Genomic DNA, 135220 nt, shown 5'->3' on the forward strand with positions numbered 1-135220 from the left:
ACCACCGACAGGTGACAGTGATACGACGGTAAATTGTGCTGTTTGGCCAAAGTTAGCTTGCTTTTCACAGATGAGGTAACGTTCCCTACAAGCTAGCCTAGCTAACATCAACCTAGGTAGATAAATGTCCAAAATTGAGACCGTTATGATCTGGTAAAATAAGCAAGCTGGCGCGGTTGACATCATCGAGATGATCTATTTTAACATGTCAATCGTATTTACTTGCTTACAATCAAATTATCCATTGTGGTAGTTGTAAAGAGGGCAATCTTATCATTTCTAATAACTTATGTCAATTAACCAGCTAGCTTGTTATGCTAAAATCACCTTGTAACACACAACACTTACATTGTAAACAATGTTAATGTTGTCTAGATTGATGATCCTGCTGCTGGAAGCAGCCAGGGGCCCCAGCGCCAAGATAAGACCCAGGGTACAAGGTACACTGTAAGTTACACTTTAATATAAGTACAAAAATAGGGTATTTCAATTTAGCACATGTATTTAAAGTTTACGTATCAAATAAACTTTGAGTATAGGCTACTAACCAATAGTGGTAAGAACAAAAAGTATACTTAGTAGCCTACATGTAATATATTTAAGTTTACTTTTTTTCACATGGGGCATTAATACTAAATACTACCTTAGTTTGCTGATAGAGTTGTGTCAATGGTTTAACACACTAACATAATAATCCCTATTTACCACTCATGTAGGCTGAACATGACAGTGACAGAGATAGCAGCCAGATTGACAGAGAAAGTCAAGGCCAAGATGACAGGGATATAGTGAAGGCCAAGATTTTGATTATTTCACCAGGCAAAAGTCAGACACATTTGACCTCTTCTTCAGTTCTCATCCCCAGCAGAAGGCAGAAAAGGCTGTAATGCAGTGAGCTTTTTTTTAAATTACCTACACTGGAGTGTTGGCCGAATCCCAATACTCCCCCTTACCCCTTCCCCTTACCCCTTACCCTTAGTTTTGCGCGTTCCCGTGAGAGCTGGTGTCCAAAATACTCTTTTGAAGCTAGGGGAAGGGCTAAGACTAATTAGGGCTTAATTAATTGATTAAAAAATCATGACAGTCTTGTTTTGTGTTATATACAGAGAGTCAGAGAAAAGCGGCAAACTCATAACAACAAGGAAAGATCTTGAAGCTCATCTGAAAAGAATCCACACTGACAGCCACCGGTGCGAACAGATCACCCTTCCACCGGACATGCCACCAATACATCCTCCAGAGCACCAGCTAGACGTATGTCCTCCCAAGTGGAGTGAAGTGGAAAGAACTGTTCGTCGAGCAAGAGCTGCATCCTCTCCTGGGCCTAACGGAGTCCCTTACCGGTTTTATAAAAATGCACCAGATGTGTTGCGCTTTCTCTGGAGGCTAATGAAGGTGGTGTGGCAGAAACAAACAATACCAACAGCTTGGCGAAGGGCCGGAGGCGTCCTAATCCCTAAGGAGAAGGACGCTGCTGACATCAACCAGTTTCGACACATCAGCCTCCTAAACGTTGAAGGCAAGATCTTCTTCAGCATTGTAGCTCACAGGCTAGCTGCGTACCTAGACAGAAACAAATACATTGACACAACAGTGCAGAAAGCAGGGATACCAGGCTTTTCTGGTTGCTTGGAGCATACAAACATGATATGGCATCAAATCCAAGCTGCCAAAAAGGAGGGAAGAGATCTCCATGTCGTGTTCTTGGACCTCGCCAACGTCTTTGGTTCAGTTCCTCATAATCTCTTGTGGACTGCATTTGACCTGTTCAGCATCACACAGGCTATCACCACTCTTGTCAAATCCTATTTCCAGGACGTCCAGCTATGCCTCACAACTGAGGAGTACGCCACAGCATGGCAGCGTTTGGATATAGGGATCATGGCAGGATGCACCATCTCCCCTCTGGCCTTCACCATGGCAATGGAGGTCATCATCCGAGCCTCCCGATGGGTGGTAGGAGGTCAGCAGCTCAAAGCTGGTCTTCGTCTCCCTCCCATCAGAGCGTACATGGATGACATGACCACACTCACAACAACCATGCCATGCACTACTAGACGACTGCTGAAAAAGCTCCAGGAGAACATTGAGTGGGCCCGGATGAAGATAAAGCCAAGCAAATCCAGGAGCATATCAGTTGTCAAGGGTAAGCTGTCAGAGCAGCGCTTTTACATCGGCGAGGAACCCATACCAACAGTGTCAGAGAACCCAGTGAAGAGCTTAGGGCGCTGGTACGATGCCAACCTCAAGGACAAAGTTCAAGTGGACCAGCTTAGGCACGACACAATCTGCGGCCTTGAGAGAATCGACAAGTCCTTGCTTCCTGGCAGGTTAAAGCTCTGGTGCCTCCAATTCGGTCTTCTACCCCGGCTGATGTGGCCTCTTACCATCTATGAGGTCCCTATCTCAAAGGTTGAAAAACTGGAGAGGTTGATCAGCTCGTTTGCCAAAAAGTGGCTGGGTCTTCCCAGGTGCTTCAGCAACATAGGGTTGTATGGAAGAGGTATTCTGGAGCTGCCTGTGTCCAGTCTTACAGAGGAATTCAAGTGCTCCAAAGTAAGGCTGGAAATGACACTAACGGAATCCCGTGACCCATGTGTAGCCCAAACAGCTCCTACTCTGGCGACCGGAAGGAAATGGACTCCAAGCGCAGCTACACAGCAGGCAAAGGCAGACCTAAGGCACCGTGACATCATTGGCCTTGTACAACAGGGGAGAGGAGGCTTTGGCCTTGGAGAGAGCGGACCATCTTGGCACAAGGCAGCTCCATCTCAGTGCAGAGGTCTGGTCGTTGAGGAGGTGCGCCGGCTAGAGCAGGCAACAAGGTGCGCAAAGGCTGTCTCCCAATCGAAACAGGGACAGTGGATGAGGTGGGAGGGAGTTGAGAGAAGGAAGTTCTCTTGGAAGGAACTGTGGAGTATGGAAGCATTTCACACCAGCTTCATCTTACGAGCAACGTATGATGTCTTGCCATCTCCCAGTAACCTTCAACAATGGTACGGAGAAGATCCAACGTGCCCACTCTGCCCATCTTCAGCAAACCTTAAACACATCCTGGTTGGCTGCAAGACAGGCCTGACTCAAGGCCGTTACACCTGGCGGCACAACCAAGTGCTGAAGTGCCTTGCTGCTATGCTGGAGACCAGAAGAACGACCATCAATGCCCTACCCCCATCATCCCATCCTACATCTGCAAGAGGTTTCGTCTGTGAAGGTGCAAAGCCAACCAAGACCAAGGCCAGTACAACATCAGACCTCGGTCAGCTGGGAGGAGCGCGAGACTGGAGGCTCGTGGTGGATCTGAGTCAAAGGCTCTACTTTCCACCAGAGATCGCCACTACGAACCTCAGACCAGACCTCGTGCTCTGGTCCTCCTAAACTAAGAAGGTGTACATCATAGAGCTGACTGTGCCCTGGGAGGACGCTGTAGAGGAGGCCTATGAACGAAAGAGCCTTAAGTATGCTGAGCTGGCAGCTGATGCTGAGCAACGTGGCTGGAAAGCCAAAGTTTGCCCAGTGGAAGTCGGCTGCAGAGGCTTTGTGGGTAAGACAACTACCAGGCTGCTTAGGGATTTGGGAATTCGAGGCCAAGCCCAACGCCAAGCCATCAAAGCCCTCTCAAGCGCTGCTGAATTGGCAAGCCGGTGGCTGTAGGGGAAGAGGAAAGATGCCACCTGGACCCCAAAATAGCATCTGTGGAGCAGAAGGGTTAAAGCAGAGGGGGGCACATCTGGGACGCCAGGTGTTGCCGATGAGCCCTCTGGAGGTGTTGTGGGCCTATCATCGAAACACCGGGGAAGGAGGGTGCCCACCTGATGACTCCAATGAGGCTTTTCAACCCTTTTGTCCCACAGACAGCACCATGACTCTTAACCGGAAACACCTCGAATGTCTGCGTCAACCCACTTCACATCTCAGGAGTGCAAATCAACCAGGGATTGTAAGACCAAGTCCTAAAACAGAACAAAGTCATGAACATACATATTTGCAACCATTTTCCTAATTGAAACGTTTCAAAAAATCGCTAGTTTGGTACGCTAATGTTAGTTAGTTTTGAATTGCACAACAGTCCCACATTTCTTTGAATAGCATGTCTACAGTTCTAAGTAAACTCCATTAGCAGCGAATTTCGTTTAATATCAGTGCATAACACTACTTGCTTTGGAGATATCGATACGTGCTAGATGACGTACCTGTAACCAAGTGCCGTCCCATTTCCTAGGGCTATGTAGCCCTTACCCCTTACTTTCGAGGGCCAAGGGCTAGGGGTAAATTAAGGGGAAGGGGTAAGGGGGAAGGGGTAAGGGGGAGTATTGGGATTCGGCCTTACTATAGCTTGTGCCACTCGTTCCGTGTACTCTCGGGGCGGCAGGCGGGGTAAGGGGCGGCACAAGATGTATGGGGGGGGGGGGGGACGGACAACTTTTTTTTCCCCAGTCCGTCCCTGCTTTGGTCTACGTGTTTTTGGTCTATGTGGTTTTTTTGTTGCTAGACTATCAATTCTACGGCTGCAGCCTGGGAGGCCCGTTTGAGTTTAGGCGTCACAACAACGGTTGAGGTTAGGATTAGTTTAAGGCCAGGAGTCGTAGCAGAGGTCAAGGGTTAAGATAAGGCTAACCACGACGGTTGGGGGACAATGTTGGTCGGTACAGCACACAGTGGAATTTGTCACCTGCGGCGTGTTCTTTTTTTATAAAGACACTGATGTGTACCTTGAGGAAAATCACAAAAAGAAACCATCAAAGTCTGCAAACATAAATTGCTCTAGGTAACGTTATCTAATATTCGCTAACAAATGTCAACATAAAACGCTGATGCCGTTTTAAATGAAGGTCATCGCAGGTTTCATCAAATATAGCCTACGTTAACATCAGGGACAGAACAATAACATCCAGAAATCAGCAAACTATATTAAAAAAAATATATATTTCAAGTTTTTCAATTTATTGCAACAGACGTGCTCACAAACGTACCTTTATTTGCGATTTAGTATTTTTGACCCTCTGAATTTACCGTTGGACAGCTTGGGCATGAGACGGGAGGGCATGAGACGGGAGGCTGCAGGCTGCAGCCATACCCATCTCAGCTCAGAAGAGCACATGATGACATGGAATTCTGCAGGCATCGGTTTTTGTATTTGGTTAAACTGCTTTGATTTTACAAGCGTTGAGAAGTACTGCATACATTTTTTTCTGGGATTATCAATCTAAATGAACGCACTGACTAATAAAGTAAATTGTTAAAACTTTTGATTGTACTGGGGCACAGCAGATTTATACTGGGGCACGTGACCCAGCAAAAAGCTGCTGAGCCCTCTGACCTGGACCTCTTACCTTTCTTCTATTGCCTTCTTCACCTCTCCAGGTAACAAACCACCACACAAGGAACTTTACAGAAGGCCAATGTCCTGAATGATCTACAGAGAGTAGATTAGTTGGTCAGAGAGCATGTGTGTGGAACTGTCTTCCTGCTGTTAACCCTGCATCTTTGCCTGTAGTCAGTGTTGGGATCCAAGATACACCATGGCCATATGGGTTGGCAAACATTGCCCAGCTCTTTTTAGAGCAGAGGACGAAAGACCTCCTGTGATGTGTTGAACACAGGACCTGGTCAGAGGTCAGCGTGGCTCTAGCGAAGCAGAACAGCCATGATTGCCAGAGACACACAAACACAAGCTATTCTGTGCACACACATGCACGAACAATGGGCTTTCCACACACAGTGGACTTACATTTCAGTCCACTTTGTAAACTGTTTAAAATATTCAACAGAGCAAAACAAACTTTCAAATAGTTTATTCAATAGTTAGAAGTTTACAATCCTTTAATGCTGGACAGCCTAAACCCTTCCTCAGAATTACTTAGTCACATATGCAACAGATGCATACACATACACACACACCTAAGCATCCCTACATGTGATACTGATGAGAACTGCTTTAGTGAGGGATTTTCTTTACAACAATGTGGAGGCCAACTTGTAGAGCCACACTTTTGTCATGACTTGATTTAAGAGGTTATCAGCAGAGACATACGTCAGTCACACAACCAGACAGACTATTTCTATTATGAAGTCTTCCATAAAGTGGTGCAAACCAGAACTACAGGCTGGCGGAGCTGGTAAGTTGTCATTCTCAAGCAGCCTGCAGTAATGGGATTTGAAGCTACTTCATACTTAAAGTACTGTACTAAAATCAAAGTGGATTTAGCAATGGATTGCACAATGTTAACAAAAGTAAAGATACACATAACCTTGAGTGTTTTATTTTTAGCACTGACTATTGTTGCTTCTCTCATTTTGAAACTTTATTTTTCATAGTCAAAGTTCACCAACAGAGTTTCTTTACTGACAGCAAGCTAAGAATATCTTTAAATATTCAAGTTTGATAACCCGCAACACCAATTTGCTTCAAACAGCACGTGAATGGGAATTGTAGTTCTTAGGCTGCAGCAATAGAGGTGTTGTCTACCGGTCTGCCTTGAGGCTGAAACACAAAACCAACAACTGATCAACAAGTAGCTTTGACACACAACATCAGCAGTGCTACCTTATACTCTCTGCGGCAAATCCTAATCATGATGCCATGTTTTTGTGGGTTAAAAAACAAGCTTGCCCAAATTAAGGTTTCATAGATTTGTACAGTATAGTTTCAATGTAGTAGCTTCTGTGTGCCATAGGTGAAAAGGGTTAACTAGCATCTCCACAATCTGTTTCCAACAGGATTTTTCCAATGTGGAAATGTTCAGGTTCGGTAAGTAGAAGACACTTGTTTCCAATCACCTAGATCTCCAAACTTACTTCATTGTTCAGGAGACGTTCCCCCCCCCCCCCCCAAGAAGCTGTATTAGTTATTCAATCGTGTCACCTACCTTGACGAAGATGCGTGAGGGCAGGAAGCGTCGCAGCAGTTGATTGGCCGGACTGGGGAAGCGCAGCAGGCTGATGTTGAGCAGGGGGAGTGTCTGGTAGCCCGCCATCAGGGGGTAGAAGTTATACAGCATCTCCTGCCGTGCCCCTGGTAGGATACGCACACGGACCTGTCGGAGGAGACAAGATTACTCGGCACATTTGGGACATGGGGAATCAAACACAGAGACCTGGATGTGGTTCAAACGAGCTAGTGGGAGGTTAATGGGATGGTAGCTGAGAGGGGGGTCGTGCGCTGGTGGTGGTGGAACCTGTTGAACATTAGTTAGGAGCTGATTCCAGAGCACAGGCCTGGTTTATGATCAGTCACACTCTGGGGTCAGGGGGTTAGGGTTAGGGTCAACGCCTAGATACTGAGTGTCCAGAATCAGAGGAAATGTGTCTCCTTTCCTGTTACCCCTCCTTCCTCTTTTCACTCCTTTTCTTTACCTCACCCCCTTCTCCCTCTCTTCCCTGCTTTCCCTTCCTCTTGGTTGAGGGGCTGAGGAGAGAGTTTGGGTCACCTGCTTGAGTCCAGAGAACATGAAGGCGTCGCTGGGTTCCACGGTTATTTCCACGTCCTGCACCAGCCCCGTTCGGTTCTCAATGTGGTACTGCACTGGCAGGGACTCCCGCACGCGGCCAAACGATGGCAGGTCTGGAACCACACACACACACTCAATGAACACCGTACTCTACTGCATTAGCTAAATCTAGAACTATTAGGAAGTATTAAAGCTCTGCAGCGGGTGAGCTTCCGCCTGGTTTGAGACAGTCCAGAGGTCCAGAGCTGCTCAGCGGTCACCGTGCGGCCGCAGAGGGGGTGGACCCTAACCTGCATGGACGTAGAGAGGGATGGTCTCCACCAGCACGTGGGGCAGGGGGACGGAGGTCTGGACCACGGACGCCTCTGTAGATGAGCTCCTGGAACGCACAAACACACACACACACACAGAGGGCATGAGAGGGAGCCGGTGTGGGTTTCTCGGAGTGTGTTGAAAGCGCCCGCGTGCGTCGCAGGGTCAGAGTAGACACCTCTTCCAGGAGATGAGGTATTGTCCCGAGGCCACGCTGCTGGTGCCGTTGTCCACCGGGGGGCACTGCAGGCAGAAACACTCGCTGGCGCACTCCCCTGTCTGCAGCACCACTGGAGGGAGACAGGAGGGGGAGATGGGCAGACAGGCAAGTGGAGGATTAGAGTGGAGTAGAGTAGATCTCACCTCCAACAGAGCTAGGGTGGGGGTGAGTGCTGGAGTGAGATTGGGGGTGAGTTGGGATGAGGGGTGAGTGCTTGGGTGAGGTTGGGGGTGAGAGTGTGGGTGGTGTGTACATACCTTGTTCCACCTGGGACTGTGGCTGGTCCAGGGGGGTCAGGGTGGGGGCCAGCTGCAGCTGGCTGGTCTCCAGGAGGAGGGGCCAGGGGGAGGCTGACAGGATGTCAGTCATCAGCAGGAAGGGGACGTCCACATACACACGGTCCAGAGGCTCAAACTACACCCACACAAACACACAAGTCTGGATCAAACAGCAGACAAAAGTCTGGCTAGAACTACAGACATAAAGACACAACAACACAACAGTCAAATTAAGCCAACCTTGGTGGACACAAACTTCACTGCCACTTCAAAGGGAACGATGGTTTCTATGGTGACCGTTTCATCCTAGAGAGAAAACAAAGGATCAAGAAAGCGCTTACATGATTTCTCTCTGAGGTTGTGGTGTGTGACCTGACCTTGTGGAAGAGTGTGTGCGTGTGTCTGTGGGGGGACCGTGTGTGTGCTTCTACAGGTGTGTGTTGAGCGGTGCTTCCAGGTGAATGTGGACCCTGCGGAGGGCTGTGTGTGTGTGTGTGCGCGCGTGCATCGGGGTGTGTGTGCAGACCTTGTGGCAGCGGCAGGTGATGCTGTGTCCCTCCAGGCTGGTGCTGATGCAGTAGGCCACGTGGAACAGGAACACTCTGGGGCCCGTCGACACACAGCGCACAAACACTCTCTTCTCCACCTGCACAGCGCACACACACAGCAGCTCCAAGACACACTCGTAGTGGGGGGTGTATGTATGTGTGTGTGTGTGTGTGTGCTTGTGTGTACCGTCTGTCCCGGCTGCAGGTCTCCTATGTGGATGTCCGGAAGCAACGCAGGAAGGTCCTCGCACCCCTCAGAGCCAGTCAGGGTCACATGGGTGGACTGAGTCAGGTTAGCGTCTTGACCTGGACGACAAGGAGAGCGAGGAGAGACGGGGAAGAGAGGAGAAAAGAGGGTCTCATTCATATCCATATTCAGGTGTCGCAAAGGCCAATACTGCAAACCAGTTTCATCCAGTATGGCTGAAAGCTGCCTCACCTGGTTTGAGTCCGGCGGTTAGCTTGACGTCCCTCGCCACGGTGTCCTCGTGTGATTGGATGGAGACAGTGATGAGGTACATCTCGTTGTTGAGGGCGGGAGGCTGGTGGCTCAGCTGGATGGAGATCCTGGGAACCCTAGAGATGATCCTGGTGGACAAGACCCCCATGTTAAGTTGTGTGTTAAACACACACAAAACAAAAAATATATATATATATATACAGTGCCCTCCAAAAGTATTGGAACAGTGAGGCGAATTCCTTTATTTTTGCTGTAGACTGAAAACATTTGGGCTTGACATCAAATAATGAACGTGAGACCAGAGATCAACGTTTCAGCTTTTATTTCCAGGTATTTACATCAGGATCTGATGCACAACTAAGAAAATATCACATTTTGTTTGAATCCACCCATTTGTCATGTGAGCAAAAGTATTGGAACAGATATACTTAAAACATATTTAAGTGAATAAGACTTAATATTTAGTTGCAAATCCTTTGCTTTCAATAACTGCAGCAAGTCTGTGACCCATTGACGTCACCAAACTTTTGCATTCTTCCTTTTTGATGCTTTCCCAGGCTTTCACTGCAGCCTCTTTCAGTTGTTGTTGTTTTTGTGGGGTTCCTCCCTTCAGTCTCCTCTTAAGCAGGTAAAATGCATGCTCTATAGGGTTTAAGTCTGGAGATTGACTTGGCCAGTCTAATACCTTCCATTTCTTGCCCCTGATGAACTCCTTTGTTGTTTTGGCAGTGTGTTTTGGGTCGTTATCTTGCTGTATGATGAAGGCTCTGCCAATCAGTTTGGTTGCATCTTTCCTTAAATTGGCAGACAAAATGTTTCTGTAGACTTCCGAGTTCATTTTGCTGCTGCCATCATGTGTTACATCCTCAATGAAGATTAATGAGCCCGTCCTAGAAGAAGCCATGCAAGCCCAAGCCATGACATTACCTCCACCGTGTTTCACAGAGGAGCTTGTGTGTTTGGGATCATGAGCAGTTCCTTTCTTTCTCCAAACTTTAGCCTTTCCATCACTTTGGTAAAAGTTAATCTTTGTCTCATCAGTCCATAAAACTTTGTCCCAGAATTTTTGAGGTTCATCTCTGTACTTTTTGGCAAATTCCAGCCTGGCCTTCCTATTCTTCTTGCTAATGAGTGGTTTGCATCTTCTGGTGTAGCCCTTGTACTTTTGTTCATGAAGTCTTCTGCGAACAGTAGATAGTGATACCTTCACTCCTGCCATCTGGAGGTTGTTGCTGATCTCACTAACAGTTGTTTTAGGGTCTTTCTTTACAGCTCTCACAATGTTTCTGTCATCAACTGCTGATGTTTTCCTTGATCTACCTGTTCGACGTCTGTTACTTAGTACACCAGTAGTTTTCTTCTTCTTCAGGACATTCCAAATGGTTGTACTGGCTATGGCCAATGTTTCTGCAATGGCTCTGATTGATTTTCCATCTTCTCTAAGACTCACAATTGCTTGTTTTTCACCCAAAGACAGCGCTCCGGTTTTCATGTTGTTTTCACCTCTGAATACAGTCTGCATAGACAAAACCTATCTTACCCAATCTGAACCTGAGTGTAGACATTCAGTGGTATTTATTGATTGAATAATGTATGTAATAGGACACACCTGGGCAACAAAACACACCTGTCAGTCATATGTTCCAATACTTTTGCTCACGTGACAAATGGGTGAGTTCGAACAAAAAGGTGATATTTTCTAATTTGTGCATCAGATCCTGATGTAAATACCTGGAAATAAAAGCTGAAACGTTGATCTCTGGTTTCACATTCATCGTTTGATGTCAAGCCCAAATGTTTTCAGTCTACAGCAAAAATAAAGGAATTGGCCTCACTGTTCCAATACTTTTGGAGGGCACTGTATATATGCTGGTTACACTATTCTGAACTAACAGTCCCAGTTCCCTGGTTCTCACATGGTGCTGGCCTGGATGGTGACAGAGTCCCAGTCTGTCTGCTGGTCAGGGACACGCGCCCTTCTTTTGAAGGATCGCGACGCCTGCAAAGCCTCCTGGGTAGAGGCGGCGTCCCCTCCCCCGCCTCGCCAGTTCAGGAACACACAGCGGCCGCTCTCGCTGCCCAGCATCAGGTCCACCGCTGTGATCTGGGACACACACATACATGCTCACATGCTAGCTCAAATCAGGTAAAAATCCGATATTCCGATATATCGGCCGATATGTATATATATATATAAATGAATGTAAAAAAATCCAGAAATATGTAAAAAAAACTTAAACAGATTTCCCATAACACTCTGCCAAATCTGGCTGGATCAGCTGGTTGTATGGTTTGTGGCGTTCTAAACACGAGTGTTGCCAACAGGGATGTTATAGAGTGCCCTCTGGTGGACAAACTATGCAACGCCAACACTCAACATGGTTGAAGGGTGTTTAATTCGTAAAGACTATTATAACTAACAAAAACTATTAAATAGTTTTTGTAGTTGTAGTTTTTATACCATTATATTAATTCATCAGTCATTATAAATGTCAATACCGATTTGGAAAATGCCTAATATCGGCCAATAATATCGGCCTGCCAATAAATCGGTCGGACTCTAGTGTGTATATACATGTACTGTGTGCGTGTTGTTGCTCACCTCGACCTTTTTGCCCACGTCCTCAGTGTTGGCTCCGAAGCTGAAGCAGTAGCTGCGAATCTTCCCCGGCAGCAGACACAGGTTCTCCTGACTGGAGGGCTCGCTGCTCTCCTGCACCACACAGAACTGGCTGTACTCCTGAACACACACACACACACGCGTGCACATACACACACACACAATGAGGGGCTGGGTGTCAGGGTGAGGAGGAGGGGGGGGGTGATATGAAGGGGGTGGAGGGTGGCTGGCGTACCTGGTTGCTGAGGCTGACGCAGAGCTTGGCGAAGCGAACGGGGTGAGGGCAGTCGGTGCGGAGAAACACCTGCACCTGGACCGGGTCGTCCAGGTGGAAACTGGGGGACAGGAACCTGGCCTTGCACTGGACTGAGGGGTGGGGTGAGGGTGGGGAATAGTGGCCAGGCATTAGAACAGACTGTAACAGATGTTACAGGTTTATACTAACGTAGCTAGCCAGCCTGGTTAATTAGACTGTGATGTCAGTTACGTAGGAAGCTATCCTGCACGAGCTGTGCGAGTGTGAGACGGTGTTAGCTGTCATACCGAAGGGCACGTAGTCCTGGACCTCGATGGTGTAGTGGTTGCTGCCTGCCAGAGCCACACGGTCACTCCACAGAGCCTGGGCAGCCTTAGTCCCCGCCTCCTCGCAGTCCGGCTCCGCCTCCGGAACCTCGTTCTGCCAACAGACAGCCTCGAACTTCACGTCTGGCCACTAGGGACAGGGATGGGCCCTGTTGCTGGCAGGATGTTCTGTTATGTCTAGGTGGGGCTACTTACCATGAGCACACGGATGAGGTTTTTCTCAATCCTGGACTTCTGTTCTTCCTTAAGAGTTGAAGCTAGTGGGGAAAGACACAGGAGGTTACTGATCTGGCCTCTGGGCCCACAGTGGGTGGGTGTGTGTGTTTGGGGGGGGGGGAATTGCGTTTATGTCTTATGCGATGTGAGTGTGAGATGGATGTGTGAGATCTAATATGTATGTGTGTGAGTGTGTGTGTGTGTGTGTGTGTGTGTGTGTGTGTGAGAGTGTGTGTGTGAGAGAGTGTGTGTGAGAGTGTGTGAGTGAGAGTGTGTGTTTGAGAGTGTGTGTGTGAGAGTGTGTGTGTGTCTGAGAGTATGTGTGTGTGAGAGTGTGTGTGTCTGAGAGTGTGTACCTCTGCCCAGCAGCTCCATGCTGTAGGTGATGTAGTCCTTGACATGAGCCATCAGGTAGGAGCAGCACAGCGCCGTGCTCAGGATGGAGGTGAGCAGAGCCCACCAGCGCTCTGTACGGTAGTCACACATCACGTAGTCCAGCAGCCTACACACACACACACCCACACACACACACATACATGTATTTATGCGCTGGGTCCTATGGTCTAGTGTGTGTATGCTAGGTTGGATGGTGTAGTGTGTGTGTGTTTCTGCTGACTGTGACCTACTTTAAGGCTTTGGTGTAGTCCTTGGCATTGTAGTATTCCTCTCCCATCTGGACCACTAGGGGGCAGAGACAGTGTTGAGACAACAAGCAGGAATATGGTCCCACTACACACACAACCCCCCCCCCCCCCCCCCCCCCACACGCACACCCCCCCCCCCCCCCCCACACACACACACGCACCCACCACACAGCCCCCCCCCCCCCACACACACACACTCACTGAGGTGGCTCTTCATGCGAGGACACTTATACTTCTTAAACTGGGCCACGGCGTTGCTGAGCAAGGCAATGATCAGCTCCTGGAGAGGAGACAGGATGAGTTCTCAGAAAGACCTCCTGACCTTCTCAAGACGCCGACGAGCCATTATTGTGACAGACGTAGGAAACAGTAACGGCTAAGACAGGGACCCAGTTAACCTTCTCTGACAATCTTTACACAGGATGAACCCATGCAAAAACACTCAGTATCCATGGGAATGTATCCATTTACATTTATGCATTTAGGAGACGCTTTTGTCCAAAGCGACTTCCAAGAGAGAGCTTTACAAAAGAGCATAGGTCACTGATCATAACAACGAGGTAGTCCCAAGTATCCAACATCAACACATAGGTTGAGAGTGTGTGTATCTGAGTGTGTGTGTAGATGTGTGTTTGTGTCGGCGTGTAGGTGAGCGTGTGTGTGTGTGTGTGTACTTACAGAGTGGAGAACCTCCCTCTCTTTGAGCTGTAGAGCCAGGATACCTCCCTTCTCTTTCTCCCCGTCGGGAGGGTCAATGCCTGAGACAGACCAACCACTATCAACATCACACACACGTGGACTTGCATGGAGAGTGTGTGTGCGTGTGTGTGCGTGTGTGCAATGCGTCCTGTGCCATCAGTGTCAGGTTTCAAGTGGAGTGCATGTGGCGTCTGTAGTGTGTCGGTGTGGCGTGTCTGTAGTGTGTCGGTGTGGCGTGTCTGTAGTGTGTCGGTGTGGCGTGTCTGTAGTGTGTCGGTGTGGCGTGTCTGTAGTGTGTTTATGTGGTGTGTCTGTAGTGTGGCGTGTCTGTAGTGTGTTTATGTGGTGTGTCTGTAGTGTGGCGTGTCTGTAGTGTGTTTATGTGGTGTGTCTAGTGTGTCGGTGTGGCGTGTCTGTAGTGTGTCAGTGTGGCGTGTCTGTGGTGTGTCAGTGTGGCGTGTCTGTAGTGTGTTTATGTGGCGTGTCTGTAGTGTGTTTATGTGGCGTGTCTGTAGTGTGTCGGTGTGGCGTGTCTGTAGTGTGTCGGTGTGGCGTGTTGGGACTCACTCTGGTGCCCCTGTCTCCAGGCTCGCTGGCCGTAGAAGTCCAGAGCTCCAGAGGGGGTGTCCTGGGGGTCAGAGGTCGGGAAGCTCACGCCGGCCTGGGATGGAGAGAGGAGGGGGAGAGCACACAGCTGTCATATGGAACATGCCCTGCCACCCAGCCCCTCTATACGTGTGTGTGTGTGTGTGTACCGGGTGGGAGCAGAGCTGGCCAGCCTGGCTCTTCCTCTCCTGGGCGTAGCAGGCAGCCTGCTGGTAGTAGAAGCCGGGGTTCTGGGTCTGGATGGCTGTCAGGCCCAGCTTGATGGCCTCATCAAACAGGTCCCCGAACGACTGGAACCTGGAGGGGAAGGAGAGGACTGGTTCACTGCCTGTTTGTACTCCACTAAAAGACTGACTGACTGTCTGTTTGGACTGACTGGACTGACTGTCTGGTCGGACTATGTGCATCTAGTGTCCCTTTATTCTTGTCGGTATCTATTCTCCGGCCATGTCTTTACTGTTTGGACATCCAGGCGGTGTGTTCGAAGGCCAGCTCAGCGCTCCCGATCTTCTTCTTGCTCAGGTCGATGTGCTTCCTGAACTGAGCGATGGCGTCCAGCGGGGTGTTGTGTTGGAAACACAGACGGCAGATCTAGGGGTAGACATGGAGGCTGTGAGACGCACGCACGCAGATGCACCCCCACACACACCCCCACACACACACACAACCTTGTAGTTGATGAATCCAGCCATGGTCTTAATCTCCAGCATGTTGGTTTCGTGAGCTCTGAGTTCATGGACCAGGCTGTAGGCTGTCCTGTAATACCTGCACCACACACAGACAGGTGGCAGTCAGTGGGACGACCCGCCATCGCTGGGCAGAGGAGAGCAGCGCCAACAGGCGGGACTTACTTGAGAGCGTTCTGAGTGTCCTGTTTGAGCTCACTGAAGAACGCTATCTTGAACTGATGCCTCACGAATAGCAGCTGCAACACAGACAGACAGACAGACAGACAGAGTGATGTAAGGACATGTTTGTGTGTGCTCGTCACCCAGGTATGGAACTGACCCAGCTCGAGCTAGAAGAGTAGATGGGAGGAAGAAGAAGAAGAGAGAGGTGAGGCGAAAGAGAGATAGGGAGAGATAGAGAGCGAGAGACAGAGAGCAGCCAGAGAGGAGAAAGAGGACCGAGGTGGAAAGAGGAGATGGAGGACGTGGAATGAGGAGAAAGAGGAAGGGTGAAACGCGGGGGGACGTTTTGCTAATCAGCAGAAAAAGTAGGTACAGGAGGAGGCGGCCTACCTGATGTGTGGTCTTGTTGAGGAACTCCTTGTGAGACTTGACCCTCCGGATCTCTGTATAGTAGTAGGTCTGGGCGTGCTCGTAGAAGGCATTCTCCAGTCTGCAGCAGGACACACACGTTATGCAACACACAAACACACACACACACACACACACACACAAACACACACACACACACACACACACACAAACACACAAACACACACACACACAGGTAGTGATGAAGAAAATTACGTCACCCTGCTGAAAATGATGGAGATGGGTTACATTTATGGAACTATCTAATTGAAAAGTGAATGTCTCAATTATTCCTTATATTATACTCTAAGTTGTATTATGGGAAATGTGATGCTAAGCTCTGACTGAGTAAAAACAATAGACGTGTGAAACGTTGGTTTTAGCAAAAGGAAGATAGGGAAGTACCACTCTAAGGAATGCAGAGGCCTAGCCGTAAATTAGAACGTACACATAGGGCCAAGCTGCAGGAAAACTCCTCCAAACCAAGTCTGAAACTGTCACCCAGGTCAGGCCTAGGTCTGTGTCTAGGGGTTTTCTATGTTTATAAAGCACAAGCATCCCATACCAACTAGAAGAAAGTCTAAGATGTGTGTGCACCCAACACGAGCCTGGACATGGTCAGATTTATGTAAGGACAGAGATGCCAACGTGACACAACTTCTGTAATCAGAAACCCTAGTATAGGGGCCAATTGGGTGACAAAGCGTAGAAATGGTCATCAACAGAAAGGTACCAATAATGTGAGGATGCATAATGTATCTGTGACCAACAGTGTTGTACCAATAGCAAAAAATGACACAAATAATAGGCAGAAAATACAGTATATAAGAGGACGTTTGGAGAGAACTTGCCAGTCTGCTCTTGGGAGCTTACTCACTTGGATACCTTTTTTTACCCTGTGTTGGAATAAACCTTTGCATCAATACTCTGAGTTTCAGTGCATCTGTTGGGACTTAGCCTGATTTTTGACTGGTTTGGACTTAGAATAATTTTCAACGTTGGGACTTAGCCTGATTTTTGACGGGTCAACACTTAGAATAATTTTCATCGTTTGGACTTAGTTTATTTTTGACTTGTACGGACTTAGGATTTTCCTCACTTCGACACTCTGATTTATTTTCACTATACACGGGAACTGGAATAATTATTTACGACAGTAGCGGGTGCTAGCCTGGCTGCCAGCCCAACTTAGCCCCGCCCACCCAAAAAATTGTTCGGGAAGTTGGGTCTGGAGTAGCTTGGTTGCGGAAAAACTATACCCGAACAGGAGCTGTTCGGACCAATGAAATCGTCAGGGCGGGCTTTATACGATGATGGACGGATGATCAACAGTAACGTAATCAACCACGTCACCAGCGCTTGGGTTGAATTTGTTTTCAACAAACAACATATTACGTTGCTCTGATTGTTGTAGGTCTATCCAATTGAGCAAAGAGGCATTTGTATTACGAGTTCGGTTGAAACACGCCCCGTAGTCACAGCCCAACGGAGAGTTCTCAGACTCATATTCTGAGTATAACAACGTCAGGCTAAGCGGGTGCGGCGACACTGACCTGATGATGTACCCCACCAGGTGGTCAGTGTGTGGCAGGACGAACAGAGACTTCCCAGACAGGTCGCAGGCGTTACACAGAGACGCAGCCCTCTCTGAGGCAACCAGGTCCTCTCCTGACACACACGCACACACACATGTATAAAAGCCAGAGTAACAGAATAGCCCTCCGGCCTATTCTACAGGTGTTTATCACCAACCTGGGGGGAGAGGAGTTTTCTTCTGGATCAGAACCACCGCTACCTTGGTGTTCCTGCCCTGTAGGCTGGTTCTACAAAGACATGAATAACACAGCAGGTCCAATAAACCATATCATTGTTACTGTTCTGGACATAATTACTATAGTACATTAACACCCCATCACCAAAGTCAGTAACTAGGAAATAATAATGTATATGCTAACTTACATCAAAATACCTTCCATATCGCTGTCATCTACATAGCTAGTTTACAGTATTCCCCGTCATCACCGTCATAGCATTTGAATAAAGGGATTCATCCTTTGGACTGTTCCGGAGCCTACCTGACGATCTCCACCCTGGTGGCACACTCCGACTGCCTCTCCTTCCACTGGGGTTCGTCCCAGTCCAGCTCGAAGAACAGCACCACCAGAGCTGGCACCAGGTTCAGGTGCTTGTTCATCCAGCCCGTCTTTAGGACGCCTTTGGGGATGTACCACTCATACGAAGTCCGCTGGACAACAACAAGAGAGCACGGCGTGGCCCGTCACTCTTGTGACGCAACACTCGCTCCATACCAGATTGATAACCCGCTCGGGTGATGTCTTTTTCCACACGGGAGAATATGTATCTCTCCGCAACACTTGTGTGGTCCAGATTTGACAGAGGTCTTCCGAGTCTAAAAACTTCTTTTTTTTTCTCGTGGACACACAGCATACCCACTTCTTAACCACCAATAATTCCTGCAATTGAGTATAACCAATACATCAATAAAGATTTACCATGACACTGCTGCCACTACCCACCTTGGTGCGACACTTGGGGTACTCGTGGTCGCCGGGCAGAACCTTGAAGGAGATGGGCACCCGGTCTGCGCGGCGGTTGGCACAGAAGGCGTCCCAGATGGCACGGTGCACGGCGTTGTACACCACGTCCAGCCCCGTCAACGCCACAAAGGCCATGGGCCGGCAGCACAGCTCTGGGGGCAGGTCCCATTGGGTCGGGCTAATCATGGCTGTGTCTCTCTGGGCCTACCTTCCCCCTCTCTCTCTCTTCTTCTTCTTCTTCTCTTGTTCCACACACCTGTGAAGTCTTGGTCTCCACACACCTGGAACCCACAAAGATAATAAGAAACCTCTAAGACACGCTAATGGAGCATTCAGAGCTAAATATTTAGACAAGCAGAAGTCACTAGACATAGGGAGCTATGTCTATGGGACATGTCTAACTTTTCTAGCAAAGTGTAATCCAAGCGAATCTAAAACAGACTACAAAGGTACATATCTTTTGATTCTATATCTGCAGAATTTTGCTAGCTATCTGGTTAGTCCCATCAGGTAAGCATCAGGACCGACATATCATCACTGACACGTCTGCTAGCATTCATAGTGAAACAGTGATCAACAACTTGAGACGTGTTTTAACGTTAGCTAGATAGCTACTTACCAAGCCAGTTGATGTTAGTTAGCTAGATAACAGTTTGGCAGTCTTTACTGGGGCGGGGTTTGCTGGTTAGCATAGACTGGTCTTGCAGTACAACACAGATAAAAACACAAATAATATCTTTGTCGCTGTTCGTTGCAACATGAATAGCGTCCATAAAAGAGTCACCTCGACTTACGAGTCAGCACTGCATGGGCGCTGGTAATGTTGTTGTCTTTTGGTAAGAGTCTTCTCGTTAGCTCCAGTAGCTAGTTAGTAAAGCTGGATGTTGACAACTGATCTGGTGATGAGGAAATAGTCAGGAAGTGACAATAACTTGCTACTGCCATCTTCCGGTGAATTAGGTTGCCTGCAACGGTTTTATAGCTTACATTTATCTTGACACCGTGTAATTTGGAATAAGAAAAAAGACTTTAATGATCATTGTACTTAATCATCAACGTTTAAAGGTGGAATAGCTGGCTTAACATTTTTTGGGCAGACAGTTTGTCATTGATTGAATAAGAAAGACATCTCTGCAAACCTGTAGAATCTTTGAAAGCAGACGTCACCTGACACCATAGAAGAACAAACACTTCCGTAGCACGTAACGCATTGAACTCTGGGATGTGAGGGACCCAGCGGGAGTGGAATTCGTCCTCTGTGTTATACCAGCAGCGAAGGTGCTGAACAATGCTAACGTTATTGGGAAGCCATCAATACGCCGTGACAGGTTGAGGTATATTTCGTTTACGCCTCTATGTTTATACTTTACAATGCATGATCTTGCAGTCGGCATTTGTAGACCAACATTCCAACATTCCAGCAGAGTTGACTAGCTAGCATTTGCTACCAAAAAGTGAAATAAAGTTTTTCCATATGGTTATTTATAGCCTGAATGAATGAAAATCTTGAACAGGCAGTACTTTGTACATTAATTTATTTCGGGTATTTATGCATTTCTGTTCGCCAACTTCACGCTCTCTTCAGATTTATATTCCTGTTAATTTGATTAAGATCACCGTCCGTAACTTAAGCAAATGTCCATACAACTTTTACAGTGTCAGGCTGGTGCTTTTGAGTGTGATGGTGATGGAGTACTGTAAGTGTATCTTTGATGGTTCCGTTATCGTTTGAGTTGTGAACGTGACAAGTCGAAAGTTAGGTAATCCTAACGCGACCACATTTCACGCCCGCGTGCACAGAACGGTGCTCTGTGGAATAAAGGTCACTGCGCTGTTATACCCCTTGCCTGACAGTGTGACCTAGTGTCCCTCTTGTTTACGACGGCCTTTCTGCTGGTGACAGTCACCTAATACACCTATTATCTTCATCCCGTGGTTGACACCTGTGGCTGAACTATCTATTGTGCCTCCAGATGAGAGAGCGTTGTCCATGGGTGTTAGCCGATTAGATGTCCTCTACAGAAGGCTCCTCCTCACCAAACTGTTCATCCAAGGATGGGGAAAGCCTGACGATCTCAAGAGGTAAAGAGAAAAATAGTTATTTAGAAAGATCTACATAGAGATGGAGAGAGGAAGGGAGATTTGGTCAGAGAGGGGCTGGCACTAAGTTCATGTGCTCGGTCTAATCAGACTACAAGCTTGATTCCTTATTCTTTCTCGATATTTCCACAGAATATTTGAGTTCCGTAGAATAATTGGCAACAGGGAGAAGTGTAAGGACCTGGTACCCAAGGATTACCCAGTGTTCATAGATAAGGTACACCCCCACTCTCCCTTCCTGTCATGCTGCTGGTGTTATGTAACCCCCCCTCCTTCATTTCATATTGTTCTGTTGTCATGGTAACCCCCCCTACCCTCCCATTTCTGTGTGAATCGTAGATAGATAAGGTGAACCTCAGACAGTGTGTTGTTAAAGTTTGTGTTATCATGTTATTCATGTCTGCAGGTGGAGGATCAGTCTGATTGTAAGATCCATAATGGCTACTTCATTTCTCCTCTGGAAGAAATTGTCCCCGGAATCCTGCCCCCTGAGTCTGTCAAAGCCCGGTGAGAACCCCCCCCCCACCACCACACCTCTGGTCCAGAACCAGGGACCCGTCACTACTGGACCTGGGAGTTCAGCTTCCAAAGCAATCCTCTACATCGATGCTACAGGTCCAGCTTCGTGTCTTGTTCCGTCACTGAGTCCTGCTCTGCTCTGCTCTTCCTCAGGTTCCAGTTTATAGTTCCTAAGAAGTGGAAGAGGCACAGCCCAGTATGCATCCACCTGGCCGGCACAGGAGACCATGTAAGTAGGCTAGGCAGGAAGTAGAAGGGCAGAGTCTAGCCATGTGACCAAAGTCTCAAGAAGTACAGGGATGTTGTTATAGGAACAACCTAAACCACAGTTGTGTACATGGTGACTCAAACATTTTTCTGAAGGCCTCTAATAGCCCTTTGGCCTTTATCAGTATCTTGATTGTTTTATGTGTACGCTGCTGCTGTAGTGAGGGAGTCAATAGAGTGCCCTGAATTCATGTGTCTCGTCTCTTTATTGGTCGTTAGTTCTTCTGGCGGCGACGCACCCTGATAGCCCGACCGATGATCAAGGAAGCTGGCATGGCCTCTCTACTGCTGGAGAACCCCTACTATATCCTCCAGATAACTGACCCTCACCCCATCTCTGACCTTCATTCTAGACCTGACCCCATTTGTATTTGTTCCCTTCGGTATGTAAATGAAAAGTCTGATTGCTCCATTTCCTTGACTGATGTTCACATGGATATCGGAAACCAAAAGACCAAATGTAAGTTCTATTAGAACAGCCATACAGTCAATTTCTTACACATTCTTGTTCTGCAATGTCCTAAGTGTTCATCTCTGTGGGTAATGTAGTCGATCCAGCTTGAGGAATGTGTCCGACCTGTTTGTAATGGGCGGGGCTCTGATCCTCGAGTCAGCTGTGCTTCTCCATTGGCTGGAGCGGGAAGGCTACTGGCCTCTAGGAATGACTGGAGTGTCCATGGGCGGGCACGTGAGTAAGCAGCACCACACATCACAGTCTGACACAGACTCGTAGAGCTTGTGTGTTCGAAAAGACAGTCAACAAAGCTGCTTCCCTCTGAGGTGTTCACTAAAGTGTGTGTGTGTGTGTGTGTGCGTTGGATCCCAGATGGCATCCCTGGCTGTGACCAACTGGCCCAAGCCCATCCCTCTGATCCCCTGTTTGTCTTGGACCACTGCCTCTAATGTCTTCACCACAGTAGGATGTTCATTTCAACCACTTACAAATAACAACCAATTCAAAAAAGGATCAGTAATCTGTCAATCTGTGTTGGAGTACAACCTGTGACTGTGTGTGTCTGTGTCTTTGTGTGTGTGTTGCAGGGTGTTTTGAGTAAAGCCGTGAACTGGAGGGAGCTGGAGAAGCAGTATGCCATGCACTCAGTTTATGAGCGTGAGATCATCAGAATGCTGGAGTACTGCGGGGTACGCTCTCATCTGTACTTATAGATGGTTATTATATAGGATGTTTCCTCGTTATATGACGCTACTATATTTCACCATAATATGAAACTACTTAATTTCACTATGATCTGAAACTCCTTATATTTCACCATTATATAAAGCTACTATACTGTATTTCACTATTATATAAAGCTACTATATTTCATGATATGAAACACTTTGTTTTGATGTAAGACTTACATACCCGTATATCAGTAATACCTGGAGTCGGGTATGTCAATGTCAACTGGCACTGTGGGATTTACAAACTCCTCGCCTCTCCACCCCGCAGACGGACTCATTCCAGATGGGCCAGGACTTGGTGAAGAACTCTCCCTGCAGTCTGGACACCCTGTCAGGCCTGGAGCTGCCAGGAAAGCTGCTGGGGCTGAGCCGGCCCCAGGAGGAGAGGCTGGGGCTGCGCTCCCAGGCGACCAGAGGGGGAGGGAGAGACAGCATCCTGCTCTCAGGAGAGAGGGGCCGGGACGGGCTGGACCAGATGCTGTCAGCAGTCAGCAGCAGTGGGCCACACATGAACATGCTACATGCCAAGAACATGGGAGCGGGCAGCGGGCAGCGCCAGTCCCTGCAGAGGATGTCTCTGTGCTTCATGAAGGGCGTGATGGACGAGTGCACCCACATCGCCAACTTCTCAGGTCAGAGAAATGCCTCATACATAAACTTACAATACAAATACGGCTCCAACAGTCGGTATAGATCTGGCTCTATGACATGGGTTCATTGACAAGTTGAAAGTACTTCAAAGTAGTGGAAGTGCATTGGATTTGACTCCAAATTGACATCACGGGGGGTCAATGGGCAAGATAAGTCTTGGGTCCTGAGTATTACACAGAATTAGCCAATCGTATTTGACCCAGGTCTGAGATGGAGACAAGCTAGCCTATCCCGTGCTCTGAGTTGTGTCTCGTCTCTCCCTCTCCTCCAGTCCCGGTGGACCCCAGCCTGATCATCGTGGTGCAGGCCAAGGAGGACGCCTATATCCCCCGTACGGGGGTCCGGAGCCTGCAGGAGATCTGGCCCGGCTGTGAGGTGCGCTACCTGAAAGGGGGCCACATCAGCGCATACCTCTTCAAGCAGGGCCTCTTTAGGTGAGACAAAACAAACACACACGAGGGTCGCTCTCTAGAATGTTCTGGTACTGACCAGTTGTGGTGTGTGTGTGTTCCAGGAAGGCCATCTACGATGCCTATGACAGGTTTCTTCTGAAGTATTCCAAGTGAAGTATTCCGACTACATCTAACCGCTGTTCACAACAGAAGACTGTGCCCAGTGTCTTAGAGGAGGAGGATAGGGTACAATTTTGTATTAGTACATTATTTGGACGTTTCTATGCAGTACAAGACCCTTCAGATTAGATTCTCCTTATTTTCTCTTAATGAGACCATTTGACCCAGACACCAACCAAAGGGTGCTTCTGAATTGATGGAAGGCTAGTGTAAAAAAGAAAATATATTGTTTATAAAAAAAAAAAGAACTCTCTTCTACTCCTCACAAACACCACCTCCGTTTTGCCATGTTGTATAGTCCTCCATGTTGCCTTCTGTTTTTCCATCAAGACTGTGCCTCACCTTGATCCGTCACACTCACCCATATCCTGCTTAGCACACTATCAACTTGCGTGTTAGACACCCTGGGGCTCTCAAACATGGCTGACCTACCCATTCACCTGGACCTCGATAACTCGACTGACCTTCGAAGACCAAGGCCCCTTTTTGCGACAGTCACAAACGTACAGGTGGCCCAAGACTCCTGGGTTGCATGAATGATCCGTCAATCACGTGTCATCTTGAATACTCAATTTCTGATGACTTGTAGATGAATCAGGAGACTGAGAGGCTTAAGCCACCTAAATGATTCTTTTCTTTTTTAAACCATGGAGAAACCTGACCTGACCTATCATGGTGCTAACTCCTGGATCTACTAAAAGAGGCCTGTCGAGGGAGGTGGTGTCTGCCACTTTCCTAGTTAGACCCAGGTTTAAAACACTGTGAATGCCCAGCAGAAGGACCTCATCATCCCCTAACTGCTCTAGACAAGAGCACCCATAGATATGTTTATATATATATATATCTATGAGAGCACCTGCCTGTTAAGCATTTCAACTTCCTGTTTTCAAGTCTGAAATAAAACAAGTGGATTGACAATGTGTTTATCTGTTTTTAGTGTTACTTGTTATGTCTGTCTTACTTAGCTGTGCGTAATAGTTTGTTCATCGGCAAGTAAAAAAAAAAAAAAAAAAATACCGCTACATTTGTAGTAGCTACTTTGTGCTGGGACGTTTTTACTGGCTTGTGGTTTTTACGTGTACAGTTACGTAAAACGCGTCACTTTGTTATGTACCCCAGCTGATCGGGCCATAAAGACGATGTACATCAGCCACTGCTGCATAGACTATAATTGCCTCATCATATTTTGCTTGCGCTGCGTATTCAGCTAACAATTGGAAAAACCGCATAACTTGTTTGAGGGGGAAACATTTTCTTCGTTGTCTTCGCTGGGGTTTTTCTCCTCGATGCAGACAGGGCCCTTGGTCGTACTTGCCATGCTAGGCTAATTCTCGCGTCTCGTTCACTCGCGTTAAGATGCATAGAGCGAGCTACCAAAACTATTTGTGAAAATGGTGGACACTTTGAAAAATTATAGTTGGACGTAGGACAGTCGCAATTATTCGTTGCCAGACAACCGGTCTGGCTGTCAGCGTTTGATCCTTCAAATATATTTTTCCAGTCCGTTTAGTTTGGAAGTTGCCACTGCCAACCAACGTTTGTCTAGTGAAGTGACAACTGTCTTGCCGACAGTCGACCAAAATCTGACCCTGAAACCTCAATGAGAAAGAAGAGGCTCTGATACTTCTCCAGACGCTGCAGGAAACATCTTCCAGAGTAAGATGTGGCTGAAACTCTTTTTTCTGCTGCTGTACTTCCTGGTACTTTTCGTCCTGGCCCGATTCTTTGAAGCAGTTGTCTGGTATGAGACGGGGATCTTCGCCACTCAGCTGGTAGATCCAGTGACACTGAGCTTTAAGAAGTTGAAGACCATCCTGGAATGTCGAGGCCTGGGATACTCCGGCCTTGCGGAGAAAAGGGATGTCAGAGAGCTGGTGGAGAAATCAGGTGACAAGATAACAGCCTATGTAAACACAATGTTACTGAACACGGGAAATATGTTGGGTAACTGTCAAAACTAGGAGATGCGGTACAGAAGTAGGCCTAGTATTGATCCACGAGATACAATTGCACTTACTGTCACGTTAACGGGCACGATAAAAAGTAACGGAAACCAAAACTCATAAACTACAATGCGCATTAGTCATCCTACGCACTCCAATTTAAGTCAAAATTTGCCGAAGGTGTACATCACAATGGTGTCTGTAAGGTGCGCTTAAATAGAGTCAATAACAACCGCAACTGCTGTGTCAATACACCAAACTGCGCCTCAAGTGTACCTCCTAATCTGATGTGTGTTTGCAGGGGACCTGATGCAGGGGGAGTTGTACTCAGCCATTAAAAACGAGGAGCAGCAGGTGCAGTCAGACTCCAGCACCTCCTTCAGTGGTGAGATGCATTTCTATGAGCTGGTGGAGGACACCAAGGATGGCATCTGGTTGGTCCAGGTTAGCACAGAACTTCTGCATGTTTATGGATGTTCTTGCATTCTTGCATTGTCCAACTGTTGACAAAGGCTTTACTGAGTCTGTGTGTGTGTGTACACGTGCAGGTGATAGCCCAGGATCGAGACGCCTTGCTAAGCAAAGCCAACTGGGGTAAGATGGTCCAGAAGGTCTCTCAGTTTGGCATTCGCACGGGCACCTTCAACTGCTCCAGTGACCCCAGGTGAGAGACGCACACCTCCCCGTACACCTCCTCCCAGAACAAGCTGTCGTAAACTACCTTCGAGGATCGAATTTACCGCCAAATCCCAACCGTTTCGCAGGTACTGTCGGAAGCGCGGCTGGATGAAGTCCACCTTGATCATGTCGGTGCCACAGACCTACTCCTCCAAGGGGAAGGTCATGCTGAAGGAGTACGCCGGGCGCCGCATCGAGGCGGAGCATATCTTCAAGTGGATGACGGCCCACGTGGCGTCTCGCATCAAGACCCTGCGGCAAACGGAGCAGCTTGCTGAGGAATGGCGTCCAAGCCAGTCCCACCCCATCAAGATGTTCCTGTTTGCCCGCCTGGCCACCCCCCCGGCCTTCTTCTCGGCGCTCAGCGTCAAATTCACCGGCCGGATCGAGTTCATCTTTGTGGACGTGCGCCACTGGGACAACGCCAGCAGCCTCCGGGAAGTCGGCGTGGATCAGATGCCTTCCTATATCCTGAAGATGCCGGAAGGGATCTATCGCTACGGCAACAGCACGGGGGAGTTTATCTCCCTGGCGGCCATGGATACGTTCCTGCGTTCCGTGCAGCCCGAGGTCAACGACCTGTTTGTGCTCAGCCTGGTTATGGTCAACCTCCTGGCCTGGATGGACCTGTTCATCACCCAGGGTGCCACCGTCAAGCGGTTCGTGGTGCTGATCAGCACTCTGGGGACGTACAACTCCCTCCTGCTGACGTCCTGGCTGCCCGTCCTGGCCCTGCTGCAGCTGCCCTACCTGGAGGCCTTCTACGCCTGCAGCCTGAAGCTGCTCCGCTACGCCGACACCACTTGCCTGGCTTCGTGGGTCCGCGCCGACTGGACCTTCTACTCCTCCCACCCGGCCCTGTTCCTCAGCACCTACCTGGCCCACGGCCTCCTCATCGACTACTTTGAGAGGAAGAGGAGGTGCAGCAACGAGGAGCAGAGCCCCAACAACCTGGAGTGGCTGTGCAGCCTCTGGGACTGGTACAGCAGCCTCCTGGTCCACCCGATGGCCTCGCTGCAGCCCCACCCTGACCAGTCCGACTGGGACGAAGACCCCCACTTCCTGCTGGAGAGGCTGGCGTTCCCTGACCTGTGGCTCCACCCCCTCGTGCCCATCGACTACATCAAGGCTCTGCCCACTTGGAGGTTCCGGACCAATCAGGTGTTTCAGACTGAAGTAGATGGAGCCAGGGGTGGGGACATGGATATGGACACTAGAACAATGGACATCACAGGGCTGGCCCAGGGTAGAACAGAACCAGCCCAGACCCCGGACAGTATAGAACATCAGCAGACCCGGCCTCTGACCCAAACCCAGACTTATCCCTCTGACAGTGAGCGTGAGGAGACATCTGTTTCTGAGTCATGTGATTCCTGCGGCAGTGCTGGGGAGGAGCCATGCCGGAGGAGGGAGGAGCTGCGTCCCGATTGGTCCCAGTGGCCGGCTGACATGCTACACTGCACGGAGTGCGTGGTGTGTCTGGAGACCTTCGAGGCGGACTTCCTGTTAATGGGGCTGCCGTGCGGTCACGCCTTCCACCAGCAGTGCATTGTGGTCTGGCTGGCGGAAGGACGCCACTGCTGCCCCGTGTGTCGCTGGCCTCCTTACAAGAAGAAACCAGTGGAGCAGGAAGAACAATAACAGACTTCCTGTTTGACTTCACACACCTGCCTCCTGCACTTAAATGTTACTGATAGAATCCCTGGCTGTGCCCTCTTGTTTGTCCCTGGTCATGGTCGGGTTGCCTCAACTGTTGGCTTGGTGAACCGTAGAGTTAAAACTGGAAATAGTACCTGTGTTTATCTCTATGGTGTTTGCAGTCACACTACAAGTAGGACCTGCTTATGTTAGTAATCCTCAACACTAGTCTCATAGGAAAGCATTGGGATTCATTATGCCCTTTGTTTAAATAGTAGATTATCAAAATGCTTAACAAAAATGTGGGTATGGGTAACTATTTTTGATGTTAAATTAAGATCCCACAGAAGTGGTGACAAATAACGCAGAGAATGTGTGAATTGAAATGATAGAGACCCAGTATAAATATGATACATTATAAACAGAAACAGAATAACGATCTGAAGAGGTGACCCTTGACCTCTCTACTGGCTCTCCCAGTCTATCAACAAGAACAGTCCCTTCTTAGAGATCCACACAGAACCAGTAGGACAGAACCAGTATGATCAGGCCCTGGATAAACATGATCCACCAACTACCAACCAGGCCTCTGTTCAGAGGCAAGTTTGAGGCATGTACATTTATATGTAATAATAAGAATTTAACAAGCGATCGTACAACTTAATAAACATGAGTGCATTCTTTCCCTGTAAAACCTGAAAAGAAGAAAAACAAAAAAACAAGTGGAATGTCCCTTTACATGGTGTCCTGCGCAGCTGGCCCCGGAGCATGCCCATCTGTGGTTGTTGTTAAACAGATTAATATTATTATTTATGAGGGATCATAACAATCCTAGTCACTCATCCTTGTACTCTGTGTAGTTGGACTTGGACCAGAGAAATGAGAGCTTGACTTGTAACATGTTGTCCTCAAATAAAGTTGAGTTTCATATGAAATGTGTGATGCAATTGTTGTTGTGACCAACACTCTGGATACTAGATCAAATGAGCCTCTGCACCTGTCAATGATCTCTAGCAGCTAATATGGGCCATGACCTCAATATAATTTGTAACATCTTACAACTTAAATGTAACTTTAATGGAATGAGTAGCCTCCGTGTATGAGGTATTAACCAAGATCGTAATACCGTAGAACTATATTTTACAGGTAATCAAGGTGGGATAGAATGTCCAATTTATTCAGTATTTCCGTCACGATTTCTTCGTTTTCTTTTACACGATATTACTGTAGGTACAGTAAATTCAACTATGAACCCATGACGACATTTTTCGCAGTTGGGCGTACCCGGCGCGCATGCGCTGCCTGTCTGTCACTTGGCGAAGAGCTGCCTGGAAATATCTCGTGTGTCGGGAGGTGGTTAACTAACTGCATCAGAAGGTTGACAGCTTTTAGGATGTTTTGCTGAGCTGAAAGAATATTTATCATAATTCAAGAAACAAGGGAGTACCGACCACAATGCTGCGAGTCTGCTTGAAAGGGGCAAATTCTGCAGCGCGGGTAAGGAACACAATGTTACTGTTTTAGCCTAGCTAACTTGTTAGCCGGAGACGAGCGGTCATTCAGTGACCCACACTGGGCCTGTACCGCCGCGTCTGTCTGCAGAATGGCACCCTTTGCGCCCTTAAAATGCTTTAGCTACCAACTTCGCATTCTTGCCGTGACCCGTATATATAGTCACAGTGAATGGACCTAGGGCCAAGGGAAACATTTAGCTAATAGCCTAGCTTTCATTGATAGCATTAGCAACTGACGAAACGATAAGCACGCAGTCTAGCTTTGTGGGAAGAGGCGGTGATTTTGTGACTGACTGGACTACCTTGCAAATGACAGGCGGAACCAGAGGGAGTGACAATAGTATCCACCAATATCTGCCGTTGTAGGATGGCCGGACCTGGTTGATCATTATGATTTCTGAAAGTATCCATGTGCAATGACAAGTTGAAATGGACTATTTGTGTTCAAGAGGTTGCGTGTTATCTTGTACATTCCTCATGGGTATTCCAATTCAGTGTGTAGTCACACGCTGCACAGCTATAACTCCATGTCAGACACGGAGAGAAAGGGCAAGGCGTCATATATTTTTACCAAGGGCACATGACCTTGCCAAGTAGTTTCCACTCCTAAATGTAAACAAAGTGATAGTTCTGTCAGTAATTGCAGTGGGGATATCTACCGAACATGAATGTATAGTACAGGTCTACTGCCGACCGTCTCTCCTCTCATAACTTAGAGCGGAAGAGAAGACATAGTTCTCTGTGATGTGTGCGTGGTGATGAATCACGTGTATGGGTGTAAGGCTGATTCAACCGATACATTTAGAGGTTTTCAATTGCTAATAAATTATTCTTCGAAACTATACAAGGCCCGGTATGTCACACTGACACTAGATTGGATGTGGACCTAGCAGCCATGTCTGTTGAAATGAGTTCGAATATGAGTTCTGTATTGAATGCTTGCCTTTCCTCTGCGCTCCAGAAGTGCCTGTGTGGAAATGCAGCCCTCCATCCCCTGCAGCCCTGTCGACGCTACACCTCTGGAGCATCAGGGTAGGTTGGAGCTACACACACAAACACACACACACACACACACACGCAGGGAATAGTCTAAAGCAGAGGTGTATAATCCTGGTCCTCAGCATCCACTGTCTTTCATGTTTTCGATGTTTCCCTGCTCCAGCGCACCTGATTCAAACGAATGGTCATCGTCAGGCTTCCACAGAGCTCGATGACCTTCCCATTCATTTGAATCGGGTGTGTTGGAGCAGGGAAACATCTCAAGCATACGGGACAGTGAGCCCTGAGGGACTAAACACCCCCGGTCTAAAGAAACAGACGCTGCACAGACCGACAAAGGAGCGACAAACACAACCGCTCCACGAGACCGATACGCGATGTCAACAGACCCACAGGAGGACAGACTCTTCTCCCTTTCGCGTCCTTCCCGAGCGGCGAGACGACGACTCATCCCTCCACCCTGTCTGCTCTCGCCGTCTCCCCAGGGGCTCCGCCGGGAAGGTCGTGGCTGGCGGTCTGCTGGCGGCGGCAGGGGGCCTGGGAGGCACAGTCGTCTATGCCGGCTGGGACCCCAAGTTCCGGACCAGCGTGGAAAAGAACGTCCCCTACTCCAACCAGCTGTTTGGCGTGGTGCTCGGACCCGTCCCTGCCCCAGTAGGGAAGAAACCAGTGAGTGAACCAACAGCTGGAGTGGGCCAAGACTTGGGGCCGTTCACTCTTTGTTCACCCGCCAGCTGTTCATCAGCTGTGTAGGTACTGTGCTAAGGTGGTGTGCGTCTTTGTGTGTGTGTGTGTGTGTGTGTGTGTGTGCACAAACTCTTGTTTTTAGGCCAAGGTGGAGCCCCTCCAGATATCCTCTATCTCTGAGGTTTCCAAGGACTCCAAGCTGCCCAAGACCAAGCAGCCGGACCCGGAGGCCCCGGTGGAGGCTCCCGCCGCAGCCCCAGAGCCCGCCCCTCCAGCCCCGCCCACCATAGAGGGTGAGGTGACTCTCAAGATGTTACCCTGGACCACAGTCCTGTGGTTGTTTGGCTCTTAAACGTTTGGGAGAAATCGGCTTTTTGATCCCATGTTCACACCACTGGTCAGGCTTATAGAAGATCATGGACTTAAGGCACTTAGCTCTGCACGACACACACACATGCATACACACATATACTGGGGATGCTGTAATCAGATGTTTTTCTTTCTGCCTTCTCTCTCTGGCTTTTTGTTCTGAGACGAGGAGTCAGACGCGCGTGTGTGTGTGTGTGTTTAGGGAAAGCCCTGGACAGAAGGCAGATAAAGGCTAGATGGCCGGTAATAGAACATAGGTACAGAGTTGTGTCTGCTGTTTTGAGCCTGTGAGTCACCACAGCTACTCTGGTCTGGCTGCTCTGCTGGGCATTTTATAGATGCCCAGTGTTGTACAACTGTAGCCCAAATGTACTATAGTTCACTAAAGGCAACCACAACATGACCACAGCCTACATGCCCTGACCACAACATGACCACAGCCTACATGCCCTGACCACAACATGACCACAGCCTACATGCCCTGACCACAACTTGACCACAGCCTACATACCTTGACCACAACTTGACCACAGCCTACATACCTTGACCACAACTTGACCACAGCCTACATACCTTGACCACAACTTGACCACAGCCTACATGCCCTGACCACAACTTGACCACAGCCTACATACCTTGACCACAACTTGACCACAGCCTACATACCTTGACCACAACATGACCACAGTCTACATACCCTGACCACAACATGACCACAGTCTACATACCCTGACCACAACATGACCACAGTCTACATACCCTGACCACAGCCAGTGGAGTCAGCCCAGTCCCAGTGTTGTGACGGTGCTCCTGTGTTGCAGAGGCCTCTGCTTCAGCGGCCCAGATCATATCAGCCATCAGCGATGTGCCCTCTGTGCCCGCTCCGGGCTGCAACGACACACAGGCCCCGCTCCCCCCCAGCCTCGTGGAGGAGGCTCCTGCAGGTCAGCCCCTTCCCCCCCCACCCCCCCACTCCCCCCAGCACGCCTGGCAGGACCAGGACCACCCCCCACCCCCCACCACCCTCCTCCTCCAGGCTGCATGCCTGTCTGTCTGCCCTAAGTGGGGAGGGGTCGAAGCCTGCACGCGTCACTAATACTCTTTGTCTCCATCTCCTGCTCCGTTTCATGACTGTGATTTCCGTCTCTTCTGGTGGTCTCGTGTCTGTAGAGATGTGGTCCTCTGGACCCGTCCTGCTCACATCAGCCCTACAGCCAGGCGTTCTCCTCACTTCCTGTTCGGCTGAAGCTAATCCTGATCTCACCACCCTGCCTGTCCCCCCGCATGACGTTCGTCTCGAGCGAGCGAGCGCGTGTGTGCATTGCGATCGGGGTCAGCTCCGAACCAGCTTTCAAAGACGAATGCAAGCCATAAGTAGGGGGGGGAGGGGGGCGGGGGGGGGGGTTAATGATAAGTTCCTGCAGTATAAATGGAGCCGACCCCATCCGTGTTGCGCATACCGCTGTGTGTGTTTGCTTCCATTCCATCCTATTCCTCACTGACAGATAACGCTATCTACGTCGGAGCGCCGGGCTTATCGCAGGGGGTGCATTGTGGGTACCTGTCGGCGGAGTCGAGCGGGACAATGCCAGGCTTCTGTATCGCGTGTCCCCGCCCTGCTGAAACGGGGCCTGTGTCTGTGTGTGTGTTCCGTAGCAGAAGAATGTACAGAGTGTGCTCATGAACATGCGCCCGCGCCCGCCATGGCAGAGCGCCCGGTGGAGGAGGTGGCTGCCAGGCTGGCACAGCAGGATAAGGCAGAGGAGGACCTGCTGGCCTGTACGTGGATGACGCACGCACACACATACCGCACGCGCGCACGCACCCACACGCAGCCCCTCTGCTCCATTTTTTCGTTGGACTGAACCCCCGGGTTCGCGAGCGACGCCAACCGATCCGGTGTCATGTGTGTCGTCCGCAGCCATGGCGTCCACTCTGGAGGAGTCCCTGGGGAACTCGGCCAAGGTGACCCTGCAGGCCATCGGGGCCCAGGAGGCCGCGCTGCTGGCCATCGCCCAGCACACGTACAAGCTGAAGGAGGCCATGGAGGCCGAGGTGAGACCCCCCACACAGACACACACGTACATGTGCACAAATGCACAGGGAGAACCTGGAAGCCTTGAGACCCCCCCCCCACACACACACACACACACAGAGACATATGCACAGGGAGAACCTGGAAGCCTTGAGACCCACACACACACTTACAAATGCCCTCCTAACATCAAGGTTTTTGTGTGCGTGTGTTTGTGTGTGTGCAGGCTCCTCCGGATAAGAAGTCAGCTCAGTGGAGGGCTCTGGAGGACGCGCTGAGTGACCGCAGCCGGCATGTGGACGAGGCTGGAGCGGCCCTGGTCAAGGCCAAGTAAGACCTCACACACACACACACACACACAAATGCTAACAGGACACACTCCCGTCATGGCTGCGTGCGTTGTGTCCAGGGAGGAGCTGGAGAAGCTGAGAGCGGTGATCGACGGAGCCAAGGATTCCAACATCGCGGCCGCCCGACCTCAGATCCTCGCGGCCGAGGAGAACCTGCACAGCATGGTGGTGGACCTGGACGGCGTGGTCACCAAGGTAACAGCCCGGACGCTCCCCCTCGCGGCAGCGACACCTTCCTCTCGCTGTCCCGCTCTCTGACCGCGTCGCGTGTCTGTGTGCAGGTCCAGACGGCCCAGACCGAGGCCAAGATCGTGTCTCAGTACAGCGACCTGGTGACGGAGGCCAAGGTCCAGTTCCAGAAGGAGCTCAACAGCATCACGCCGGAGATCCAGGCCAACTGGAAGGGCCTCAGTAAGTCCACGCTCACCTCTGCACGCGGCCCCTCAGGGACACGGACGCTGTGAGGATTTGGGGGAAACTGCGGTGAAAACCAACGAGTAGTTATTGGCCGGGTTTCCCAGATTCGTTGAGAAGCTCTTAACGCTAAGAGCTCCTTAGGAACGTTCTAAGAGCGTTCTAGAGCGCTGTGCACCCCCTGTGTTGTCATGGGTAAAGTCTAGAGTTTGACCTCTGGACATGGCCTGTAGTTGACTGTGGTAGTTGTAGTTTCACGGTCACGATGTGTGGGAGTTGTAGTTTGACGCTAGAGCGGGTGCGGCCGTCGTAGTGTTGACGCCATCACCCCCCGTCTCTCCAGCAGGGAAGCTGACCCAGGACGACTTGAACTCGCTGATCGCCCACGCCCACCGGCGCATCGACCAGTTGAACCGCGAGCTGGCGGAGCAGCGCGTGCGCGAGCAGATCCACCTGGAGGCGGCTCTGGAGCAGCTGAAGGCAGAGGACCTCAAGGCCCAAGAGGCCGCCATCGCCACCGCCCTGGAACACAACAGGGAGCAGCTGAGGCTGGAGCAGGAGAAGAAGGTGTGTGTGTGTGGGCCTCAGATCAGGCTCATGTTTGGGTGTAGCTCCTGTAGGGCTAGGATCAGGCTCATGTTTGGGTGTAGCTCCTGTAGGGCTAGGATCAGGCTCATGTTTGGGTGTAGCTCCTGTAGGGCTAGGATGAGGCTCATGTTTGGGTGTAGCTCCTGTAGGGCTAGGATGAGGCTCATGTTTGGGTGTAGCTCCTGTAGGGCTAGGATCAGGCTCATGTTTGGGTGTAGTTCCTGTAGGGCTAGGATCAGATTCATGTTTGGGTGTAGCTCCTGTAGGGGCTAGGATGAGGTTCATGTTTGGGTGTAGCTCCTATAGGGGCTAGGATCAGGTTCATGTTTGGGTGTAGCTCCTATAGGGGCTAGGATCAGGTTCATGGTTGGGTGTACTCCTGTAGGGGCTAGGATCAGGTTCATGTTTGGGTGTAGCTCCTGTAGGGCTAGGATCAGGCTCATGTTTGGGTGTAGCTCCTGTAGGGGCTAGGATCAGGCTCATGTTTGGGTGTAGCTCCTATAAGGGCTAGGATCAGGCTCATGTTTGGGTGTAGCTCCTGTAGGGCTAGGATCAGGCTCATGTTTGGGTGTAGCTCCTGTAGGGCTAGGATCAGGCTCATGTTTGGGTGTAGCTCCTATAGGGGCTAGGATCAGGCTCATGTTTGGGTGTAGCTCCTGTAGGGCTAGGATCAGGCTCATGTTTGGGTGTAGCTCCTATAGGGCTAGGATCAGGTTCATGTTTGGGTGTAGCTCCTGTAGGGCTAGGATCAGGTTCATGGTTGGGTGTAGCTCCTGTAGGGCTAGGATCAGGTTCATGTTTGGGTGTAGCTCCTATAGGGGCTAGGATCAGGTTCATGTTTGGGTGTAGCTCCTATAGGGGCTAGGATCAGGTTCATGGTTGGGTGTAGCTCCTATAGGGGCTAGGATCAGGTTCATGTTTGGGTGTAGCTCCTGTAGGGCTAGGATCAGGCTCATGTTTGGGTGTAGCTCCTGTAGGGCTAGGATGAGGTTCATGTTTGGGTGTAGCTCCTGTAGGGTTAGGATCAGGCTCATGTTTGGGTGTAGCTCCTGTAGGGCTAGGATCAGATTCATGTTTGGGTGTAGCTCTTGTAGGGGCTAGGATCAGGTTCATGTTTGGGTGTAGCTCCTATAGGGGCTAGGATCAGGTTCATGGTTGGGTGTAGCTCCTGTAGGGCTAGGATGAGGTTCATGTTTGGGTGTAGCTCCTATAGGGGCTAGGATCAGGTTCATGTTTGGGTGTTGCTCCTATAGGGGCTAGGATCAGGTTCATGGTTGGGTGTAGCTCCTGTAGGGGCTAGGATCAGGTTCATGTTTGGGTGTAGCTCCTGTAGGGCTAGGATCAGGCTCATGTTTGGGTGTAGCTCCTGTAGGGCTAGGATCAGGCTCATGTTTGGGTGTAGCTCCTGTAGGGGCTAGGATGAGGCTCATGTTTGGGTGTAGCTCCTGTTGGGCTAGGATGAGGTTCATGTTTGGGTGTAGCTCCTATAGGGGCTAGGATCAGGTTCATGTTTGGGTGTAGCTCCTATAGGGGCTAGGATCAGGTTCATGGTTGGGTGTAGCTCCTGTAGGGGCTAGGATCAGGTTCATGTTTGGGTGTAGCTCCTGTAGGGCTAGGATCAGGCTCATGTTTGGGTGTAGCTCCTGTAGGGCTAGGATCAGGCTCATGTTTGGGTGTAGCTCCTATAGGGGCTAGGATCAGGCTCATGTTTGGGTGTAGCTCCTGTAGGGCTAGGATCAGGCTCATGTTTGGGTGTAGCTCCTATAGGGCTAGGATCAGGTTCATGTTTGGGTGTAGCTCCTGTAGGGCTAGGATCAGGTTCATGTTTGGGTGTAGCTCCTATAGGGGCTAGGATCAGGTTCATGTTTGGGTGTAGCTCCTATAGGGGCTAGGATCAGGTTCATGGTTGGGTGTAGCTCCTGTAGGGCTAGGATCAGGCTCATGTTTGGGTGTAGCTCCTGTAGGGCTAGGATCAGGCTCATGTTTGGGTGTAGCTCCTGTAGGGGCTAGGATCAGGTTCATGTTTGGGTGTAGCTCCTGTAGGGCTAGGATCAGGCTCATGTTTGGGTGTAGCTCCTGTAGGGCTAGGATCAGGCTCATGTTTGGGTGTAGCTCCTGTAGGGCTAGGATCAGGCTCATGTTTGGGTGTAGCTCCTATAGGGGCTAGGATCAGGTTCATGTTTGGGTGTAGCTCCTATAGGGGCTAGGATTAGGTTCATGTTTGGGTGTAGCTCCTGCAGGGCTAGGATCAGGCTCACGTTTGCTGTGCGTGTGCAGGTGGAGGAGGTGCGTGATGTGATGGAGGCTGAGATGAGGACCCAGCTGCGCAGACAGGCCGCCGCCCACACGGACCATCTGAGGGACGTGCTGAAGGTGCAAGAGCAGGAGCTGCGGACCGAGGCAGAGGAGGTACGACACACACACAGACACACACAAACAGACACACACACAAACAGACACACACACAAACAGACACACACACAAACAGACATAAACACACAAACAGACATACACACACAAACAGACACACACACAAACAGACACACACACAAACAGACACAAACACAGGCTGACAGTTGCTCACACCCTAACACACATCTACACAGGAACTAACTGTCTCTCTCACACACACACACACACACACACTCACTCAGTCTGTCCCTCCCTTCCCCTCCCAGGTGCTCAGCAGTAAGATGCTGGAGCAGGAGACGGCCTACCGCAGACTGACTCAGGAGCAGCTGGACAGCTTCACCCTGGACATGAACGCTGCCTACGCCAGGCTGAAGGGCGTCGAGGAGGCCATCGACAGTAAGACACCCACACCGTCTCTCACACACACACACACACACACGCCACAGGCGTACAGGGGCTCGCGCACGCACACGGGATCGCCCGTCTAACCCGTCCGATCCCCCGTCCGACCAGGTCACGTGATCGCCGAGGAGGAAGCCCGCAAGGCCCACCAGCTGTGGCTGTCCGTGGAGGCCCTCAACTACACCCTGCGCACCGCCTCGGCCGAGACCCCCACCGAGCCGCTGGAGGGCGCCGTGGACGCCGTGCGCCAGAGCTGCGCCGGCAACGACTTCGCCCAGACGCTGGCCACGGCCCTGCCCGCCGAGTCGCTGAGCCGCGGCGTCTACAGCGAGGCGTCGCTGCGCGCCCGCTTCCACGCCATCCGCCGGCTGGTGCGCCGCGTGGCCCTCGTCGACGAGACGCGCAACAGCCTCTACCAGTACTTCCTGTCCTACCTGCAGGCGGCGCTGCTGTTCGAGGAGCCCCAGCAGGCGCCGCCGGCGGCGCTCGCCGACGACGACCTGGACCCCTTCCGCCTGCTGGCGTACGCCTCCTACAGCCTGGAGCACGGCGACCTGGAGCTGGCCGCCAAGCTGCTGAACCAGCTGCGGGGCGAGGCGCGCCGCGTGGCCCAGGACTGGCTGACGGAGGCGCGGCTCACCCTGGAGACCAGGCAGGTGGTCAGCCTGCTGTCGGCCTACGCCAACGCCGTGGGTCTGGGCACCACGCAGGCTCCCTAACCTGTGTCCCCGCCCTCTCTTCTGCTGGGGGCCCCCCTCCTGTCCTGTAGCCTTTGACCTAGACCGTGCCCTGGGCGCCACCACACACCCCTCTCCCCCTCCACCCCACCCTCGTACTAGACGTGCCCTGCCCTGCTCGAGCCCAGAGTCCCGGACCCTAACCCAGCCCCTCCTTCCCACCTGCCTTCTTGTCTCCACATATATTTCTTGTCTCCGCCTCCTTTTCCCCCAACGGCCTCTCCGAGAAGTGTAATTTATGAATGAGAATGAGAGGAATTCAGTTAGCAGCACTAAGCCACTGTGTGTTTGGGGTAGCTATCACAGAGCAGTTAAGTCACACATCTTTGCTCCCCCCCCCCCATCCATCCATCTTCTCCCATGCAGGAAGACAGTACTGCATCTGTCTTTGTCGATCTAGGTCGTTTTCCTTCCTATTCAGATGGTACTGACCATCAGATCCGTGCACCACAGTGTGTGAATGTACCTCATGTACATATTATTTGGAGCCCTGTGATTGGGTGCTTCGCAGCGCCCTCCAGTGGAAATAACTTGTCACTACAGGGCCCTGTCAGTACCAGGCGTTCTGCTAGCTCTTAGCAGTAAGCACGGCTCCTCCACTAACTGACCTGTATCTAGCAACGTTCACCCACCTGTAACTCCTGGTTCCGATCAATGTTAATTTTGTCTGGTGCATTATTATTGGCCAGAGGTTTTTGTGGAGATTAAAAATAAAGGATTCAAATAATGTGGTCATGCTGTTCTCCCTGTCAACATTGATATCAATAAATGATGAAGTTGGCAAGATTCGGGTTTCCTGTGTCATTATACCATCACTGCTGTGTGCATTCAGTAGATTTGACACGCTGGGACAACCCTTCACACATGATCTAATGCCACAGTTAAAGACTGGAAATCTACTTCTGTGTGTCCACAGTCAGTGAAATGTTGCTTTTGTCATTTGGATTTGATATAGACAGCACAGGTTATTTTATACTCTGCTGAAGGCAGAATTAATAATCAAATCTCTTTTCACCAAACTTGTATTGTAATTAATTTTAATGTATATTTAACACGTAACAAATAAGCCATAAGTCAATGAAGTGCCACCAGTAATACACTCATATAAATCAGCCATTAACACAGAATCAACATCACTTCCTGTAGTTTAGTTTGGTTTTAAACTGAATTGTGGTTTTATTGAACATGATTCAGCACATCTCCGTCCAGGTGTTCGCTCTACACAGACATCCCAGAATCCCTGGTTGCTCTCAGTTGCTGACCTCCGCAGCGAACTCAAACTCAGCCACAGCAGCCCTGCAAACAGGAGAGCGTAAAGGTGGGGGGTGAAGACAAAAGAGACAGAATGAAACATGAAACAGACATATCTGTAGCGCGTGGTTGAGTGTGAAGCTGGTACGAGTGTGCATGTTCCCGTACCTTTGCTCATCGGTGAGCTCAAACTCCTGCAGCAGCCTGGCAGCCAGGGCGGGGGTGGAGGGGTGGCAGAAGTTGGCAGACAGCTTCACCAGCTTCACGGCCTTCTCAGAGTCGCTTCTGCAGCTCGACAGGAAGTTGTCCAACAGCTCCTTCCTGTGGGAGAGAGACAGTCGGGGTCACAGCTGGGCCAATCGCACGGCCGGCAGTCCCAGACATGCGATGAGTCGGGCAGGCGGAACGAGGCGGAACAGTTTCAGGACAGGCGAACTTACGGTGGAACCCTGTTTTTGGCCTTGAACAGCGTCAGCATGTCCCTGGAAAGAGAAGGGAACATTCAGCCTCGAAATTCACAAAAGCACATGAACATTTGATACTATCGAACATCCAGGGACCTGCCCCCCCACACCCCCTTCCTACCTTCCCCACCCCAGCCAAGCTCCCCTCTCCCCCCTCCCCCCTCCCCCAGTCCTCACCAGGCCTGCTGGGTGTTGTGGGCAGCCAGCAGGAGGGAGGTGACGTCTGTGAGGGCAGACACCGACCAGGTCAGGACCTCCTGCCCCCGGCTCCCCTGCTGGTACACCGCCTTCACGTCCAGGGCACACGCGGCAAACGCCTCCTGGACCTGACACACACACACACACACAGGATGGAGGTTACAAGTGGTTTTATTGAATACTCAGTGCACCCACATCTTAATCACTTGTAATATACAGTGCCCTCCAAAAGTATTGGAACAGTGAGGCCAATTCCTTTATTTTTGCTGTAGACTGAAAACATTTGGGCTTGACATCAAACGATGAATGTGAAACCAGAGATCAACGTTTCAGCTTTTATTTCCAGGTATTTACATCAGGATCTGATGCACAAATTAGAAAATATCACCTTTTTGTTCGAACCCACCCATTTGTCACGTGAGCAAAAGTATTGGAACATGTGACTGACAGGTGTGTTTTGTTGCCCAGGTGTGTCCTATTACATACATTATTCAATCAATAAATACCACTGAATGTCTACACTCAGGCTCAGATTGGGTAAGATAGGTTTTGTCTATGCAGACTGTATTCAGAGGTGAAAACAACATGAAAACCAGAGCGCTGTCTTTGGGTGAAAAACAAGCAATTGTGAGTCTTAGAGAAGATGGAAAATCAATCAGAGCCATTGCAGAAACATTGGCCATAGCCAGTACAACCATTTGGAATGTCCTGAAGAAGAAGAAAACTACTGGTGTACTAAGTAACAGACATCGAACAGGTAGACCAAGGAAAACATCAGCAGTTGATGACAGAAACATTGTAAGAGCTGTAAAGAAAGACCCTAAAACAACTGTTAGTGAGATCAGCAACAACCTCCAGATGGCAGGAGTGAAGGTATCACTATCTACTGTTCGCAGAAGACTTCATGAACAAAAGTACAAGGGCTACACCAGAAGATGCAAACCACTCATTAGCAAGAAGAATAGGAAGGCCAGGCTGGAATTTGCCAAAAAGTACAGAGATGAACCTCAAAAATTCTGGGACAAAGTTTTATGGACTGATGAGACAAAGATTAACTTTTACCAAAGTGATAGAAAGGCTAAAGTTTGGAGAAAGAAAGGAACTGCTCATGATCCCAAACACACAAGCTCATCTGTGAAACACGGTGGAGGTAATGTCATGGCTTGGGCTTGCATGGCTTCTTCTGGGACGGGCTCATTAATCTTCATTGAGGATGTAACACATGATGGCAGCAGCAAAATGAACTCGGAAGTCTACAGAAACATTTTGTCTGCCAATTTAAGGAAAGATGCAACCAAACTGATTGGCAGAGCCTTCATCATGCAGCAAGATAACGACCCAAAACACACTGCCAAAACAACAAAGGAGTTCATCAGGGGCAAGAAATGGAAGGTATTAGACTGGCCAAGTCAATCTCCAGACTTAAACCCTATAGAGCATGCATTTTACCTGCTTAAGAGGAGACTGAAGGGAGGAACCCCACAAAACAAACAACAACTGAAAGAGGCTGCAGTGAAAGCCTGGGAAAGCATCAAAAAGGAAGAATGCAAAAGTTTGGTGACGTCAATGGGTCACAGACTTGCTGCAGTTATTGAAAGCAAAGGATTTGCAACTAAATATTAAGTCTTATTCACTTAAATATGTTTTAAGTATATCTGTTCCAATACTTTTGATCACATGACAAATGGGTGGATTCAAACAAAATGTGATATTTTCTTAGTTGTGCATCAGATCCTGATGTAAATACCTGGAAATAAAAGCTGAAACGTTGATCTCTGGTCTCACGTTCATTTTTTGATGTCAAGCCCAAATGTTTTCAGTCTACAGCAAAAATAAAGGAATTCGCCTCACTGTTCCAATACTTTTGGAGGGCACTGTATATATATATTTTTTTACATTTGCATACACAGTACAGTACACACAGTGGAGTACTCGGTGTGTGTGTGTCTCACCTCAGGGCTGTGTTTGTCTCTGGCCATGAGAGTCAGAACCTCCTCCACCACAGTGGACTTGTTGTCATGGCCCAGACGACGGATGTCTGGGAGAGAGGAGAGAGGGAGGGGGAAAGAGAGAAAGAGAGAGACACAGAGACAGAGAGAGAGAGAGACACAGAGACAGAGAGAGAATCAACACCTACATCAGCCACTTCACCAGCCCTCCAGTCTCAGTCCCCCTAGTTTGATGCGCTCCACGTTCAGCTTCACCTGAGAACGAGCTGAGAACCAGAGGAGCACGCAGAACTTCACTGGTGAGCCCCACTCACCTTTCCAGATCTGTGGGATCAGGTCTAGTCTGCCGTCAGTGTCCAGAGCCTGCAGAAGATCCATCATGCCCTGGGGGTTGGGGTAGTATAGCTACACACACACACACACACACACACACACACAGGATTAAAACTTCAGTTGTCACGGGCGTGTGTGTGTGTGTGTGAGGGAGGGAGCAGGTGTGTGTACACTCACAGAGGGGATTAGCTCCTTGTACCACTTCAGCACCACATCGATGTGTTCCATCAAACACAGCAGGCTGAAAAATCGTCCACTGGAGAGGAGACACACACACGCATGCGTCGGGTGAGCAGGACTAAACAGACAATGTGTGTACGTTTGTCAATATCCCAGTTGAGAGACACTCACTAGAAGATACTTTGATGGTAGGTGTCTCCTAACAGCCTCCAGTTCTCGCCTGTTTGTGAAAGGTTGTAAACCTGGTATCCCATCTCAATGTCCTTGGTGTCTAGACACTGAAGAGACACACACACACACACACACAGGTCAGACACACACACACACACACACAGGTCAGACACACACATACGCACCCTTACTTTAGGCTTCAACACGCGCTTCTCCAAATCCCAGGAAGATTGCACTTACCTTAAAGCCTAATTTATACTTATGTCGCCGACACTTGAAATGGTCGCCGACGGAAAAAAAAGGTGTCGCTCAGGCTGCTGCATTTATACTTCGGCAAACACATAGTTATGGTTACATTGTTTACGCTTTGTAGCCTAGGTGATCGATCGGAGAATATGGCTGTAGCTAATTTTGAGAGGCATCATAAAGGTGTGGATATGTTCTAACTTGCTCTGCCAATCTCTCCTTTATTCCTTCCATCTTAAACAGCTGTTGAGCGTTCACTGAATATTCAAAACAACGCAGTCAACGACGCGTGCCGTCTATCTAGCCAATCACACTTGCGCGACACTATGTGACGACATCAGCACCAGTAGAAATTTCTCCTGGTAGGCGACACTTTCAAGCAACGGTTATAAGTGTCGACCGTGACGCCATTTCTGTCGGCGACCATTTCAAAAGTGTCTGCGACCTAAGTATAAATTGGGCTTAAGTCCACACATACACACACACAGGTCACTTACTATTTTCATGGCTTGTGAGAAGAAATACACTGAAAAGACAAAAATAAAAAAATAAAAGAGGGTGAGTCTGAGGGGTGCAGCCAACAAACCAAAGAGGCAAAAGAACAATCCAGAATGCCCCTACCATCTTCAGGGTCCTGACACACAAAGCTCTTTCCCGACACCTCTGACATCACGTCGTGTAACATGTTGGACTTGGCTTGGCTGGTCAGGGCTGGAGGGAAGGAGAGGAGGGGGGAGAGAAAACAAGGCATGTGAGGTAAATCCATGGGTCCTGTATTACTACATTACATTACATTTAGTCATTTAGCAGACACTCTTATCCAGAGCGACTTACAGTCAGTACAGGGACATTCCCCCAGAGGCAAATAGGGTGAAGTGCCTTGCCCAAGGACACAACGTCATTTTGCACGGCCAGGGAATCAAACCGGCAAACTTCTGATTAATAGCCGATTCCCTAACTGCGCAGCCATCTGACCCCCCTACTAAAAGGTTGATAAAGTAACACTGCCCCTGCAGGACAGGAGGGGTACTGACCTGCTCTATGGAAGATGCGCAGGAGGTGCTTGAATGTTGCCAGACTGGGGGCTGGAGAGAGACAGACAGGTGGAGAGAGAGACAGACAGACAGACAATCAGAGAGAAAGACAGAAATGGAGGAGGAGGGGGTTGCAGTGAGTAAGACCCCAGAACTAGGGATAGCACAACACGTGTGTGTGTGTGTGTGTGTGTGTGTGAGCGTGGCCCCATACTGACCGATGCCCATAGCCTTCATCTCGCTGAGCAGAGGCATGGCCTGGGCGCGGCTCAGGGGACCACAGTAGGCCAAGGCCTTCAGCGTGGTGTTGAACACCAGCAGGTTGGGCTGGATCTTCTGGTAACTCATCTGCTTCAACAGCTCCTATAGGCGGGGAGGGAGGCAAGGACAGGGAGGGAGAGAGGGAGGGAGGCGAGAACAGGGAGGGAGGGAGGGAGGCGAGAACAGGGAGGGAGGGAGGGAGGGAGGCGAGAACAGGGAGGGAGGGAGGGAGGGAGGCGAGAACAGGGAGGGAGGGAGGGAGGCGAGAACAGGGAGGGAGGGAGGGAGGCGAGAACAGGGAGGGAGGGAGGGAGGGAGGCGAGAACAGGGAGGGAGGGAGGGAGGCGAGAACAGGGAGGGAGGGATGAAGGTGAGGCTGTTCCGAGAAAGGACGAGGAAGCGAGTCATCAAGACCGCAATGTAAAGTCTTCCACGACACACACACACACACACTCACCACAACCAGATCCCACTTGTCGTTGTACTTCTCTTTCACAAACGGAGCAGCGCTGATCAGACCGTTGAAGGTGTGGACGTCCGCTGGAGGAAGAGGATCCGACGTCAGTACCATGGCAACCCAACACGACCACGCTCCCTCTTGACATTCCTCACTCTCCCCTTTTCAGTCCCATTTGTTCTTCGGTATGTTGAACGTTCGTATTGACTCTCAACGCTATCCTTGGATCTACAGCATTTCTAGAATGTGCTAACCGCTGATACACGTTTGGATTATTCATTGATTCATTCATTTATTGATTTAGTCTCAAAGCTGTCCTGATGTGCTCATCACTGACACACTCTTGCGACGCTTGTAGACACACAACGGCAGGAGGAGACCCACCAGTCAGACGGTTGTTCAGCAGATCAGTGTACATGTTGAAGGCCTTGGAATGAGCGCCGTGCTGGAGACACACACACACACACTTCTGTCAGATTGGGTTGGCCAGACACACAGCTTGGTTCCAGAGCCCTCGGATGAGGAACTTTATGTAAGTCTAGTAAAGGTCAAATGTGACTGACCTTGACCATGCCTTTGATGAGGGCGCAATAGGAGCGACTGTCCTTTTCCGGAAGCAGGCTAAAGATCCGTTCTGCATTGTTGTTCTCCCTGGAACACACACGACAACATGAACATGACCTGCACACAGCCCGCTGGTTCTAGCAGTCCGGCCTTTTCTAGAACCCCTGTAGGACCTGTTCTTCGAGAACCTCGACATGTCCGTTTGTTCTAGCCAAGATAGGCATGGAGAAAAGCTCCATGGTCTCCCCTCCCTCCCCCACCTGACCACCCCCCACCCTTAAGCCCTCCTACCTCCAGACCAACTGGACTGGGTCTGACGGTTTCCTCATCTTCCCCCTCTTCTTCCAGCCCCCATCCGGAACTTCCTCCTGGGGAGAAGAGCACAATTAGAAACAGGGTTCCACTACAGTTGAGAAAGACTAAGATGTACATTTAGACCAGGGTTTGATGCAACCGACGCACTACCAAACTGTGTTGCTACGTGGCTCGATACGGTTTTCTGTGCATTCGTATCCAGAGTCATTCTCACCGTCTCCTCGGTATCTGGCTTGTCATCCTGTGCAGGGTTCCGGTCGCAATAGAAACTTATTAGGTCCAGCAGGTCATTGGTCACGCCCAAAGAGACCGCCGTTCCTGAGTGGACAGAGAGACACACACTGTTGTCACTACTTGTTTGTTTAGCTCTCCCAATGCTCTTCTAGTATGTGTGGTGTGTGTGTGTGTATGTGCAACCTACCAGCCTGTAGCAGTTGGTCGTACATGTCCACAGCAGCGCGAACCTTCCTCAGGGAGATCCTCTCTACCAGAGCAGCCTCGCTCACCTCCTCCAGAATGGGCTCCAACGACTCTGGCATCAGACACTACACACACACACACACATTGTAGTTCCCCCTCATCATGACTGGTTGTAGAAATAATTGTCGATAAATGTTTTGGCTTAGCCTCCTGCTCACTGGTATGTGTGGCTCAGCGAACTCCTTCTTGAAAAACTTTGGATGTGTGTTGACAAAGTACTTTGCTGCTGCTCGTCCTGCCTCCTGCGAGAGGGAGTACAGCCTCTGCACGGGGTCACAAGAGAGGGGGGGTGGGGGTTAGGACCATCACATCTCCCTAGCTACCTTCCATCGCTTGTCACATCTAACATGGCCGGCCAGGTCTGTGCTTGTCTGCACTACTCGTGTAAGACCAGCCTCATTCTTTGCTGAGAGAAGAGAGATGGTGGAGAATGTTGACGCGTCCCCGGACTTACAAACTCGCCGCTGTTTCGGGGGGTCAGGTAAGGGTCGTCCTGAAACATGAAGTGAGGAGCTGTGGGGTCCTGGAGAGGAATGAAGACACCGCCGGGTTATCATTTAAAACAATCTGCAGATTCTTTGTTTTACTGTTAGACTGATGAGGGCATAGATGAGACAATGAGAGGCGTCCTACCCTATTGACTGTAGATGCCAGGGCTTGTAGTACAGCTTCTTTCGCCCTGGAGATTAAAAAAAATGGTCACGTGTCACTGAAGTACCACTTCAAAATTGCCAAGTAAAAGAATGAATTAATGACACACATACCATGTTTTCTTTTTGGGGATGACTATATTCTCTGAAGACACTGTAATAATATTAATGTCGTTAGCAACGCTTGTCGTTAGCAACGCTTGTGAAACTGTGCCCGCTATCCAGCTGATACTTAAATGTAGATGACAACAATGACAGATCCTGTACCTGTTTGAGATGATGCGCTTTGCTGGCAAACTGCTGCACTCCAACTTAAGTTCCTAAAACAAACATTATGTGCATTACGCCTACACCTAACTCGTGCAATATGGTTAAATTCTCATCATAGCTAATTGACGATATGCCAATGTTGTCAAGGTGTGTGTGTGACCTGGCCTGTCAACAGCCTGTCACTGCAGTACTGAGGATGAAGTATTACTTCCAATCAGATAAATACGCATTTGAACGTACTTACATGCAAATGTATAATTGATGTTACCATACAAAACGTACCTGTTAATATATAATTGCTCCAAGTTCGTGAGAATAAAGCGACTATTTTTATGGATGTAATACCCTACAAGTTTACCGGGGGCCGCCATCTTGAACACACACTCGAGGCTTATGGGAGGAAGAAACCATCTAAGATTCAAAAGGGTACACAAATAACAAAATATTTTAACGGTGGAACTGATTTTACCTTTGCATTTTTAATGTACAATTAAATAATTGTTATATTTGAAAATTGATATATATGTGTACTTTGTAAAGGAACCAGACAGCAAAATTCATATTTTTCGCTGCTTTCGCAAGCTTTGTAATGGTACGTCCCGTCAGATGCCCCACGTGTGGTAAAACTTCCTAACGCATGTGGATTCTGCGTATGATGTTTTTACCGTATTAAACCGTTTACTTGGATATAATTCCAAAATGCTGTTCGGAAAAGACGTGCCATGGCGGCGACTGGAAGGCATGTCATTTGGCATGTATACTGCAGAAGAGCTCAGGTAAGGAAACTGTCCTGAATGCACCAATAACACGCCATTGACTGTCAATACTGGATAGTTGTAACAGTAGCATAGCCCACATATTATTATTTATTAGTCCAACTATAACATCAATTTGGTAGCAGATGATACCTATATGACTTGAAACGACTTAACCCATTATAAACAAGCAGTGTCCTATATCGTGTTTTTCAGAAAGCTTAGCGTCAAGACCATAACGAACCACCGGTTCCTGGATGGTGTCGGGAATGTGGCTCCCAACGGGCTATACGACCTGTCTTTGGGTCCACCAGACTCCAAGGAGGTGTGCTCCACCTGTATGCAGGACTTTAACAACTGCCCCGGCCACCTAGGGCACATCGAGCTACCCCTGCCTGTCTACAATCCATTCCTTTTCGATGTAAGCTAACGCTACAACCCCAATATCTCATTCACTGTAGTTGTGTTGTTAGCCCTGGTCAAGGATTCAACGCACCAAGTGCCTCCTAGCCGTCAGCGTCCTCATCCATTTCTCCTCCTGTCGTTGTTTTGTAGAAACTCTACTTCCTGGTGCGGGGCTCCTGTCTGAACTGCCACATGCTGTTGTGCCCTCGAGCTGCCATCCACCTACTGCTAAACCAGCTCAGGCTGCTGAATGCTGGAGCTCTGCTTGAGGTCTACAAGCTGGAGCCTGTCCTCAACCAGGTAAGCTAGCAGCACATTGTCGAGCAGGGACTGTACCATCAATGTGAGCCAGAATGTTGTACTAGGAATCCACGGTCATATGTGTTTTTGCCAAAACAGAAAAACGTTTTGGCCTGCTCTCTGACTGTCCTGTGTCTCTGCCTCCCTCCATAGTTGTCTGACTTCTCTCTGTCTGTTTGTGTGTGTGTGTCTAGTTTCTCGAGGAAAATGCTCAGGCCTCTGGTGCAGAGATCCAGGAAGCTCTGGAGAAATATTGTGATGGAGTCCTCGCCAAGAAGACTGGAGATAACCAGCAAAACTTACCTGTAAGGACGTGTGTGTGTGTAAGAAAGAGAGGATAGAGAGAAAGAGAAGTTGACGTGTGGATGATACGTGTGTCCCCTGAAATGGTTGTTGGTGTTCTAACTGTGCCCCCACCATCTATCTCTGTCTGCCTTCCTGCTTGATGCCCCGTCTCCCTGCCCCAGATCAAGCACCTGTGTGAGAAGAGGAGCCAGCTGATCACAGCCTTCTGGAGGGTCCACATGAACTCCAGGAAGTGTCCTTACTGCAGGTTAGTAGCGAGCCCCCTAGCAGAGGGGAGCAGACCCCCGCCAGCACGGTCAGTGGTATAGTCCTGCTGTGCAGCAACACTGCCAGACAGTTGCAGTCAGGGGTGGTGCTTTGGCAAGCCTACCGTTCAGCCTAACTGTGTGGGTGCCCCGTGCCAATCCTGCTGTGTTCCTGTGTCTGTTTCGACCAGGTGCGGACGGTCTCAGGTGCGTCGAGAGCACAACAGCAAGCTCATAATTACCCTGCCAGCTACCATTCAGAAAAATCTACCAGAAACGGTCATCGTTTCAGGTATCATTCCTCATTCTTGCTACCCGTCTGCTCAAGGACTCATTATACACTAGGCAACACAATGTTACCATTTTGTGTACTCGGCTATTTGGTACTGTTGTTGTAGTAAGTTCTCCTCCAACCTGTTGTCTTCTTCCCCAGCTCCGGAGGACTCGATGGCGGGCAAGCGAGGCTACCTAACCCCCAGCACCGCCAAGGACCACCTTGTCAAGGTGTGGGCGAAAGAAGGTAGGTGGACTGAGAGTTGATCATTACAGCTCACACCATGGGCACGCTAAGCACACACTGGTTTGCTTCGACATCGGTAGAATGATTAGAGGTAGGAGACTTTGTAAAGGAGGCCGAAGGGCCCCCCTGTCGTAAATAATTTTGCCAGTTCCCGTGTATAGTGAAAATAAATCAGAGTGTCGAAGTGAAGAAAATCCTAAGTCCGTACAAGTCAAAAATAAACTAAGTCCAAGGGTTGAAAATGATTCCAAGTGTAGACAAGTGAAAAATAAACTAAGTCCAAACGATGAAAATTATTCTAAGCGTTGACCCGTCAAAAATCAGGCTAAGTCCCAACGTTGAAAATTATTCAAAGTCCAAACCAGTCAAAAATCAGGCTAAGTCCCAACAGATGCACTGAAACTCAGAGTATTGATGCAAAGGTTTATTCCAACACAGGTTAAAAAAAGGTATCCAAGTGAGTAAGCTCCCAAGAGCAGACTGGCAAGTTCTCTCCAAACGTCCTCTTATATACTGTATTTTCTGCCTATTATTTGTGTCATTTTCTGCTATTGGTACAACACTGTTGGTCACAGATACATTATGCATCCTCACATTATTGGTACCTTTCTGTTGATGACCATTTCTACGCTTTGTCACCCAATTGGCCCCTATACTAGGGTTTCTGATTACAGAAGTTGTGTCACGTTGGCATCTCTGTCCTTACATAAATCTGACCATGTCCAGGCTCGTGTTGGGTGCACACACAACACACACACATTGTGCTTTATAAACATAGAAAACCCCTAGACACAGACCTAGGCCTGACCTGGGTGACAGTTTCAGACTTGGTTTGGAGGAGTTTTCCTGCAGCTTGGCCCTATGTGTACGTTCTAATTTACGGCTAGGCCTCTGCATTCCTTAGAGTGGTACTTCCCTATCATCCTTTGCTAAAACCAACGTTTCACACTTCTATTGTTTTTACTCGGTCAAAGCTTAGCATCACATTTCCCATAATACAACTTAGAGTATAATATAAGGAATAACTGAGACATTCACTTTTCAATTAGATAGTTCCATAAATGTAACCCATCTCCATCATTTTCAGCAGGGTGACGTAATTTTCTTCATCACCCCCTGTTTTTGAAGACGTCTGTTGAAGGGGTTTCCTGTTTCTGTCTCTCTGTCTCAGGGTTCTTCCTGAAGTGTCTTTTCCCTGGGCTGGAGGAGATCCAGGGCTCAAAGGAAGTTGTCTTCCCAGACCTTTTCTTCCTGGACATGTTAGTGGTTCCTCCCTGCAGGTCAGACACACACGCCCACTCCCTCCATTCATTCATTCATTGATTAATTCTAAGCATCCTATCTAACCCTGCCCCCCTTTCCTGCCTCCCCTCCAGATACCGGCCAGTCAACCGCATTGGAGACCAGCTGTTCACCAACGGCCAAACGGTCAACATGCAGGCTGTGATGAAGGACTGCGGGGTCATCCAAAAGCTGCTGGCCATGATCGCTGGAGAGAAACTGCAGGAAGGAAAGGAAGGAGAGACCGAGCTCCCCGCCCCCCCAGAGGTGGTAGCAGCAGACCCCTCCAAGATCGACCAGGCCTTCCTGACAGCCATCCATGGCGCCACCCTGACAGACAAGCTGTACAATGTGTGGATCAGGCTGCAGAGCCACGTCAACATCGTGTTCGACAGCGACATGGACAAGATCATTGCGGAGAAGTACCCCGGCATACGACAGGCGCGTAACCACGCGAGACTGTCCTTCTGTTCTCGTATTTTGCGCCGTTCTCTTATGCCTTTTGTGCCTTTTGTACCTAACCCCAGCTTACTCTGGTTATCCTCTGTATTTTCTTTTGCTCCTATCTGTTCCTGTCATGGAAACTTTTTTTAAAATGATTATTTGAGTTGAGCTTCTTTTGAAAAAGCGCTTGCAGCAACTGCACTTGCTAGGCTAATGGGTACACTGCCAAGAACGTATAGTTAACTTTAATCATGAACAGACAACAAGGTGTGTGTGTCCCCTTTCCCCCCATCATTCTCTTTTACTCATCTTTCCCTTCTTCAAGGACAAATAAAGTAATCCATCCTATTCACTCGCTCCTTTCAGATCCTTGAGAAGAAGGATGGATTGTTCCGGAAGCACATGATGGGTAAAAGAGTGGACTTCGCCGCTCGCTCTGTCATTTGCCCGGACATGTACATTGGAACAAACGAAATTGGCATCCCCATGGTAACTATTTCTTGAGATCACTCCTTATGGTAACACCAACTTTTCATTTGCATCTTGATATATATCTGACCAAAAGCACGCTTAACCACATCCCTAAATGCTTCATCACCATAACTCTCCAGTTCCTTCACAAGCCAAACAAACCCAGTTTTTCCCTTCATTCCTGATGTCCTCCATATAGCCAGGTAACCTAGCTAACATCCCTAGCTAACACCCCGGTTCTCAGCCAGCCTGTTCTTCGACTCGTGCTTCTGTTCGCCAGGTGTTTGCCACCAAGCTGACGTACCCGCAGCCGGTCACGCCGTGGAACGTGAAGGAGCTGCGTCAGGCGGTGCTGAACGGGCCCAACGTGCACCCCGGGGCCATCATGGTGATCAACGAGGACGGCAGCAAGACCATCCTGAGCAGCAGCAGCCTCACACAGAGGGAGGCCATCGCCAAGCAGCTGCTCACCCCCTGCCCCGGGAGACACAAGATGCCCATGAAGATAGTAAGACACACACATAACAACCCCCCCCCCCCACCCCCACCATACACACACACACACTCAGCCATTGAAGATAGTAAGACACACAGACATAACCCCCCCACACAGACACACACACAAAGACACACACACAAAGACACACACACAAAGACACACACACAAAGACACACACACCGTCCATGAAGATTGGAACACGGAGGCCGACCCAGAGCTCTGCTCCGTCCCCCAGGTGAACCGGCACATCAAGAACGGTGACGTGCTGCTGCTGAACCGCCAGCCCACCCTCCACCGGCCCTCCATCCAGGCCCACTCCGCCCGCATCCTGCCAGGGGAGAAGGTGCTGCGCCTCCACTATGCCAACTGCAAGGCCTACAACGCCGACTTCGACGGGGACGAGATGAACGCCCACTTCCCCCAGAGCGAGCTGGCCAGGGCCGAGGCCTACACCCTGGTCAGCACCGACGAGCAGTACCTGGTCCCCAAGGTAGGATTCACCCACAACCCTGACGCCCTCACCTACACCCTGGTCAGCAAGCAGGTTCAGGGAAGGTCACCTTTGAGGGTTATATCACGTTAACATCCTCTCTCACCCCCCCCCCCCCCCCTTTCTTGTGTCGCTGTATCTCTGTCCTGATAAGGACGGGAAGCCCTTGGCAGGGCTGATCCAGGACCACATGGTGTCAGGCACCAGGATGACCACCAGGGGGTGCTTCTTCTCCAGGGACCAGTACACTGAGCTGGTGTACAGGGGCCTGACCGACAAGGTTGGCAGGGTCAAGCTCCTCCCCCCCGCCATCATCAAGCCACACCCTCTCTGGACTGGTAAACAGGTACGGTACCAGCAGAGGGACACATTAAGTCAGGATCACTGGACTTACGTTCACATGTGTTCATTTAGCAGACGCTTTTATCCAAAGCGACTTTCAAGAGAGAGCTTAGCGAAAGTGCACAGGTCAATGATCATAAACAATGCCGGTAGCCAAAACATGAAGCATACATTGTGAAAAGCAAATAAGTGCCAATGGAAAGAAACATAACAGCAAGTAGTTAAACAAATGACAAATTAAACATGAACCTCAAAAGGGCAAGAGTGTACCTGTAGGAAAGCAAGCAACAGTAATATAATTTACTGCATGTTCAAGTAGTTAATCCGTTACAACTAACCAACATCGGATCCACCAAATCTTTCATAAGTACCGTTGTTCAACCGGAACAAGTACGTCTTTAGCCTTTTCTTGAAGGTGGGGAGACTGTCAGTGTCTCTGATGGAGGTGGGTAGGTGATTCCACCATTGGGCGGCCAGACAGGAGAAGAGCTTGTGTTGGGAGCGGGCGCTCTTGAGAGGTGGGACCACCAGACGGTTGTCAGAAGAAATTCGAAGGTGGCGGGTGGGGGTGTAAGGCTGGAGGAGAGACTGGATGTAGGCACGTGCAGTCCCGTTCACCCCTCGGAAGGTCAGTACCAGGGTCTTGAATCTGATATGGGCTGTGATGGTTAGCCAGTGAAGGGAGATGAGGAGCGGGGTAACATGGGAGCGTCTAGGTAGGTTGAAGACCAGGCGGGCTGCTGCGTTCTGAATCCTCTGGAGAGGGCGGGTTTCACATGCTGGGAGACCGGCGAGCAGCGAGTTATGTGGAGTGGTCTTGAAGCCTGAATGGTTAGGGTCGAGTAGGTTGTTCTGAGAGAGAAAGTTTGACCGTTGGTTTCAATTGTTTTTTAAAAGAAGGGTAGCAGTGATACTGGTCTGTAGTTCTGGAGGACGGCAGGGTTAAGGGAGGGTTTTTTGAGTAGAGGGGCAAACCAGGGCCTGAATGAAGGCAGAAGGGAAGGTGCCAGAAGTAAGAGAAGAGTTAAGGACATGGAGAAGAAAAGTTATGATAGAGGGAGAGATGGATTGGAAGAGAGGAGAGGGGACTGGATAAAGGGCACAGGAGGTTGGGAGATGAGAGAGAATGAGGTCAGAGATCTCTGACTCGGACAGAGGAGAGAAAGAGTTTAGACATTTAGTTGGATCAGTCATAGAGGGTGAGTGAGTAAGAAAGATATGTTCAGGGAACTGGCTGCTAATATCAACAACTTTTTTCTCAAAGAAGGAGAAGTCATTTGCTGACAGGGAGGCGGGGGAGGGGGGCGGGGGAGGGAGGTGGGTTAAGAAGGGTGGAGAAGGTAGAAAAAGGTTTGTGAGGGTTTGAGGCAGAGGTCATTTTGTTCAGGAAGTAGTGACCGTTGTGTGTGTGTGTGTGGAAAAGGATTTGAGGACGGAGTAATACTTATCGAGGTCCAGTCCGTCTTTGGACCTGCGCCATGTCCTCTCAGCTGCGCGAAGGGTGGATCGTTCTTCACAAAGAACATCCGTGAGCCACGGGCAGGATGGAGAAGATCGTGCAGGCCTGGTTGCCAGGGGACAGAGAGTGTCAAGTGATGCAGCTAGTGTGGATATCAGGGTGCTGGTGGCAGTGTCAGTGGGGAGAGACGTGAGATCGTCAATGGGAGGGAGGATGTTACAATGGAGGAGAAATAGGAGGGGGGGAGAGGGAGCGAAGGTTGCGGTGGAAAGTTCCGAAGGGGTGGCGAGGTAGGAGGAGTTGTAGGGAGAGAGACAGAGAATTGGATAAAGAAGTGATCAGAAATGTGTAGTGGGGTTACAGAGGTTACAGAGTCAGTGATGCAGTTGCGTGTCAAGATGAGGTCGAGCTGTTTTCCTGCCTTGTGGGTCGCCGGTGTGTTCAGCAGCGTCGACGGCCTGCGTTCCTTCGAGGTGGATGTTGAAGTTCCCAAGGATCATCAGCGGGGTTCTTGTGGTCGAAATAATTTAGTCAAAGTTCTTTACCAAATATCAAAGTAAAAAACGGCACGGAAAACGGCAACAGAGTATGATGCAAAGTGTTTATTCGAATCTAACACAGAGGATTGATTCCAACAAACATGAGAATGGTCTCGAGATCAGACTGGAATTTTTCTCCAGATATTTGCTTATGTATTTGTTCTCCATTATTTTTGATATTTTACCATTGGTACATTATATGTTGTCACAGATTCATATATGCATTTCACACTTGGTTGGTCCATTATCACAGAATTTAAATAGCCTGAATTTTCCCTAACTTTCTCCCATCCAGTGCCCACATGAGGCCTTGAGTTTAAGGACATCAATCTGTCCTCTGATATCTGGGCCTTGTAGTCCCTTGCCTGGGCAGTTGTAGTCTTTCCTGGGTGAATCCTTCACACACACTTCTCTCTCTGGCACTCAAACTGCTTATCTGGACTACCACATTTGGCTTTATTTCTTCTATGTTTTAAAGTCAATACCAATCAATCAACACCTTTTGTATCAGGTTTTCAATAATATAGCATATAAAAGTAAAAAGGTGATTTAGTGGTTCAATATCAATTATATAGTACCATGATCATTTCTCCATCTTCATGATTACAACAGTGTGCTGATAATTCATCATCGATCCCCCCTGTGTGACTTGTAAGTCTCACCACACCTCATAATGAAGTCATTGTTGTACTCATTCTGTACTCATTCTGTTTTGTTCATCTCGTAATAGTCGGGCAGCTGCTCATAGCGTTATTGTTGTTTGCGATTCTCTGCTGTACCAGTCTGTGAGATCGTCTGAGTCCCTGCGGGGAGGAGAGACCATCCCCATCTTGGAGTCCCTGGGGGGCGGTGTCACCCGCCCCCGACTTTACTTCTAAGCGTCTCGGTCTGTTCTGGATCTTCTGCTCTGCAGCAGTGATTGAGATGGTACCAAAACTTTTTACCGTCGACTTTTAGAGCGTGTGTGGGTCGTTAGACGGACTCTGAAGGGACCTTCCCGTCTGGGCTCGTTCCACTTTCTTTGAATAGCTTTACGTAGACCCAATCTCCAGGCACAAGCGTCTGCGGGTTCTCAGGAATCTCCGCTTCTCTCTGCTCTGTAGCACCTTTTACCTGTGAGAACACTTCCTTATGTATTTGGGTTAAGTGTCGTAGGTAGCTTTGCAGCTCCCTTTCCAGTTTTTCGAGGGGAGGGCCCTCAACGGGTCCTCGTAAGTATGGGACTGGAAGCGGCCTTCCAGTCGCCATCTCATGCGGCGTTAGAAATGTCATGTGGTTAGTACTCAAGCGCATTGCCATTAGTGCCAGCGGTAAAGCTTGTACCCAGTTTAATTTACCATCTGCCATGATTTTAGCTAGCTTGGTTTTCAAGATACCGTTGGCTCTCTCGACTGTTCCTCGTGATTGGGCATGATAAACACAGCCGTAACTTTGTTTGATTCCTAGCATTTTCATCGCCAATTTAAATGTTTCGGCCACCAAGTGCGGTCCGTTGTCTGAGCTCATGCTATCCGGGATGCCAAATCTTGGGAAGACCTCTCTACATAGACATTTCGCAACTGATGTAATGTGTGAGATGGGTGCGGTCAGGGCCGACGGACTAGGTAGACAAGTGCTACAGTTGTGGGGGGGCCCAAGGCAGAGAGGGGCCCATGGGAAGTTTAGATTTTGGTTTTAAGTAGCCTATTTTTTGGTTTTTGTTCAAATGGTTTAATTACATAACTACATGTCACGATGAATATCGATCTAAATGCAAGCTTTGCGTATTAATTTAGTACATTATTGTATTCCAAAATTCTAAAGACCCCTTGCAAAAATCGCATAATGGTTCAGTCCACACAACTGATTTCACAGCTCGATTGGGTATTCCGCCCCCAACGTAGCCTTCCCAACTGAATGCCTTACGGTAAGGCATTCAGTTGGGAAGGCTACGTGCGCCGCAAAAGACTTTTATCTGGATGGAGATGCGGCAACATGTCACAACTACAGAAGTTAAAGTCTGGCTCTCAGAAGCGAAAGGAAAAGAAAGAGAGGGAGAAAAAACAAAAAGAAGGAAGTCAGGTTCTGACTAACTTCTTTACAAAGAAAGGTGAGCACAAAACGTTTAACCACACAAGGTGAAACCCCATTCTTAAAGTATCGTTTTTAAAATGAACAGAGACAAGTTAGCAAGCAGACAATAGGCTACACTTTCAATTAAATGAGGCCTCCCTTGGTTAGTATGTTAATGGATAAATAAAGTGTACGGTAGGCTAATATTGCAATAGCAGGCTACTGATTTGAAGCAAGCTAATATCAAATTAATACTAAGCCGTTATTAGGCTACTACATGATAAATAATAACCTATGGCATATAGGCTATAGTTAGCCCCATAAGTCATGACATGACACAATGGCTATATCATCCTAGCTGCCTGCTAGTAAAACTTAATTTGTGAAACAAATTACAGAAACTGTCACAGAAAGTGGACCAGCAGCAACAACCCCCTCATCCTCCTCTGATGCAGACTTGAGACAAGGTGAGCTTAGTTCAACATGAAAGCAGAAATAAACTAGTTTGACTTGAATGACTGTAGCAACCTTGTAGCAACTTTTGGACCGATTCTGAAGTTTGCTGATATGTCAGAAGAACAAACAAAAGTGTCATGCCAGACTCTTACAAGAGCATATCCAAAGGATCTCACAGCTGGATTCGAGGAGGAAGTTTTGCACCTGAAAAAAATACATCAGGCAACATTTCCTCAAGACCTGTCACCTCTTCAGCTCCTTAATGCCATTTATAATCTCCAACTACAGAGCATTTTTGGAGAAATCTGTATAGCATTGAGGATTTTCTGCACCCTACCCGTAAGTGTTGCTGGCGGAGAACGGGCTTTCAGCAAAATGAAGCTAGTCAAAAACTACCTGAGGTCCACCATGTCCCAGGACAGACTGAACAGTCTTGCTCTTCTCTCGATTGAAAGCCAATTGGCAAGAGCATTGGACTTTAAGGACCTTATCAGGGATTTTGCCAACAAGAAGACCCGTCAGTGGGCATTTTCTGCGACTCAGTGATATGTTTGGGTATGGCCCTGGGGGGGGGGGCCCTTCCGGACTTCTTGTATAGGGGCCCAGAATTTGGTGCTACGGCCCTGGGTGCGGTAAACGTCTGACATTGTAGTGTGCACATACTTCGCATTTGTGTAACACTGTCAACTGTAGATGTTAGATATGGTGACCACCACACGGCTTGAAGACTACGTACAATCTCCCCCCTTGCGCAATGGTCGCTACCATGCGCATTCCTAATAGCATAGCGCGACAATGTACTTGGTAAAACAAATACTCCTCCATAGACCTTTGTTGAGTTCATCCTGGGTGTGTTGCATTGCTCCACGTTTCACCCACATATCTTTTTCTTGAGGACTAGCTCGGTCTTGTGCTAACACAAGAGAATATTAAGTGGTAAGTGGGGCTGGATCATCCGCTACCTGTATAGGTCGCATCACTGCCCCCGTTCCTGCTGCTGCTTGCCTGGCTACGTCATCTGCCAAGTTGTTACCTCTGGCGATGAGAGTGTCAGTCTTTTTGTGGGCCGGGCATTTAATAATGGCCAGGGCAGTTGGAACATGCATGCCATCCAACAGCTGTGAGATGGATTGTCCATGGCTAATTACAGTGCCATCGGCTCTGCGGAAGCCTCTCTGTTTCCATATGTTTCCATACACGTGACATACTCCGTATGCATATGCAGAGTCAGTGTAAACATTAAGACTCTTGCCCTTTGCCAACAGACATGCTGCTGTAAGAGCTTTGACTTCAGCCAATTGGGCAGAGCATGGTTGGTCAACCTTTACAGATTGGATGGTCTCAAAAGTGGTGTCATCTTTGAGTTGTACAACACCGTAGCCAGCATGGTTGCCCACGGCATCTCTATAGGAAGATCCATCCACGAACAGAGTGAGGTCTGCTGTGAAAGGCTCATTGTACAGGTCTTGGCGTGCACGCATAAAGATATTGGTGTCACGAACGCAGTCGTGTGGTGTCCTATCTACTGATAACACGATTTTAGTTGCTGGGTTTACTGTGTCGCACCTTTGTATGGTAAGTTCTGGGGCTGATAGTATTACCTCACAGCCCGTTCGTCTGGCCTGTGTCAAGACAAATCTTGTGCTTGTGAGTAAGGCACACAGTTGATGGGACGTGTACAGAGTTACTGGGTGTCCCATTGTTAGTGATGAAGCCTTCTTGAACGCAAAGACAGCGGCTGCTAATCCCTGGTAACAGGGTGGCAGTCCTGCCTCTAAATGATCAAGTTTTTTACTATAATAGGCCAATGGTTGTTTCCCTATGGGCGTGTCTTGCAACAACACAGCAGTAGCATATCCAGACCTTTCTGCAACGTATAGATGAAATGGTTTTGAGTAATCGGGATTGCCAAGGGCGGGGGTAGACTGCATGTCACTTTTAAGAGACAAACGGGCTCCCTCCGCTTCTTTGGTTCACTGCAATGTAGCAGCATTACTATTCTGCCCTGCAGCCCTGATAAGGGCACGCAATGGTGCTGTCTTGAGGGCGTGGTCACAAATCCATGGTCTACTGTATCCCGCCATTCCCAACAAGGTGAGCATCTGTCCCACTGTCTGAGGCTTTGGAGCGTTGACTATGGCTTCTATCTGTGACAAAGCTACCTGTCTCATATCTCTACTAAGCCGCCTCCCCAGATAATCTACTGTTGTCTGACAAAACTGTAACTTGTCTCTGCTGACCTTGTGACCTCCCTCCGCCAGCTGTTTCAACACTGTGACAGAGTCTCACACTGCTCCTTTGAACTACTACATACCAAAATATCGTCCATATATTGGACTACGGTACTGGCAACGTGCAGGTTTTGCAGATCTTGGGCCAACACCCAATTAAACACCGCAGGGCTGTCCAAGAATCCCTGAAATAGCCGAATGTAGGTCATTTGTTTGCCTTCAAACAGGTACTGAGAATCAGCGTCTAGGGGGACTGAGAAAAAGGCAGAGCACAGATCAATGACAGTGAACCATTTGGTACCTGGGGGAATATTAGAAAGTAATGTATGTGGATCGGGAACAACTGCCTTTGGAACGTTCACAATGGAGTTAATTGCTTGTAAATCATGCACTAATCGATAATCGTTTGAGTGTGGCTTTTTTATTGGAAAGATGGGTGTATTACAGGAGCTCTTAGTTTCTTTCAAAACTCCTGCCTTCACTAGGCCCGTAATGGTGGGTCTAATCCCGTCTATGGCGTGTTGACGGAGTGGATATTGTCTCTGATATGGTAATCTTGCTCCCTGCTTAACGTCTATGTGTATGGGCTCTGCGGACTTTATGTAACCTACGTCTGTCTTGTGTTTTGACCATAATGTTGGGGGCACCTGTCCTTACAAATTTTCATGCTCTAAAAGTAAGCATTGTTTGGTTGGTGTTTGCATGTTAATTATCCATCTTTTTGCTCTCCCTATGTTGTAATTCTTTGCTGAAATTCTATAAAAGCGTGTGTCAGGGGATATGTGTATGTTTTTATTATTTGTGGGCCTTCATTCTAATATTTGTAAAGCTGTCTTAACCATTGGGTCTAGCTCTCAGGTTCTATGTCCTTCTGTTGTCATCAGTTTTATGTGGGGGACAGAGCCTTGGACTTGATACCATTCAACCCCAGATAATGATTTGGGGTTGTGCCCATTTTTTTTCTTTTTTTCTTCAGTTGAGCGTTTTATCAGTCCTCAATTTATAATTATGTGTATGCGTTTTCACTATTTATAGGCTGTATTACAATGCAGTGAAAATAGAAAAAACACAGCGTGTTTCCGCATTGAGATCTGTAGCTATTACAAGAAAAACAAATATTTCTGTAACTCCTAGAAGCGGAGCCAACAGCTAGAAGCCTGTGCTCAAACACAACTGACCCTCGTTTTTTCCCTGGCTAATTAACAAAGCTTCATTAAAACCTTCGCCCTCAACAAGAGGGTAGCATATCCATCTCGATGGACTTGCAGATCCGTTGGGTTATTTTTTCTGCTCGTTGTGCATCGCAGCTCCTCCGTGCTAACACCGAGAGCAGGATACACCGCCACTAACCAGGGTCGGATGTACGTTCTTCAAGTGGTACATCATTTGAGTCATGGAGGAGTTGTATTTATACTCAGCTTTGCAGTGTTGGCAGTGAACAAAGTAAATTTTTAGTCAATATGGTCTCACGCTACACTTCGCCGTGACCTCTTCATGTTTACTTTTGAAATACATGGAAACTCGCCAGTAACTGAGTAGGCCTGTGGCGTTTTTTTCCAGACATTGGCTTAATTTGGTAAAAAAAAATATTGCTGCCACATAGCGAAATCCATTGCATTCCTTCAAGACTCACACTACGCAACAGAACACGCATTAGTTTTATCGATGAACAAATAATGTCATCGACTAAATTCTTAATGATCGATAATCGATCGTCGATAAATTATGCCCATCCCAAGCGGGAGGCGTGTGTTTGTGTATGGGAGGAGGAGGAAGTTGACAGTGATGTTGTTCTCCAAATGCCCCCACAGTTTCTTGTCTCTCCTATCAGTTATTTACAACTTGTTCTTGTTTTCTTATCTATTGGCAGCCCAATTAATCAGCCAACCTCCAGTGCAAACGAGATTATGAGAGTTAGAAACCCACAAAGTTTGAGTGTGCGTGTTTGTGTGTAATGTGTGTGCGTGTTTGTGTGTAGTGTGTATGTGTTGTGCGTGTGTGTGTGTGTGAGAAGAGCTATGTGGTGTGTGTGTGAAGGTATGGTGTAGTGTGTGTGTGGTGGGAACGGGGAAGACGTTGGGTGAGTGTGGGTGAGTGTGTGTGTGTTAGTGCGAGGGAGCGTTGTGTGTGTGTTGTACTTGTGGGGTTCAAGTGGGCAATGGTTTGCGAGGAACGTGTGTGTATGCGTGTGGTGTATGAACGTGTGTGGTGAGTGAGCGTGTGTGAGGTGTGGGTGAGAGAAAGAAACAGAGAGAGAGAGTGTGTGAAAGGGTGAGCGTCAAGCGGGTAGGGCCTAAATGAGAGTGTGACAACGCCAGTTTTGAGTCAGCTGCTGGGCGTAGCCCTGCGCTGGGCGCTGGCAATTTAGATGAGTCTATTCCTTTTAATTTTTAATCACTAAGAAAAACGGACAATGTCCGTCCAACACCGCTTCTAGTGAGAGTCCTAAACGGGACGCGCTGAGCTGTCTCGCCTGAACTTACTGCTGATGCGGCCGGTCCGGTTGTTTGCTCCTCTCTATTTACCATGATATACAGTCATATATATATATAATTTTATTAGTGCTGTCAGTTTAACGCGTTATTAACGGCGTCAATTTTTTTTTGCGCGATTAACGCTCTTTTTGACCTAGCAAACTTTGTAGTTTTTTTTCACATTCTGTTGCAACAACAACACTGACGTCAGAAAAACTACAATACCACACCGGATCTAGCTAGACCGGAAACAAAACAACAGGCACGCCACACCCACTTGTTTGGGTTTGCGAGCCGGCTAAACAGTCGTAGCAGAGCCCGTTTACGGATATTAGACATTCTCTGGTAGGAGGCTAACGTTATGTTTTGAGTTTATTGCCAGCGCCAGACGCCGAAAAGGATGCCAATAAGATTCTGAATGGAAAGTTTACTTTTAAAAGGTTGCCAAATGGTTCCATTGACAAGACCAAAGTGATCAGTGTGTTCTGTCGTTGTGAACTGAGCCGGAGGGAATGAGGTATCATCGCAACACGTCGTGGAGTCGAAAATAGAATTTTTATGGCACACAGCCAAGCACACAGCTGATGCGAATTCTCTGCCTGCTCGTCAAAGCCAGGCGATTGCAATGTTGTTTTCAATTTAAAAAAAAACTTTTGCACGAAGCAATCCGAACCACTTTTCCATGTCGATAAGAGCATTACAATTTGAAAAAAGAATGGATGAAAAAGAAATCAAGGGACATTTAAAATAGATACAAATGTGCGATTAATTGAGATTAATCGCGGGTTAACTATGACATTAATGCGATTAATCGCGATTAAATATTTTAATCGTTTGACAGCTCTAAATTTGATCTAATACCTACTTATTTGGTTATGTGAGCGTATTTACATGCAATAATTCTGACCACTGATGTTCTTTATTGTATTTTTCAGAGGTACGCGCAGTTTCTATTAAATCTAGTCTACTTAACTATGCCGGCTATTATCCGTATACTACTGCCGTATACGAATGACCTCATCCGCATATTACTGCCATACGCGAATGACCTTATCCGTATTATTACTGTCGTATATGAATCACCGCATCCGCATATTACTGCCATACGCAAATGACCCTATCTGTATTATTACTGTCGTATATGAATTAACTAAACTAATGATTGTGACTATGTACTAGTCTGTTCTAACTCTCTCTCTGGCACTCAAACTGCTTATCTGGGCTTCCACAATTGGCTTTATTTCTGTTGTTTTAAAGTCAATACCAATCAATCAACACCTTTGCATCAGGTTTTCAATAATATAGCATATAAAGGTAAAAAGGTGATTTAGTGGTTCAATATCAATTATATAGTACCATGATCAGGGTACTATATAATTGCGGTAAACGTCTGACATTGTAGTGTGCACATACTTCGCATTTGTGTAACACTGTCAACTGTAGATGTTAGATATGGTGACCACCACACGGCTTGAAGACTACGTACAATCTCCCCCCTTGCGCAATGGTCGCTACCATGCGCATTCCTAATAGCATAGCGCGACAATGTACTTGGTAAAACAAATACTCCTCCATAGACCTTTGTTGAGTTCATCCTGGGTGTGTTGCATTGCTCCACGTTTCACCCACATATCTTTTTCTTGAGGACTAGCTCGGTCTTGTGCTAACACAAGAGAATATTAAGTGGTAAGTGGGGCTGGATCATCCGCTACCTGTATAGGTCGCATCACTGCCCCCGTTCCTGCTGCTGCTTGCCTGGCTACGTCATCTGCCAAGTTGTTACCTCTGGCGATGAGAGTGTCAGTCTTTTTGTGGGCCGGGCATTTAATAATGGCCAGGGCAGTTGGAACATGCATGCCATCCAACAGCTGTGAGATGGATTGTCCATGGCTAATTACAGTGCCATCGGCTCTGCGGAAGCCTCTCTGTTTCCATATGTTTCCATACACGTGACATACTCCGTATGCATATGCAGAGTCAGTGTAAACATTAAGACTCTTGCCCTTTGCCAACAGACATGCTGCTGTAAGAGCTTTGACTTCAGCCAATTGGGCAGAGCATGGTTGGTCAACCTTTACAGATTGGATGGTCTCAAAAGTGGTGTCATCTTTGAGTTGTACAACACCGTAGCCAGCATGGTTGCCCACGGCATCTCTATAGGAAGATCCATCCACGAACAGAGTGAGGTCTGCTGTGAAAGGCTCATTGTACAGGTCTTGGCGTGCACGCATAAAGATATTGGTGTCACGAACGCAGTCGTGTGGTGTCCTATCTACTGATAACACGATTTTAGTTGCTGGGTTTACTGTGTCGCACCTTTGTATGGTAAGTTCTGGGGCTGATAGTATTACCTCACAGCCCGTTCGTCTGGCCTGTGTCAAGACAAATCTTGTGCTTGTGAGTAAGGCACACAGTTGATGGGACGTGTACAGAGTTACTGGGTGTCCCATTGTTAGTGATGAAGCCTTCTTGAACGCAAAGACAGCGGCTGCTAATCCCTGGTAACAGGGTGGCAGTCCTGCCTCTAAATGATCAAGTTTTTTACTATAATAGGCCAATGGTTGTTTCCCTATGGGCGTGTCTTGCAACAACACAGCAGTAGCATATCCAGACCTTTCTGCAACGTATAGATGAAATGGTTTTGAGTAATCGGGATTGCCAAGGGCGGGGGTAGACTGCATGTCACTTTTAAGAGACAAACGGGCTCCCTCCGCTTCTTTGGTTCACTGCAATGTAGCAGCATTACTATTCTGCCCTGCAGCCCTGATAAGGGCACGCAATGGTGCTGTCTTGAGGGCGTGGTCACAAATCCATGGTCTACTGTATCCCGCCATTCCCAACAAGGTGAGCATCTGTCCCACTGTCTGAGGCTTTGGAGCGTTGACTATGGCTTCTATCTGTGACAAAGCTACCTGTCTCATATCTCTACTAAGCCGCCTCCCCAGATAATCTACTGTTGTCTGACAAAACTGTAACTTGTCTCTGCTGACCTTGTGACCTCCCTCCGCCAGCTGTTTCAACACTGTGACAGAGTCTCACACTGCTCCTTTGAACTACTACATACCAAAATATCGTCCATATATTGGACTACGGTACTGGCAACGTGCAGGTTTTGCAGATCTTGGGCCAACACCCAATTAAACACCGCAGGGCTGTCCAAGAATCCCTGAAATAGCCGAATGTAGGTCATTTGTTTGCCTTCAAACAGGTACTGAGAATCAGCGTCTAGGGGGACTGAGAAAAAGGCAGAGCACAGATCAATGACAGTGAACCATTTGGTACCTGGGGGAATATTAGAAAGTAATGTATGTGGATCGGGAACAACTGCCTTTGGAACGTTCACAATGGAGTTAATTGCTTGTAAATCATGCACTAATCGATAATCGTTTGAGTGTGGCTTTTTTATTGGAAAGATGGGTGTATTACAGGAGCTCTTAGTTTCTTTCAAAACTCCTGCCTTCACTAGGCCCGTAATGGTGGGTCTAATCCCGTCTATGGCGTGTTGACGGAGTGGATATTGTCTCTGATATGGTAATCTTGCTCCCTGCTTAACGTCTATGTGTATGGGCTCTGCGGACTTTATGTAACCTACGTCTGTCTTGTGTTTTGACCATAATGTTGGGGGCACCTGTCCTTACAAATTTTCATGCTCTAAAAGTAAGCATTGTTTGGTTGGTGTTTGCATGTTAATTATCCATCTTTTTGCTCTCCCTATGTTGTAATTCTTTGCTGAAATTCTATAAAAGCGTGTGTCAGGGGATATGTGTATGTTTTTATTATTTGTGGGCCTTCATTCTAATATTTGTAAAGCTGTCTTAACCATTGGGTCTAGCTCTCAGGTTCTATGTCCTTCTGTTGTCATCAGTTTTATGTGGGGGACAGAGCCTTGGACTTGATACCATTCAACCCCAGATAATGATTTGGGGTTGTGCCCATTTTTTTTCTTTTTTTCTTCAGTTGAGCGTTTTATCAGTCCTCAATTTATAATTATGTGTATGCGTTTTCACTATTTATAGGCTGTATTACAATGCAGTGAAAATAGAAAAAACACAGCGTGTTTCCGCATTGAGATCTGTAGCTATTACAAGAAAAACAAATATTTCTGTAACTCCTAGAAGCGGAGCCAACAGCTAGAAGCCTGTGCTCAAACACAACTGACCCTCGTTTTTTCCCTGGCTAATTAACAAAGCTTCATTAAAACCTTCGCCCTCAACAAGAGGGTAGCATATCCATCTCGATGGACTTGCAGATCCGTTGGGTTATTTTTTCTGCTCGTTGTGCATCGCAGCTCCTCCGTGCTAACACCGAGAGCAGGATACACCGCCACTAACCAGGGTCGGATGTACGTTCTTCAAGTGGTACATCATTTGAGTCATGGAGGAGTTGTATTTATACTCAGCTTTGCAGTGTTGGCAGTGAACAAAGTAAATTTTTAGTCAATATGGTCTCACGCTACACTTCGCCGTGACCTCTTCATGTTTACTTTTGAAATACATGGAAACTCGCCAGTAACTGAGTAGGCCTGTGGCGTTTTTTTCCAGACATTGGCTTAATTTGGTAAAAAAAAATATTGCTGCCACATAGCGAAATCCATTGCATTCCTTCAAGACTCACACTACGCAACAGAACACGCATTAGTTTTATCGATGAACAAATAATGTCATCGACTAAATTCTTAATGATCGATAATCGATCGTCGATAAATTATGCCCATCCCAAGCGGGAGGCGTGTGTTTGTGTATGGGAGGAGGAGGAAGTTGACAGTGATGTTGTTCTCCAAATGCCCCCACAGTTTCTTGTCTCTCCTATCAGTTATTTACAACTTGTTCTTGTTTTCTTATCTATTGGCAGCCCAATTAATCAGCCAACCTCCAGTGCAAACGAGATTATGAGAGTTAGAAACCCACAAAGTTTGAGTGTGCGTGTTTGTGTGTAATGTGTGTGCGTGTTTGTGTGTAGTGTGTATGTGTTGTGCGTGTGTGTGTGTGTGAGAAGAGCTATGTGGTGTGTGTGTGAAGGTATGGTGTAGTGTGTGTGTGGTGGGAACGGGGAAGACGTTGGGTGAGTGTGGGTGAGTGTGTGTGTGTTAGTGCGAGGGAGCGTTGTGTGTGTGTTGTACTTGTGGGGTTCAAGTGGGCAATGGTTTGCGAGGAACGTGTGTGTATGCGTGTGGTGTATGAACGTGTGTGGTGAGTGAGCGTGTGTGAGGTGTGGGTGAGAGAAAGAAACAGAGAGAGAGAGTGTGTGAAAGGGTGAGCGTCAAGCGGGTAGGGCCTAAATGAGAGTGTGACAACGCCAGTTTTGAGTCAGCTGCTGGGCGTAGCCCTGCGCTGGGCGCTGGCAATTTAGATGAGTCTATTCCTTTTAATTTTTAATCACTAAGAAAAACGGACAATGTCCGTCCAACACCGCTTCTAGTGAGAGTCCTAAACGGGACGCGCTGAGCTGTCTCGCCTGAACTTACTGCTGATGCGGCCGGTCCGGTTGTTTGCTCCTCTCTATTTACCATGATATACAGTCATATATATATATAATTTTATTAGTGCTGTCAGTTTAACGCGTTATTAACGGCGTCAATTTTTTTTTGCGCGATTAACGCTCTTTTTGACCTAGCAAACTTTGTAGTTTTTTTTCACATTCTGTTGCAACAACAACACTGACGTCAGAAAAACTACAATACCACACCGGATCTAGCTAGACCGGAAACAAAACAACAGGCACGCCACACCCACTTGTTTGGGTTTGCGAGCCGGCTAAACAGTCGTAGCAGAGCCCGTTTACGGATATTAGACATTCTCTGGTAGGAGGCTAACGTTATGTTTTGAGTTTATTGCCAGCGCCAGACGCCGAAAAGGATGCCAATAAGATTCTGAATGGAAAGTTTACTTTTAAAAGGTTGCCAAATGGTTCCATTGACAAGACCAAAGTGATCAGTGTGTTCTGTCGTTGTGAACTGAGCCGGAGGGAATGAGGTATCATCGCAACACGTCGTGGAGTCGAAAATAGAATTTTTATGGCACACAGCCAAGCACACAGCTGATGCGAATTCTCTGCCTGCTCGTCAAAGCCAGGCGATTGCAATGTTGTTTTCAATTTAAAAAAAAACTTTTGCACGAAGCAATCCGAACCACTTTTCCATGTCGATAAGAGCATTACAATTTGAAAAAAGAATGGATGAAAAAGAAATCAAGGGACATTTAAAATAGATACAAATGTGCGATTAATTGAGATTAATCGCGGGTTAACTATGACATTAATGCGATTAATCGCGATTAAATATTTTAATCGTTTGACAGCTCTAAATTTGATCTAATACCTACTTATTTGGTTATGTGAGCGTATTTACATGCAATAATTCTGACCACTGATGTTCTTTATTGTATTTTTCAGAGGTACGCGCAGTTTCTATTAAATCTAGTCTACTTAACTATGCCGGCTATTATCCGTATACTACTGCCGTATACGAATGACCTCATCCGCATATTACTGCCATACGCGAATGACCTTATCCGTATTATTACTGTCGTATATGAATCACCGCATCCGCATATTACTGCCATACGCAAATGACCCTATCTGTATTATTACTGTCGTATATGAATTAACTAAACTAATGATTGTGACTATGTACTAGTCTGTTCTAACTCTCTCTCTGGCACTCAAACTGCTTATCTGGGCTTCCACAATTGGCTTTATTTCTGTTGTTTTAAAGTCAATACCAATCAATCAACACCTTTGCATCAGGTTTTCAATAATATAGCATATAAAGGTAAAAAGGTGATTTAGTGGTTCAATATCAATTATATAGTACCATGATCAGGGCCGTAGCACCAAATTCTGGGCCCCTATACAAGAAGTCCGGAAGGGCCCCCCCCCCCCAGGGCCATACCCAAACATATCACTGAGTCGCAGAAAATGCCCACTGACGGGTCTTCTTGTTGGCAAAATCCCTGATAAGGTCCTTAACAGTGTTTCCCACAGATTAGAAATCTAATTGTGGCGGGGGAGGGGGGGGGGGGGGGGTCGTAATAATTGCTTCGTTAATAATTCGTTACACAGTTAAGGTCCTAAGGACCTTATCAGGGATTTTGCCAACAAGAAGACCCGTCAGTGGGCATTTTCTGCGACTCAGTGATATGTTTGGGTATGGCCCTGGGGGGGGGGGCCCTTCCGGACTTCTTGTATAGGGGCCCAGAATTTGGTGCTACGGCCCTGGGTGCGGTAAACGTCTGACATTGTAGTGTGCACATACTTCGCATTTGTGTAACACTGTCAACTGTAGATGTTAGATATGGTGACCACCACACGGCTTGAAGACTACGTACAATCTCCCCCCTTGCGCAATGGTCGCTACCATGCGCATTCCTAATAGCATAGCGCGACAATGTACTTGGTAAAACAAATACTCCTCCATAGACCTTTGTTGAGTTCATCCTGGGTGTGTTGCATTGCTCCACGTTTCACCCACATATCTTTTTCTTGAGGACTAGCTCGGTCTTGTGCTAACACAAGAGAATATTAAGTGGTAAGTGGGGCTGGATCATCCGCTACCTGTATAGGTCGCATCACTGCCCCCGTTCCTGCTGCTGCTTGCCTGGCTACGTCATCTGCCAAGTTGTTACCTCTGGCGATGAGAGTGTCAGTCTTTTTGTGGGCCGGGCATTTAATAATGGCCAGGGCAGTTGGAACATGCATGCCATCCAACAGCTGTGAGATGGATTGTCCATGGCTAATTACAGTGCCATCGGCTCTGCGGAAGCCTCTCTGTTTCCATATGTTTCCATACACGTGACATACTCCGTATGCATATGCAGAGTCAGTGTAAACATTAAGACTCTTGCCCTTTGCCAACAGACATGCTGCTGTAAGAGCTTTGACTTCAGCCAATTGGGCAGAGCATGGTTGGTCAACCTTTACAGATTGGATGGTCTCAAAAGTGGTGTCATCTTTGAGTTGTACAACACCGTAGCCAGCATGGTTGCCCACGGCATCTCTATAGGAAGATCCATCCACGAACAGAGTGAGGTCTGCTGTGAAAGGCTCATTGTACAGGTCTTGGCGTGCACGCATAAAGATATTGGTGTCACGAACGCAGTCGTGTGGTGTCCTATCTACTGATAACACGATTTTAGTTGCTGGGTTTACTGTGTCGCACCTTTGTATGGTAAGTTCTGGGGCTGATAGTATTACCTCACAGCCCGTTCGTCTGGCCTGTGTCAAGACAAATCTTGTGCTTGTGAGTAAGGCACACAGTTGATGGGACGTGTACAGAGTTACTGGGTGTCCCATTGTTAGTGATGAAGCCTTCTTGAACGCAAAGACAGCGGCTGCTAATCCCTGGTAACAGGGTGGCAGTCCTGCCTCTAAATGATCAAGTTTTTTACTATAATAGGCCAATGGTTGTTTCCCTATGGGCGTGTCTTGCAACAACACAGCAGTAGCATATCCAGACCTTTCTGCAACGTATAGATGAAATGGTTTTGAGTAATCGGGATTGCCAAGGGCGGGGGTAGACTGCATGTCACTTTTAAGAGACAAACGGGCTCCCTCCGCTTCTTTGGTTCACTGCAATGTAGCAGCATTACTATTCTGCCCTGCAGCCCTGATAAGGGCACGCAATGGTGCTGTCTTGAGGGCGTGGTCACAAATCCATGGTCTACTGTATCCCGCCATTCCCAACAAGGTGAGCATCTGTCCCACTGTCTGAGGCTTTGGAGCGTTGACTATGGCTTCTATCTGTGACAAAGCTACCTGTCTCATATCTCTACTAAGCCGCCTCCCCAGATAATCTACTGTTGTCTGACAAAACTGTAACTTGTCTCTGCTGACCTTGTGACCTCCCTCCGCCAGCTGTTTCAACACTGTGACAGAGTCTCACACTGCTCCTTTGAACTACTACATACCAAAATATCGTCCATATATTGGACTACGGTACTGGCAACGTGCAGGTTTTGCAGATCTTGGGCCAACACCCAATTAAACACCGCAGGGCTGTCCAAGAATCCCTGAAATAGCCGAATGTAGGTCATTTGTTTGCCTTCAAACAGGTACTGAGAATCAGCGTCTAGGGGGACTGAGAAAAAGGCAGAGCACAGATCAATGACAGTGAACCATTTGGTACCTGGGGGAATATTAGAAAGTAATGTATGTGGATCGGGAACAACTGCCTTTGGAACGTTCACAATGGAGTTAATTGCTTGTAAATCATGCACTAATCGATAATCGTTTGAGTGTGGCTTTTTTATTGGAAAGATGGGTGTATTACAGGAGCTCTTAGTTTCTTTCAAAACTCCTGCCTTCACTAGGCCCGTAATGGTGGGTCTAATCCCGTCTATGGCGTGTTGACGGAGTGGATATTGTCTCTGATATGGTAATCTTGCTCCCTGCTTAACGTCTATGTGTATGGGCTCTGCGGACTTTATGTAACCTACGTCTGTCTTGTGTTTTGACCATAATGTTGGGGGCACCTGTCCTTACAAATTTTCATGCTCTAAAAGTAAGCATTGTTTGGTTGGTGTTTGCATGTTAATTATCCATCTTTTTGCTCTCCCTATGTTGTAATTCTTTGCTGAAATTCTATAAAAGCGTGTGTCAGGGGATATGTGTATGTTTTTATTATTTGTGGGCCTTCATTCTAATATTTGTAAAGCTGTCTTAACCATTGGGTCTAGCTCTCAGGTTCTATGTCCTTCTGTTGTCATCAGTTTTATGTGGGGGACAGAGCCTTGGACTTGATACCATTCAACCCCAGATAATGATTTGGGGTTGTGCCCATTTTTTTTCTTTTTTTCTTCAGTTGAGCGTTTTATCAGTCCTCAATTTATAATTATGTGTATGCGTTTTCACTATTTATAGGCTGTATTACAATGCAGTGAAAATAGAAAAAACACAGCGTGTTTCCGCATTGAGATCTGTAGCTATTACAAGAAAAACAAATATTTCTGTAACTCCTAGAAGCGGAGCCAACAGCTAGAAGCCTGTGCTCAAACACAACTGACCCTCGTTTTTTCCCTGGCTAATTAACAAAGCTTCATTAAAACCTTCGCCCTCAACAAGAGGGTAGCATATCCATCTCGATGGACTTGCAGATCCGTTGGGTTATTTTTTCTGCTCGTTGTGCATCGCAGCTCCTCCGTGCTAACACCGAGAGCAGGATACACCGCCACTAACCAGGGTCGGATGTACGTTCTTCAAGTGGTACATCATTTGAGTCATGGAGGAGTTGTATTTATACTCAGCTTTGCAGTGTTGGCAGTGAACAAAGTAAATTTTTAGTCAATATGGTCTCACGCTACACTTCGCCGTGACCTCTTCATGTTTACTTTTGAAATACATGGAAACTCGCCAGTAACTGAGTAGGCCTGTGGCGTTTTTTTCCAGACATTGGCTTAATTTGGTAAAAAAAAATATTGCTGCCACATAGCGAAATCCATTGCATTCCTTCAAGACTCACACTACGCAACAGAACACGCATTAGTTTTATCGATGAACAAATAATGTCATCGACTAAATTCTTAATGATCGATAATCGATCGTCGATAAATTATGCCCATCCCAAGCGGGAGGCGTGTGTTTGTGTATGGGAGGAGGAGGAAGTTGACAGTGATGTTGTTCTCCAAATGCCCCCACAGTTTCTTGTCTCTCCTATCAGTTATTTACAACTTGTTCTTGTTTTCTTATCTATTGGCAGCCCAATTAATCAGCCAACCTCCAGTGCAAACGAGATTATGAGAGTTAGAAACCCACAAAGTTTGAGTGTGCGTGTTTGTGTGTAATGTGTGTGCGTGTTTGTGTGTAGTGTGTATGTGTTGTGCGTGTGTGTGTGTGTGAGAAGAGCTATGTGGTGTGTGTGTGAAGGTATGGTGTAGTGTGTGTGTGGTGGGAACGGGGAAGACGTTGGGTGAGTGTGGGTGAGTGTGTGTGTGTTAGTGCGAGGGAGCGTTGTGTGTGTGTTGTACTTGTGGGGTTCAAGTGGGCAATGGTTTGCGAGGAACGTGTGTGTATGCGTGTGGTGTATGAACGTGTGTGGTGAGTGAGCGTGTGTGAGGTGTGGGTGAGAGAAAGAAACAGAGAGAGAGAGTGTGTGAAAGGGTGAGCGTCAAGCGGGTAGGGCCTAAATGAGAGTGTGACAACGCCAGTTTTGAGTCAGCTGCTGGGCGTAGCCCTGCGCTGGGCGCTGGCAATTTAGATGAGTCTATTCCTTTTAATTTTTAATCACTAAGAAAAACGGACAATGTCCGTCCAACACCGCTTCTAGTGAGAGTCCTAAACGGGACGCGCTGAGCTGTCTCGCCTGAACTTACTGCTGATGCGGCCGGTCCGGTTGTTTGCTCCTCTCTATTTACCATGATATACAGTCATATATATATATAATTTTATTAGTGCTGTCAGTTTAACGCGTTATTAACGGCGTCAATTTTTTTTTGCGCGATTAACGCTCTTTTTGACCTAGCAAACTTTGTAGTTTTTTTTCACATTCTGTTGCAACAACAACACTGACGTCAGAAAAACTACAATACCACACCGGATCTAGCTAGACCGGAAACAAAACAACAGGCACGCCACACCCACTTGTTTGGGTTTGCGAGCCGGCTAAACAGTCGTAGCAGAGCCCGTTTACGGATATTAGACATTCTCTGGTAGGAGGCTAACGTTATGTTTTGAGTTTATTGCCAGCGCCAGACGCCGAAAAGGATGCCAATAAGATTCTGAATGGAAAGTTTACTTTTAAAAGGTTGCCAAATGGTTCCATTGACAAGACCAAAGTGATCAGTGTGTTCTGTCGTTGTGAACTGAGCCGGAGGGAATGAGGTATCATCGCAACACGTCGTGGAGTCGAAAATAGAATTTTTATGGCACACAGCCAAGCACACAGCTGATGCGAATTCTCTGCCTGCTCGTCAAAGCCAGGCGATTGCAATGTTGTTTTCAATTTAAAAAAAAACTTTTGCACGAAGCAATCCGAACCACTTTTCCATGTCGATAAGAGCATTACAATTTGAAAAAAGAATGGATGAAAAAGAAATCAAGGGACATTTAAAATAGATACAAATGTGCGATTAATTGAGATTAATCGCGGGTTAACTATGACATTAATGCGATTAATCGCGATTAAATATTTTAATCGTTTGACAGCTCTAAATTTGATCTAATACCTACTTATTTGGTTATGTGAGCGTATTTACATGCAATAATTCTGACCACTGATGTTCTTTATTGTATTTTTCAGAGGTACGCGCAGTTTCTATTAAATCTAGTCTACTTAACTATGCCGGCTATTATCCGTATACTACTGCCGTATACGAATGACCTCATCCGCATATTACTGCCATACGCGAATGACCTTATCCGTATTATTACTGTCGTATATGAATCACCGCATCCGCATATTACTGCCATACGCAAATGACCCTATCTGTATTATTACTGTCGTATATGAATTAACTAAACTAATGATTGTGACTATGTACTAGTCTGTTCTAACTCTCTCTCTGGCACTCAAACTGCTTATCTGGGCTTCCACAATTGGCTTTATTTCTGTTGTTTTAAAGTCAATACCAATCAATCAACACCTTTGCATCAGGTTTTCAATAATATAGCATATAAAGGTAAAAAGGTGATTTAGTGGTTCAATATCAATTATATAGTACCATGATCAGGGCCGTAGCACCAAATTCTGGGCCCCTATACAAGAAGTCCGGAAGGGCCCCCCCCCCCAGGGCCATACCCAAACATATCACTGAGTCGCAGAAAATGCCCACTGACGGGTCTTCTTGTTGGCAAAATCCCTGATAAGGTCCTTAACAGTGTTTCCCACAGATTAGAAATCTAATTGTGGCGGGGGAGGGGGGGGGGGGGGGGGGGTCGTAATAATTGCTTCGTTAATAATTCGTTACACAGTTAATTTGTTAATAATTTGTTACATTAAATATTAATCCAAAATGATTCACACCTTCACAAATTAACAACAACTAACATATCATTTCTGCATTATGCATGTAGCAACGCTAGTGCTAAACAACTATTTAACTGGTCGGCTCCATGACGCCGAGTAAGTAGCTAGCTCCTGAGACTTCTCACCAAAAGAACGAAGGGGAAACTTCCGAGTACTGTAACTCGCTCTGGATAAGAGCGTCTGCTAAATGACTAAATGTAAATGTGAGTAAGGTACCTAGCGAAAAGTAGCCTCAACTTTCCTCGACTTTTAGCTACGGCACTAATGCTGAAGGCTCGCTGATATGGCTGTCGGTCTTACTAGAACGGCATATGTATGCATTGTTGCTAACGTGTGCTGACGTTGTGACTGTGTGCATATGTGGGAAAGATGCATGAGTGACAGAGAGACGGAGGGAGAGCAGGGGAAAGGAAATGCAGCTGAACGAATACGCTGCGTGTTTTAACCTAAATAGCGATAATAAAAAAATGTTTTACGAAACGCAATGTGTGGCGGCCGGTGTTGATTCTGTGGCGCACCGCCACAAATTAGTCTATGTGTGGGAAACACTGTCCTTAAAGTCCAATGCTCTTGCCAATTGGCTTTCAATCGAGAGAAGAGCAAGACTGTTCAGTCTGTCCTGGGACATGGTGGACCTCAGGTAGTTTTTGACTAGCTTCATTTTGCTGAAAGCCCGTTCTCCGCCAGCAACACTTACGGGTAGGGTGCAGAAAATCCTCAATGCTATACAGATTTCTCCAAAAATGCTCTGTAGTTCAAGTTCAAGTCTTTTATTTGTCAGGTGCACAGAGCAACACAAGGTTAGACTGGGCACTGAAATTCTTAAGACAAGACAACGCAAGCACTTGGCATAACATAACATATAAGTACACAGAACAAATTTACATCTATGCTGAGCTTAGATAAGTGAACTTCCTAAATATACAGATAGCAATAAATAAACGACTATACTAACCCTAACACTAAAACTTCCTAAATTACAGATAACAATAAATAGTACGCTATACTAACCCTAATACACAAAATTTGCAAATTTACAGATCAGTGACTTTGTCAATGACCAAACAGGAGCCTGGTGGCGAGGTACAGTAGTGCAATGTTACTGAAGAGCAACCAGTAGCTGGAGAATTTAGTCATTTAGCAGACGCTCTTATCCAGAGCGACTTACAGTAAGTACAGGGACATTCCCCCCGAGGCAAGTTGGGTGAAGTGCCTTGCCCAAGGACACAACGTCATTTGGCTCGGCGGAGAATCGATCCGGCAACCTTTGTATTACTAGCCCGACTCCCTCACCGCTCAGCCATCTGACTCTTAAGACTAGTATCTAACTGATGAAATGCTATCGAAGTTTTTATATATTAGCGTTGACGGACCAGAGGTTTCAGTTTCTGTCAGACAGAGTTGTGCAGAGATGGCTGTCAGCAGGGAAGAGAGCACGTCATGTTTGAGGTTAAAAGTCAATTGTTTTGCTGACTATTACCTTTTTATTTTTTATTACTAGAAATGTGATTTCATTGTTGTTATTTTTATAAAAATTATTTTATGTGTTTAACAAATGGTTAAACATATTAACAGAATAACATAACTTAGTCTTTGGTTTTGTAACAATGATAAATTACAACCTTTGGAGGGGGGGCCAGTAAAAATGGTCGTGGGGCCATTAAGACGCTCTGGATAAGAGCGTCTGCTAAATGTAAATTTATTAAGTTTCCAACCCACTGGCCCGGGCCAGTGCCATTTTTTTTTAATGTTGAGCCAACAATTAGTTTGTTTAACCTAATTTTGTGTGTATGTGTGTTCCAGGTGGTGTCAACATTACTGCTGAATGTTATACCAAATCAGGCCCTTCCTCTGAACCTGACGGGCAAGGCCAAGATCCCCTCCAAGGCCTGGATCAAGAACCCACCCAGGCCCGTTCCAGGCTACTCTCCTGACACAATGTGTGACTCACAGGTAACCCCCCCCCCCCCCCCCCCCTCACACACACACACACACCTGACTTGCAGGAACACACACAGTATGGCCATGATGGACGATTCCGGAGGGTGTTTGGGAGCTCTGTGTGACCAGAGAGTTGTTGCTGCAGGTGCTGTTCCGCCAGGGGGAGCTGCTGGTGGGGGTGCTGGACAAGGCCCACTACGGCAGCTCGGCCTACGGCCTGGTCCACTGCTGCTACGAGCTCTACGGAGGGCAGACCAGCGGGAAGCTGCTCAGCTGTCTGGCCCGCCTCTTCACCGCTTACCTGCAGCTCTACCGGGGATTTACTATGGGTACCACACACGCCCACACACGCTCACACTCTCTCATGCACATTCGCACACATGCACTCTCACTCTGACACGCGCTCACGCACTTAGTCTGACGCGCACTCCTACACACACCAGTGTTTCCTCTAGGATTTTTTTAGCAGTGGGGGCAGGTCTGTCCGACCCCCCCCCCCCCCCCCCCCCCCCCCCCCTTGTACAGCCTTATTTCTGATACCGTGGCGGCAGAAATTGAGCCGTGGCTGGCCACCACGGTAAAATTAACATAGCGGAAACACTGCACGCGCAGACAGTCTCACATACACACACACACATGCACTCTCACACACGCAACTACTCTTACACACACACTCTCTCACACAGCCAACACACACACACAATCATAGACTAACTGTCACTCGAGGGGTATTTGAATATATGCAGGTTTGCATTGCCTGTGTGAGATAAAGTGTTTGCATATTGGCTTTTTGCATTTACTTTTAATACCCAATTGCTGTGAAAGTCAATGAAGCGAATTGCCAAGCACAAGTTCAAGACAATATCAACCTATGTATTACAGATCTGTAAATTGCAACTGTCTGATACAGTCAAGTTGAGTATACAGTAATGAATGGCAGTTAAATGTTATCACAATATGGGAGGTTTTACTACCGTAAGCAATGTTGGGGGTGACATCAACACAGCTTTCGCAAGCACAGACAGAAGACGCTGCATTCATGGTGCTAGATAGCGTTTGTTTAGGCTTTATATAGGGCTCCTAGAAATGGCCCTGATGTTGCGTGTTCTCATGAGCTAATATAGAAGGGCATAGTTCAAACATTCTAGATTATTATCAGAGCATTTCAAGCAGTATTAAAGTAATCATGATCTTTCATTGTCTGTGGTTAAGGACAGACATCTTCGATACCGATGTGTTACACTGAATTTCAAAGGCACACCACAGAGCAACACCCACTTTCACACACACACACACAGAGACAAACTGTGTGACACACCCTTTGTGTGTGTTTCAGGGGTGGAAGACATCTTGGTGAAGGAAGGGGCTAACCGCCAGAGGAAGTGGATCATCCAGGAATCTTTGAAGTGTGGCACCAAGGTGACACCAGGGCGACAGGGCGAGGACCAACATTCAACTGCAAGGTTCACTGCCATGCCAGCGTCGTCGTTCATTGTCGTTGACGTGGTGGTGGTTGTTGTTGTTCCCAGGCCCTGCAGGCAACGTTCAGCCTGGCGGAGGGGGTGGGGGAAGAGGAGGCGCGGGGACGCTGGCAGGACGCCCACCTCAACCCCGACCAGAGAGACTTCAACATGGTCGACCTCAAGTTCAAGGAAGTGGCCAATCAGGTCAACAACGACATCAACAAGGTCGGTGGCAAAGTGGGAGGAAGTTAGCGTTCCTGGGTTACGCGTGTCTGTTTTCTCGATGGGGATGCCACCAGGTTGGTGGATGAGTCGTGTTCATGATTGAGGTAGCGAGTGAGGAAGTGAGTTGAGGTTGTGAGTGAAGTCGTGAGGGAGGGAGGTAGTGAGTGAGGTTGTGAGTGAAGTCGTGAGGGAGGGAGGTAGTGAGTGAGGTTGTGAGTGAAGTCGTGAGGGAGGGAGGTAGTGAGTTGAGGTTGTGAGTGAAGTCGTGAGGGAGGGAGGTAGTGAGTGAGGTTGTGAGTGAAGTCGTGAGGGAGGTATTCGTCCCGCGTTAACCATGTCTGTGTGCAGGTGGTGATGCCTCTGGGTCTGCACTGCTCCTTCCCAGACAACAACCTCCAGCTCATGGTACAGTCTGGAGCCAAGGGTTCTACTGTCAACACCATGCAGGTACACGCACGCACACAACTCCAATAGACACACAATCTCGCACACGCACGCAAACATTCAGTCTCACCCAGCCCCACCCATGTCGACCTCCACCACCCTGTGTTTTGGTTAGATCTCCTGCCTGCTGGGCCAGATCGAGCTGGAAGGCCGGCGGCCTCCCCTGATGCCCACGGGGAAGTCCCTGCCCTGCTTCCAGCCTTACGACAGCTCGCCGCGGTCTGGAGGCTTCGTGTCCGGGCGCTTCCTCACCGGCATCAAGCCCCCGGTAAACACCACACAGACGGAATAGCATGTCCCTCTGCTCCCCCTGGAGGTGTCCGGTTCTGGGGTTCTGATGCAGCCTGTCTGGGTCTCCGGTGGGGGGTGTCTGTGTGTGTTTGTTTCAGGAGTTCTTCTTCCATTGCATGGCGGGGCGCGAGGGGCTGGTGGACACGGCCGTCAAGACCAGCAGGTCTGGGTACCTGCAGAGGTGAGGCTCACCATGTCCTCCTCCTCTCAAGCTTCTTTCCCCTCTCCTCCTCTCCTCCTCAACCTCTGGTAACCAGCCTCCTCTCCTCTTTACTCCTCTTCCTCTCAAGCTTCTTTCCCCTCTCCTCCTCAGCCTCTGGTAACCAGCCTCCTCTCCTCTTTACTCCTCTTCCTCTCAAGCCTCTTTCCCCTCTCCTCCTCTCCTCCTCAGCCTCTGGTAACCAGCCTCCTCTCCTCTTTACTCCTCTTCCTCTCAAGCCTCTTTCCCCTCTCCTCCTCTCCTCCTCAACCTCTGGTAACCAGCCTCCTCTCCTCTTTACTCCTCTTCCTCTCAAGCCTCTTTCCCCTCTCCTCCTCTCCTCCTCAGCCTCTGGTAACTAGCCTCCTCTCCTCTTTACTCCTCTTCCTCTCAAGCCTCTTTCCCCTCTCCCCCTCTCCTCCTCAACCTCTGGTAACCAGCCTCCTCTCCTCTTTACTTCTCTTCCTCTCAAGCCTCTTTCCCCTCTCCTCCTCTAACCCCTGGTTCACCTCCCCCCACCCCCCTTGCTGTGCCGCGTTACAGATGTGTGATTAAGCACCTGGAGGGTCTGGTGGTCCAGTATGACCTGACGGTGAGGGACAGTGACGGCAGCGTGGTCCAGTTCCTGTACGGAGAGGACGGCCTGGACATCCCCAAGACCCCGTTCCTGCAGTCCAAACAGTTCCCCTTCCTCCAGGACAACTACGAGGTACACACACACGCACCTCTTTCTCGAGGACAATGAGAAATAACGTGGTGCGTTCCCAAGAAATCCTGAAAACTGTTGGGTACACAGAAACACATTTTCTGATTTGCAGTATGACAGTTGAGATGACGGTATACCATTAAATACAGACAGACAATACCCGCATAAATACAGACCGTTCCTCGTCGCTCACCGCCGTCACATTCTTAAAACCATGCGCTTCTAGTCCAAGTTCATCTGCTGCACTCGTATCTCGTTTGGATGAAAAGCGTCGGCTAAATGCTGAAACGTGACGGTTCCGCAGGTGATCCGTAAGGCCCGGTGTCTGGACGAGGTCCTGGCCCGCCTGGACCCCCAGGCGGCTGCGCGGCACTTCAGTTCCGTCCAGCGCTGGCGCTCCAAGAGGGAGGAGCCGGGCCCGCGCCAGGGGGCCTTCCTGCTGTTCTCCCAGAAGAAGCTGGCCAAGCTGAAGGCCCAGCTGCAGGGGAGCAGCCTGACCAACGGCAGGGGGAACGCCACGCTGCAGGTGCCTTACTCGCGTGCACACACAGAGACACACACAGACAGAGACACAGACAGAGACACACACACACACACACACAGACAGAGACACACACACAGACAGAGACACACACACAGACAGAGACACACACACACAGAGACAGAGACACACACACAGACAGACTGTCTTCTTAAAACATCCCTTCCGGCGCGCCTACGCGATGGCTGCGTCGACAAGAGCTCCGCAAAAACCCAGCTTTTTGTTAGTCTTTTTAGTGTTCGTTACTTGTTTTGTCAATGTTATATTGTCGTTTATTCAGTACGACCGGCAGACACTTCTGGACATTAAGTTGTCACTTGGCAAGGATCATTTTACGAACTTTAATTCCACTTCTCGGAGTGCGAGCTCGGACTGCAGCTGGCCCTTTGCTGTTTCGCCGTTCTGTTTACCCGCTAGACGGAGAAAGAAGAAACGTGGCCGGCGTGCTGGAGTCCTTGTTCGAACTCGGAAACGATGCTTCAAACCTGCTCTTCCAACCATCTTACTAGCTAACGTTCAGTCCATCGACAACAAAATGGATGAACTTAACGCTCGTGTCAAATTCCAACGGGACATCAGGAACTGCTGTGTACTGGCGTTCGTTGAGACCTGGCTGTCTCCGGAGATCTCCGACGCAGCGGTTACCCCGTCGGGATTCACCATATACCGCCAGGACAGAACAGCTGACTCAGGGAAGTGCAGGGGCGGAGGGGTCTGTGTTATGGTTAACTCTCTCTGGGCTACGGATGTAGCGGTATTAGCATCTCACTGCTCTCCGGTCCTTGAGCTGCTAACTGTAAAAATCAGACCCTTCTATCTACCTCGGGAATTCACTGCGGTCGTCATGAGTGCAGTCTACATCCCCCCCCAGGTAGACAAGGCCGCTGCTTTGGATGAACTGTATGGGATTATCAATGGTCTGGAAAATGTGCACCCAGAGGCAGCCTTCATTGTTGTTGGTGATTTCAACAGAGCTAACATGAAGAAAGTCCTGCCCAAATACTATCAGCACATTGACTTCTTCACACGTGGAGACCAGATCCTTGACCATTGTTATACAACATTCAAGGGCAGTTACAAACCCCTCCCCCGCCCTGCCTTTGGGAAGGCTGATCACACCTCCATTCTTCTTCTCCCCGCATATGAACAAAAGCTCAAACAGGTCAGACCGGTTGAGAGGTCAGTTCACCTATGGAGTGACGAGTGTGTGGCGACCCTCCAGGACTGCTTTGACACCACTGACTGGCTGATGTTCAGGGACGCAGCAGATGGGGACATTAACGAATACTCAGACACTGTCTCCAGCTACATCCAGCACTGCATTGATGACGTTGTCCCCAAGAAGGTTGTCCGGTCTTTCCCAAATCAGAAACCCTGGGTTGATGCCGCGGTCCGGGCCAAGCTGAGAGCCCGTACTGTCGCCTTTAATTCTGGGGACCCTGATGAGTACAGGAAGGCCAGATACGACCTTCTGAAGGCCATCAAAGCAGCGAAAAGGGCCTACAGGACCAAGGTGGAGTCCAGCTACCATGGCTCTGACCCCAGGCGCATGTGGAGTGGACTTAAAGCCATTACAGACTACAAAGGGAGAGGCTACAATGAGACCCAGTCTTCTGTCCTACTGCCAGACGAGCTGAACTCCTTCTACGCTCGCTTTGAGAGGGACAGTGAACCCCCTGCAGTGGAGCTACCTGAAGGCCAAGCCAGTGGTGTGCCTACACTAACTGTAGCTGAGGTGAGGTTATGCTTTAAGAAGATCAACCCTCGCAAGGCACCTGGCCCAGACGGCATATCAGGTAGGGCCCTTAGGGGCTGCGCTGACCAGCTGGCAGGGGTCTTCAGTGACATCTTCAACCTCTCCCTTAACCTGTCTGTACTCCCCACCTGCTTCAAGAGGACCACCATCATCCCTGTGCCCAAGAACACCAAGGTCACATGTCTGAATGACTATCGCCCAATAGCACTGACCTCTATCATCATGAAGTGCTTCGAGCGGCTAGTCAAATCATTCATCTGCTCCTCGCTGCCCCCCACACTGGACCCTATGCAGTTTGCATACCGGTCCAATAGGTCTACAGACGATGCCATCGCTCTGACCATGCACACCGCTCTCTCCCACCTGGACAAGGGGAATACATATGTGAGGATGCTGTTCATTGACTACAGCTCTGCATTCAACACCATCATCCCCTCCAGACTGGTCTCCAAGCTTGTGGACCTGGGACTAAGCACCTCCCTCTGCAAGTGGATCTTCCACTTCCTGACGGGGAGGCCACAGGTGGTGAGAATCGGTGACCGCACTTCATCTGTACTGATCACCAACACAGGCACCCCCCAGGGCTGTGTGCTCAGCCCTCTCCTGTTCTCCTTGTTCACCCACGACTGTGCGGCTACGCACAGCTCCAACCTCCTCGTTAAGTTTGCTGACGACACAACCATCGTGGGCCTCATCTCTGACAGTGACGAGTCAGCCTACAGAGAGGAGGTTGACACCCTGACATCATGGTGTCAGGACAACAACCTCTCTCTTAACATCAGCAAGACCAAGGAGATGATTGTGGACTTTAGGAGGCGGCAGGAGGAGGAGCATGCACCCCTATTCATCAATGGATCGGAAGTGGAGAAGGTCAGCTGCTTCAAGTTCCTCGGGGTGAACATCAGCAATGACCTCACCTGGTCTGTTCACACGGACAAGGTGGTCAAAACGGCCCGTAAGCGCCTCTTCTTCCTGAGGAGACTGAAGAAGTTTGGTATGGACTCAGTCATCCTTACTAACTTTTACAGATGCACTATAGAAAGCATTCTGACTGGTTGTATCACAGTGTGGTATGGGAGCTGCACAGACCGGGACCGCAAGGCCCTACGAAGTGAGGTCCGTTCTGCTGAGTTCATCATCGGCAGGAAGCTCCCAGCCCTACAGGACACCTACCACACACGTTGCCTTAGGAAAGCCAGCAGGATTCTAAGAGACTGTTCCCACCCATCCTTCAGTCTCTTTACCCCGTTGCCTTCTGGCAGGCGTTACCGCAGCATCCGGTCGCGCACACGCAGACTGGACAACAGTTTCTACCCAAGGGTCATCAGGCTTCTCAATGGACACTGATATGGACATTTTTACTGCACACTAGTCACTTATACACTGTCACTTTCAGCTACTGGTTGCTCTTTCAGTAACATTGCACTACTGTACCTCGCCACCAGGCTCCTGTTTGGTCATTGACAAAGTCACTGATCTGTAAATTTGCACTACTGCACTGTACTCCATTTAGGTTAGATTAGTTTATAGGGTTGTAACAGGTTTTTTTTTTTTTTTTTTTTTTTTTTTGGTATTAGGGTTAGTATAGCGTACTATTTATTGTTATCTGTAATTTAGGAAGTTTTAGTGTTAGGGTTAGTATAGTCGTTTATTTATTGCTATCTGTATATTTAGGAAGTTCACTTATGTAAGCTCAGCATAGATGTAAATTTGTTCTGTGTACTTATATGTTATGTTATGCCAAGTGCTTGCGTTGTCTTGTCTTAAGAATTTCAGTGCCCAGTCTAACCTTGTGTTGCTCTGTGCACCTGACAAATAAAAGACTTGAACTTGAACAGAGACACACACACACAGAGACAGAGACACACAGAGACAGAGACACACACACACAGAGACAGAGACACACACACACAGAGACAGAGACACACACACACAGAGACAGAGACACACACACACAGAGACAGACACACACACACAGACAGAGACACACAGACACACACACACAGACACACACACACAGAGACACACACACACAGACACACAGACACATAGATATACACACACAGAGATTTTCACGCGCACACAAACACAAAAACTAAACAGGCAGACAGGCACCCTGACAGACACACACACCCCAACATACTGCGTTCTAAGGAGGTCTTCTACTGTGTACAGCTGGTGGATCGCTGGCGGGAACTGGACCCGGCCAGCCTGTCCAAGTACAGCAGGAAGACTTCTCACTGCCCTGAGCCCTGCCTGTCCTGCCTGCGGCCAGACCTGGCCTTCGGCTCCGTGTCAGAGACCTTCCACACCATCGTGGAGAACTACCTACAGGAAGTCACCTCCCGACAGGAAGCCGGTCCGCGTTCACAGCACCTGGACACTGATAGGTCAGGAGCCCTAGAGATCAGAGCTTTGCTGTTTTGGAGAATGTTTATCTCCTGTGCTGTCTGTTTAGCTTCAACTCTGGTTTCTACTTTCTTCATTTGACTGTGTCTGTTCAACTCCACTCAGCTGTGCTCTAAATGTTCCGTAGTGTTGTCTGTGTGCTGTACTGTTAGTATACCAGACATCCCAAGTCTCCCGGATGGTCCGGGAGTCTCCCGCATTTCGATAGCGGCTCCCTGACGCCCGCAAATGCTATACAATATCCTGGAAATCTGGGATTTTGTATTTCGTTCGAGTGAGAGACTGTGAAATTGTCATTTCTGTTAGAGATAGGTGCATATCGCGCGTCACGAAAGCAATCCGGGGGGGGGGGGGGGGGGGATGTACATGCTGGTTGAGGGGGGTACTTTGTGGGGGGGGGGGGAGACTTGAAATTAGTCTCTGCAGGTTGGGATGTCTGGTATACTATACGTCACGGTATATTGACATTGACATTGACATTCAGTCATAGTTCTCGCAGTGAAACCATTTCCTGAAGGCAACATGACTGAGGCCCCCTACGCAAAATCGGGTCCAAAAGTCTGAAACTGAAAAAAACTGATCTGAAACTGAAAAAAAAACATGAAATGTGGAACTGAAAACAAGTATGAAAGAATTTGGTAATGGAAAAGTTGCACAATGGAACCGTCTTTCAGTACCCAACACACATACACCCTTTTCTAAACCCACGCCCAGACTGCGTCAGCTGCTGCACCTGAAGTGGCAGCGCTCCCTGTGTGACCCCGGGGAGGCGGTGGGTCTGCTGGCGGCCCAGAGCATCGGGGAGCCCTCCACCCAGATGACCCTGAACACCTTCCACTTCGCCGGGCGCGGGGAGATGAACGTCACGCTGGGAATACCCAGGTAGGACACACACACACACACCAGTTTTATTTGTATATTTTGTGTTTTGTTGTTCCCTCTGCTATACTAGAGATAATGTTCTGCCTCTACTCTCTGCTCACTATCTCTGTCCCCCCCACACAGGTTGAGGGAGATCCTGATGATTGCCAGCTCCAGCATCAAGACCCCCATGATGAGGGTTCCAGTGTTCCACACCAAGAAGGCCCTGAAGAGGGTGAAGGCCCTGAAGAAGAAGTTGACCCGTGTGTGTCTGACCGAGGTCAGAGAACACCCCAAAACACCCCCTGACATCCAGTTCTTCATGTCTTTGCAGGTCATGTCAGAACAGGAACAGCACACAAACTCTACTACAGCCCCACACAGTTCCGCAACTGATATTAGAACGCTGCGCCAAGTATTGCCCAAGCATAAACAATCAATCAAACTGTATTTATATAGAACATTTCATACGAGGAGGCAACACAATGCACCTCACAGAGGAGGGGGTGTGTGTGTGTGGGGGGGGGGGGGGGGGGGGGGTACAAACACTTGACTTATTTTCAAAACATTTGACTTATATTCCTGAGGGAAACAAAACAACAGTTCATCCATTTGGGACAATATAGGAGAACTGTAAACATTTTTCCCTGACCTCTGAAATTAGATGATTGAGCTCTTTCCTGGTAAATGTTAAAGATGCTGTAAAGCAAATTCCATGGTTTGCTTCTCAGTACATTATATACGTGAGAAATGAGTTGCTGAAAGCATGTGCAAAGCGCAAAAACTTTGTCTGACTAAAATGTGGAGTTAGACCGTTGAACAGTTTCTCACCCGTTTTCAGCCCACCTTCCACACAGGGGGCGGAGCTTCAGCGCCTTCAGACGACACGCCCTCCCAGTCTCAAGCAGAGAAGAGTGATGATTTTTTGACGATTTCAAAGCCTAATTTAGCATACTTTTTTTTAAAATTCAATTTGATTGAGGTTCAACTCGCACAGCACAATGTGTCGAGCATGTACCACTAAATTATGTTGATTTTACACAGATTACTACAGTACATATTAAAATCAAACAGTGATAACTAAATTCACAAGTACATAGAGATGGTACTTGTCTGTTTTGTCATTCTAATTTGGATGGGTAGTTAACAACACATTCTTTTGTGGTGTGAAGAACTGAAAACTCTTTTCAGTTCTGCTTTACGGCATCTTTATTCTTGAACTGCTATAACGAGCATTGTGACACACAGCTAACCAGAAAACTTTCAGTCCTCCCACGCACGCATACTTGAGACACTGTAAAGTGTGAAAATGTTATTGCTTAACTAAAGTAGAGTTCCTTTTTGTTGTGGTCCCCAAAGAAAAATGTTTGTGTATCTCTTAACCACCGGAAGAAAAATTGCATATTTAGCTATCGTGTGTTCGATTTCTGCACAAAACATTCAGTTTTCATCCAGTACGAAGGAGTTTTGAGTTATGAATCACCCCCTTTGTACAAACGAATTCGAAACAAAAAGCTCTCCCTCAGTATTTTAGACGTTGTTCTGAGGACCTGCACCCATCTCTGTTAGACATGCTCAAGGCTTCTATCTCAATGGTAGTGGTGGTGAGGGAGATGATAAAATGTCATTATTACTTAATAATCTCCATATTTTAGATATCTAAATGGGAGTATAGAGGAAAACCCTGTGGCTAAGTCTTTAGCACTCAGTAGCATGCCCCCGGCCCCCAGCCTACACCCCCAATCAGCAGCAACCCTGGAGTTTTGTGATTGGTAGACTGGATTGTTTATAGCAAGTGCTAAAGAGTTTTGGCCCGATAACAAATAATACTACCAAGTACGGTACTACTAATACGGCTAGATGCACTTTACTACACAAACGCAATCAATTCCGTGAGTTTAGAATGAACAAATTCAATGCCCACAAAACGTTTACGGGGTGAAGGGGGGGGGGGGGGCTTAGGTGGGTGACTTGAGGCCCCTCCCCCTCCGCCGCTCCCAGCCCAGCCAGTGTGATCTCCTGTCACGATCATTCACGTGGTGTTAGCTCGACTACGCTATCCCTTTCCTATTCTAGCCCCGGGGTCTCTCTGTCACTGTTCCCAGGTCCTCCACAAGGTGGACGTCCTGGAGACGTTACGCGTGGAGTTGCTCGGGAGGCAGAAGTACCGCGTCTTCAAGGTCCAGTTCCACTTCCTCCCTCCTCAGCGTTACCAAGACGACAAGCTGCTGTCGCCTCAGCAGATCCTGCGCTACATGGAGACCAGGTACGCGGGATCTGGGCGGGATATACTGACGTGTTCTCGCTGAATTCTAGGAGGCCCGGTGACCCCAGCCCCTCTCCTCCCCTCCAGGTTTTTCCGCCTTCTGCTGGAAGCCATTAGGAAGCGCAACGCTAAGCTATCCTCCCTCAACGCCGTGGAAACACGCAAGGCCACGTCCCAAGACAAGGACCAGGACATGGGGGACTCGGCTGCCAGACCGGTGAGTGACTCAGCACGCACACAGGCACCTTCAGGCTCTCTCCCTCCCTTCCTCACCCGTGTGTGTGCGTGTGTGTGTGTGCGTGTGCGTGTGTGTGTGTGTGTGCGTGTGTGTGTGTGTGTGTGTGCGCCGTGTGCAGGAGGCAGCAGAGGGGGATGCAGAAGAGGAGGGCAGGATTGTGGATGACGAGGGGAACGAGGGAGACGCCGACGCCTCGGATGCTAAACGGAGAGGGAAACAGGAGGAAGAGGTACACGCGTGTTATTTGATCTCTGTGAGGGTACAAATGTTTTTTCCCTAAGGTAGTGCTGTGTGCAAACTGATAGTGTGTGTCCTATATCCGTAGGTGGACTATGAGAGTGAGGAGGGTGAAGGAGGGGAGGAGGAAGAGGAGGAGGAGGAGGGGGTGGAGCGAGAGGAGCCGGCGGAGGAGCAATCCCCCCAAGAGGAGGACGCGAGCCTTGACCCTGCTCCTGCTGAGGTAGGAGCAGGAGCAGGAGCAGGCAACGCGGCCGGAAGAGAGCCCATGAGCAGTGAGATGGACATGATGAGGGTGAATGCAGTTATAGAAAGCAGTAACTCCATAGAGGACTACTGCTACGACACCCAGGACGGACTCTGGTGTGAGGTGGGTCTGTCTGAGTGTCTGTCTGAGTGTCTGTCTGTCTGTCTGTGTCTGTCTGAGTGACTGGTTGGTTGTTTGTACGTGTCTTGACTGCCTGCCTATCTGTCGGGCTGGCTTTTTGTCTGGCTGTCAATCTGGCCGTCTGTTCATCTGTCTGCCTTTTAGTCTGGCTGCCTGCCTGTCTGGCTGTTCATCTGGTTGTCTGTTCGTTTGGTTGTCTGGCTGTTCATCTGACTCTGTTTGTTTTGCCATCTCTGACTGTTGATCTGACTGTTGATCTGTCGCGTCTCTCAATTCCTGGATTTTCGTCTACTTCTGGGATTTTGTAGTATTTCTCTCTTGTGCCACCAGGTGACAATAGTGTTGCCGGTTGCCAAGGTTCACTTCGACCTCACCTCGTTGGTGGTGTCGCTGGCCCAGAATGCCGTCGTCGTGGAGACCAAGGGGATCACCAGGTGTCTACTGAGCGAGGTCACAACACGTCAGGGTGCCAAGGAGACGCTGCTCAACACCGAGGGCATCAACATGCACGAGCTATTTAACCATAGTGATGTGGGTCACACACACACACCCTTCATATTCTGCTGTCATACTGTCTACTACACACACACACCCTGCTGCTGTTCTGCTGTCTACCACACACACCCATCATATTTCTTTGTTCTACTGTCTACCGGTAAGTTAGAATGTGTATGTAGTCTACTGGTTCTAATGTCTAAGTTGGAACCTATATGTTGTCCTCTGGTTCTATTTTCGAAGTTAGAACCTATATGTTGTCCTCTGCAACACACAGGCTTAGTTGGACTAGTCTAACCTGACAATTTAAAAACAGTCTAAGGCTAAAACTAGTCTTAAACTAAGTTTATGCAACTGGCCTCTGGTTGTACTGCTCTTCCAGATTCTGGATGTGACCCGTCTCTACTCCAACGAGGTGCATGCCATGGCCAACACCTACGGCATCGAGGTGGCTCTCCGTGTCATCGAGAAGGAGATCAAAGACGTCTTTGCTGTCTACGGTAACTTATTCACACCAGCAGTTAGTTTGATCTAGAAATGTAGCATGTACGTGAATAAACATGAAAACATGCAATGTTAAAGCATCTATTTTGTCCTAGGTATAGTATATAGGTCATATACATTTGTAAACCTGAAGTCGCTCTGGATAAGAGCGTCTGCTAAATGACTAAATATAAACCTAATTTCCTGGGTGTTTGGGTGTGTTGGTGTGTGTGTTGGTGTGGGTGTGTGTAGGAATCGAGGTGGACCCCAGACACTTATCCCTTGTAGCAGACTACATGTGTTTCGAGGGTGTCTACAAACCGCTCAACCGCTTCGGCATTCAGTCCAACTCCTCCCCCCTTCAGCAGATGACCTTTGAGACCAGTTACAAGTTCTTAAAGCAAGCCACCATGCTGGGTAAGGGCAAGCTTTGCTTCAGCTTTGCTAAAATCTACTCCCATCGCTTCCTGCCTCGACAGGGATGGGTCACAGCAGGATGTTGGCCTTATATAGCTTTCACCTGCCAATCAATGTTAGTAGATCTAACAGAACTGAATGGTGCATAGTGCAGCAGTTGTTCTGTGCAGTCCAGCCTGCTGAATGCTTTTCTCTGACCTTGGTGTGTGTGTCGTGTTTGTGTTTTTCTCCCAGGCTCCAGTGATACGCTGCGTTCACCCTCAGCCTGTCTGGTTGTGGGTAAGGTGGTCAAAGGAGGAACTGGTCTCTTTGACCTAAAACAGCCGTTGCAATAAACAGCCTTGTATTATGCAGAACTACACCACAGCCAGTAATGTTGATGTCATGCAAAGGCGTGGTATTCTGCCTGACTTATGTTGTTTCAGGAGATGAAGAGAGAGGATGGTTTTTGCAATGGATTTATTTTGTGTGTTATTATTTGGGGGGGTTGATGAGTTTTGAGTCTTGTTGACAAATATTGTGACATGTTTCCATCGTTTTTTTAGTCAGGTTCATCAAGGGACTGATACGTTTGATTTCTTTTGGCAGAATAAAAACACACAAACCTGTCTGCATATAGTCTACATGCACAAGATATCCAGCAACGGTGTAATGTTTTTGGAAATAAACTGTTTCTCATGTTCCCAGACTCTTTGATTAATCATAGTGTAATACAATTCTCTGATCGAGTAGGAAGGCCAAAGTTGATAGTCCTTATTAAGCACTCTACATTAAGGTGACAACATGTAACTTCAGAGCAATACCTGCCATGGATCTTGTCTAGTGAAAATAGGGAGAGGTTGGGCTTTCCAGGGCTAAGTGCATGTTGACGTTGTTCTCATTTTAGTGACGCCCGATCAACTTCCACGATCCACTCATCCATTACACCCATCCCCCATAATTGTGCCGCTTTTAATTTCCTGCTAACACACTATAATTTTATATAACGTTTAGGCCCACTTTAGGTAATGCTATGTGGCTAAATGGTAACCAATTGCCCCTATGTGAGGACAATTACAGCTATACTTACATATTTTCTTAAAGCGAATAGTTGCCGTACATTTAAACAAATAATTTACTAATGGGCTTTTATTTTGAAGTCGTTCAACGGATGTTGTGGCTTTCCAAGCCGTCGATTGGTGGTGTTTTTTGGATATAACTGTATCAGTTGTGGAGAATCATTATGTGGGTCTTGGAGAGTTCATCGACATTAATTTGATGTAAAGGCAATGATTGGATACCGACGTCAACATAGAAAATATATTTGAAAAATGCAAAAATGTGTCTCTTCGAATAGGCAGTTGATGGCTTTATTTTGGTATCCACTTCTGTAGCTGCACTAGACACTGAAAAAACGGGGTTTGACGCAGACCCCCTCCGGTCCAGTGATCCAGACGAAAGTTAATGACTTTAGCATTTGTGGCTGCGACTGCATGCATCTTATCTCATACGGTCTTTTATTAGTATGCTGTGCTGTTCCGAGTCATTTATTAACCACGGGACAGTATCAGTGTTTTATTGGGGTCTTCAATTATGTGAGCAGGCCATGGCCATAGCCGGCCCATAGCAGGTCAATGCGGAGCAGATTGAACAGAACCGACACTTCAACATGAGAATTAGAATACCAAAGCGCTGTGGATCCCATAGGTAAGGTAACCTGGTTCTGCAAACATTGTGGAATTTGTCCTCTTTAGCTTTACGCTACTTCAAACATTGCAATAAAATATGTCGTAGTGCTATTTAACATGTATTTAACAGTTAATAGTATGATGGTGTTGATTTTGGTGTAAGCATCCTCTTCATCCCATTTCTGACATTACAGCATTATGATGTTGCAAAGTTAAAATGTCGCATGACTGATCTATCTGATTTGCCTATTATGAACGGATATTTAGGTTGATACCTTTTTCCGGAATACATTTACCCCAAGAAGAATGTGAGAAAACTTCCAGCTTGTGCAAAGAAGACACAACAGAAACGTATTAGCACTAAACAGTAAAAGGCCAAAAGTATAATGTACTTTGTACATGCCTATTCGAGCTAGGGTACTGTAGCGTACCTTGGCTCACGCACGCTGTCCTGCAGAAACGCTTTAGTTAACCACCCACGCCTCAAAACAGTATCTTTTTCTATGTTTTTCTATGCTTTTCCTTTCAAATGTATGATCACATACGAAATAAACGATTATTATTATTATATTCATGTATTTGGGATACATTTGAATTGTAACCCAAATATATTATTAATGTAGGCCAAAATAATTGAAGAACAAGTTAATTTTGTTTTAAACGAATAGAAAAATAGGCAGCACAAATTAGTGATACCATGGCATGTAGAATGAAATGTAGGATGTAAGTGTGCTTCACTTTCGAGATCCAGTGTGCCAATGTATTCTTTGTAAAACTTCAGAGTATTTGGATGTATGCTGCGGCTAATCCAGCTCAAACAGAAACTGTTTATGAAAACTTCTGTGGCACCTCTGTTGTGCTGTCTCTTGTTGGCCCTGTCATGGCCCGTCAGGGTGAAGCAAGAACCAAGATATCGGCCACATGAGTCAGAAGCCAAACACAATCTGGCTATTAGCTTGGGGGGAGGGGGGGGGGGGGGATGTGTATTGCTCAACAAAAAAAGATGCTCTTCATCTATGCAGTAGTTTATAAACAAGGAGCACACAAGCTGTGTGTGTTTGCCTGCTAATGTGTGTGTGTGTGTGTATTGCAGGCGTCTTCTAGTGCCCCTGGTGGTGCTGATTCTGATCTCTCTGGCTTTGGTCACCCTCCCTCTGTTTGACTCTAACTCCCAGAAGCCTCTGATGTGGCATGTTGACCCAGCCCAAAGGAAGGCAAGCTCCTCTGGGTTGAGATTTTGAGCTCTTGCTGTCTGGTGAATTCCAGGACCACATCGGTTGGTTGTTGCTCAGTCCTAATCCAGTCCTAAACTATCTCTGTTTTTGGTGTTGCAGCTGGTTCAGTCCTACGTGCAGAGAGTTCTGAAAGAAGAATGCCGGCCCAACTTCACAAGGAAGGCCTTGGAGGCTCTGCTTCAGGGTGGCAGTCATCTGACCCAGCCCTTCCTGTGGAAGGACACGCCCCTGACCCCGGACACGTTTAGGTACCCGCCCCCTTTTGGCTTCTATGGCGTGGAGGACAAACTGCAGGAGGTTCTCAGGCTCCTCTCCCAGCCCCCCTCTGACCACGCCGATGACCCCACTCAGCAGCAGGACAGGAAGCAGTGCCACCGCTGTGTGGTCATGGGAAATGGGGGCATCCTCAGAGGCATGAAGCTGGGTGAACTAATTGACCGCTTTGACATGGTCTTCAGGTGAGACCAGCTTCCCCAATTCCTGTTTGCCAGTTGCTAGTTCCTAGCCAGTGTTACCTCAGCTTGTCTTAACATGTTTCAGTCATGAGGGTTTGGAGCTGAGAATCTTTAGACTATGTTATGAGAAAGAAACTCTAAATGACAATGGATCGATAGACTGTGTTAGTGAGACAAACAAGCACCAAGACTTATGTGTGTGAAAGGAAAACAAGGCCTGTATGGCTGCTTGTATACTAGTAAATGTATAGAAGTACATGTATATTAGTATACTGTATTTGGGTAGCACATGTTAAGGATAGTAAAACTGGGTAGTGGAGAATAATACAAGGTTAAATATCGGACCAAGTTATTTGTAGTTTAATGTAAGTAATGATGCAATCACAAGATACACAATGAAAACAACACAAGATGTTGTAAGTCAAGTCCAATGAATCAGTCAATGATGCAACAGCAGTCTCACAGAAACAGAGTCTCAGAATAGAACAAACGAAGGCCTTGGTTGAGAAAGTGGTCGTGGCAGAGATCAGAGAGAGTTCTGCCCACACCAAGTTCTGATCTGACCCGTCCTTAAGCAGAGAAGAGTTACTGTTCCAACATTACTGTATCTCCCAAGTTGACACTTTTACCACCAGCAGCTGAGAGGCCCTATTGTGCTGACTGCGGTCCCTGAGCATCACAAACTCGCCTCCCAAAACAGTTTGCCCGACATCGGCATTCTTGCCCACACACCGAAGTTACAATTTAGCATGATCTTACTTTACACAGATACATTTCAGCACAACCTTACTTGCACAGAAAGCATCCTGATCCATGATCTCATATGTTCTTTATTAAATCAATTGATCACAATTGGATACATGTTTTAGTATATAGCATTACATAATATATGTGTATATATGTATATAAGGTAGTGATTGGTATAGCAGCATTGATTAGAAGTATAGTTATCATTCCTTCAACCACATATTCTGAATGCCTGCGGCGGAATTCAAATGAGCCATTTTAATCTAGATTAATTCCAAGATTACAGTGAGACTAATCTACATAAAAAAAAAGGAAATCTATGCCCACCACTAATAATAATATATGTATTAGTGTAAATATATATTAGTACATGTATATTAGTATATGTATATCAGAACATGTATATTAGTACATGCATATTAATTCATGTATATTTAGTACATGCATATTTGTATATCAGTTAATGTACAGTATATTAGTATATCAGCACATGTATATAAGTACTTGTATATTTCTCTAGACATCCTGTTGACAGTCTGTTCCCCCATGGGTTCCCCTTGGGTTCTGCATGTTCCCCAGGCTGAACAGTGGTCCTCTGGGAGTTCACACAGTTGACGTGGGGAACCGGACCTCCTTTAGGATAAGCTACCCCGAGGGCAGCCCGCGGGTCTGGCAGGACCTTGACCCGAGTGTTGTGTTTGTGGCTGTAGTCTACAAGGCTGTGGACCTGGCCTGGCTCAAGGCCATGATCACCAGACAGGCTGTGGTGAGTCTCCGGGGACGACAAACTCGAAACATTGAAATCAAGCAATATGCCCACACCCACATACACACACACTCTTCTAATGCCAGGTGTGTGTGTTCCAGTCTTTGTGGAACTGGCTGTTCTTCTGGCAGAATGTTCCAGACCAGATCCCGGTGGAGGTGAATCGGTTCCGGGTTTTGAACCTGAAGTTGATCAGGGAGGTGGCTCTGGACCTGCTGCACTACCCTGATCCGAAGCCTCGGCTCTGGGGCTGGGACCAGGTACTACACGCACACACACACACACACACAAACACACACACACGCATACTCACCAGTCTCAGCTATGAGCTCTGGTTCCTCATCCTTCGCCTCCTCTCCTCTGTAGAATGTTCCTACTCTGGGAGTGACTGCCCTGCGCCTGGCCAGCCTGCTGTGTGACGAGGTGAGCCTGGCTGGCTTTGGGTACAACCTAAGCCAGCAGGAGGCGCCCCTGCACTACTACGACAACCTGTCAATGGCGGCCATGCTGCAGCAGGACATGCACAACGTGGACCGTGAGAGGAGCCTGCTGCAAAGCTTTGTCAGGGATGGCTCCATCTCAGACCTGACCGGGGGGCTACACTGCTCCTTCTGCCCCAGCTGAGGCCTCTCTGCCAGGGGCTCACCACCACGCGCACCCCTACCATCCATCCCTCCAGCCCCACGCTGTATCGTGCCGCCCAGTCCCCACTCCGCTGTACTTTGAAAACCTAGTTCCCTATGTTTAATACTTGGTAAAAGTGTTATTTTTGATTAGTAGGTGTCAAATCCCGACTCCATTTGTCCCTAGTAGTAAACAAAAATAGGAAAACGTTTGAAGACTTTTGTGTAAGTGCCTTTGATAATTGGCCTTGTTCGTGGATCACTGTGGGGATTTGAGGTAACCCCAAAATGAATAGTCATACAAAATCCCCCACTTCCAACTTTTAAGGGTACAAAAGGTAAGATTTTATTCAGTAAAAAGTTTTGTTTACTGAATACTGAAATGTTTGTACCTTATGAACATGTGGTGAAAACTAATGAGGCTTTATGAGAGTTGTTGACAGCTCAATGCCAGTGGAATGTCAATTTCTCATTTTGGAGCGGCCCCATACTTTACAGCCAATTAGGTTTCAGCAATCCTGTTCCAGCCAATCAGCTGCAGCGAGACGGATCAACCTTGAGCTGGAGGAAAGCGTGGAAATGAAGAACAGAATTGGGGGCTGTTTTCTGGTCGGAATTTGTTTTAGAATGTCACCTATTGCAGCTTTAACCAGAATACTTTTTTGAGGGGCTGAATGAGGACAACATTGGTGGGTTCAGTTTAAACATTCTGAGGGCTGCAATATGTCATACGGAGCTCTGGAAGTACATGCCCTCTCCACACAGTTCCTGATGCGTTCCTGCGTACACATTCTGAGACATCTTCACTCCACACGCGAGCCAGGTCTAACCTCCCAGTGCCTGGCCTCACTCATGTCTTGTGGATGAATGGGATCAAATCTCACATCGATTTCAAGTTTCCAACATCGGAAAGCCTTCCTAAGGCAGTTATAGAAGCAAAGCCATCATTACGGAAGGAGAAGTTCAACAAGTAGACAAGTGACACTACCAGGAACTACATGAATTTTAACCCAACCAAATCCATTTGAAGCCACACTACCCGCCCATAGACTACTGTGTATACAATAAAGGCACAGCAGCTAAACTTGGTGCTTGATGGTTAGGAGAGAACGCCTTCCCCTCCGTATCTGTAATTCAATCCTTGTGATGGGTTACTTATTCAAGATGCCTCTAGTCATAGACTGAATGTTGTGAACGACATTGTCGTTAGTTTTCTTTTACTTCTACGGCGAAATGCCTGAATGTTGGATTCGATTACAAAGTGTCAGTTGTAGTGTTTTTGTGAAGAAGTACAAAATAAGTCAAATACATTAGCTGGGCCAGTCCAGACATAATGACTTGCTGGTAGAGAAAGTTGCATGGTTAAGGCTTGTTACTGTCAATGAGACATTACAGTAAATAAACCTCAAGTGGTACCAGTGACTTCAGACCCAAACACCTGCAGTTCCAACATTCAGCCACCAGATGGCGTAAGCAGCATATTATCAAAGCAGATGCCTGGAGCCTCTTTCTGTAGCTTGATCTAAAGGTAATAGATTTTACACTGTAGATCCATGTGTACATGGGTCAATGACATAGATCTGTTAACAAAGTATTTAAAATCTATGTAAGTAATTTATCTTCACAGTTGGCATATGTTGGACTGATTGGATTGGAATAATTGCACCAGGCGATAAATCGTGCAAATTGCGATTGACCCAGGTCAAGAGGAGAGATAGCTGTCTACCTGGACATACCCTGAAGTTTTTTTCATTCACATTTGTTTGTCTTTCAGTTCAGCAGTGTTAGCATAAAAAACAGCATGTCAAATTCGGTCCAGACTACCACATCAGGGTAGAAGCCTACGTTTATTGGTCTGTCACTGTTTTGTAAATCTATATGATGAGAACGATGTCCATACTTCTTTCTAAAAAAAGAACAGGGTAACCATTCAGGGATAACTACAATAAAGAAATGGACAGCGTTAATCATAAATCAACAGTCTGAAAGTCTCTTTTATTGGATTTTTAACCGGTTGAAATGGGGCTGCGCGGTGTCAGTCCTGCGGGTGACTTCAGAGGAGATGTCCGCCTGACTGACGGCTAGCTCACCAGCGGCGCTGCGGCCTGTTTCCAGCAGACAGCCGTTGTGTATACAGGATACTAGTGTTTCCTGCACGGCTCCAGCCCTCGTTTGCTGGGCTGTAAAAAGCTGAATGGCGTCCAGGACTCGGCTGCAGCAGCGGTGGAAAACACGCAACCCCCCCTCCCCCCCCCCACACACACACACCCTTTCTCCGCCTGTGAGCTCGACTGAACGCTGTGGGACCAAAAGACCAAGCTCCTGTTGTTAGATCTGGTCGTAAGTTGTCTCTGGAAGAGCAAATGCCGCCTGGTAGGCCTGTTTGAGGCTTCTATGAATTGGAAAACATTTTGTACTGATGAAGCAGATATTTTGAGCAAAATCAGTCACACTCAACAGTCATGTTCATTGTTAAGTCACTATGATATTATGAGCTACAGAAATGTTCTAGGTCAAATTACATTATTGTAAAGTGCTGCTTTTGGGGACATTGATTTTAGGTCTCTTTTTCAAGTGGCACAAATTCACTGAAATAAGTTAAAATCTCTTCCTTTATTGGAGTTTTAAAGTGCCTTTTACCAGGACACAAGCTGCAGGCTTATAGACAGAAAGGAGCTTGTTTAACACTAAAGCATAATAAAGTATTCTTACTCCTGTGTCTAACAAAACTGTCCAGTTAGACATTCTCAGATATCCTAATTTCATATAGTAATGTCATACATCTCTATACAATTCCATGTATGTTCCAACCAATACAGTATATGTTATATGACTTGTACATTCCATCAAGTAGCAAAGATAAATGCATTCTGCCAAGAAAATATTAAAGACTACGAAAAGGCACTAGGATGTCAAGTCCAGCTAAATGGGATTTGTAGTCTTTGTCTAACTGAAGTTGAACCACAAGGATATTTGCAGTCCTGTTCTGCCACTTTTAAACTTATAACCCTCCATCCACATCGGGAAGAGAGAACAGTTCCATATTATTTCCCATTGTCCGTGCTGTCTGGCTCCAGGCTCCAAGTTGTCAGGCAGACAGAAAGGCAGCCAGCAACCCAGCGAGCCTCTCTTCATCTTGGGATACAGTGAAAAGAAACAGGCTCTTGTATGCCTGGAGGACCAGAAGTTTGGTGTCCTGACTTTCAGCCAGCCTGATAAACCCTCCTGAGTTCATTTGATGAAAGACAAGTGTGGTGATAGGTCTGGTTGACCAGGCCTGGGACTTAACTGCCTTCTGAGGGGATATTCACCTGCAGGGTTGCCGTGAGGAAGACCTGCAGCAGTGGAGGAGGAGGAGAAGGAGGAGGGTGATCACCTCAGGTTCCTGTCAATGGGATGATTGTCCTCTTCTTCCTCGACCTGTCTCTTCTGAGCTTTGGAGAACTCACTCCTGCAATAGAACACATGTAAACATGAACACCTGGACTGGCTACACATGATCAGCAAGCTATATAACCATTGAGAGGATGGATGGATGTTATATCAAGATATATATTAGATAGATATATGTATAGATAGATAGGTGGATAGATATATGCAGAGACAGATGATAGACAGACCCACCAGGCGGAGAGGATGTGTACACAGAGAAGTATAAATATCAACCAGTGACATCATAGGTGCTGACTGAGTGTCTGTGCATACAGTAGGGGGTGAGGGGGGGGGGGCAGTAAGATGCGAAAGGAGGAAGGGAGAGGGGAGAGAAGTATTCCTGGAATCGATCTGTTGTTGGGATTTGATGGCTGTGTGTGTGTGTGTCTCTCTCTCTCTGTGTGTGTGTGTGCGTGTCTCTCTCTCTCTCTGTGTGTGTGTGTGTGTCTCTCTGTGTGTGTGTCTGAAGTGTCAGAAGGGGGGTTCCAGTAGGACACAACAACATTCCTTGGCTCTCTCATGGTGTGTTTGAGAAACACTGGGCCAAACATTCCCTGTGTAGTCTTTCTATAAAGACACACAATTCTCCCCTCTCACTCTCCTCTCCATCTTTGTTCTTCTTTATTCTCTCTCTCTTCTGTATCTCTTTCTCTTCCCTCTTTCACTCAAATAAGGTGGCAATACACATATCGGTTTCTTTATAAACTATTATTCGTTTAAAACATGAAAAACATACTTAGTTAATCTAGCTAAAAGCCCCTGAAAAATATCATATGAATACAATCATATGAATCAAATAAGACATCATGTTTTTAATTCGTAAATGTGAATGTAGTGGTATGAGTTTGATTCTCCAGGCAGCTGGGCTGAGGCTGTGAGGGCAGAACTGAGCCAGAACTGCTCCACATCCAGCTTCATGCCTTTAATCAGTATGCCGCTGCTCAGAAACAAACTTTTTTTTTTCCCTTGGAAAGTTTCCCCCCAGACTCACTGGCTCTCACTGACAAAGGCATTTCTTTCTTACCCCCCCCACCCCCTCCCTCTCACCCTTCCCTCCCTCCCTCCCTCCCTCCCTTCCCTTTCCCTCCCTCTCCCTCCCCACCTCCCCCCGGCCCCAGTAACAGCTGCTCTCAGAGCCGTATCCTGAGAGAGTGATGATCAGTGGAGCTTTTTTTTTTTTTCTTTCTTTTTTTTTTTTTCATTTCAAAGTGTTTTTTTGGAACAGATGGCCCAGGGAGGGCTGGGGAATGTGGCCGGGCGCAGAGCGGAGCGGAGCAGAGCAGGCTGGGGAATCTGCCAGCTCCTGCAGCCAGGCGTCTCTGTGGGCTCCAGCTCGCGTGCCTTCCCCCTGCCCTCTGCCCTCCGTGGCGCCAGCAGGACTTCCCAGCCAGCGCAGGAACATCTGGTGTCTGGGACTGCCAGGGGGGGGGGGGGGGGGGGGGGGGGGGGGGGGGGAGCTGCGCGGCTAGTTTCCTTCTGAATGCGCTTATGCTAGGGAAACACATTAGCTCACACAGGGAGAAGGAGAGAGACAGAGAGAGAGACAGAGACAGGGAGAGCGAGAGGAGGGGGACGGAGGGAGGGAGGGAGGGAGGGAGGGAGGGAGGGAGGGAGGGAGGGAGGGAGGGAGGGAGGGAGGGAGGGAGGGAGGGAGGGAGGGAGGGAGGGAGGGAGGGAGGGGAAAGGAAAGTTACATGCATGTACATTAGTTAGGAAGGATATGTTGAATCTAAAAACAAATAAACAACTATGTTTCATCGAGTATTATCCAATCAGGATGTTTTTTTTCTTATTTTCTTTAAAGAAGATATATATATTAATATTTATACATGTATATATATACTAGAATATATCTAGGCTACACAGCCAAGTCCCTGTCTTACCCAGCAACAGTAGCTGCTCTGAGTGTAAATGGAGATGAATATGCTTTCACTGAGAGGCAGCTGCTACTGTGTGTTTACAGTCAACACGTCTGAACATTTAAAGGATTACTTAGGGTAATAATTGTACACAAGGTTATTTACTGATATCAAACATCTGCTCGCCATACAAGTGTCTAAGTTGAGATACAGTGAGGGAAATTAGACTTTTTGGGAGGAGTGAGAGAGTGAGTGACAGACAAATATGAAGAGGGTGAGAGGAAGTGTGAGCGAAGAATGTTGACAGATGATTTAAGAAGAACTCAATCTAAGGATTTGTCCCAGAGTCTTGTGTGTGCGTGTCCTACATGCGTAAGAAGTTGGATGCTTATCTTCGTCAGAACCATCCTGGTCCGAGTCCTACATGTGTGTTTGTGCCCTGTGCGTGGGTGTTGTTGTGTGATTTCTCTGTGTGTGTGTGTGTGTGTGTTTTACTGAACTATCTGTGATCATTTACAGGAAGAAGAGAGGGTCCTTTAGGGAGAAGTAGGAAGTTCACCCTAAGTTTACAGGCTCCTGGTGTCAGAATGCTGCGCTCAGGAACATCAATCAGGACTTTATTCACCCGGGGAACCCTTTCTGCTGGCTTCTGCTGTGTTCTACAGACCTCTGGACCTGGCAGGACACCCAGTCCTGTCTCCAACACCCGTTGATGATGATTTAATTTAATGGGAACCCGTATTAGGAGAAGGAATGCAGGGATTAATTGGAGAGATAAAGGGGGGGGGGGGGGGGGTGCAGAGAGAGCGCTCCCTTCTTTTGTTACGGTGGAAACTCAAGGCTTCTGTCACCCGGACTCACATCTGACTGATTGGAGTGACGTTCTGTGTGTGTGAACGTGTGTGCGCGCATGTGTGTGTGTGTGTGTACATTTAGTCATTATTGACCTGACTGCCGATCTGGCGATCACTTGTGACTGTGTAAACATGTGCCGGGTGCTCAGGGGGCTCAGTACCTCCTGACAGCAGTGAAGCTGCTAGGGTCCATCAAACTTTGGTTCTTCGACGCTTCTACAAAAAGCCTCCGACAGACAACCGAGGCTCGCACCCAATATGATCTCAGCCTGTCAGCAGGCAACCAATAACCCTCACCCTGACCCATTCGATACCCATTACCACCCCCCACCCCCCCTCCCCCAACCCCCCAACCCCATCTCCTCTTACCTTCCTCTTCTTGGAGCGTCCCTCGGCCTGCAGGGTCCTAGTGCACTGCTCCACGCACTCCCTGAAGCTGATGCTGCCGTGCTCTGGGCTGAGGTCCAGCTGGGCCAGCTGGGCCAGGGACAGGATGTAGTTGCAGGCGATCCTCAGGATGGCCAGTTTGGACAGCTTCTGGCCGTAGGAGTAGCACGGCACCTGGGGAGGTTGGAGGGGTGGGGGGGGAGGGGTGACAGGCATGAGGTTGGTTAGAGGGGGCACGAGACAGCAGGTCGAATCTATGGGTGTCTAGGTGAGTGGGTGGGTGGGTGTTTAGGGGTGGATGGCTGATTGACTTTGTGGGTAGCTTGGTGGGTGGATGACTGATTGACTTGGTTGGGTAGCTTGGTGGGTGGATGACTGATTGACTTGGTTGGGTAGCTTGGTGCGTGGATGAGTGGGTGTCTGTGGGGTGTGGGGTTGGGTGTTGAGGGAGCAGGCTGATGGTGGTCCAGACCATGGTGTGTGTGTGGTATTGGAGGGGAACCCTAACCCTATGGTGTATAAGGTATCACATTGATGCCGGCTTCAGTTGTAAGGCTGCTGTAAATAGAAAATAGACTACACAAGACCGACATTGACAGGAAAGAAATTGACAGGAAGGACAGTCACAGGAAGGACATAAACAGGAAGGACATTGACAGGAAGAACATGGACAGTGACAGGAAGGACAGTGACAGGAAGGACAGTCACAGGAAGGACAGTGACAGGAAGGACATTGACAGGAAGAACATGGACAGTGAAAGGAAGGACAGTAACAGGAAGGACATGGACATGAAGGACAGTAACAGGAAGGACAAGGACAGTGACAGGAAGGACAGTAACAGGAAGGACATGGACATGAAGGACAGTAACAGGAAGGACAAGGACAGTGACAGGAAGGACAGTAACAGGAAGGACATGGACAGGAAGGACAGTAACAGGAAGGACATGGACAGGAAGGACAGTGACAGGAAGGACAGTGACAGGAAGGACATGGACAGGAAGGACAGTGACAGGAAGGACATGGACAGGAAGGACAGTGACAGGAAGGACATGGACAGGGCGACACTGAAAAAGGACAGTCTGACAGCTGTCAGAGACTTGTCAAAGACTGACAGGACAGACACTGTCAGCTGGAGCCATGACTGCAGTATGAGATAGCTGACTGTGGGTCGAATTAATGGATCATCAAGAAATGTTACGTTGTAAAATGTAAACAACAACAGAGCCTCAATCAGGCAAAAGTACAAACACTGGAATATGTCCCTTTGTGGTTTTATTCTCATAAGTCGTTTTAACAGGACAAATCCTCTTTTGGTCAAAGCATCACTCTAATTTCTCGGTCATGCTGTTCCGGAACTGTCAATTAGATCCAGTGTATTATTTACGGTGGGGCAGACCCCCCATAAAAGTTAAGGGACCAACCATCCCGTGGTTGGGTCCCGTGCTATTTTACATCAACGCCACCCATCACCTACCTTGGGGATCCCCCACGACCTGAATGTATTGTGTTATGATGATAGCTGGTCACGGGCATGGCTAACAGGTGACAGGGGAAGAGCATGAGACACCCAGAGAGCTTTCCACCAACAACACCATACTATTGAACTTTATACCAACTCCTGCTATACAACTACCCATGGCTCCATAGCAAAAATATACCAAATAGATATAAAGTTGAGCATGTCTCTCCTTGTCAGATTCCCTCTGGTTATGACAGTTACGAGGTGGTCAGTGCCAGCCTTCAGCACAGGAGACCCTTGTCCTTCTGTATGTTCAGTGTGTTCAGAGGGAATACCTGCTTTCTGAGCGCCTCAAAGGCCGCACTGATGGTATGCACGCGGGTCCTCTCTCTGGCGTTCGCTAGTAGCCTCCGTGTCTGTTGGATGGCTTTGATCTCGGTCACGACGCCAGACGACTCCCCCGGCCGTCTCCTTGGCGACTCCTCGCCAGTGTTGTTACTGAAAGGCGCCTGCGAGGCGGCGGACAGGGACCGCTCAGAGCGCGGCTGGCACAAAACAATCCGGGACTGTACAGTGTGCTCTGAGCCGTACGACTGATGATCATACGCCGTGACCTGAGGAAATGTTGGGTGGAAACTGTCCCTGTGTGCGGGCTCGGCTCCGGGCTGCGGCGGGGCAGCAGGGGGAGTCCCGGTGATGGTTGGAACTGCGTTAATCCTCATATCTATAGCCACGTTCTGACTACCTGATGAGCCCAGGGATGAGGCCAGCGAAAGAGCCGCACCGTGCAGTGAGCTGGATCGGAACGACTCCTCCATCAGTTCACCCATAGAGTCCTCGTCCGTTCTAGAATCGTTATTGAAACTTTTGACCTCGCTGACACGTTTAGGATCACGTCCCTTTCTCTTGAATTTCTTATTCCCCGATGCATCCTTTCCGTTGATCTTCCACCCGTCGCTGAGAAGATGCGGGTTCCTCATTTCTACTGATCAACTGACACCGCAACTATAGATTCAGTTAGACTGGCTGATGGTTGCGCAACAACGTATGATATCCCACTGTGTAACTACATTAATAACGTATCACTGCGCGAGCCCTCGAGCATTACACCATTACGATTCAGACCAAAGATAGCCTTTTCATCAACACGAGCTCTAACAGAATTTAAGAATAGACTGCATGTGCAGGCGCGTGTTGCTTCGGTGGATTCCTGGCGTCTTCTGGAGAGCCATCAGGAGCTGCCAGCAGTTTTTAAGTGAATGTGAATGTGTGCGCATGCAACGGCTCATCTGTGTTTGCTTATAGCTCACTCTACAGAGGAGCCCCTGTCGGTAGGTCGGCCGGTCGGCGAGATGAGACGCCCCGCTGCCCGTGGTGAGACCGCCCAGAGCCTACCGATCGTATAAAACATCGAGTCTGAAAGTGTCAGCGGGCTACATGATTGATAGGTCAGTAATGAACTTTGACTGGATCAGTGTCATGTAGGCAAATCCAGTGTCTTCAGAGGCCACAGCACATGCAAATCAATCATGCCAGGGTATTTTAGTTTACAGTGTTATAAGGTTTCAACGGAAGTGTCAAAATTGTGTCTTAATATTCTTACGAATAATCGTAACAGAATTAAATCATTCGGGCTACCCCCGTCAAGTGGATCTAAATATATTTTCTAATACACCAAACACCCAACTGCTTATGTTTGCCTTCTTTAAATTCACCAGAGTACGAAATACTGAGATCCTTTCATTCCTTATGTTATTCGGGTTGCCTTGCATGCCACATTAGAACTTCAACCAGTGACCGTCACTTGACGCCACCGTTTCAGTCACACAGCGCCACCTGCTGGACTGTCACCTTCGTGTCTTTCGGGCATGATCAGATTATTCATGGAGGTCTCTGAATGTGAAGTCTCCCAAGTGCTGCTGTCTTTGACATCCAAACACACTCTATGACGCTATTTATTTATGTTTACATTTATGTAATTTTGCAAAAAGACTGTGTTCTATGAACTCAAGTTATAGGACACTTGCAGGCTGCTCTCTCAGAGGTAGGGTTCTCATAACAGGCTGTGAATACTGAGGTAGACCTAAGGCTTTTTTTTTTTTTTACTTATGGAGTGCCGATGCCACCACCTGGGCATCGTGCCGGTCTCTGTGCTCAGCAACCCTGGTATCCTCCTGCAACCACATCCTCCAGTTTTACCAGAGGCGTTGTTAGACATAAAACTCTACTGGGGCACAGGCCCCTATTAATTTGTTTCTTCCAAACGTGCTCTGCACAATACACTACTTGGCTATGGAAACTCCCCTTGCTTAACCCACTATACAACAGTTCAGGGACGCAGGTTTGATATCAGCTTTGGTGGCAGGGAGAGGTATAGACATTGTTGGAATACTCCACTGTTCATTTGAGGTTTTATATTCATAAAAATATTATAAAAGTCATAATTTTTCAAAATGGTAAGGGAAGTTTTCACCCGTTCCCTAACAGACACCGCAAAGTAGCGTCTTCCGAATGTGAGACGAATGTCTAATATGAAACGAACTTCACCTCGGTCTTTGACAGGGACAGTAATAGTTAATGCCAGCGTGCATTCATTTTCGTATTCATTTGAGCGCAAATAGGCCTACTGTTTTATGAGCTTCATGAAATACTGTTTTTGTGTTTTAGTCAAATTAAGATGATCGGTAGGCCTATCATTTTTTTCTTTAGCTTTGTAATGTTTTCTGAGCCGACCTCAATTTTTGTGTCCCGAGTCCGACACCTGGACATCTGTGTGCGTGCTGCAGTGGGTATTTGGCATGCTCAGAAGAGTGCGGTGACATGGAATTCTGCAGGCATCGGTTTGTGTTTTGGTTAAACTGCTTTGATTTTACAACCGTTGAGCAGTACTGCATTTATTTTTTTTCCGGGATTATCAATCTAAATTAATGCACTGACTAATAAAGAAAATTGTTAAAACTCAAACTTTTGATTGTACTGGGGCACAGCAGATTTATACTGAGGCACGTGCCCCAGTAAAAAGGGTCTAACAACGCCCCTGACTTTTACCATCTCGAGTCCAGGATTATCCACACGATTTGCTTCCAGCCGTGACTGGGGCAATTATCTCAGCCCAGCACGTCAGCCCTCACAACGTTTGAATATGCTGGGCTAAGTACAAGATAACTGTCACCACACATAATCACCTCAGGCATTTTAATATCGCAGCTGCATTTGCATTTCTTGGTAACAAAACAACAAAACTGCAATTCACACTAACACAGAGTAGCACCCGGACTTTTACTTTGAAAATGTGCCTTTCACGACATCGTGGCACAGGAAGTTGTCATTCACCCGTTTTGTTCCGTGGACTGTACCGTTCATTCTGTCCCAACTAACGTAAACATTAATTAGTTTTAGTACGTGTACCGTCTACACTTGACATGGACAGTCCAGAAGTAACGTTTACGTTGACGTACATAGTATTTGCGTTCTGTTTCGTTTTTACGCCGAGTGAGTTTAGATCTGCCGGTTTCACGGTGCAGAACCTGTTTTCGGGATGGCTCGGCAGTGAAGATATTGGTTTCGTCCAGTACCATGTTAGGAGGACAAGCGTCACCCTGTTGGTCCACTCCACTCTGCCTCTGGGTGAGTTACAGAAAAGTTATTTGGGTGAACTGTAGCCTACCCTCCACCGAACAAGCAGTGGAAAGGCTCAACAAGCAGAATCACACATCGCAACCTAGCTTACAGAATCACAAAGCACCATACGCTATGATTCAGCTTTCTCTGTGTTTTGGTGTGTGCCAGTGTTCAGACTTTCAGTAATGTGTGTGTTTGTGTGACCCTCCAGGTTACTACCTGGGTATGTGCATTGCTGCTCCAGAGAAGAACCTTATCTACGTGCACCAGGTGAGCGAGGGATGGAGACTGTTCTTCTTTCTCTGCCTGACCCTGCAGATCTGCAGCTGGGCCGTTGTCATCTACTGGTCGGGCCGGCGCTGGGGGAACCACCCCATCTCCAGAACCCTCCAGGCCCACGCCTTGGGCCAGTCTGGCTGGGGCACCGTGGCCGTCTCCATCAACACCGAATTCCGCCGCATCGACAAGTTTGCCACGGGGGCGCCGGGTGCCAGGGTTGTGATCACAGACACCTGGATCCTGAAGGTGACCACGTACCATGTTCACGTGGCCCAGCAGCAGGACACACACCTTACCGTCACAGAGTCACGCCAACACCAGCTGGTGCCCGACTCTGCTACGCCCGTTCAGATCCTCACGCTCAGCGTGGCCAGCATCAACCCCAGTGTTAAGACCTTCCACATCAGGTCAGAGCAGTAGTGTGTGTGTTTAATCTGGGGTCCGCAGACTTACATGCAACTGACCACCTTTCGTAAACGTAGATTTAGCGAGCTACACCATGAAAAACCTAGCAATTCAATGGCATGGCTGGGAGGTATACTGAGGAGTAAGTTTGATCAATAATAATAATAATAAAACCTTTATCTAACCAGGTGAGCCGATTGAGAACATATTCTCATTTGCAACGGCGACCTGGCCAAGAAAAAGCGCAAATGTGCAAGACAACATATAGTTTCACAAAAATAAAAAAAATGAGGTAGGGACTTACAAAAGTTAAGTTAAATTGGTTACATGGGCTTTCCTGTGTGTGTGTGTGTGTTTAGGCTGAACTCTACAGAGTATGCAGAGCTGAGAGAGAAGCTACATGCTCCAGTCAGGAACGCTGCCAACGTGGTGATCCACCAGACCATGAGTGACCTTTTCCTAGATACCTTCAAGAACCAGGTGGAGCTTAACCAGACATACCAGCCACCCAGCAGACAGGTCAGAACACCACTGACTAATTGCCAACCCAACACACAGGCTACTAACTAACCAGTGCCATACAGCCAGCACTACTAACTCACTCGTACCCAATTAACTGACTCGAACCAGGACTACCAGCCTTCCAGGGTTGTTAAAAATGACTTACCTCTATCTATGAATGTGAATGCACAAATGGTTATCTATCTGTGCGTGTGCCTGTGTGTCTCCCAGGAGTTGGAAGCGTGCATCGGCTGCATGCAGGCCCCAGCAGGCATCAAGCTCCTTCGTCTGTGCCAGGAAGATGCCGAGGGAGGCGATGGGGAGTGTCAGCAGTGCTACTGCAGGCCCATGTGGTGCCTGACCTGCCTGGGGAAGTGGTTTGCCAGCCGCCAGGACCAGCAGCACCCAGAGACCTGGCTGGGTAGCACGGTGCCCTGCCCCACCTGCAGGGCCAAGTTCTGCATCCTGGATGTCTGTCAGGTCCACTGACCCTCTGGGCGTCAGGTGCCTCTCTCTGTCAGATACGGACTGTTCATGTCCCTTCCCTTGGGCCGGCTGACTGTCCTTACCCCTCTTCACCAGCCTGTGAGCGCTCATATAATGAGACCCAAGTTCTCCCCCCAACAGACAGCCAGAGGACTATGGCTTATAACATCTTGGTTTGGAGCCTTCCTCGTGCCAACGTGACTCAGTAATACGTCATCTCATCGACTCAAACCTGTTTAGAGCTGCTGAGCAGCTAAAGTTCCAAAAGTGCCTTCTGTCAAGCGTCACTCCTGAAGTCTCAACAGAGACACTGACATCTGTTCTTTATTCACAGTGGTCTGATTTGACCTTTCTTTCAATTTTTCCCCCATTTCTCCAATATATTATCCTTGTGAGACTGGTGAGTTGGATTAACAGAGTATAATTTTGGCAGCTTGAATGACTCGTGACGGTTCCAGTACTGCAAGAGCCCGAAAACGGAAAAGTTACGATCTGCTATTCTCTATATATGACTGTGTACAACTCACAAGGCTAGATTGGGATTTGGGAATCAAACATATTGAATAAAACATGCATTACACATTACATTTTTCCTCTGTCTCTATTTCCAGAATATGTAAAAAAAAATACATATAGAGAGAAAAAAATACTTTCTTTAGAATTGATCCTTTCATGTGTCTCTTTTGTGATATAGTGGTGACCCTAGGTGTTGGTGAGTAGGCCGGTGTCTTCAAGTACGCTTGTGAGCTCAAGAGCCTACCATGATGGAATTAGGGGAAAAGGCGATCTGCTACCTCAACACTACTATGCTGTTCTACCTGTAATTAAATATATACCATATATATTGACTGTTTGTCTGTGGCCTGATTATGTGACGGATACAATTGCCGTTGTCTGGATGGACATTCATTAATTAATGGAAATTCATATGAAATCCAATCACTTTGTATTTGTATAGGCCCTTTAACAAGCAATATCACAAAGTGTTTCACATCAGCCCATAGAACTGCACCTAAACCAAGAACCTAAACCCTGAAAGAAGACCAGGGAAGAACTCCCAGACGAAGGTAGGAGCAGTTAGGGGGTCCACTCCTTCAGGGACGGTCGGTGACACAAAGAGGTGCAGGCCATAGCCAGAACATGGTCATGATTTTATTTAATTAGTTTTATTTGCAAATGGATGATGAAACACAGAGTTATAGAGATGCGTTATTTGAACTGTGTCTCAGGTTTCATCGCGTAAACGAAAATGATGCTTTTGGTCCGCACCCGCATAATAATCAAATGTGCCTTAAGTCCCACCCCCTTCTGTCAAGTTCCAACCTCTTGGCGCGATCCGTACTACCGGGTAATCACTCCTGTTCTTGTGACTGAAGCAACAGCAAGCATTCTACCGTTTCTGTTCGATATTCCCCCCAAAATGTCTTACCGGCACGGAACCAGACACACCGACGCCGACTTTAACGGCGATGAAAATAGGTGAGTAAATCACAGTCTGTTTTCAAGCATAGATTCTTATTGTTGTTACAGTTTTGGTTAAAACCATTGGGTTTTCTCGCGCCAGTGCTCTCCCGCGAATTGATGGTAGACTAGCTAGCTGTGCATGATCTGGCTAGCTCGATATCGAATTTGGCAATCTACGGGTGCATCAAAATAATCACTCGTTTTAGTAAACGTATTTCCATTAGAGGTTAGCATTCCTCCTAAATTGTGTTGTGTTCTAAAAACCTGATATCTTGTAAATAACATGGCTAACCAGAAACCGATCATGGCATTAGGTAACTAGCTATGTTGCGTTTGCATTGCACTGGAAAGCTTGCTAGCTGTATCAGCAGTCAAAAGTTACAGCTTTGCCACACTACAAACAGAAATGTTGCTTATTGCTGCTGTCTTGCTTTTCAATAGACATCTCCACATTTCAAAGTGATGTGATTGTTTAGCATTGATCTCCAGCAACTGTATTGTAGTTGATAACCACTAACTAGTGTAACAATTAGCCGAATGATAAACAGCTAGCTTGCTAACAATGCAAACTCCTTTTGGCGCTAACGACGTCACGTTAACAAATGCCAGCATCCAAACACATCAGCTACTAGCTACTGTTGAAACAAAGTAACGTTACTTACAATTTGAAACAACAAACAAGAAGCTATTCGAATAAAAACACATTCTGGCAGCTGTAGGGCATATTTGTTGCACAACCTCTCTCACACATAATCCATGTCCATTTGTCTCCAGAAACAAGGGTCCTTCAAAGTGGTCCAACTGCCGTAAACGAGGCGCGGACGGCAGCCTGAGGCCCCACGTTGAGCCGGAACCCACCGACGAGAAAGAAAGCATACGCGAGAACTCAGACGGCAGACCAAGCAGGTAGCTATCCAACCAGCTAAAGGGTGGTGACAGGCACTATTGTAACAGCAACTAAAACAAAAGTCGAAAAGATGTTTCTGCCTTTAATACATTGCATGCTCATGTTAAGGATGTAAATACCTGTTAACAACCTGTTAATGAGGGAAGTGCCACAGAACAATAAACAGAGAAAGACCAGATGGCTTTAATGCTAATGAGACTCTGTCTGTCTCCCCCCTCCCCCAGCTTCACCACCCCAGAGGGAGAGGGACCCATGTCTCGCTGTGCTGACTGGGGCTCCGAGGTGGACGAGCACGAGATGAGGTCCAGCGTACGGCGCGACATGCAACGGTTAGCATTGCACACAGTGCGCCTGAATGCACACGCAACCGCCTCTTTGTCAACTGGGGCTCCGGCGTGGCCACTCGATGACTCGGCCGACTTTAAGGTGGTGTTGTTTTCAGTTACAGGAGGAGGATACTGACGGCTGAGTTCTCCCAGAGGGAACGGAAGGCCTCCACTGAAAGGTAGGAAATAAGGAGGAGGAGAAGAAGAATGAATGGGTGGGATTACCGGTGGACAGGCTTATTCTGTGCCTGGTCGCGTTGACGCACGCTCATTGTTTTTTCCCCCCCGTGAGATCATCGTTTGTTTTTCTTTGTTGCTTCTCCCGCTTCCAGCTCGGACTCTCGTGAGTCTCCTGTCCCTGCAGGAGAGATGGAGACGGACGAGTCGGTGCTGCTGAGGAGACAGAAGCAGATAAGCTACGGCAAAAACACCCTGGCTTACGACCGCTACATCAAGGAAGTGCCCAGGTAGGTCCTAAAGGGACTCCCGGTCACTCTTCACAGGGTGTACTCTTCCTCGAGGGCTGCATACAAGACTGAAACACCACACGCAGACTGAAACATTACTCATGTAACACACACTGGTATTGATGCGTTCAGGAGGGATCAAAAAACGTTTCTCCGTATAGGCCTGGTCTAACAAAACCAAAAACGTCTGATTTTAGTAGCAACTCCAGAGAAGCGATTACATTGTATTGCATCATGTCCATTCAGGGATCATTTAGGAAGTGAGGAATCAAAGGCTGTGTTTTTTTTTAGGTTTATAATGGCTCGTGTGGGGTTACACTCTGGAAACGCCTTTCATGTCACTAATACCGCCATTAAACTCTGAAATGCCTCCTGTTCTAAAATGCCCTGCCTCCCCCAGACATCTGCGCCAGCCTGGCATCCACCCCCGCACCCCAAACAAGTTTAAGAAGTACAGCCGTCGCTCCTGGGACCAGCAGATCAAGCTTTGGAAGGTCAAGCTGCATGCGTGGGACCCCCCAGCGCAGGAGGGAAGCGACCTGCAGGCCATGTAAGACACACACACGGGCGTATGCGTGTCACATGAGACATGCATGTGTCTTGAATCATATGTACATTGACTCTCACTGAAGAAATGCCTCCCCCTGTGTCCCTCACACAGACACAAAGACACACACACGCAGACACACACACGCAGACACACACACGCAGACACACACACACACGCAGACACACACACACAGACACAAAGACACACACACAAACACACACCCCACTGCAGGCCAGAGAAGAGACATGTACTCGCGCACACAATGCTACACACATGTTGTCTGCTGTGTGCCCATGCTGTTGGGTCCTTGTGTTTTTCCAGAGAGGAATTAGACCTGGGAGATGTGATGGACATCCAGCTGGATGTAGACTTCCCTGGCAGCTCAGACTCCGGCACACCCTGTTCCAAAGTCAGCAAGGCCTCAGAGGTAAGCCTGTCTTGCTCCAGCCAGTCTGGCCTGCTAATTAGAAGCATAGTCTTGGTCCTCCACACACGAGACTGATCCAGACCCGACTAGCAGATAAACCGGCACTGCCATGGTCTATTGGCTTCTGTGATGTTGTACTGCTCTGACTCAGCGTTACTGATCCCTCCCCCCTCAGGAGTCGTGTTTAGGGACGCCCAGCAAGATCATGAAGACAAACCCAGAGCTGGACCTAGCCTAGCTACACTGCCCCCCCCCCCCCCCCCCCCCATGTCCCCCTCTCCTCTGGGTGCTGGCCCCCAGGTAACATGCAGCCTCACAGCCCTTCTAGAAAGTACTGTAAATTAACAGGATAATACGATCAAGCCCTTCTCTTGACTGGCTCAACTGTAAATAGTTCTGGAATGTTTCCCCGATGTTGAATTGATGCTTGAATCTCTTTTAGAACTGTTCATGCTCTGGATGTATAAATTAAAAAAATGAAAAAAAGAATGTACAAAAACATGGTAATTCTAATGTTATTGTTTTGCTTAAGTTTGTTTTAACTTGTTTGAAAATACAATATTGTTCTGTACATTTTCTTAATATTTTTGTATGGATTTTGTTATGACGTTTCGATTTTATGAACAGATCTTTTGAAATAAATAATTAAGCTGGAAAATTTACCGTCACTTGTGTATAGCATCTGAAGGGTGTTTGTAATTTGTGATAGATTTATGAAATGCCACACAGAAGTGTTGCGTAGATTTACTGTGGAGAGCAGATTGTGTGTGTGTGTGTTTTTAAAGAAGACAGATATGCACTTGTTCTCATTATGTAAATGATCCTCTGTATTAACATGGCCTCATCTACCAGTGGTGCTGGATACGGCATAGTAATGGATGATGGGTACTCTGTCCTATATACTTAAACAACGTGTGTGTGTGTTTGTTCTGCTCAGTCAGCACTAGATGGCAGTATGGCACTATGATGAAGCATCATATATCTGATAGACCAAGATCTACACCATCTCCTTTCCAACAATATTGTTTTGTCACAGCAAACCCTTCAGTTTTGATAAGACAGGTAGCAGAGAAGGGTTGGGCAGATAGGCAGTGGGTAAACAGGTGGGCGGACAGGCAGCAAGTAAGGAGACAGGTAACAGACAGACAACAGGTAGCAAGTAACAGACAGACATGTAGCAGACAGACAGGTGGCAGGGAAAGAGACAGGCTACCTAGGTGTGTTGAGTGATTTCAGTCTGGCAGGAAGTTCCTCTGGAGGTCATCAACAGACAAGCTCATGTCTATGGACTTTTTAGATGTTTCCTCAAGTGTGACACAGTACTGACCTTCTGTTTGGTTTACTGTCAAGGTTAGCACACAAGGATGTGGGTGGACTATCTCTCAGTATAACATGTAGAAGGTGGGTGGAGGAAATGAGAATGTGTCTGGCTGTGAGTGAGTCATCCCAGATTTATCCATTTAAACAAGGGGAGTGCTCAGTATCCATCTCAATCTTGGTTGATGAAAATGTCATTGTCTGTCAGGCCACTTCTTTGTCCAAACTCTACTGTTATTGTGTTATGGACCTGCAAGATCTCCAATGATGCTGACAGAGTGTGTCCAACACTGTGTTCTGGAACACTCATAACTACTCTGTCTAAAAACAGTTTTGGTTTCATGTGAGACTGCAGAAGATTAGGTTAAAATTGATTTGGCACCAAGAACAACAAAATAACTGGATGGCATTTTTATCAAACCTGACCATCGTCACTTACTGAGATTTACAGTACCAGTCAAAAGTTTGGACACATTTTCCCAATGTGTCCAAACTTTTGACTGATACTGTATTTGTAGATGAACTGTAGACTTATTGAACATTTCTATTATATATTAGTATGCATCTATATCCACACTGGATATATATAATAATGTATGTATATTCTTATTCTATTGAATCATATCTTACAACGGGGATGTGGGAGAAATGTAGATTATGATTGGATTGTACTGTATATATTATGGAAGTGTTTATCTAAATCTTATTAATAGTGCAGTATTCTGCATATATTACACAGTCCACGGAATAAAACTGCCCACAGTTGCAGATCTCAGTTCAGATGGGCGGATGAATCCAGGTTTGTAAAAACACAGCCGCTAACAGCTACAGTGTCAGACCTGACGCTTTCATCAGATCAAATACAGATCACTGTTTAAATGTACTTTAGGTCTATACACTGCTCCAGTGGTTTCCATGTACAGATGAAGAGAAGTCAAGTGGGTTTTGGCCCCACAACCACCACATCAGCCTTCCCTGAGCTCCGCCCTGGCGGAGGTGGGATGTGCAGAGTCATCATGGCTCCCACCCCACTGGGCCTGTCTGATGGATGGCATCACCTGCTTTTCAGAAACACAGGTGGGAGAGACACCTTCATGAACAATTCTCTCTTTCGTTTCAACTTTCTTTCTCTCAGTCAGTCCTCCCCTCTCTCTCGCACACCCTCCCTCTCTTTATTCCCGTGTCTTGTCTCTATTTCCCTCCTCTGTCTCGTTCACAGAGACACGCACGCACACAAAAACACACGACCGCCAAACAGCAGCACAACTCAGGTAAACCACCTACAGAGATCCCCCCCCTACAGAGAAACACACCCTGTCACACTTCTGTCACAATGATCTGTCAGCCTGGCACAGTGAAGGGACCTCTACACACACACACACACTCACACATGTAAACAGCTCTTGAAAGGTGTGTGTGGGGTGTCTGGGGCGGAGGAGGGGGGTCTACAAATGGGTCTAATGTCACTTCCTGTGGCGTGGTCTTAATTAGCGGAGGGGCTTGGCCAGGGTCACAGCAGGAGAGCACCGTCAGGGCCTGTGATTGGCTGTTCTTCTCGCCAGTGCAGAAGAGAGAGAACGAGAAGTGACAGTGTTCACTGCGACCCTTGGGCCCAGTGATGGAGGGAGGGACACATAAAGAGAGACAAAGAGACAGAAAGATAAAGAGAGAGAGAGTGTGTGTCTGTGTGTAGCCTGACTGCTCTGTGCCCTCCATGCCCCCTAAGTCTGGTGATGGGCCATGGCACACTGGCAGAGGTCCGCTTGGGCTCTTTTCCATGTAGCGTGTGTGTATACGTGTGTGTTTTAGTGTGTATTGCGGTGCCGAAAGCTTTAAGTATACTAATGTCTGCTGCAGGGTCATTCCGCCCTTGTAGACGTGACATCAGTTCAACCCCGAATTCACCCTCACAAACAAACGAGCACACACACACTTACACACACGGCCCGATGTGTTTGTTTTCAGACAACGGAGTGTGGCGTGTTCATTATTTAACGACTTTAATCATCTGAGCTGAATCATTCATGTCGCCTTCTCTCCCTGTTGACCCAGATGGGGGGGAGGAAGAGTGGTGTTTCACCACAGCTGGGGTGTTTCATCCCACGTCTTTGTTGTCTCTTTCCTCCTCTTTTCTTTTCTTCTCTTCTCCCCTCCTCTTCTCCTTCGCTTTTTTGTCAACATCATTATCACGTCTACACGAAGGGGCCAAACGTCACCATCGTGGCAGCGTCTCTCCACTTTACAAGTGAAGACCCTCCCCTCTCTTCCTCTCTACCCTTCTCCCCTGACCGGCCAGAACGCTGCCGTACCCTTTCCTCGTGTGTTTCAGACCAGTCTTGTGGTCGAGACAACAGAGAGACCAGCCCGTCTCCAGCGGCGTTAGGAGCGCAGAGCAGCCCAAGGACACGGCCAATCAGTGGGATTACGAGAAGGAGTTCGGACAGTCTCAACACCGAAACAAGTGTTTGCCTTCTGTCAGAGAGGTTTCGATGCCTCGCTCTGGAATTCTCATTAGAGCGTGAAGCACCGGGGTTACCCCCCCCCTTCCCCATCCCACAACCACCAGTACCACCCCCTCGCAGGGTGTTCTGTCACTCGCTGTGAGACAGGGTCATCCCGGGAGAAGAAGTCTCAAAGAGAAATCGTCTGAGGGTGCTGACATTGAGCACAGAAGAACAGACTGTGGAGGGAGGGAGGGACAGAATGAGAAGAGATAGAGAGAGAAAGGGAAGGAGGGAGGGATAGAGAGAAAGGTTGAGATGGAAAGAATATGGTGACCGAGAGGAAATACAGAGAGAAAAAGCGAGAGAGAGGGGGGAAAGGGAGGGTTAGGGGGGTAAAGAGAAAGTGTGATCAACATCAGGGACACTCCCAGTGTGTCTTCTTTAATCTGGGGAGTCTCTGTTCTAATTAAGTTCTGTGAGTTTTTTGTCCAGATGGCCATTCTTTGTCCTCCACAGCAACAGTTGAGAGACAGTAGGAGGAAGGATCACACAGAGAGTGTGTGTGTTTGTCTATGTGAGTGTGTGTGTGGACACTTTAATGAGCTGGTTTCCTGTTCCTGTAGCTGCCAGCGTAGCCCCGCACCCCTCTGTCAAAGTAAGCTCAGGATTTGCTGGCTCTAATTGAAGTTTGTCAAACACACACCTTCCCTACCTCTCCTACCTGGGATCTGTCAGATCCCAGAGATGTGTGTGTGTGTGTGTTTGTGCATTGTTCACCAGTGTTCGAGTTAGACATTAGTCACGCTCTGCAGTGCTGTTGTGGTTTGTGTGTGTGTGTGTGTGTGTGTGTGTGAGTGAGTGAATCAAGACCCTTGTGTGATTGAAGGGTTGGGACACTTGACGCGTGAATAAGCCCTTCTTGTCACTTCTGCTAAAAAGTTGAACTAGTCCAACAAAGTCATGTTGTAGAGGAGTCAGGGGCTGTCAGCTGTGTGTGTGTGTGTGTGTGTGTGAGCGTCTGCGTGTGTCAGGGTCTGTGTCACTGTGTGTGTGTCACACAGCGTGTGTGTGTCGTGTCGTTGCAGGGTTAAGCTTGTCAGGAGATGATGAGATGGGCTTGTTTCTGTGTGCCCCAGGTGAACAGGGGCCAGGCAACAGATGGGGGAGGAGGGGTATGAGAGGGTTGAGGAGGGTGAAGGAAAGGTGGAGGGTGAGATGTGACGAGGATGAGAGCCACGAGACCTTCCTTTTTGGGGTTTTGTTTGGTAATCCACTGAAGGCCTTCTAAAGTTCTAATCCACTCCTAAAATGTGACGTTGTTATGTGGTGGTGTGCGTATGTCTGTATGTGTATCTGTCTGTCTTCATGTGTCTGTGTGCATCGATGTGTGTGTACGTGTATCTGTGTGTGTGTGTATCTGTGTGTGTATATTTGTACGTGTGTCTATCTGCGTGTCTGTGTGTCTTCCTGTGTGTATCTGTGTGCGTGTGTCCGTGTGTCTGTCAGTGTGTATATCTGTGTGCGTGTGTCCGTGTGTCTGTCAGTGTGTGTATCTGTGTGCGTGTGTCCGTGTGTCTGTCAGTGTGTGTATCTGTGTGCGTGTGCGTCTGTGCTGTGTGCATGTAGCCGTGTGTGTGTCACAGGTACCATTAAAGATGTATGTGTGCAGCCTCAGTGCAGCACTGTAACAGGTGGTGGCAGACCCTGTGCTGCAGTACAGAGACAGGATGTGACAGAGGAGAAGGTGAAGACACCGCTCAGGACGACCAACAGGGCGTGTGTGTGACAGGAGAGGGTGACAACTCTCTGGGTGTGCGTGTGTGTGTGTGTGTCAGGGGGAGACAGGAGTGTGTGTGTGTGACAGGGAGAGATGTGTTTGTGTGTAAGAAGGGATGAAGAGGGGGAGATAGAGAAGGAGAGAGAGATAGATACAGAGATCTAACCCAGTAGACCCCCTCCATGGATCTGTCATTTTCTCCACCTCAGGCTAGACTCTAAATTACTGGTATGACACGGCAGAAATTGATCTGGTGCATAAACACACTGCTGTTTAAAACCAGCTCAGACTCAAAAATGCTTTAATTCATTTCACTTATTCACGAGAAACACCCCTTGATTCAACTTAAATCGAGAGATTTCCAAAAATAAACGTTACAATCTTGAAAATCTTTGTTATTCACACCTTTTTGTCTGTCAGCGCAAAACCGAACCCAGGCCAAAGCCTAGAGAAACAGCTCAGAGATTTACAAATCAAAACAAAATTGAGCTTGGAAATGTCACAGAGAACCTGGTTTTCTAGCAGAATTGACAAACAAACACTAGAGAGAAACCTTGGGAGAAGCACTTCAGTGGTGGATGTTGTCCTTGGTTCAGTCAATGGATTAAAAAGAAATACGGTAAAACCTGGAGATGGAGAATCAAGTCTTTTAGTCTTTTATTTGTCAGGTACACAGAACAACACAAGGTCAGACTGGGCACTGAAATTCTTAAGACAAGACAACGCAAGCACCTGACATAACACAACATATAAGTACACAGAACATAATTTCCATCTATGCTGAGCTTAAATAAGTGAAACTTCCGAATCTATGGCCAGGGGTCAGTTGGAGCAAAGACCCGCCGGAACACAGAAGATTCTGTGTCACTGTCACAGAAGGAGCGAGACCACCTTGTGCACAGACACACACAAACACACAAACACACGCGCAAACTCACTCACCTCCTCCCTTTCCTCCTCCAGTGAGACTAACCTTTATCTCCTCTCCTCTCCTCAGGCCATTCAGGCAGTGCGCTGCACGGTCTCAGTTGGATGTGGCAGACAACATGCTGCTGTGGACGAGACACACTAAATGCTCTTTTTGGGCTGAGGAAACAAAACACAGAGACAGAGAAATATGGCCAAGCAATCATATGCAGCTGTTTGGGAACAACGATTGAATGATTCATACATTGAAAGGACATGTGTTACTGGGAAAATCCTATGGATGCTCTGTTGTTCAGATCTGATTAGAGTTATCACACACACGTTCTTACTCTGGTGTGTAGCTAATGGAGGTGCTACTATTCATTTAGGACAGAGATAGGGAGTCCATATTTATGGTCTGTTTTCAGTCCATGAATTGTGTATGTCCATGAATTGTGAGCCTTTTTAAAGACCAGTGATGTATCTCGGATGTTTAAGATGCTGTTCAGCACCGGTTGTGTCATTAGAACACAGTCACAACCACATTGTGATAAACACACAGTAATCATGGTTAGTGCATGAGCGCACATTTGTAGAGCAAGCCAGGTTGGAACTAATGATTGGTTGGTCACATGTTGTCAAGTAATGGGGTGTTTTGGCCTTGCATGGTGTATAAGGTGGGCTGGTCACAAGCGAGCCATGTGTGTCACCTTGGCAACATCCATGTCCTTTCTGTAGACAGTTCCTCTGGAGAACGGACAAGGGAGAAAGTGGAGAGTGGGAGGGAAAGAGAAGAGGAGGAGGAGGCGAGCAAGCGTGATCTGGTGATAGACTCTCTTGTCTAAACGAGAGTGGCTGGGTCGGCCATGACACCTGTCAGTTTCCTCTCCTCCTCCTCTCTTACGCTCTTCATCCCAGGAAGCAGCCTGTCTCTCAGAGTCACAGTGCCCATCACTCTTCCGTCTCACTCCTTCCTTCAAACTCTCTCTTCCTTTCCTGGAGGTCAGAAGACATATCTGTCTGATGGCTTGGTGTCACAATCCATTGTTTTAAAGATATCATGTGTGTGCGTGTATTTGTTTGTGCCTTCATGTGAGCTATTTGTAAAACGATGTACACAGAGTGTCTGTATGTGTTTTTTAGTGAAATCTTTCATCTCACATGTGCACACATCTGTGTGTGTGTGTTTTTGTGTGTGAACACAGGGGGACCCACAGGTGTGCCAGTGTAACGGATGTGTAACAGACGTGGTCTTGCTCCGTCAGAAGGCTTTATGGACCATTTGATCGTCCATGCCTGGTCTCGAACACGCCACCTCTGACTGCCAAACGCAACCACTACCAGCTACACCAAAGAAAAGCTAGCTATACGTTGACGTGGATGGCCTGTTACATACCTGAGCAGTGAGTATCACCCTCACACCAGCTAACAGTTGATCATCTTTTCTTGCAAGTAGCCAAAGGCTGAGCTACCTGAGATAGCTAGTGGGAGTAGCTCTAGTGGGTAACTAGTTACAGTATGCACATTGTGTCTGTTGTAGATACTTAAGCTAGCAAGTATAGCAGCTTTGTGTTACATTACTTACAGGTCCAGCTACGTCAGTAGCAGCAATGTTAGCTGGCTAGCAGGTCCAGTTAGCACTGGTGGCTGTGTTAGCTGGCTAGCAGGGCAGGTATGCAGGTAGGTTCTGTCAGTGATGGATGAGCTGCAGATGTTCTCTGGATCATCTAATTATCTTGTGAACATTGGAGAAATTTCCAAACAGAGGTCAGAGAGGACACACACACACACACACTCGCACGCACGCACACACGCACACTCTCTCTCTCTCTCTCTCTCTCTCTCTCTCTCTCTCTCTCTCTCTCTCTCTCTCTCTCTCTCTCTCTCTCTCTCTCTCTCTCTCACTCACAGATCTTCTCTCTCTCTCTCTAACTCTTGCTCACTGAGTGTCTGGCAGTCTATTATTACTGCCCAGAGTGGTCCTGTCCAAAGTAAAGTATTTCTGCTGTGACCAACCCTGTCTAATGTGGATGTAGAACTTCCCCTTGGTGCTTGAATTGCACCTTACAGGTAGTCCAACAGCGTATTTCTGATGGAGTTCAAACTTAACTTAGATACATTCAGTCATGTCCCCCCACAATATGAAGCTAATGTGATCTAATTGAACTTTAAAGGATTCTACGGTAGAGCACTAAGAATATTTCTGCATGATTTTCATGGGATGAAAAAGCTATAAATTGTTTAATGGGGATAAAGTCTTTTGGACCCCAACCACATTTAATAAAATATTTGATAATGACTTTAAGGGAAGGGATGAGGAGGGGCCAGCAATTATTTATCATCACCACAGTAGACCTGAAGACCTGGCCTGACTAAGGAAAGGGAGGAGAGGTGAGTTTGGGGGAGGATAGCAGAGGAGTGGGATGCGACAAGACAAGATGAGATGAAAGGAGACCTGCCTGGCTGACTGACTGCAGTCGACACTGGACTAGCTGACACAGTCCGACCCCGCACCCCCCCCCCCACCCCCCCCCCCCCCTTCCACCCCCCCCTCCCCCACCGACTCTGATCGATCCCCCCCCCCCCCCCCCCCCCCCGGGAGGGAATGTGCTGTGTTCACACACTAATCCACAGCCAAACACCACCTGCAATTAATAGAATGTCAGAATCAACATTTATGTGGCTGAAGGCGACTCCACCAAACAAACAAGTGAACACGTAGCATGCTTTACCAGTTCTGCCCTTTGCAGTAATCTATTTCCCTCTCTGTATACTAAGTAGGTGTGTTAGAATATGAGTGTGTGTGTGTGTCTTTGGGGGTGGTGGGTGCTTAAAAATGCGGGTGTCATCTCAGGTGTTTTGTCAGTTTTCATCCATTGCCAAGTTTCTGAACAGAGACAGCAGACGCCCATTGTGTGAAGACCGTGAGCTAGCAAAGCTGCATCTTGATCCCCAACATCTCATTAAACTGAGCAGTGGTCTTGGTGGAGTTCCAGCTCTCAGCACATTAGCACGCTCTCCTGATGTAATAATATCATTAGTGGGAAACGGGCTGCGTTCGCAAGACTGTAATTATGTAACACCTTTGAAGGAGTCGCAGTGGGAGCCACTTGAGCGTACTGGAGTCATCGAGATGAAACATACTCCCTTGCGGTTGACCCTGAGACTCTCCCTGAGAGTAGAGGAGAACAAAAAGCTGTGCCGCGTGCTGGAAACTCCGGGGGGCCTAACAGGCCTAAGATACACCTATCACAGCCCTAACAGGCTGCTGTCCGACCCCTAACAGGCTGCTATCAGAGGCCTAACAGGCTACTATCCGATCCCTAACAGGAAATAATAATAACGTTTCTCTGAAAGAGGGTGATGTGTATTCTGTGTCTAAAACCTAATTCCATTATGGCCATGTCGTCTTCACAATACAATTGTTGCTGATTACCAATTGGCACTTTGCTGGCACGCACTGGACCTTAGCTCCAGGACTCCCTGACAGACAGAGCTACAAGACGCTAGTCACACGCCACACAACAGTAACGCTTCCCACGAAACTCATTTTCATTATGTTAATCACTGCACTGCTTCACATAAGCCATTCAACACGAAAAAAACTAATGGAGGAAAAGTTACTTTGAATTAAAATCCATTACGGATTCTTTCTGATTGCCGACCACTTGACAGATGATAACCACATGTTCTACTTTTGCCAGATGATGAATAAGCTGGATGAAATATGAAGCTCCAGTCCTAGTCTCTCTGTGCAGTGACTAGAAGTTAAGAGCAGTCACATCAATGTGCTCTACATAATGCAGACTGCAGCGCTGGTGAGATTTTGTACAAGCTGCTAACATGGAAGCATCTCCTAAAAAGGGAGGGAGCTTGGGAGCTAATGAGAACCCTAACAGGCTGTCAGTAGGCCTGTAGGAGCCTAACAGGCTGTCAGTAGTTATGTAGGAGCCTAACAGGCTGTCAGTAGGTATGTAGGAGCCTAACAGGCTGTCAGTAGTTATGTAGGAGCCTAACAGGCTGTCAGTAGGTATGTAGGAGCCTAACAGGCTGTCAGTAGGTATGTAGGAGCCTAACAGGCTGTCAGTAGGTATGTAGGAGCCTAACAGGCTGTCAGTAGTTATGTAGGAGCCTAACAGGCTGTCAGTAGGCATGTAGGAGCCTAACAGGCTGTCAGTAGTTATGTAGGAGCCTAACAGGCTGTCAGTAGACATGTAGGAGCCTAACAGGCTGTCAGTAGTTATGTAGGAGCCTAACAGGCTGTCAGTAGGTATGTAGGAGCCTAACAGGCTGTCAGTAGGCATGTAGGAGCCTAACAGGCTGTCAGTAGTTGAGTACCATATTAAGCATTTTTCCATCTACGTAACATAGCCAAAATAAGACATTTCCTCTCAAAAACTCTCTGAAAAACTAATACAGGCATTTGTTGCATCCCGATTGGACTACTGCAACGTATTATTCTCTGGCCTCCCAAGTACCTACTTAAATTTTTTACAGATGGTGCAAAATGCTGCTGCTAGACTACTGACCAGAAACAAAAAGTATGATCACATAACATCTACTCTCTTCTCTACACTGGCTCCCTATCCAAGCCAGAACTGATTTCAAAGTTCTACTACTAACCTACAAATCTCTGCATGGATTGGCACCACTATACCTCTCTAGTCTTCTTGCACCCTATCACCCCGTAAGGTCACCAAGATCCCAAGATTCCGGCTATCTGGTGGTTCCCCAAAATAATAAAAAAAAACAGCTGGAGGCAGGGCGTTCTCATATAGAGCACCTCTTCTCTGGAACAAATTACCAGTCTCAATTAAGGAGGCTGATACCGTTTCAACATTCAAGTTAGGTTAAAAACGTTTTAGTTTTGTCAGTTCTATGACTGCTAAAGTGTGTGTGTATGTACTTTTAATGTAAACCTGAAGTGTATGTTTGTCTGTATATGTATCATATATAACTTATAAATTACAAATAAAGCTTCTATATGTATATTGTTAGTGTTTCTGCTAGTTGGAGACGACGGGGGATGGGACATTCTCATTCGTATAAAAATAATGTATTTGAGATTTTCTCTTTCCTGGAACAGATTTCATGTTTCAACCGAAGGGGGCTAACACTATCTTGGTGTCTAGGGCTGCATCAAATACCCTTTTAGGTCTGCTAAATTGCTGCACTAGTCCACACTTGACCGGTGGGGACCTCGTTGTAATATTCCTGTAACTGGTAGTTGCTCCTGGCATTCTCTAATTCCTGCTGTCCTCCCTCAGTCCCCCCTCCACACGCCCCCTGTGCTGAAGGGGGTTTGAGCTGTCAGCCTCAGCCTGGTTGTCGGTCTGCCAACGGTGGACCTGGTCGCCAGTGGACATCGATCTGTGACAGTCTGCCAAAGCTGGATCTAGTCGCCAAGTGGACACCAGTCTCCCTGACGGACAACAGCTAGTTCCCGGTCCCTTTCCTCATCCCCCTGCCAGTGATGCTGCGCCGAGCACAGTCCACAGCCCTGTGGCTACCTCTGCTTAAACTGACATTTACCAACTCTGACCCAAGTTGAACACTGGATTTGGGTGTATCAACACCCCTTGACTCTTCCCTGCTGTATGACTACGTTTAGCCTGTGTTCTGCACCTCTCTTTCATGAACCGTCTCTGGAGGAGACTGAATTGCTCCTCCCAAGGTTTCTTCCATTTTTCTCCTCTAGCAAGTTTTTTTTTCTGGGAGTTTTTCCCTTTTCTTCCTTGAGGGTTTTGATTGGTTGAGGGGCAGTTCTATGGGTGTATGTGAAGCCCTCTGTGACATTGCTTGTAAAAAGGGCTATACAAACACATTTGGATTTGAGTAGTTATGGGGACCCTAACAGGCTTTCAGTAGTTAGTAGTTGTGTGGAACTTAACAGGCTGTCAGTAGTTATGGGGACCCTAACAGGCTGTCAGTAGTTATGGGGACCCTAACAGGCTGTCAGTAGTTATGGGGACCCTAACTGGCTGTCAATAGTTATGGGGACCCTAACAGGCTGTCAATAGTTATGGGGACCCTAACAGGCTGTCAGTAGTTATGGGGACCCTAACAGGCTGTCAATAGTTATGGGGACCCTAACAGGTTGTCAGTAGGTATGTAAGAGCCTAACCGGCTGTCAGGAGGTATCATGTGTCAGTAGTGAGGATAACAGAACCACCTTGCCCAAACAGGCCATACCAGCTCTGCTTGTTGCTATGGCATTTTTTGCAAGTGTGTGTTGCTATGAGGGAAGGTGCTAGCATGTGTTGCTAACAGCCTTGCATGTTTGAATGTTAATAGACAGGGTATCTGGGGGTTAATATACAGGGTATATATGATAGGGGTCTAATCACCCTAATTTATCTTCATCTTGTCAGCACGTTCCGTGCTAGCACTGAAAGGAGTATTGTTTGCACGCAGATGTGTGATTTTGAGTGTGTTTTTCTGTGTGTTTGTGTGTGTGAAGGCAGAGGGCATACTGCATGTCTTTGTAGAAGACTTTTAGGTCTGCATCCAGGCCCTTTGTGATTCAACCCCAGTGAGTCATCAGCCTCATAGGCCCAGAGATGGAGCTGCACCACAGGGTCTGTCTTGACTCATCACACACACACACACACACACAACACACACACATACACAAGCACACACACTCATGCACCACTGACAGAGGACAGCATTGTTCTCTGTTCTATGACCTAAGCTTGTTGAGATGTATTCATCAAAGTGGTTATTTCTCTCTCCACCCCCTCTTTGTGTGTGTGTGTGTGTGAGTAGGATATGTGTGCTTCCTTGTTTGAGTGGGAGGAATTAATGTCAATTATGTTGTGTCAGATCCAATTGAAACCTCTTTTGCTCCGTGCCAACCTCTGAATGGTCTTTGGAGATATCTGAGTTCTGAGCTTCCCATTGGTCCGATGGAGGAATCCATGACCCCTGACCTCTGCTGCTATGGTGGGGGCGGGGCAGGGGAGTTGAACTCCAACTCCCAGCGGCCCACTGTAAAGAGATGTGAGATAGAGGACTGGAGAGGAGAGTGAGAACGAGAGAGGAGCTCGGGAGAAGAGTGCAGAGAACAGCAGGGAGAGGAGTGCTGAAAAGAGCAGAGAATTGCAGACAAGAACACAGAGAGAGAAAGAGAGAGAGAGAAAGAGAGAGAGACAGAGAGGACTAAAGAACGGGCTCTGAGGTTGATTGCGGCTGGGAGGGAACTAGAAATACTGGACAGATAAAGAAAAAAAGAGATTGGGCAAGAAAGGGAAGAAATGTAAGATAGAGAGTTTGAAAAAGAGACAGAGAGAGACAGAGTAAGAGCAGGAGGAGTGATAGAGTGAGAGAGAGACGGCCATAAGCAGGTCTGATTGGATGGCTTGTTCAGACGAGGAGAACACACAGAAGTTTAGAGAGAGCAGTTCACCTAGAAGGAGCAGAGCCTTTCAGAAGCTTCCACCCTCTGCTCTCTGAGTTGCCAAATCTGTCTCTGCTTCTCCCAACTCTCTCTCTCTCTTTTTCACTCTTTTTCAGTCTTAACCAGGGTGCGAATTACGTTTTTTTTGGGGGGGGGGTTTGACCCCCCTAATTAAGACTTGGACCCTCCCAAAAGAGGTAAAAACAACAGGTCAGGGGGGTCGATACATTTATATATCGTTCTTACCTGTAACCGTTAATTTTACTTTACGCCCCAGAGAAGAAGTTGACCCCCCCCCGATTGTCATTGTATAATTCGCACTCTAGTCTTGACCCCACCTCTCTCTTTCACTCTTTTCAACCTTTATCCCACCTCTCTCCCAGTATAATGCCTTGATCCCTCTCCCTCCCTTCTCCTTCCACGCCCCTCCCTCCATCCATCCTTCCCTCGGGAGAGAAGGCATCCATGTCGGAGACAACTGCTGCTGGTTGGTGACGCTGATGCGTCCAGAGAGGTGGGCGGGCCCCCCAGGGGTGGACTTTAGTTTGACAACCTGACAGACAGCCCTCATGAATGGGCCATAGCGGACCGGGAAGGGGGGTGTGTGTGTGGGGGGTCTCAGCCAAGCCTCCAGAGCCAGAGCATAATGGCTCGCTCTGCACCGGCCAGAGGCCGGCCAGCCTCTTTGGGGGTGGGAGACTAGCAGAGAGAGATTGGATAAATAGTGTCAAAAGATCATTCGGATTTGAACACACCGTCAGCGACGTTCATCGGGGGCTCACGGAATGTTCTGGGTCTTTTAGTGACATCATACAGGAGGAGGTGCTCGGAGCAGCCTGCGAACGTTCCTACGTGACATGTCTGTATGCAGGAAGAATGAGAGATACGTTACTGAACAGCTTTTCTCTCTCATTACAGGGCACTCTCTCTCATTCTGTTCTGCCACTCGTCTCTCCTCTCCTCCTCTCCTCCTCTCCCTCTCTGCCTTGGTATCTCTGTCAGTGATAGGCTCAGACCTGCAGCAGGAGAGGGTCTAAATGGAGCTGGAGGACAGAACTGCTGATGTCCTCTCTGAGATAACACGCACTACCAGGTTACACAGGGAGATGCCATCAGAGCTGGACACACACACACACACAGCTTGTGGTCTCCGCTCTGGGATGTCTGCCAGGACAGACCATATCTCCTCCCTTCGATCAGTCCCTCCTCTGCCTGTCGAGGTCAGAGTTGTTTACCCTGCTACTCAGCTGATACTCAAGCACCGGCACATCTTAAATGACTCAAATATGTATAAAGGTACTCTTGATTTCGTGTACAAGGCAAAAATAGGACAATAGAATGGCCCTTAAGATGCAAAGTGCACATAAGTGCAGCTAAATCAAGTGCACCTTAATTATGCCTTTCTCCACATTATCCACCCTGAAAGTTTGCTGTGTGTGTGTGAGTTACAATGCCCATCAAAAGGTGTGTGTGTACTTGACTCATTAATAGCAACACCAGGTCTGGGTCTTGGCCTGGTCATTTGGAAAGCTAATGTAGAGCACTGAGACTGACGTGTCTTGTGAAATCCGGTTCCCCAGGTCCACTCGGGGTCTAGAACATTAACGGTTTCCCCCTGAATAGTCAAGTAGAACCTTGGGCTGAGTCAGCACTTCCAGAGTTCTCCTACCTCAGCTGTCCAGACGCCACTTGCTGTTTTAGCTGCTCAATCTGCAACTTCATCCATTTTGTGATTTTTTATTTTATTTTACCCCCTACATATTTATTAATATTTTTGAACAAACTCAGCACGGTTTGAAACCAAACCAGGACGGCACCTCTCTATGAATTTAAAGGAGACGCAGAAGAAACTTCTAATGAAGGATGTAATATAGAATTGTTTATGTATAGTTTGTAGCTCTTATGTTCTGCTCTACACATTTAGTCATTTAGCAGACGCTCTTATCCAGACTACACATAGCATTCACTGAATATCTTTGTGAAAATGTCCCCGAACAAAAAACTAAAATATCACACTTGGAGTCACCATGGAAAGAAAGTGGTAAATTAGTGTTTAAAACGTCAAATATTCGTTTTGCAATGCAGATATCAGCATACCCACTGGCTGTTGGAAAAGAAAAATGTATTTCTGAAATGTTAAACATGACTCCAGCTCAGAGTTCCTGTCTCCACGTGAAGCTGTGATGGAGGAAAAGCCTGCGGACGTACACAAGCAAATTAATGGTCCTGCCTCGGAAAACGCAAACACTCTGCAGATTCCCCCTCGCTACCTAGCAGAACATGAACACGTTCACTTTGCTGTCTTCCCCTCTCTGAGTTTGCAATCCTCTCCCTCTCCTCTCAGCGGTGTGCTAAATATTGTCTCAACAGCCATGGCCAGAGAACCACTGCTCTAGAGTAATGAGAGATGGAAGGATTGCCTGACGGATGGACAGACAGTGACAGACAGACAGACAGACAGACAGACAGACAGACAGACAGACAGACAGACAGACAGACAGACAGAGAGAGAGAGAGAGGCAGACAGACAGACAGAGAGACAGACAGACAGACAGAGAGGCAGACAGACAGACAGACAGACAGACAGACAGACAGACAGACAGACAGTGACAGACAGACAGTCAGGCACACAGACAGATAGAGAGACAGACAGACAGTGACACACAGACAGATAGTGACAGACAGACAGACAGACAGAGAGGCAGACAGACACACAGACAGAATTACCATAGCAGTGTATTAGTATCTGAGCCTGCTGAAGATGCGCTTCAGCTCAGTGCTTCTACAGTCACAGGGTATTAAAGGTCTCCCCCGGGACAGATAAAAAGCTCTTATTCAATACCTTTATGTAATAACACCATTGATTTATTTCTGAAGGTATTTAAAAATCTATTTCCTTCTTTCAGAACAGCTTATTAAGGAAGACGGACTCTCGTTTGTTCCTTGCGCTCTCTCTCTCTCTCTCTTTCCTGCTCCCCTCTCTCTCTCTCCCTTTCTCTCTCTCTCTTTTGTTCTCCGTCTCCCTAGTCGTTGTTCGACAGTTTTAATTTTCTCCGCCCCGCTAATTTCTCATGTGGAGCCTCATTCTGTAAAACTGAAGGACCGTCTAAGAACTCACGTGTGCTAATTATCAACCAGGTTCCCCCTGTGTGAGGGGCCGAGTGTGTTTGTGTGTGTGTGTGTCAGTTCTGGGACGTACTCCCGGTGTAGGTGTGTTTGGTGCTGAGAGAGGAGGCTTTGAAGTCGAAAAGTTTTGTTTTCACTATGGGTTTACTGTTACTGTTTACTGAGGAAAGGAAGGAGATGAAGAGGGAGGAGACAGAGAGCGAAAGAGAGCGTGAGCGTGCGCGTGAGAGAAAGAAAGGCGAGGGGAGTGGGAGAAAAACGAGTGAGAACTTAACAGGAAGAAAAAGAGCGAAAGACAGTCAAAAGGGGATATAAAAAGAAGGACAGGGTTAGGTATTGGGGATGAGCAGGGATATTTCCACCGAGAGTACAGGATTACCTTGTGGTAGTCCACCTACACACACACACACACACACCACACAGGTCTGGGATCCACCCCCTCACACACTCCCACACTCCTCCAGCCCCTGCAGCCTACACCGGAACTCTCTCTCCTCCTACTCTCCTCTCAGCACACTGCACCTAAATATCCTCCCTTCATCTCCACACTTTTATCTCCAATCTGTGTCTCTCTCCCTGGTGATACCCTGCACCTACTGTATCACAAGTCTATTTTCTCTCAATAAACATGTGTTGCTTGAATGCCTTGATGATGTGTTGTGTGTATGGCTCATGTGTTCATGTGATGAGGTTGTACACTCACAGCATCCAATCCCTCAGTACGCACTCAGCACACATGACCGTGTGAGAGAACGTTAACCCCATGTTGTTGTTCACGAACCATCTGGTACGTGTGTGTAAACAAATGTGTCTTACGTAAACACAAATGCATTCTCACGCTCTAGCTCTGATTCTCTTTGTTGATATCGCTTTTTGATGTTTTCTGTAATCGTGCTTTCGTTAGATGTAGCCATTCTCAGTTAAATATAATTTATTTGAAGGTGGCCTCCAACCCCAGCCCCAGCCCCAGCCAATACCCCAGGCCCAACTCTAGGCCCAGCCCCGGCCTCAGCCGAGGGTGGACCACCAGCTGTATTGCATGTTTCCTAATGAGCTGCTGGATTGATGGCGGTTCTGAGAAGTGATTATTGATCGTGTCATTTTTACCTCTGAGGCTGCGCAATAAAACACACGCTAGTCTCTGTCCATGCTGGGGGAGGAACAGAGAGAGGATAACAGAGAGGGGAGAGAGGGGTTTGAGCAAGAGATAGGGAGAGAGAAAGGGAAACAGAAAGAGGGAGACTGAGAGGTAGAGACTGAGGGGATGTACGATAGAGTAGGGCCAAAGGAAGAGAGAATGAAGGGATGAGAAATAGTATCCATCTCTTTGAAAACCATTCAGTCGCTCTGAGAGAAACTCTAAATCACAACTGTTCTCAGCCCAGCCTGGCCTCTACCCAACCTGGCCTCTTCTCAGCTCAGCCTTTACCCAGCCTCAACCCAGCCCAGTCTCTACCCAGACCGGCCCAGCCCAGGCCAACCACTACCTAGCCCTGCCCAGCCAAGCTGTAAATCACTTGCTCTGTGTTGTGCTGCTGTTTATGTAGTACTGTGTGTTTAAGGGGTGTAATGTCTAATTTTGGATGGGATTTTGTTTGGGATAAATAATTGATCCTTGAGCTCTCTTTGGCGTCATGTCAGCAGCCGGCTGCTCATGTTTATTTGATGTGCTTAGATGTATCCAAAATGTAAAACCCACATTCATGTTGTTGCGTCTGAACTGAGTGACAAATTTACGCATCAGCACACTCCCATAGAGCTGGACGGGGCCTGAAAAAAAATCCAATCCAAATGAATTTGTACAGCCCTTTTTACAAGCAATGTCAGAAGGCTTCACATACGCCCATAGAACTGCCCCTCAACCAACCTAAACCCTCAAAGAAGACAAGGAAAAACACCCAGAAAAAAACTCACTTGAGTAAAAATGGAAGAAACCTCGGGAGGAGCAATTCAGTGAGAGATCCCCTCCTCCAGAGACGGTTGGTGAAAGAGAGGTGCAGAACACAGGCTTAACATAGTCATACAGCAGGAAAGTGTCTGCTCAGTAGGCCTAGCAGGTCATGATACACTCTCTCTTTACTGGTTCTGTTGTCGTCGTGTTTTCTTGGTGTTTTTGGTTCATGTTGCCGACCAGGCTCATATCCTGTGACAGGAAAAGGACAGACGCCAAGCTCTTCCTGGAACGCTAACAATGAAATGGCTGGGTTTTGCAGGGTGCTCCCTGATTGGCTCCAAAGCCGCTTTATCAGCAGCATTTGACTCCTGACAGCTTTATTGTCCAGCTGAGCAGCAGGAAAGATGGGGGTTGGGGAGGCGGGTGAGGGAGGGGCACAGGATTAGGCCTATCTCTGTTGCAGGGCTCACAGAGTGGACGACGAGACACTAAAACACAGTGAGAACAGGGGGAGAGAGAGGGGGAAGAGAGGATGGTGGCAAAGAGGGGAGTAGGGAGTAGGGGAAGGGGTAGGAGGTAGCTGGAAGAAAGGAGAGAGAGAGGAACAAGCTGGCACTCACACAAGAGGCACGCGCTTCTCACCACACCCAGGCCAGGGGGATTGTGGGTAAGCCAGTCTTAAATAAGCACTAAACACCCACTAGAGAGAGGAAAAGATAGAGAAAGACAGAGAGGGAGACACAGAGACAGACAGCAAGAAAAAGAAAACTACACAAAATAGTGAAAAAGAGAGGGAAAGAGAAAGATGAAAAAGAAAGGGCAAAGAGAAAGCAGTGTTGAAAGAGATAATGGGGTAACCGCATTCATACAAGAACACATGCACACACAGTTGTGTTATCAAAGTGTGTAAGCAATGGAGTTTAGTATTCTTGGTTCTCCAACATTTCTTGTGACCACTTCCAAAAGAGGTGAAATCAGTTGTTTACCACATAACACACTCGCAGTTCTGAAAGGTCCATTATGTAGCGGGGTAATTTTCAAAAAAGTCTGGAGTGTTTTTCTTAGAAAAGGAACATTGTGGGTGATGGAGAGCAAGGGACTACAGGGAGTACAAAAAGAGAGAAAAGATAAAGAAAAAACAAATACCTGGTCTAGCGTATAATTGATTTGAGAGAAAGTACCAGTCGGCTTGATGTGAGGCAGCATGCTAGGCTCTGATGTGACCGGTTATGACGTTCAGCCACAGATAAAGTCTTGATCACCAGCAGCGATGATGTTTAGAAGACGCTCCCTGAGACATTAAGTTGTTACGGCAGCATGCCGCGGAGAAAGACCAAAAAAGCTGCTCAAACCCTACTTTTCGGTTTTGTTACCTGGAAAACTATCTCACAAATTACTGAACTGCTTCACAAACATCCGGATTTCAGGCTTCTGGTTAGGTCCGTAAATACTTATTCAGTTAGTTCAAACCAGAAACAAACTGTTATTTTATTGGCTCAGTGAAAACTTTGAGCTAAGCAGTCTACATACGGTTCTATAAGCTAACTGCAGGAAAAGGGGAGTTGCGTCCCACAGATATTGTGACTAAAAAGATGTCTGTGTCTATAGCAGTGTACCTGTAGATGTCTGCATCTGCTTGCTTGTAGCAGTCTGTGTCTGTATAGCTGTCTGTAACTATCTGTATCTGTGTCTGTATCTGCCTGTAAGTGTCTATATCTATCTATGTTTATATCTGTGTCCGTATACACATACAGATATATCTGTATCTATCTGTATCTGTATCTAATGTATGTATCTGTGTCTGTATTTATAGTGTATTTGTATGTATCTATGTCTGTATGTGGGTTCCTGACTCACTATGCTGGTGCAGAAGGGATGTAACACAGCTATGCTCGCTCAACATAACCTCAGTTAGTCTGGGACACCCTTGTGGCTCAGCAGTTAAAGTGCGTATCACACACGGCTGAGGCCGTACCACATGGGCTGAGGTCGTACCACATGGGCTGAGGCCGTACCACATGGGCTGAGGCCGTACCACATGGGCTGAGGCCGTACCACATGGGCTGAGGCCGTACCACATGGGCTGAGGCCGTACCACATGGGCTGAGGCTGTACCACATGGGCTGAGGCCTAACTGCAGCGGGCTGAGTTGAAATTTGCCGCATGTCTTCCCCTCTCCTACCTCCCCCGCCTTTCATGTCTACCTTTAACCATATATCCAATAGTATGAAATGCCCCAAAAAACCTTAATTAGTCTCGCTAACAGCAGGTCTCATGGGTGCCCCCCCCCTGACCCCCATGATCTCCTGTCTCCATGGTCCCCACTGGACTGACCACACACCACCACCAGTCAAACAAGGACCATCAATATTTCATGATGTGCGTATCTCAGCCATATTGATTCTGACAGCAGCCGGCAAACTAAGCTCCTTCATAAAAGAACTGCAGCTGGATGTCCACTCACTGGCACAATTACGTGCACATGAACGCGCACACAGACACACACGCTAATGCTCACC

The 135220-nt window shown here is 47.8% G+C and overlaps 11 protein-coding genes across 20 annotated transcripts; 7 read left to right on the forward strand and 4 right to left on the reverse strand.

The window, feature by feature from the left end:
• Window positions 1-5786: 5786 nt before the first annotated feature.
• On the reverse strand, window positions 5787-19610 carry trappc11 (trafficking protein particle complex subunit 11). 4 transcript variants are annotated; one of them, XM_047014223.1, is made up of 32 exons: window positions 19593-19610; window positions 19248-19349; window positions 19073-19153; window positions 18433-18734; window positions 17971-18140; window positions 17648-17718; window positions 17449-17563; window positions 15878-15977; window positions 15488-15561; window positions 15305-15401; window positions 15094-15227; window positions 14786-14933; window positions 14598-14691; window positions 14010-14089; window positions 13533-13611; window positions 13314-13368; window positions 13044-13189; window positions 12667-12728; window positions 12433-12565; window positions 12125-12255; window positions 11872-12009; window positions 11186-11373; window positions 9249-9397; window positions 8997-9115; window positions 8788-8907; window positions 8502-8567; window positions 8241-8397; window positions 7942-8053; window positions 7742-7830; window positions 7431-7564; window positions 6870-7037; window positions 5787-6484 (listed from the first exon to the last, which is right to left on the reverse strand). In XM_047014223.1, the coding sequence occupies exons 4-32, from the start codon at window positions 18637-18639 to the stop codon at window positions 6440-6442; spliced, it is 3381 nt and encodes a 1126-aa protein (XP_046870179.1). In that variant the 5' UTR covers window positions 18640-18734; window positions 19073-19153; window positions 19248-19349; window positions 19593-19610; the 3' UTR covers window positions 5787-6439. The 4 variants fall into 4 exon arrangements, with proteins under 4 accessions (XP_046870179.1, XP_046870106.1, XP_046870222.1 ...); XM_047014150.1 differs by lacking the exon at window positions 19073-19153; XM_047014266.1 differs by lacking the exon at window positions 19073-19153 and having other exon boundaries at window positions 19238-19349.
• Window positions 19611-19666: 56 nt separating this feature from the next.
• Window positions 19667-24665, forward strand: abhd18 (abhydrolase domain containing 18). Its single transcript, XM_047015339.1, has 13 exons — window positions 19667-19787; window positions 20427-20535; window positions 20686-20770; window positions 20960-21060; window positions 21226-21301; window positions 21559-21643; window positions 21772-21799; window positions 21889-22027; window positions 22166-22255; window positions 22381-22482; window positions 22793-23156; window positions 23447-23609; window positions 23690-24665. Exons 2-13 carry the CDS (start codon window positions 20444-20446, stop codon window positions 23739-23741), a joined length of 1377 nt encoding a protein of 458 aa, XP_046871295.1. The 5' UTR covers window positions 19667-19787; window positions 20427-20443; the 3' UTR covers window positions 23742-24665.
• Window positions 24666-24831: 166 nt separating this feature from the next.
• On the forward strand, window positions 24832-28934 carry rnf103 (ring finger protein 103). Its single transcript, XM_047022808.1, has 4 exons — window positions 24832-25634; window positions 25992-26134; window positions 26239-26354; window positions 26455-28934. The coding sequence occupies exons 1-4, from the start codon at window positions 25409-25411 to the stop codon at window positions 28007-28009; spliced, it is 2040 nt and encodes a 679-aa protein (XP_046878764.1). The 5' UTR covers window positions 24832-25408; the 3' UTR covers window positions 28010-28934.
• Window positions 28935-29298: 364 nt separating this feature from the next.
• Window positions 29299-39299, forward strand: immt (inner membrane protein, mitochondrial (mitofilin)). Of its 4 annotated transcripts, none has more exons than XM_047020725.1 (14): window positions 29299-29503; window positions 30482-30552; window positions 31005-31188; window positions 31349-31499; window positions 32397-32519; window positions 33232-33354; window positions 33497-33630; window positions 33837-33940; window positions 34020-34155; window positions 34242-34371; window positions 34721-34941; window positions 37240-37371; window positions 37641-37770; window positions 37888-39299. In XM_047020725.1, the coding sequence occupies exons 1-14, from the start codon at window positions 29462-29464 to the stop codon at window positions 38493-38495; spliced, it is 2289 nt and encodes a 762-aa protein (XP_046876681.1). In that variant the 5' UTR covers window positions 29299-29461; the 3' UTR covers window positions 38496-39299. The 4 variants fall into 4 exon arrangements, with proteins under 4 accessions (XP_046876681.1, XP_046876697.1, XP_046876673.1 ...); XM_047020717.1 differs by having other exon boundaries at window positions 29300-29503; window positions 34718-34941; XM_047020741.1 differs by lacking the exon at window positions 33232-33354 and having other exon boundaries at window positions 34718-34941.
• A 234-nt stretch (window positions 39300-39533) lies between these two features.
• ptcd3 (pentatricopeptide repeat domain 3) lies at window positions 39534-48694 on the reverse strand. Of its 2 annotated transcripts, XM_047019522.1 has the most exons (25): window positions 48588-48688; window positions 47619-47747; window positions 47334-47386; window positions 47181-47220; window positions 47050-47095; window positions 46871-46939; window positions 46575-46679; window positions 46358-46481; window positions 46151-46254; window positions 45913-45989; window positions 45621-45708; window positions 45442-45502; window positions 45058-45140; window positions 44558-44702; window positions 44340-44390; window positions 43927-44016; window positions 43803-43831; window positions 43060-43166; window positions 42886-42964; window positions 42690-42780; window positions 42379-42464; window positions 40406-40554; window positions 40205-40246; window positions 39933-40085; window positions 39534-39809 (listed from the first exon to the last, which is right to left on the reverse strand). In XM_047019522.1, the coding sequence occupies exons 2-25, from the start codon at window positions 47705-47707 to the stop codon at window positions 39764-39766; spliced, it is 2007 nt and encodes a 668-aa protein (XP_046875478.1). In that variant the 5' UTR covers window positions 47708-47747; window positions 48588-48688; the 3' UTR covers window positions 39534-39763. The 2 variants fall into 2 exon arrangements, with proteins under 2 accessions (XP_046875478.1, XP_046875486.1); XM_047019530.1 differs by lacking the exon at window positions 47619-47747 and having other exon boundaries at window positions 48588-48694.
• Window positions 47762-91602, forward strand: polr1a (RNA polymerase I subunit A). Its single transcript, XM_047019510.1, has 33 exons — window positions 47762-48112; window positions 48308-48512; window positions 48647-48796; window positions 48991-49101; window positions 49264-49349; window positions 49539-49639; window positions 49781-49867; window positions 51039-51147; window positions 51244-51589; window positions 51959-52081; window positions 52344-52571; window positions 52798-53052; window positions 53207-53398; window positions 77364-77513; window positions 77647-77830; window positions 78838-78920; window positions 79031-79189; window positions 79538-79636; window positions 79749-79901; window positions 80023-80105; window positions 80667-80832; window positions 81134-81355; window positions 85302-85516; window positions 86250-86417; window positions 86541-86676; window positions 88502-88662; window positions 88750-88879; window positions 89019-89129; window positions 89226-89507; window positions 89856-90056; window positions 90403-90520; window positions 90756-90920; window positions 91155-91602. Exons 1-33 carry the CDS (start codon window positions 48036-48038, stop codon window positions 91253-91255), a joined length of 5157 nt encoding a protein of 1718 aa, XP_046875466.1. The 5' UTR covers window positions 47762-48035; the 3' UTR covers window positions 91256-91602.
• On the reverse strand, window positions 57918-72493 carry LOC124467322. The gene is made up of 2 exons (XM_047019577.1): window positions 69681-72493; window positions 57918-58386 (listed from the first exon to the last, which is right to left on the reverse strand). The coding sequence occupies exon 1, from the start codon at window positions 71123-71125 to the stop codon at window positions 70124-70126; it is 1002 nt and encodes a 333-aa protein (XP_046875533.1). The 5' UTR covers window positions 71126-72493; the 3' UTR covers window positions 57918-58386; window positions 69681-70123.
• Window positions 91603-92079: 477 nt separating the features above from the next.
• st3gal5 (ST3 beta-galactoside alpha-2,3-sialyltransferase 5) lies at window positions 92080-96964 on the forward strand. The gene is made up of 6 exons (XM_047019542.1): window positions 92080-92606; window positions 93681-93801; window positions 93922-94280; window positions 95604-95790; window positions 95892-96050; window positions 96157-96964. Exons 1-6 carry the CDS (start codon window positions 92569-92571, stop codon window positions 96412-96414), a joined length of 1122 nt encoding a protein of 373 aa, XP_046875498.1. The 5' UTR covers window positions 92080-92568; the 3' UTR covers window positions 96415-96964.
• Window positions 96965-98486: 1522 nt separating this feature from the next.
• atoh8 (atonal bHLH transcription factor 8) lies at window positions 98487-105687 on the reverse strand. Its single transcript, XM_047019588.1, has 3 exons — window positions 104741-105687; window positions 102928-103119; window positions 98487-99864 (listed from the first exon to the last, which is right to left on the reverse strand). Exons 1-3 carry the CDS (start codon window positions 105383-105385, stop codon window positions 99859-99861), a joined length of 843 nt encoding a protein of 280 aa, XP_046875544.1. The 5' UTR covers window positions 105386-105687; the 3' UTR covers window positions 98487-99858.
• Window positions 105688-105749: 62 nt separating this feature from the next.
• Window positions 105750-110539, forward strand: tmem129 (transmembrane protein 129, E3 ubiquitin protein ligase). 2 transcript variants are annotated; one of them, XM_047019563.1, is made up of 5 exons: window positions 105750-105853; window positions 107908-108032; window positions 108238-108712; window positions 109070-109229; window positions 109443-110539. In XM_047019563.1, exons 1-5 carry the CDS (start codon window positions 105843-105845, stop codon window positions 109698-109700), a joined length of 1029 nt encoding a protein of 342 aa, XP_046875519.1. In that variant the 5' UTR covers window positions 105750-105842; the 3' UTR covers window positions 109701-110539. The 2 variants fall into 2 exon arrangements, with proteins under 2 accessions (XP_046875519.1, XP_046875509.1); XM_047019553.1 differs by lacking the exon at window positions 105750-105853 and having other exon boundaries at window positions 107615-108032.
• A 505-nt stretch (window positions 110540-111044) lies between these two features.
• Window positions 111045-114496, forward strand: LOC124467753 (stem-loop binding protein). 2 transcript variants are annotated; one of them, XM_047020165.1, is made up of 8 exons: window positions 111045-111176; window positions 111936-112067; window positions 112293-112397; window positions 112511-112573; window positions 112727-112861; window positions 113262-113411; window positions 113733-113838; window positions 114014-114496. In XM_047020165.1, exons 1-8 carry the CDS (start codon window positions 111118-111120, stop codon window positions 114074-114076), a joined length of 813 nt encoding a protein of 270 aa, XP_046876121.1. In that variant the 5' UTR covers window positions 111045-111117; the 3' UTR covers window positions 114077-114496. The 2 variants fall into 2 exon arrangements, with proteins under 2 accessions (XP_046876121.1, XP_046876130.1); XM_047020174.1 differs by having other exon boundaries at window positions 112517-112573.
• The last annotated feature ends 20724 nt before the right edge of the window (window positions 114497-135220 follow it).

This window comes from Hypomesus transpacificus, chromosome 1, assembly GCF_021917145.1.
Source record: "Hypomesus transpacificus isolate Combined female chromosome 1, fHypTra1, whole genome shotgun sequence".
Classification (NCBI taxonomy): domain Eukaryota; kingdom Metazoa; phylum Chordata; class Actinopteri; order Osmeriformes; family Osmeridae; genus Hypomesus; species Hypomesus transpacificus.

Bases quoted from the DNA above. Each gene is read 5' to 3' on its own strand.
- trappc11 (XM_047014150.1), bottom strand. From the start codon at position 18,639: ATGATTAGCCCGACCCAATGGGACCTGCCCCCAGAGCTGTGCTGCCGG. The intron at 15,562-15,877 runs GTAGGCCGCCTC...TCTGTGTTGCAG, and splicing joins TCAACAAGACCACACATCAG to CTGCTATTCGTGAGGCATCA. The intron at 14,090-14,597 runs GTGAGTCCCAAC...GGTCTGTCTCAG, and splicing joins CTGGAGACAGGGGCACCAGA to GCATTGACCCTCCCGACGGG.
- abhd18 (XM_047015339.1), top strand. From the start codon at position 20,444: ATGGGTGTTAGCCGATTAGATGTCCTCTACAGAAGGCTCCTCCTCACC. The intron at 21,800-21,888 runs GTAAGTTCTATT...TGGGTAATGTAG, and splicing joins CGGAAACCAAAAGACCAAAT to TCGATCCAGCTTGAGGAATG. The intron at 23,157-23,446 runs GTCAGAGAAATG...CCTCTCCTCCAG, and splicing joins CCACATCGCCAACTTCTCAG to TCCCGGTGGACCCCAGCCTG.
- rnf103 (XM_047022808.1), top strand. From the start codon at position 25,409: ATGTGGCTGAAACTCTTTTTTCTGCTGCTGTACTTCCTGGTACTTTTC. The intron at 25,635-25,991 runs GTGACAAGATAA...GTGTGTTTGCAG, and splicing joins AGAGCTGGTGGAGAAATCAG to GGGACCTGATGCAGGGGGAG. The intron at 26,135-26,238 runs GTTAGCACAGAA...GTACACGTGCAG, and splicing joins ATGGCATCTGGTTGGTCCAG to GTGATAGCCCAGGATCGAGA.
- immt (XM_047020717.1), top strand. From the start codon at position 29,462: ATGCTGCGAGTCTGCTTGAAAGGGGCAAATTCTGCAGCGCGG. The intron at 30,553-31,004 runs GTAGGTTGGAGC...CCGTCTCCCCAG, and splicing joins TACACCTCTGGAGCATCAGG to GGGCTCCGCCGGGAAGGTCG. The intron at 34,372-34,717 runs GTAAGTCCACGC...CCGTCTCTCCAG, and splicing joins GGCCAACTGGAAGGGCCTCA to CAGGGAAGCTGACCCAGGAC.
- ptcd3 (XM_047019522.1), bottom strand. From the start codon at position 47,707: ATGGCGGCCCCCGGTAAACTTGTAGGGTATTACATCCATAAAAATAGT. The intron at 44,391-44,557 runs GTCAGTATGGGG...GTCTCTCTCCAG, and splicing joins GATGAAGGCTATGGGCATCG to CCCCCAGTCTGGCAACATTC. The intron at 42,781-42,885 runs GTGAGTGTACAC...GTGTGTGTGTAG, and splicing joins ACAAGGAGCTAATCCCCTCT to CTATACTACCCCAACCCCCA.
- polr1a (XM_047019510.1), top strand. From the start codon at position 48,036: ATGCTGTTCGGAAAAGACGTGCCATGGCGGCGACTGGAAGGCATGTCA. The intron at 81,356-85,301 runs GTGCCTTACTCG...TACTGTGTACAG, and splicing joins GGGGGAACGCCACGCTGCAG to CTGGTGGATCGCTGGCGGGA. The intron at 90,057-90,402 runs GTGGGTCACACA...CTGCTCTTCCAG, and splicing joins AGCTATTTAACCATAGTGAT to ATTCTGGATGTGACCCGTCT.
- LOC124467322 (XM_047019577.1), bottom strand. From the start codon at position 71,125: ATGCAGTCTACCCCCGCCCTTGGCAATCCCGATTACTCAAAACCATTT.
- st3gal5 (XM_047019542.1), top strand. From the start codon at position 92,569: ATGAGAATTAGAATACCAAAGCGCTGTGGATCCCATAG. The intron at 95,791-95,891 runs GTGAGTCTCCGG...TGTGTGTTCCAG, and splicing joins TGATCACCAGACAGGCTGTG to TCTTTGTGGAACTGGCTGTT. The intron at 96,051-96,156 runs GTACTACACGCA...TCTCCTCTGTAG, and splicing joins GGCTCTGGGGCTGGGACCAG to AATGTTCCTACTCTGGGAGT.
- atoh8 (XM_047019588.1), bottom strand. From the start codon at position 105,385: ATGAGGAACCCGCATCTTCTCAGCGACGGGTGGAAGATCAACGGAAAG. The intron at 103,120-104,740 runs GTATTCCCTCTG...CAACCTCCCCAG, and splicing joins TTGAGGCGCTCAGAAAGCAG to GTGCCGTGCTACTCCTACGG.
- tmem129 (XM_047019553.1), top strand. From the start codon at position 107,828: ATGGACAGTCCAGAAGTAACGTTTACGTTGACGTACATAGTATTTGCG. The intron at 108,713-109,069 runs GTCAGAGCAGTA...GTGTGTGTTTAG, and splicing joins GTTAAGACCTTCCACATCAG to GCTGAACTCTACAGAGTATG. The intron at 109,230-109,442 runs GTCAGAACACCA...TGTGTCTCCCAG, and splicing joins ACCAGCCACCCAGCAGACAG to GAGTTGGAAGCGTGCATCGG.
- LOC124467753 (XM_047020165.1), top strand. From the start codon at position 111,118: ATGTCTTACCGGCACGGAACCAGACACACCGACGCCGACTTTAACGGC. The intron at 112,574-112,726 runs GTAGGAAATAAG...TCCCGCTTCCAG, and splicing joins CGGAAGGCCTCCACTGAAAG to CTCGGACTCTCGTGAGTCTC. The intron at 112,862-113,261 runs GTAGGTCCTAAA...TGCCTCCCCCAG, and splicing joins TACATCAAGGAAGTGCCCAG to ACATCTGCGCCAGCCTGGCA.